At 37.3% G+C, this 132,295-nt stretch overlaps 9 protein-coding genes across 15 annotated transcripts in view; 3 read left to right on the top strand and 6 right to left on the bottom strand.

Annotated features, from left to right (window-relative positions):
- Window positions 1–14,043: 14,043 nt before the first annotated feature.
- Window positions 14,044–37,822, bottom strand: ttc17 (tetratricopeptide repeat domain 17). Its single transcript, XM_079811233.1, has 25 exons — window positions 37,588–37,822; window positions 37,152–37,241; window positions 36,844–37,013; window positions 36,624–36,735; window positions 36,397–36,528; window positions 34,396–34,505; window positions 34,110–34,257; window positions 33,768–33,907; window positions 30,358–30,518; window positions 30,049–30,161; window positions 28,855–29,001; window positions 27,430–27,545; window positions 27,045–27,195; window positions 25,285–25,356; window positions 24,133–24,357; window positions 23,101–23,287; window positions 22,242–22,373; window positions 20,775–21,040; window positions 20,535–20,685; window positions 19,878–19,998; window positions 19,615–19,774; window positions 19,425–19,508; window positions 18,534–18,653; window positions 15,704–15,847; window positions 14,044–15,610 (listed from the first exon to the last, which is right to left on the bottom strand). Exons 1-25 carry the CDS (start codon window positions 37,795–37,797, stop codon window positions 15,479–15,481), a joined length of 3,594 nt encoding a protein of 1,197 aa, XP_079667359.1. The 5' UTR covers window positions 37,798–37,822; the 3' UTR covers window positions 14,044–15,478.
- Window positions 37,823–38,079: 257 nt separating this feature from the next.
- On the bottom strand, window positions 38,080–46,658 carry prc1b (protein regulator of cytokinesis 1b). Of its 2 annotated transcripts, none has more exons than XM_079842759.1 (14): window positions 46,528–46,658; window positions 45,818–45,950; window positions 45,616–45,738; window positions 44,481–44,714; window positions 44,186–44,356; window positions 43,959–44,108; window positions 43,696–43,843; window positions 43,464–43,600; window positions 43,299–43,394; window positions 40,859–41,005; window positions 40,563–40,673; window positions 40,289–40,396; window positions 39,988–40,161; window positions 38,080–38,993 (listed from the first exon to the last, which is right to left on the bottom strand). In XM_079842759.1, the coding sequence occupies exons 1-14, from the start codon at window positions 46,536–46,538 to the stop codon at window positions 38,922–38,924; spliced, it is 1,815 nt and encodes a 604-aa protein (XP_079698885.1). In that variant the 5' UTR covers window positions 46,539–46,658; the 3' UTR covers window positions 38,080–38,921. The 2 variants fall into 2 exon arrangements, with proteins under 2 accessions (XP_079698885.1, XP_079698884.1); XM_079842758.1 differs by having other exon boundaries at window positions 38,508–38,993; window positions 39,988–40,164; window positions 46,528–46,653.
- Window positions 46,659–46,837: 179 nt separating this feature from the next.
- vps33b (VPS33B late endosome and lysosome associated) lies at window positions 46,838–53,398 on the bottom strand. 2 transcript variants are annotated; one of them, XM_079811232.1, is made up of 24 exons: window positions 53,338–53,398; window positions 52,961–53,095; window positions 52,801–52,881; window positions 52,586–52,647; window positions 52,447–52,496; window positions 52,283–52,350; window positions 52,152–52,197; window positions 51,977–52,071; window positions 51,164–51,268; window positions 50,965–51,055; window positions 50,758–50,835; window positions 50,546–50,619; window positions 50,372–50,458; window positions 50,163–50,253; window positions 49,706–49,780; window positions 49,528–49,592; window positions 49,371–49,425; window positions 49,232–49,278; window positions 48,947–49,079; window positions 48,765–48,838; window positions 48,576–48,677; window positions 48,395–48,470; window positions 48,072–48,194; window positions 46,838–47,898 (listed from the first exon to the last, which is right to left on the bottom strand). In XM_079811232.1, exons 2-24 carry the CDS (start codon window positions 53,054–53,056, stop codon window positions 47,819–47,821), a joined length of 1,854 nt encoding a protein of 617 aa, XP_079667358.1. In that variant the 5' UTR covers window positions 53,057–53,095; window positions 53,338–53,398; the 3' UTR covers window positions 46,838–47,818. The 2 variants fall into 2 exon arrangements, with proteins under 2 accessions (XP_079667358.1, XP_079667357.1); XM_079811231.1 differs by having other exon boundaries at window positions 48,765–49,079; window positions 53,338–53,393.
- Window positions 53,399–53,855: 457 nt separating this feature from the next.
- On the top strand, window positions 53,856–57,048 carry hddc3 (HD domain containing 3). 2 transcript variants are annotated; one of them, XM_079845405.1, is made up of 5 exons: window positions 53,857–53,933; window positions 54,031–54,150; window positions 54,234–54,289; window positions 54,472–54,712; window positions 56,277–57,048. In XM_079845405.1, exons 2-5 carry the CDS (start codon window positions 54,036–54,038, stop codon window positions 56,405–56,407), a joined length of 543 nt encoding a protein of 180 aa, XP_079701531.1. In that variant the 5' UTR covers window positions 53,857–53,933; window positions 54,031–54,035; the 3' UTR covers window positions 56,408–57,048. The 2 variants fall into 2 exon arrangements, with proteins under 2 accessions (XP_079701532.1, XP_079701531.1); XM_079845406.1 differs by having other exon boundaries at window positions 53,856–54,150; window positions 56,277–56,719.
- Window positions 57,049–57,203: 155 nt separating this feature from the next.
- mfap1 (microfibril associated protein 1) lies at window positions 57,204–64,726 on the top strand. Its single transcript, XM_079844738.1, has 8 exons — window positions 57,204–57,526; window positions 59,176–59,392; window positions 59,496–59,628; window positions 59,718–59,905; window positions 61,447–61,716; window positions 61,799–61,958; window positions 62,042–62,131; window positions 64,281–64,726. Exons 1-8 carry the CDS (start codon window positions 57,445–57,447, stop codon window positions 64,458–64,460), a joined length of 1,320 nt encoding a protein of 439 aa, XP_079700864.1. The 5' UTR covers window positions 57,204–57,444; the 3' UTR covers window positions 64,461–64,726.
- An 80-nt stretch (window positions 64,727–64,806) lies between these two features.
- hypk (huntingtin interacting protein K) lies at window positions 64,807–65,844 on the bottom strand. Its single transcript, XM_079844752.1, has 4 exons — window positions 65,664–65,844; window positions 65,259–65,314; window positions 65,103–65,154; window positions 64,807–65,013 (listed from the first exon to the last, which is right to left on the bottom strand). Exons 1-4 carry the CDS (start codon window positions 65,823–65,825, stop codon window positions 64,918–64,920), a joined length of 366 nt encoding a protein of 121 aa, XP_079700878.1. The 5' UTR covers window positions 65,826–65,844; the 3' UTR covers window positions 64,807–64,917.
- A 2,519-nt stretch (window positions 65,845–68,363) lies between these two features.
- serinc4 (serine incorporator 4) lies at window positions 68,364–92,067 on the top strand. 4 transcript variants are annotated; one of them, XM_079810617.1, is made up of 13 exons: window positions 68,364–68,611; window positions 80,268–80,435; window positions 80,642–80,820; window positions 81,109–81,188; window positions 82,230–82,323; window positions 82,767–82,978; window positions 83,932–84,027; window positions 87,739–87,865; window positions 87,957–88,029; window positions 88,135–88,174; window positions 88,612–88,759; window positions 88,931–88,983; window positions 90,727–91,638. In XM_079810617.1, exons 1-13 carry the CDS (start codon window positions 68,585–68,587, stop codon window positions 90,837–90,839), a joined length of 1,410 nt encoding a protein of 469 aa, XP_079666743.1. In that variant the 5' UTR covers window positions 68,364–68,584; the 3' UTR covers window positions 90,840–91,638. The 4 variants fall into 4 exon arrangements, with proteins under 4 accessions (XP_079666743.1, XP_079666741.1, XP_079666740.1 ...); XM_079810616.1 differs by lacking the exon at window positions 68,364–68,611 and adding an exon at window positions 75,841–76,240; XM_079810615.1 differs by lacking the exon at window positions 88,931–88,983 and having other exon boundaries at window positions 68,376–68,611; window positions 90,727–92,067.
- Window positions 90,538–113,004, bottom strand: adamtsl5 (ADAMTS like 5). Its single transcript, XM_079810613.1, has 14 exons — window positions 112,785–113,004; window positions 111,839–112,437; window positions 109,439–109,511; window positions 103,492–103,643; window positions 103,040–103,100; window positions 100,139–100,244; window positions 99,902–100,029; window positions 97,165–97,288; window positions 96,251–96,334; window positions 95,325–95,488; window positions 95,053–95,254; window positions 94,693–94,800; window positions 92,801–92,872; window positions 90,538–92,700 (listed from the first exon to the last, which is right to left on the bottom strand). Exons 2-14 carry the CDS (start codon window positions 111,856–111,858, stop codon window positions 92,372–92,374), a joined length of 1,623 nt encoding a protein of 540 aa, XP_079666739.1. The 5' UTR covers window positions 111,859–112,437; window positions 112,785–113,004; the 3' UTR covers window positions 90,538–92,371.
- Window positions 113,005–125,139: 12,135 nt separating this feature from the next.
- crtc3 (CREB regulated transcription coactivator 3) overlaps window positions 125,140–132,295 on the bottom strand; it is a 59,275-nt gene continuing 52,119 nt past the window's right edge. Inside the window, exons 12-16 of the mRNA XM_079811230.1 lie at window positions 131,281–131,673; window positions 129,767–129,850; window positions 129,476–129,668; window positions 125,377–128,818; window positions 125,140–125,250 (exon numbers count right to left, since the gene is read on the bottom strand). Of these exons, the coding sequence (XP_079667356.1) occupies window positions 128,613–128,818; window positions 129,476–129,668; window positions 129,767–129,850; window positions 131,281–131,673 (876 nt within the window). The 3' untranslated portion in view covers window positions 125,140–125,250; window positions 125,377–128,612. The remainder of the gene's footprint in view (window positions 125,251–125,376; window positions 128,819–129,475; window positions 129,669–129,766; window positions 129,851–131,280; window positions 131,674–132,295) is intronic.

Below are 132,295 nucleotides of genomic sequence, written 5' to 3'. Positions count from 1 at the left end.
CTGTAAGACAACTTGTTTAACATTTTATATAAATGCCTGCATTGAATGTTCTGGTTGAGCCTTCATTTTTAATATGCCACAGTCAAAATTGAGTCATATAAATGAGTCTGGCTATTAATAAGAAAATGTTTGGTTTGTATTGGCAAGCTGACTCCATATATTGCATGCCAGACAGAAAAGACACGTTTATAACCACATTTAGTCTGTTAAAAATGTTTAATTGCTTAATTTAAATTTACAGACAATTAAATTATGAGTAAAAGTATTAGATTTATAGTATTACACACAAAAGTGTAATCATGAGTAAGCAAGAGTAATCATGTATAAGGAAAACTTTGAAAAGCTATTTCCATTTTTTCAGATTATATGATTTGGATTGTCTGGTGGGAATATTTTTATGTGTACAGATGTGATCAATTAGTCTCGGTGTGTGGTGTGTGTGTGTGTGTGTGTGTGTGTGTGTGTGTGTGTGTGTGTGTGTGTGTGTGTGTGTGTGTGTGTGTGTGTGTGTGTGTGTGTGTGTGTGTGTGTGTGTGTGTGTGTGTGTGTGTGTGTGTGGGCTTGCGTGCGTGCGTGTGTGCATGCATGTGCGTGTGTGTGTGTGTGTGTGTGTGCTTGTTTATATGATTCATGAGGACACAAATTTGTATAATGACATGGGTATTACACTGTTATTACAAATAAGGACATTTCCATGGCTTAAACATACACAAATTAAGCATAACATTATGACATTATGTGAATAACACAGATTATCTCTTCATCACGGCACCTGTTAGTGGGTGGGTCAGAGCATCTCCAAAACTGCAGCTCTTGTGGGGTGTTCCCGGTCTGCAGTGGTCAGTATCTATCAAAAGTGGTCCAAGAAGGAACAGTGGTGAACCAGCGACAGGGTAAGACTCATTGATGCATGTGGGGAGTGTGGTCCGATCAAACAGACCAGCTACTGTAGCTCAAATTGTTCAAGAAGTTAATGCTGGTTCTGGAAGAAAGAGTTGTTGCATATGGGGCTGCATAGCCCTGACCAGTCAGGGTGCCCATGCTGACCCCTGTCCACCGCCGTAAGTGCAACAGTGGGCACGTGAACATCAGAACTGGACCACGGAGCAATGGAAGAAGGTGGCCTGGTCTGATGAATCTGTTTTCTCTTACATCACATGGATGGCCGGGTGCGTCACTTACTTGGGGCACCAGGTACCAGGATGCACTATGGGAAGAAGGCAAGCCGGCGTAGGCAGTGTGATGCTTTGGGCAAAGTTCTGCTGGGAAACCTTGGGTCCTGCCATCCATGTGGATGTTACTTTGACACGTACCACCTACCTAAGCATTGTTGCAGACCATGTACACCCTTTCATGGAAATGGTATTCCCTGGTGGCTGTGGCCTCTTTCAGCAGGATAATGCGCCCTGCCACAAAGCAAAAATGGTTCAGGAATGGTTTGAGGATCACAACAACGAGTTTGAGGTGTTGACTTGGCCTCCAAATTCCCCAGATCTCAATCCAATCGAGCATCTGTGGGATGTGCTGAACAAACAAGTCTGATTCATGGAGGCCCCCCCTCACAACTTACAGGACTTAAAGGATCTGCTGCTAATATCTTGGTGCCAGATACCACAGCCCACCTTCAGGAGTCTAGTGGAGTCCATGCCTCGACAGGTCAGGACTGTTTTGGCAGCAAAAGGGGGACCAACACAATATTAGGTCATAATGTTAGGCCTGATCTGTGTATTTTTTATTAAAAATGTTTTTTAAAAAAATCTGTGATGGGTAGCTTTAGGGGTAGGGTTAGAAGAAATAATTAGTACAGTATAAAATCCATTGTATGTGCTTGTTTATAATATGAGGACACAAATTTGTATAATGACATGGGTATTACACTTGTATTACAAATAAGGACAAAACACCATTTTTTTTTTTAATTTAAAAATGTTTTCTGTCATGGGTAGCTTTAGGGGTAGGGTTAGTGTAGGGGATAGAAGATACAGTTTGTACAGTATAAAAACCATTATGTCTATGGAATGTTCTTATAATGATAGGTGTGTGTGTGTGTGTGTGTGTGTGTGTGTGTGTGTGTGTGTGTGTGTGTGTGTGTGTGTGTGTGTGTGTGTGTGTGTGTGTGTGTGTGTGTGTGTGTGTGTGTGTGTGTGTGTGTGTGTGTGTGTGTGTGTGTGTGTGTGTGTGTGTGTGTGTGTGTGTGTGTGTGTGCGCATGCGCGTGATCTTCAATCTATCAAGTTTTCTTCAACCTCATAGATTTTGTTTGCTTTACAGCAGTTTTTGAGGGGGAGTGATATGACATAACATCAACAAATCAATCATTTAAAATTATTTTAAGGTAGGGTAATTAAGGATAATTAAATAACAAGCATAAATGATCAAGACCTTTAAGATATTTAAAGAAACGTTGGTAACACTTTACAATAATGTTTAATTTGTTAGCATTAGTTAATGTATTAACTAACATGAACTAACAATGAGCAATACATTTGTTACAGTATTTATTAATCTTTATTAATGTAAGTTACTAAAAATACAGTCATTCACAGTCATTCATACACTCAACATAGTTCATGTTAATTCACAGTTCATTGACGGAGGTTAACAAATACAACGTTTGATTTTAATAATGTATTAGTAAATGTTGAAATGAACATTAACTAAGATTAATAAATGCTGTAAAAGTATTGTTCATCCTTAGTTCATGTTAAATAAGTAATGCTAACTAATGAAACCTTACTGTAAAGTGTTGCCGACTTTAAACTTTAAACTGAAAACAGACATAACAAATGTTTTCAGTAATCTATAACTTTTCCTTTATATTATTTTTTTCTACAAGACCTCAGGTGTATATATACAACTATGGGTGTTTAGAATGTTATGTAATGTGGAACCAGGGTTATAACTATAGTTTTATAACTAAAACTTAAAATAAAATAAAATTTAATAAAAAACTATGTAGACATTTAAAAAAAACACACACACACATAGCAAAATTATTAAAACTGTAATATGAAATACAATTAAATGAAAATGGACAATTTTCGGACCCACTTTATATTAGGTGGCCTTAACTACGATTTACTAACATTTAAATTAATAATTTGATACAATGCACGTATTGTGTACATACATGTTTTTACATTGTACTTACGTTAAAAAATTACCTGCATCTGTAATTAATTTCTGTAGTTACATTCATAATTACACTGTTGACACTTCCCTTACACCTAACCCTACCCTTAAACTTAACCATACCACCACACCTGTCTCTAACATTACCCGTATCCCACCTCAATATCAGCAAAAGTGTTTTGCAATACAATATGGACACAATGTACTTTTTTTTTTGTAAGTAGTTAAGGCCACCTAATATAAAGTGGGACCAAATTTTCATTCAAAATATTAATAAAACCTATACCTCAGTGATACTAAAATAACCAGTCACCAATAACAACTAAACAAAATATCAATTCAAATAAAGTGACTTGTAATTTCTGAACATTGTTGTTATCATAATATAGTGTACATAATTATTTCAAACAAAGTAAAATTTAGTTCAGTTGTTAATTTGATTCAGCTCATTTTAATGAATTAGTTTATGTTGAAATATCTTCAACATCAAATTATAAAGTGAAAAGGGAAGATGTTTGGTTACATTTTTATTATCATTTTTAGATTTGGATTTCAATGCCTACTGAAAAGAAGCTATGTAAAATGTCATTGTAAAGACCCAAAATCTCTTTATTATCAGGTTACAACCATTAAAAGAACAGTATTGTTTGTAAGTGCAGTAGGTTTGAAAATATTTTATTCATAATTTAAAATGTCAAAATCTATAAAATACAGAACAGAAACGACTGGTGTGATGCAGAGTTCTCTCCTTTTGCCGAGAGAACTGCAACCACAGTGTTTAATTGTCCAAATTAGATTTGCAGTATAGTGTAATATTCTTATGCTTATCATTGCCTATAGTCTACATTCTGAGTTTTTCAGATTTTCCTGAACACGCGGCATGCATTTCAAGCATGCAGTGAACAAAAAATATTTATAATGTAAGATCTATATAAACCCACATTCTATTTAACATAAAGAAATCTTTAAGGAGATCTCTAAAGTGGCACATGAGAAAAATGCAGTCACATCTCTGCACATCTCGGTCGTGAGTATTATTGTTGGCAGGTGCATTCCTTACTCAGCATTCAGATTTTTTTAATCCGGAAAAATGCTCAATTTTAAATCACTTGAATTGTTTTAATGTGAATTTGCAATAGCTAAAGTGACCATGATGTATATTGAACCTGTCACAATGTCAAGAGCAAATAAAAGGCAGTGAATAAGGTACATGGTTTGTATACAACTTACAGTATTGGCCAAAAGTGATGTCAGGCCTAGGAAAATTGACATCTTCACCCTTTATTTAAATATTATTTAAATAGATGAATAAAAAAAGATTTTGTAAGCATATTGTGTAGTTGTGCTTGGACTCAATTGTTTATTTGTGATAACGCATGAAACATGCCAAATTGTGCGGACATCATTTTTGACCAGGCTGTCATACAAAGAAATTATGAACACATGCAAAAACAAGAGGGAACCAATGGAATATTAATAACTGATAATGTTGTATAGTCAGTATATGTTTTTTGCATAGTGAAATAAAACCTGTTGCTGTAGTTTTCCTTTTTTTCCAAATAATTTTGTCAGATAAACACATTAACCAAGATTGTTCTTCCCTCATATTTTATTAAAATTAGTGCTGTCAAATCGATTAATCGCGATTAATCGCATCTCACATAAAAGTTTGTAAATATATCATGTGTGTGTGTGTGTGTGTGTGTGTGTGTGTGTGTGTGTGTGTGTGTGTGTGTGTGTGTGTGTGTGTGTGTGTGTGTGTGTGTGTGTGTGTGTGTGTGTGTGTGTGTGTGTGTGTGTGTGTGTGTGTGTGTGTGTGTGTGTGTGTGTGTGTGTGTGTGTGTGTGTGTGTGTGTGTGTGTGTGTTTCAAAGTATTGTTAAATTTGATTAATCGCAATTAATCGATTTGACATTACTAATTAAAAAATATAAAATATCTTCATCATATTTTGCTGGTTTAATTGAGCTTGTACGGTCATTTAAAACAAATATCCCCTTCGGACATCACTTTTGGTCACTACTGTATATCAAGTATGTCCATTAAAAATTCAAAATGTGTACCCTAGTCATTTCATATCTTTTCATATCTTTTTTTAAATAGATCCAGCATAATATGAATCTCACTTTAAGACAAATAGTGAGGGAAAATTTTGATAAGCAATAGAAAGTCTCTTTGTATGTTCTGTGAGGGGGGGAAAAGTATATCTTGTTTGAACAACAATAATGTATTAAAGAACGTAGTCTTTTTACTAAACCGGAAAAAGATATTGTAATGAGAGTATTGTTGAGTTTAGAAAGAAAAATGCAATTAGTGTTATTCTTCAAAATCATAATACAATGACAATGATGTAGACTGACAAAACATGTTATTTTTCAGAAATCAGGAATCATTGCTCAACACCCTGAATCCTCAGTAACATCCACACCACAACCTGCTTTAAGTAATGAAACGGCAAGTTTAAACAATGTGTTCAGCCATACAAAATGTTTGATGCTGTCTGTGCCTATAGGAGATGAGTGTACAGATGCTGGGTTACGTCAACCTAAGGTTAAGCAAGCTTTCAGAGCAAGGTCTTCTCTTTGCTTTTGACTGAAATGCTTGATGTAAAAAATATACAGCTGGAAAGGAAATAAAAATAAAAATGAAAACATGAAAATAAACATCTACTTTATTAGAAAGTGTTTATTTAATATAAAAACAGATTTGTTTTAAACTGATTTGCATTTATGTTCATTAAACCTGGTAACACTTTACAATAAGTTCTCATTTGTTAACATTCGTTAATGTATTAACTAACATGAACCAACAATGAGCAATAGTATTTATTAATCTTTGTTAATGTTAATAAAAAAATACAGCTGTTGGTTCATGTTGGTTAACGGTGCATAATGTTAACAAATACAACTTTTGATTATAATAATGAATTAGTAAATCTTAAAATAAACATGAACTAAGATTAATAAATGCTGAATCTTGTTAACTATTTAACTAATGTTAACCATAAAATCAGATAAGTTTGCAGCCTTTGGACGTGGTGCAAAAGACTGTACATTTTTGCATGTGTAAGGTACTGTATCAAGGCTTCCTATACATGTCGTGTTCATTATATATATATTGCTTTGCTTCTTGCATGATTAATAATTTACTTTGCAGATTTTATAATTAGACTTTACAGCTCTAACAATAGAAAGGCAAATGCAATACGTACTGACACATGCAAACAACTGAAACGTAGCTTCTGAAATGCCTGAATTCTTTTATTAAAAAAAACACTCTGAAAGACTTGATAGTAGTTCACAACTGTTTGGAAAATGGGTTTAGCTGGGCTGGATATCACAACATGAGATTTGTCTGGGCTTTGAACCGTATGCGTGGTGTGTTTACCAAAACAAACCAATGAGTTTGACCATCTAGATATTTTGCCAGACTGCAAAAATGAATGAGAATGAAAACATCACTTGTGTTTGTAAGCATTTATTTTCTCATTGATGAATTAATACAAAATAACAATCCACTGTTTGTACATGTGATTCAGAGTGGTCACGATATGAGCGCATCACCTCTTAAACAGAGTCAGAGGACGGGAATCAACGGTACGTCGTTTTAGTTTAAAAGCATAAAAAGGAACAATTCCAAAAGCTTACAGGTCTGTAATTCTGAGCATTTAAACAAAATATGGAATCAGTGCACCTGCTTACAATCCAAAGAAGAAACAGTCCATAAATGTTACATAGTAGGTAACCAGTAGCTATCAAATCAATGACAAGCATTTGAGAAAACACACACAAATGTCATTATTCACGTGCCTGGCATCTGCTATTTAGGCATGGGCTCTCCTGATCTGTTGACTTGGGTTCCCATCCCTCTCTCCCTCTCCCTATGTGTGTGTGTGTGTGTGTGTGTGTGTGTGTGTGTGTGTGTGTGTGTGTGTGTGTGTGTGTGTGTGTGTGTGTGTGTGTGTGTGTGTGTGTGTGTGTGTGTGTGTGTGTGTGTGTGTGTGTGTGTGTGTGTGTGTGTGTGTGTGTGTGTGTGTGTGTGTGTGTGTGTGTGTGTGTGTGTGTGTGTGCTTCTCTGCACACAAATTAACATGCATTGATGTTATACATTAGTTTTATTTAAAATGCCTTACTTTACAAGACAAAGTGAATTGTTTTAATGTGTTGTTTCTGCTTGATTAGAGGACGAGACTGGAAAATGAAATGCATTAAGCCCTGAAAGTGAGAAGCCTTGATCATAATTCCGTCATAACAAACTTTTGTTAGGGCATTTCTGTTGACTATGACAATTAGAGACAAAAGAAAATGAAGGATAGTGCTGTCCCTCACACGCATACACACTTATGACTGATGAATTTGTTTATATCAAATTATTATTTTTATTTGTTGAAAACCACATAATGTTGACTCCATTAAACAATTGTTTTACTGTAATCGTAAAGCTAAGAGAGTCCAAGTGTATTTTAGCCTTCACGAAACTATCACAACATCAAGCGTAACATTGCATGTTTCGAAACAATAAAACAAACATTCTCACAAGCAAGAGCACCTATTATCCAGTATTTTCAAAATGCGTAATCATATTTCAAAGCATAATGAAGGACAGCATAATACTGTTGTGTTTTTTTGCGTCTTTACAGTAGCACATTACATTAGCAGATGCTGTGCACAAGTCTCATACCATGCCATGATGATGATGATAAAATGAATCAGTTTTTTTTTTCTTTTTTCTTAAAAGTTAATTAAGAGAGTGTATGTGCTGCCTGATGAATTGTGGATAAATCTAATGTTGAGAAGTTTGAGTGGATTATGAATGCTCCCTTATGAAGATTAGTTTACTTTATCTTGTATGTAATTAATCTGTCTATAACGTGTTAAGGTATAGTGTGAACACGCCTTATGTCTTTTCTGAGCAACATTTTTGAGCACAGGTAAGGCCACGTGCCACTGGTAGCTTAACGTTTTGATTCCAAGCAAAAATATTTTGACATGTTCCATAGTGAGCACCAAACACGTGTTTTTAATTGAATTTAGCAAGGGGTTATTCAAGCATCGATCCGTCCATACAACGTTTACTGTTGACTACATTTCCATGTAAACTCATTGGAGTGCCACGAGTCGTGTTTAGAAATTGTATGGTAACTCTGCAAACACACTTGATGTTCCACGAGCTGTGCAACAGCACCTGCGCGCGCGTCAGCTGCGTCTCTGCAAAACTCCAAATAAGATGTCACGATCCAGATGTAATATTCTTTTTATTGCATTTGTGCTTTAATTCAGTTGTTTATTCACATGGTAAAACCGTCAAGCATCGCTTCGTTTATATGAGTTAGTAAGCATACAGTCCCCGACCCGTATATACTCTTAACATTCAGACTTAAATCACATGTTAAATTGATAAGGCGCGGTTGGAGTCACTTGATACTGAAAGGGTGTGCCAGACTTGGGTTTGAAAAAAAGAAAATCGTAAAGACCGATGATTTTGTTTCCAGTTTCTAAAAAAAATCACATAATAACTCATGAGAATTGCAACGTGTGTGCCATTCTGGCAATGAGTACTATGATGATAGTCCAAGAGGAGCAGAAGTGAGAGAGAGCTTTCTTCTATTATTCGCTGTGTGTGCCCTCCGCAAATGCTTTTTGGGGTAAGGGCTTCCCATTGATAGTTGAGAACAGCAAGCCCAGACCGCAAAAAGATTCGTGAAAGACTTTTCCATACGCTTTGAATGTGGCATCTGAGTTGCAGGCTTGGTCCATAATTACTGACAGTCCATGTTGTTGTAGCCAATGGCCGGACCGTGTGCAGTAGACTCCAATTCTACACATTCGCGGAGAAATGCACAGGATCCGCTCTGATGTACGACTCCCTTCCCATCCGAGCCCGTGCACCGTCATTTTATCCGTGCTCTGATGCCGTTCCTATGGCCATACTGTACACATTCTCCTCTTCGTGATGTGGTTGAGGAAAAAGCTGATCTACTCCTGTCAGTCGATAGATCTGTTGAAGGAGGGGAATTACTGCGCTCCAGCTCACAGTAAATAGAGAGCAGTGAAGGATTTCATTGGAGCATACGATAACTCGTCATTCGACCAATCCGCGCTCTTCTCGCACAGGGACCCCCCTTTTTGAAAAAAGGAAAAATATAGAAAACTAATTCTCCACTGGTGTGCGAAATGCATTTAACAAATTTGCTTCATTGTTGCCTTTGCAAAGCGCGTTTTCTTAATCCGTCGTTCCTATCACATATCTCTGATAATGGAAGTGTTATATTATACGGGTTTCGGTTGTTTACCGGGTGTTAATCTGACTGAGAGTTATTAACTCAAAGCATCTGGAATGATCCATTCAAATACAAACTGTATAAATCGAACTATTATCAATAAGCACCACCACCGCTGATAAATATAAAAATGATCCAGCTGGACACTTACCATAAGTTCCTCAAGATCCTTGCACTAGGTCTGTAGTCACCAAAGCTTCCTCTTTTCCTTGTCTCATAAAATAATGAACATCATTCTCTGAGCCTGGCTATATTTGGATACCCCACACATCTCACGCACGCACGCACGCGCACACACACACACACACACACACACACACACAAACATAAAATAACCTCACAAGCACGAGCACACATGCACACGCGCACATAAACTCTCTAACCACAGAGTCGCTTTTTCTCTGAATGTAGAATTGCCTCCGGATTCCAAGGTCAGGACTCAGAGTGACAGGGGAGAACAGCGAGACCCTAACATTTAAGTCCAGTCTTAACAGATAGCGCTCTCGCGGAGACATGATGAGGTTGTGGTTTCATTTGTGGAAGTTTCCAGTCAGTCACGATTCCCTCCATCTGTCTCCGGCACCCAGCGCTTTGCCCCTACTGACGCAGCCGACGCGCATTACTCACTTTAGCAGTCACGACTCGCCAATCTGTGCTGTTTCCGATGAAACCGCACGCCAAAAACGAATTACCAAGGAGCGCTGGGCTCAAACGTTTGGCAAATGTGAAGAATTGATTGGTCTTTGAAGTGATGAACATAAACCATATGTATGACCGAAATTTTACAGGCTACATGTGTAGTCTGACGAGCTGGATTCACAAAGACCACGCATTTGGTCTATAAACAAACCGGATTGTTTACAAATAAGCGTTGATGCTTTGGCTACTACACAGATCATTGGGGGGGTTCTTGTTAGATACCATGGTTTTAGCATTTGCTCAGGATGAGGGACCATCTCGATCAGCTTCTTAGGCTGGTTTATGATGGTGTTTACAGCAGGTCTCCCAGACTAACCTCAGGGTCCCCGTGCAGGGTATGAATTATTAAACGTAGCCTATGTGATATTCTGAATTATTGAGGAAATGATCATATGCACAAAAGCAATATCTTCAGTGTGTGGACCAGAAAACGCACTGCCACATAGGCAACAACAATTTCCACATGACGGAGGTCATGAAAGGTTTTATTCATCGGTAAAGGTCTACAATGAGTCGTCTTCCATACGTTTCTGTAACGACTGGATCTTTGGACTGGACACTAGCAGCAGTGTGACTGAAATTTAAGCACCACTCGCGGCGGACAGCTCCTTTGCATTATAGAGGCTTCATCGTGTGATATCGGCCACGAATGATATAAAATGTATTATGTTATATAGAGAGTTCATCAAGGGCAACCTTTGTTTTCGTGATTAAAGCAAGCTCTAATGAGATCCCCCTTCACCTCTATTCACTGAATGCAGACAGGGTGATTCCCTGACATGATACGTGCGATAACTAAAACTCGGCGTACAGAACCGTCCAGAATATATGACTGGGAAATATATAAGCAGGCCTTATATATATATATATATATATATATATATATATATATATATATATATATATATATATATATATATATATATATATATATATATATATATATATATATATATATATATATATATATATATATATATATATACATTTAAAGCCAGAACATGCAATCTGAGGTCACCAGGAGAGCGAGAGGTCTCGCCGGTGGAGGGAGCCCTCAATGTGAGAAATACACGTGTCAGCACTGAATGAAGCGTTCAATAACACACGGAAATATCTCAAGGACACAACGAGTACATAACGTGCCGCCCTGGTGTGTTTTTATGCCTCAAAACGATGGCTGCACATGAGGGTGATACCCCTGTCTATTTCTGGATCAAGCTGTTACTATTTTTAGAGCACTTGGAGAAAAAAAGCACTCACAAATGCTCCTCAGAGGAATTGTACGTGATCACCGTGACATGCGCGTTCACATCTACTCTCTAACGCGGTCGTGACGCTCGGTTATGGAGACATGGCATCCTTTAGAAAGGACTAATCGTGATTTCTGCTTTTATTCGAATGGATGCGGATTTCTCTCTTTTTTGACAGGCTGTTGCACTGATTTGAGCCACCGTTAAACCCAAAATTAACTGCATCAAAACGACACTTACAACAACAGATAGAATCATAGACAAACTATATACAATTATACAAACATATAGCTCATAAATACTATGTATGTATGGAAAATAAGTATTTTCTGTTTCCTCCTTCATCCAAAGCTGCGTCAGTTGCATTGACGTCACGTTCATATTCTCCTCCTTTTGCCGATGCCTTAATGAAAGACATTACTGCTGTATCCAGTGGCTGTTTTATCGTTTAAGGCGATAGTATGATAAATGTTCGAGGCGAAACTGTAAACATTATTTATACCAGGAGTTTTTACACAAGCTCATCACCGCTACACACGCCAGTATAGGCTAGAACGGACACTTCTTTCTTGAAAACAGAAGGAGCAAGAACAAAAAAGAGTCTTTCTAATTTCAACATAGTACCCTACAAACCAGACTATATACAATAAAACCTGACACAGACAGTCATATAATTGTTGTACCAATGGCTAATGGTGATGATGATGATGATGATGCAAAGACGAGCAGACGTTGCCAGTAAAATCTGGATCTGAGGCCTTATACAAGTTCTAACCTACGTCCATCTGTTCACGGTTGTGCTGCAAAAAGCCACAATTTAGCTTGTTAAATTGACCTGAAATATTTTTTAATTATAAAACGGCATCCATTCTGCCCAGAGTTTACTCGGTCCTTGCAAAAACCTTAAAGCAACAAGCAGTAGCCCATATGGAAGCGCATGGTAATGATTTGCAAGGTGATCACTGCCCTATATAAATGTGTTTCCATAAGTGCTTTGTGTTTATGCATCGATAGACTTGTTATTGCATACTGTTTCATGTCAAATGTAGTCCGACGCAAGCGCTCGCATCGAGGCCTTATTGAGTCGTGTAGTCGCTGTCCGTGGTGCTGAAGCCGCCGCCCGCTCATTCAGCCGAGGGAACAGATTCTTACCCCTCTTTGTTCTTTCGGGGTGCAGCAAGACATAGTTGGCGCGGTCTAGACTGGACATAGACTTAAGTTGTAGCAGAACATGCTCAGTTAAGAGGAGTAAAACATGAACACGACTGACATGAAAAAAAAATGTTTCATTAGGCTATTTCATCCGGGTTTTTTTTTTTTGCTCTTTTTAAAACGTAATTCTATCACTGCGATTCATAAATGTTACAACAGCGCGAATCGTGACCACTCGGCAACAATGAGAACAACACGCTTTGAGACCATCGCAGTAGTGAATTTAAAGTTGTGAAAGAGCCGCATAATATCAAGGACGAATCTGCTACTATAATAACACTCTGACAAGTATCGAGATGAATAAAAAAAGTTATTAAAGACTCACACAAAGTGAAGCGTGCCCGTATTCTCTGTGATCCTGAACACAAACAAAAAAGTAGCATCTAGTTTGATCTGGACTGTTTATATTCCAAATTCATGTACAATCCAACCTCAAGCAATCTGTTGTTATCGCTATAGTTCAAATCCTGATCACTTCAAAAACCCGATCAGAAGTCAATATAAACCCCCCTAAAGTTCAGAATGAGTTCAGAACTTAAACGGAAAGAAATATCACTCACCGTATGCATGTTCTCGTTCATCGAGATGAAAAGTGAGGTTCGCATAGGGCTCAGAGAGGAATCTAGACTACACGGAGTACACAGACGTGCGCGTGCATTTGGAGACCATTGTGAGACCATAGTGCGTGAATGAGCTCACTCGCTTTTTTTTTTTTTTTTGCTTTTTTTGAATGAAGAGAAATACCTGGAGAAAGTAGAAGCGTTCCCAGTATTTAAGGGTGGGGGTTGAACTTGACTGCTGAGAAGTAAAAGGAGGGCTGGCATCCCACAAACTAGTTTCGCACAGACAGAACACGATGTTCTGTAGATCTTCACATTCAAGGGAAGAATGTACGTAGTTTTGCTAACACAATACACGATTTCAGTATGTTGTGTAATAAAGCAGACTGTAGTGTTTTCTCATTCTTTATATTCGGCTATTTTATAAACACGCTCCGTGTGCTTAATTGACTGGACACCAGGGCTTCTTAGATACAGCAGTGTCATTTCTGTTGGTGGAGAGCACAGCTTTCCCCGCCAGCAGCCTATCACTGTGCTATTGACCCGCATTGACGTCATTAGGTTTCCCTGGGAAACGCAGAAATTCAAAAATAGTATCAAATTAATTCAGCTGACAAAGAGAGGGGGCGGGGCCCTGGGTAAAACGGGTTTGATTGGGATGGGTAGTAGGTGGGGGCTCTTCTATAAGTGTGGCACTCAACTAGACTCGGTGTTACTACTGAAACGCCAAGCGAAATCTATCGAGGTGTAAGTCCAACTGCTAGCGTGTGACTGGTACCGTTTTTATTGTAGCAAAGGAGCTTAAATATTCTGTATTGGGGATCATGATTAGCCTACTTCTCGATCTAGTATTAGGCATAATCTTAAAATTGACATTATTGACTTTTTAAATAGCAATTCTTTACCATGGATGAATATAAATTGACATTGTTTTAATGGTTAATGTTATTACACCATATAGTAAGCAAAAAATACGTCTGTATGTTTATTGAATGTCATGAGGCTTCACAGCCACCTTGTGGTCAAACGCAGGATAGCATAAAGTATGGCATCGACCTCTTCAGCCAATGTTAAAAATTGGCCTGCAATCATATTAACAAGTCAAAACATATTTACAACATATCCATCCTGCATCCAAACTACCACTTTTTATTCATTTAAAGTTAGAAGTTTTCAAGGGGGTTGATTTTATAATGTGACCCATTCACAAAAGTTGTTGGGGGTAAACGCTTAACAAGAGACACACTAGCATGAATTATATGAATACTGAACGTGTGATTCAGGTTTAATTTAGTTAAATAAGAAAACAATCATAAACATGTCTTTAAAAACCTCATGTCCATTTCCAGTTTAATTTCTGAGGAACTTGTATGCTTAATTCACAGACTATTGACAAAAAAAATTTTATCTTGACTTTCTAAGTGTTATATATATAGAACAATACAGATCAAATTGGAGTGATTGGAAGTGTATTTTAGAACTTTAAACAAAATCTCCTTATTGAAGGTCCCTTTAAAAAAAAAAAAAAAAGACAATAAATATGCCACTAAAAACTCGTTATTGATCTTTCGTTTAAATATTTGCAGTGGCTCTGTCTTCAGCCTGAACGTTAGGGATTTATTCCATGTCAGCTGTATGAGTAGTTTGAAAGCAGTACAGTAAACGATCGGGGGAAACTCTCCTCTCCACATGTTTGCAGTAGTGGATATTTTTAGCTAAGAAAAAGCAACAGGAGGACAAACAAGATGCTTCAGCCTCCTTTGATGGCAGATACAAGGAAATCATCCGAGCATACAAGCCTAGATAACAGCAAGATGTGGCCTGAACTGTTACCATCAGCAATAACTAAATGGATGTGTAAAAGAAAGATTATAGTGTTTCTTTTAACAATCTGTAATCTGAAAAACATTTTAAGACACCCTTTATACACCTAGCAGCTATTGCTGAGAGAGGGACATATGGATATGGTGGGACTAAAAGATTCATTGTAGTATTTGTGTTATTGCAAAAAACAAAACAAAAAAACATTAGCATTCAAATACAGTCCGGCACATACAATGTCAGGCACGCGGAATCTCGACCCCAGCAAAAACATCCCTTTATAGGAACATCAAGATGTTTTATAAAAAATAAACAACCCTTAAGCCAAAAAACATAACATTTTCTTAAATATCTGAAAAAGGGTAACCGTTTTCATTGCTCAATTGAAAGCCAACCTTATAGACAGTAATGATATGGTTTATATTTATGAAATTAAGACAACAAATAGACGAACACTCTGTTCCTCACTGATAGCTAAGATTAAGGAGCATTTTCAAGTTATGTGTGTGTGCGCACGTGTGTGTTCTCAGGGAGCTCGCCGGTCCCTCTTGGAGAGGAGGTAGCACTGGATGGTACGCAGACGGTCTTTGGCTGGCCCAAATTCTGGCTGGAGTTTTAGAGTAGACTCATACCATTGCATGGCCTTCTCAAATTCCTCCTAAGAAGATATCATTTAAGTATTTATTAAATACAGTCATCATTTAACATCAATAAAATACTTCATAATGATATGTTTAAAAAAAACACTAACCATAGCTATATAGACGTTTGCCAGAGTAAAATGATTAACAACAAAGTGAGGAGCAATTTCCACTGCCATACGCGCCACAGTCAGGGCATCCTCCCATAGTCTCGCATTTTGGAAGATGTTGGCAAGGCTGATGAGAGGCACATCCTAGCAGAACAGGAACAAACATTTATGGCTTGCAGTAAGGTTTGCTTCTGTACAAGCCAACCAATGGAGAAGAACTTTCTGAGACTGTAAGACCCCGATATACTCCCGGCAAAGTTTTTTTTTTTGTTCTTCCCTTAGGTGTAAAAAGAAATTTGAAATGCCTTTGCAGCGATATACTATTAGCAAACATCCCAATGCCACCCACACTGCTGAGAGCGGCGTTTAGATGAATATGCAAATATGTGCTGCGCGCTTTCCTCGCAATGGCAAAATAAACACACAACAAAATAACAGCGGCAGGAAAACAGCAGTTAAGAAAGCATCTGATCATAGCGATATGGATTTGTTCGCACAAGCTCCGTAATTCAACACTCGTAAAGTCACGTCACGTTTATTTACACTAACACTTCATACAATAGATTGCTTAAAATCAAGCAGCTTTACAATATTAAACATGAAAAAACTGTGTCAGGGTCTCTTTACGACTTCAGTTCCTACTATAAAGCAGCTCTCTAATCTGTTCATGCTTTTACTCATGGACGTCTGACCTCGACAGACTAAACAGAATATATGAACTGGAATGTTTCCACTTGAAAGAAGGCGGAGCCACAGAGTAGAGGTCTGCATGGGCTTTAAACTTAAGCCCGAACCCGGCCCGTTCCAGATATTGTTTAACCCAACCTGAACTGTTAAATTTTAAAGGGCATATTGCAGGTTAGAGTCAATGTATAGAAAAATTATGTAAGAACTAGATTTTCTTTAAAATATAAGCTACTTATATAAATACGTTACTAAGGCTTCTGGAGTCGTTTTTGTGATAAAATTATTTGCGCATCTGAAAATGCCAAAACAGAAGTGGCATAAAGGGAGGGAGTGCGGCCAATTTCAACAATAGGAAAACAATGGATCGCAATGACAGTTCGGACTTCAGACGCTGAGGAAATTGTAAATGTTTATTCATACTCAATGACGGACCACAGGCATACAATTATGAGCCTGCTTTGCGGCCAACACAGAGCCCGGGAAACAACTCCCTCTCGTGATGAAATCTAAAACGTTTTTTACAAACAGTCTAAGAAACAAATCACTTTATCTACTAAATTTGCCCTTGTGTCTTTTTAAAACATTTTAAATCCTGCATTAACTTTTCATATGGTATTTTCATACAAGGTTATATATTCATTTTGAAAAAAAATTAACCTGCAATATACCCTTAAAGACCGAACTCAATCCTGAAATCTGTCACTGTAGAGATGTATCGGCATTCTATCTAGGGCTGGGTGGATAAACAATATATCAAATCGCGATAAAATTGATGTCGATAACGATGATAAGCTCTGGACATTTTTACTCGATATGGATTAATCACCCCGCAGAAACGCGTCAACAGCCAGTTAGTCTGGAGATTTTAGCTTGCACGTCAAAGTACGCGCCCATTTCCTACTGCAAATTATAAGCTATTGGCAAAGAAAACTTGACACAAGGAGGTAAAATATTAATGAAAGCGGCGACAAAAGTAAAAACGAAAGTGAAACTAATCATCTAGAGATGACGAACAGTCTGTTTTCTACAACTTTCACTCAGGAGCAAAAGTCTGCCTTTAAATGTGACATTTATAATATATAAATTATCCATATTGATAATTATCTATATCGACTGATATGAAAAATGTTATTGTGATAACTTTTTTGGCCATATCGCTCAGCCCTATTTCTAGCTATCATAAGCTAGTCAGCTTTGTATGCCCTTACTTGGCATGTAACCACTGAGCTCTTTTTTTGGATGAAATAAGAATATATCGTACAAGGTTTAAAACATATAAACAGACATCAAGTAGTAGAAAAAAAATTTACTGCTGCATCCCAATTCACCATACTATGCCCTAAAAGTAAGTACTGTTTTTGTGAAGAAAAAGTACATACTTTTGAGTGTGTATCAGAAGTTTAAGCAAGCTTTGGGATATACTTCTTCGTCATATCCGCCATGTTTGCAGTTGAGGCAGCGCTGCTATTTGTTTTGCGACTGTGATGTGCACAGTTTACACTCATTCACTTTGCACACTCAATATTGTGTAGTAATTTTAGAGGTTTATGTATAATTTTGTGCTATCTCCTGGTTCACCTGTTATCCAGCACACAGTGAGTGCTACGGTGTCTGCCGAATATAATTTCTATTGGGTGGAATTCGTTGCAGTGCAGCTTTCCCTGCATTAATTGGCATTGTAATAAGTTTTCCCACAGCAATTAGTTAAGGTTTGAGTGGCATCTGCAGTGTTGTGACCAAAAGAGCATGTGAGAGCGGGGGCACAAGCGCAAAACAGTGTTAATATAAAAATATATATAAAGCCTATATATAAACATGCTCCCACGCTATTTCGACCACAACACAGCAGACGGCACGTAAACCTTAATATATTTAGTTACAAACCCGAATGCCACCCTGAAGCTATTTATGAAACATTAACCCGAACCCCGCAGATTAAGCATGGGTACCTCTACTACAGAGCACACCAAACTATTACGTAATTGCCACGGACCAATAGTAGTTCAAAGGTTTTACAAGTCAGAGCAAAGCTTTCTGGAAAGTTTTTGAGCCTGATTTTGTTCGAAATGACGTCAAACCAGTTTGTTCTTTAAATTTCGCTTGAAGTATGTCGGGGCCTTAATAGTAAGAGAATGAACAGAACCTTCATGTGGTGAGGAGCGTAGTTCAGAGCCTGGCGAAGGCAGTCGATGGCTCTCTTTCCCTGTCCTTTCACCCTCCAGTACAATGCTGCCATGCTGGACAGAACCCAGGACGTCTGATTCTAATGGATATACAAACAAACAGATCATGAAATATAACAAAATCGATCACTCTTTTCACTGATAAACTTTCCATTGAGTTGTTCTCAGCTAGAAATACAAACGGTCATAAAGTATATTTACATGCACAGTTATAATCGAGCCTGTCTGTCCTAGTATACAAAGGCCAATTTTTATCTGATTAAATTTATACATAATGGATGAAACCAAGCTACAAATCACATTATCTATACTACTGTTCAAAAGTTTGGGGTCAGTAAGATTTTCATTTTTTAAAGAAATTAATGATTCATTTATCAAAACTGACAGTGAAGATATTTATGTTACAGAAGATCTATTCATAAATAATACTGAACAAAAAAAGCAGCACAACTGTTTTTGGTATTTTTTAGGCATAAAATCAGCATATTAGAATGATTTCTGAAAAATCATGTGACTAAAGACAAAGTAATGAAGCTAAAAATTAGTTTTGCCATCACAGGAATAAATTAAATTTTAAAAATGTTAAAAAAAATATATATTAAAATAGAAAACCGGTTGCAAATTGTAATTATATTTCATGATTTTACTGTATTTTGAAAAAATGTACGCATCTTACTGAACTCAAACGTTTGAACGGCAGTGCAGGTCTGTTAGTCCGACATTGCAAAGAAAAATTTCAGACTAAAGCATTTACAAAAAAATAGCTTTAATCCAATTGAAGGCAACTTTTAAAGTGCATGTGACCGCACTTGTAGTTACATTCCCACAGCAGACAACACTCAGTGTCATACCTTTTCCAACACCTTAGCAATACGTGTTCCCACTTGTTCAAAAGACAGTGAGGGAAATTTATCTTTTCCCAGATTCTGCAACACCTGTGACGGAAGAACGAGAGTGAGCCAAGACAAGCCAGCCATCCACAAACATCAGAAGCGTTCACATTGGTCGGTCACGGATGTAAATAAGAGGGGGAAAAAGTACCTCTCTGAGCTGACTCTCTCCAGTATAGTGAATGCCTCCACGGTTGGCCACCCCACTCAGGTGGTCCAAAGTGTGCATACTGGCAGGGAGGTTGGCATTACACACCGGCTCCACTGCAGGTTCCTGAAGTGGAGTGGCAAAGTCTATATGCTCGGTGATACTGTGAGGAGTTTGGAATCATATGTTAGTGGAAAAGAGACAACTATGAAAGCATCCCAATTGTATTTTAAGAGTACAGAAGGGCACTAGGAATGATATCCTACTCTATGTTCTTGGCAGACACAGCCAGCCAGGTACTAGCCACAGTTGTGAGGTCCACACGACGTGTGCGCTGACATTCCTCGGGACCGGGCCAACCCAAACTGCTGTAATCCTTCCATCGCTCTGTAAACACAAAATATTATGTTGTCACAATGGCTTTTGCAGCTACAGTAATCACCTCTGTCTGTGTCAAATAAAGCTCAACAAAATAATATATATATATTAGAATCTTAAACATAACAAAAAGTAAAAATTAGAAATGTTGCATTGGAAACTATCTGAAATACAATAAAAAGTTGAAGTACTAAAATTATTAAATAATAAACTAAATAATCAGAAATATTATAGAAATATATAGAAGTATTAAAAATCAAAACAAATGAGCAATGTTGCTAACTGAAATAAAATTTAAGTTGAAGTGGAAGTACTAAAAATAAAATTAAAGTAAAGCTAAACAAAAATATTAAAAAAGAGCTAATAAAACAATAAAAAAGACAAAATCAAATAAATTAAAAATAAAACTGATAATTATATCAAATATAAACTATATAATTCAAAATATGAATATACTATAATTGTATCTAAATAATACTAAAATAGCACAGCTCTGTGTTGATAGACAAAGCACGCCATGTAGGAAGGCTGTTCATTCTCAGCACCTGAGGGTCCAGGCGAGGGGATTGTGGGCCCACTGATCTCAAGGATGGAATTGCTTGATTTTGATTCACTCTGAAGAACATCTCCATCTCCCACCCAACCCTCTGAGGTATCGGTTTTGGGCTTTTTCACACGTTTCACCTGGAATGTTATCTGAAGGGATAGAGCAGAACAGGAGAGTGTCAAATTCACTTCGATAATGAATGCAAAACATTCCTGAACTTTTCAACAGACAGACGTACCCATTCAGCTCCCTCATCATCCTCGCAGTTGCCAAAGCAGGGTCCTCCCCCTCTCGCCCCCATGACCCTGTCGTTTTTCAGCACGCGGATACCCCGTAGGTCCCCTGTCTTCCCGTTCATGTCCAGAGCCCCCTCAAATGCCCCTATCAGTTCTTCTCTCAGACGCCAGTCCTGTTCCTCTTCCTCCACCCCCTCAGCCTTTTGCCCTTCTCGGCCCCTCTCCTGCCCACTCGCCTCCCCTGAGCCGTTACTGTCCACCACCACCTCTGCACAACACAAGAGAATAAAAGAACACTGTATTAGAATCAAGAGTTAAGCAGAAGTCCTTGTTCAGATGATTTAATTCATTTATTTCCATGTGGATTGACATCAGCAATGTGATAATGGCTGTTTGAAATGAAATGCTACTGTACACCATGTGTCCTGCCAGCTATTGTTTAAAAATAGCAAGCGAAACAGCATGAAATATTGAACAGTATAAAATATGCAACCATAAATCTTTAAAATAGTAGTGTGCTATACTGCTGTATCACATGACCTCACTACACGGCATGTTTAATTTAGCAATGACAGGACAGTTATCATCTCAGAGACTTTTTTTTTCATTTACATTTAAATTGTCCATAAAGCTTGGGGAAAGTGGTTGTATTACTAAATTATTACACTGAGCTCAATGTTCGCATTTTCTGTGCGTTTTAATGCAGTTTAAGAAATATAGAATCTGTTGTTTTTTGTTTGAAAATCACATTTAAATATTTTAATGTACTGATAGCCCCGGTTTCTAGATTTGTTTTTATCAAATAATCAAAATGAGTCGAGAAAGACATTAAAAAAAAAATCACAGATTTAGTATGCTTAATATGGTACTATACTTTCCTGCAGTATAAGCCAGTCTAAGACCCTAAAGATGCAGTCACGTTTATTTTTTTTACGTTTAGTGGACGAATTCAAGGCATTTTAAGAGGAATCCACAAGACCAGGAATTTCATGTGAGAGAAAAATATTTCCTCACATAGATTTGAAAAGAAAGCTGCCTGGTTTTTTAAATGACTTTAGTGTAGCAATATAAGAAGATTGACAATAGACCTATTTAACCCCAATAATTTGCACAGAAAAAATTCACACATTAATGAGGTCAAATTCTGTCTGACAACTGTCGCAACAATTAAAACTCTCAGTGGAGACATACAGTCCAAAAGACCATATTGAATATCTGGGATTAAAAATGTAATTTAAACCTGAAAAAGAGAGATTCAGGATTTTTAACAATGTCAAAAAGAAATGCTATAACAAAAATATTGATGAGATATTTAAGATTAAGTCACTAAAGGAATAAATACACTTGTGACAATGAGTAACATAATTTGGTTCTATAATTTTGCTAGTGGTCTCAGACTTCTGGATGGAGTCTTGTGAGATCATCAAACACAAAGAAAGAAGCCCCATAAGCTCCATTATTAATCTTACTCTCAAAGAGGAGAGAGTCTTCTAAAGCAGACATGGGCATGGCATCAATGTCCCAGGCCTCTTGCCTGCCGCTGCTGCCCGAGTCCCAGTCCTCCAGCTCAGAGTCTTCCACTGCCTCACAGCCAGAGCCAGCTACAAACATAAACACACACACACACACACACACACACACACACACACACACACACACACACACACACACACACACACACACACACACACACACACACACATTGCTTAACTAACATTCAAATAAATATAACTGCATTATTTATATATATTTTTAAAAGTAACAAGTAGAAAAAACAGGCCACTTGGACACACATTCATCATTTGAACTGCTGTATAAGCGAGTGTGTTAGTTCAGAAGGGGTTGCCATATTAATCCCTAAATCAATAGTTCCCCCCAAAAAGAAGAGGACAATGAGTTCATTTTTGTCTGCAGAGCGCAGCGGCATCTAAATAAAGCCTGTGCTATTTTCAGTGCCCTGAATTATTGAGGACACGATTTCGCTATTTCAAAGTCTCTCTCGCTCAGAAGAGTGCCAGGGGAGAGAGAGCTGAGCTACAGAAGGGGAGCAGTGCAGGATGCTGAGGAGAAGAGAAAAGGGGAGCAGGAGAGAGGGAATGGAGCAAACCCAGAATAGAAGATGCAACGGTAAAGAGTCTAAAATTGGCTCAAAGATTACAGTGCCTGGGCTATAAAAAGAGCGCCAAGCGCTCTGCAGCTGAGGTTGCAACACCAGGGAGAAGGAAAGAGTAAGTGATGGAGGGAGGTGAAGTGGGGTAGCTGTCCAGGGGGAAAACTCTTGGTTCAGTGATGGGAGGGTCCTATGGGTTTACATAGGAGGCTACTTACATGGACAGGCCTGGTGCTGGAGATTGTAAAGAAAGGGGTAAAACTGGAGACAGCGCATTAGAGGCAGGCTGGCACGACACTGGGGACAGTGAACTGTGAGAGTCAGGGCCCGACGAAACACTGCCAGAGCGCCAGTCAGGTTTCCCTGAGAAAGGTGAACGTTGACCAGACTTAATAGGGTGTGAGGCTGGTGTAAAAGAGAGAGAGGGAGAAAGACACTGTTATGTCACATAATAAACTTTTTTTTCTTTGATTAATAAAGCTTTTGGTGGGGGCATCTTCTGAAAGAGTCACAAGTAAGAAAAGAAAACGTACATCCAAATTAATTTCATTATTACATTTATACTAGGACTGTCAATTAATAATGTTAGTGCAATTAATTCCAAAGAAAATTGTGAAAAAAATGAATGCCACCAAATGAATGAAATTTGAAGTGCCACCTGCCTGTCTTTCCAAGTACGTAGTAAGCTAACAATCAACTAGCCACACTAAAACACCTCTCGGGCAGCTATTTTAGTCATGCGTCTCTTTAAATAAGAAAACATCAAAGCTCACCAAGCTTACGATTAAATTTCATATTTGAAATCACCTATAATAATACTACCTCATAAATGTTGTTTCTTAAGCTCAAATTACATTAATAAAAGTACATATTTCAGGTTGGTACAGTCAATGCACACGTGTCAAGTTTCTATGGGAGTCAGAGCATTAACAGCAAGCTGAAGTGACGCAATGACTTTAACAACTTCTGATTGGCTCTCTTATTTAGAAGGCAAGACATATTTCTCCATATTGCATGTTGCAATTTCCTCCATTCATTGTGATATGAGTGAACTGTCTTTGTAAATCTATAGTCTTTGGTGGCATGTCAAAATAAGATCATCAACGAGCTGTCTACACTGAAAACACTGCAATCTAGTTACGTAATCACTCACAGTGTGTAGAGTGGGTGGTTGAAGTCATAAAGTCTGCACTGTAGATATATGTGGCGTCGTTCAACGTTCGACATTGTAGATCAGTGTCAGTACATACCTCTGAGTGGTTGATCTGCAGGGCCTGTTGCAGCAGATCATGGGCCTCGTCATGCAGGCCGTAGTGCAGCAGCAGGTTGGCAGTGTTGACCAGAGGCATGTCTCTGTGCTGAGGAGGGGCAGAATGGAGCGCCTGACGCAGACACACTAAAGCTTGTGTGCCATTTCCCTTAGCACGCCAGAAAAGACCTGCCTCATTCTGTATCATCCACAGCGGCCCACTCATCTGAGAGAAAGAGACTTTCCATTTGATCTTGTTTTTACTGTCACATTCCTATTTTTTTGTTGTTATTCAACAACCAATTATAAGCAGCTAAAAATTTCTTAGATGTGAATCCAATCCAAAATGAAACACCTGTCATTATTTACTCACCTACATTAGGTTCCAATATTTTTTCAGTGAAACACACATACACATAATTTTTTTTAAAGAATCTTCACATAGAAATGTTCTCTATCAAGACGGTGACCATGTGCTGTTCAGCTCCTAAAAGGTCAATTTAGCACTATAAAACCAACATTGCGTCAACTTGTACCATATAAATATGTTTTTTAAAAATAAATTAATACTTTTATTCAGCAAGGATACATTAAAGTGATCAAACGTGACAGTAATTACATCTTATTTCAAATAAACCCTGTTCTTTAAAACTTTCTATTAATTAAAGAATCCTGAAAAAGAAGCATCACTGTTTTCACAAAAATATTAAGCAGAACTATTTTCAACGCTGATAATAATAAATGTTTCTTGAGCAGATAATCAGCATATTAGAATGATTTCTGAAGGATCATGTGACACTGAAGACTGGAGTAACAGGAATAAACTACATTTTAAAATCGATTTTAAAAGATATCAGTGATTATCAGTAAATTTGGGTTTGTTCCTCATGCAAATCAGAACACTTTATTTCATTTACACTACAGCGACTCGGTTTTATAGTGATGTTTTTGTCCTTTTCTGAGCTTAACAGTCCACAGTAACTATGAACTCTCATTGTAAAGAAAAAAAACCCATGTAAACATTCTTAGCAAAATGATTAGTATATGGGTGTGGGTGTTTTTACAATCTTAATTAAAATATTCATTTTACAGTTCAATGGAGTAATTTGGTCCACAATTATCTACAAAGCAAATTGTAACCTTGATTCTTTACCTTGTCCAGAGCCTGACCAATCAGTGCTCCAGTTTGCTCCAAACTCCTCCCACCACTTCGCTTCAGCAGCACCTGCACAAAACACGCCACACAGAATGACTCACCTGAGAAAACACAACACTCCTACATACCAAATAACTCCCACTACTTCATCTACCTGCGCAAATACAGGGAGTGCAGAATTATTAGGCACGTTGATTATCTGATCATATTTTTTTTCCAGGCACATTTGACCAATTCCAAACCACAGTAATCCTAATAACTACTATTGATTTAGTATTTAATAATGTATAAGTGATATATAATTGTTCATGAAGGCTGGAAATGAAAATCACCTTATATTCAGGTGTGCAGAATTATTAGGCATGTTTTCTTTTACAGATAAATTGAGCCAAAAAAGAGATTTAACTCAGACTGAAAAGTCAAAAAGTATTAAATGCCCATGAGAAGGATGCAATACTAATGCAATACTAGACATTGCAGTTAAGGCATGACCATTGGACAGTGAAATGCTCGTTGGGTCAGCAGGATCTGACAAAAACAGGTGGCGGAGAAAAGACACCTGTTAACTGCAAAAGAATTAAGAATTAAGGTGAAGAATTAAGGGTGAAACCATCAGGAACCCTTTAGTCTCCAGCGCCACCATTTTCCAGAGCTGCAACCTACCTGGAGTCTCCAGAAGTGCAAGGTGTCAGGATCTCAGAGACTTCTAAAAAATGACCCCCACTAGATAAGAATCACAAGCTGAAGTGTTGTAAAATACATGAAGCCTGCTTTTTTATAGGCTTTATAGGTTTTATAGGTTGAGAATGACTCTTGAAGGACCAGCACCACATCCTCTAGTACCACTGTTTGAAGAATTCATCTTCCAGAATCTGGCAGTACGTTTTGGGAGTTCATTTTAGTCCATCCTGAAGTCCGTTTTGCAGAGATGGACTAAAAATGAACTCCCAAAACGTACTGCCAGATTCTGGAAGATGAATTCTTCAAACAGTGGTACTAAAGGATGTGGTGCTGGTCCTTCAAGAGTCACTCTCAACCTATCTGTCCATAAAGCCTATAAAAAAACCTTGTTCATGTATTTTACAACACTTCAGCTTGTGATTCTTATCTAGTGGGGGTCATTTTTTAGGATTCTTTACCTAACTGAAGTCTCTGAGATCCTGACACCTTGCACTTCTGGAGACTCCAGGTAGGTTGCAGCTCTGGAAAATGGTGGCGCTGGAGACTAAAGGGTTCCTGATGGTTTCACCCTTAATTCTTCACCTTAATTCTTAATTCTTTTGCAGTTAACAGGTGTCTTTTCTTCACCACCTGTTTTTGTCAGATCCTGCTGACCCAACGAGCATTTCACTGTCCAATGGTCATGCCTTAACTGCAATGTCTAGTATTGCATTAGTATTGCATCCTTCTCATGGGCATTTAATACTTTTTGACTTTTCAGTCTGAGTTAAATCTCTTTTTTGGCTCAATTTATCTGTAAAAGAAAACATGCCTAATAATTCTGCAAACCTGAATATAAGGTGATTTTCATTTCCATCCTTCATGAACAATTATATATCACTTATACATTATTAAATACTAAATCAATAGTAGTTATTAGGATTACTGTGGTTTGGAATTGGTCAAATGTGCCTGGAAAAAAAATATGATCAGAAAATCAACGTGCCTAATAATTCTGCACTCCCTGTATCTCAGGTAAACTAAAGGTGTGGTACAGAACTTCTTTTAGACTGAAAGTGTTGGCAGCTGGCTCATACCTCTGCAGCATGTGGGTCAGGCAGCTCCTTCTCTAAGGCCCAGGCCAGAGAGTCCAGTGGGTCTCTAGCGGTGACAAGACTTTTAAAGCTGCAGTCTGGCGTCTTTGCTGATGGTGGAGGACTTTTGCTGTTCAAGAGCATATTCAGAGTCCTGGTAACATGACACCAATAACAAGCTCATTGATTAATACAGTTCAGATAAATAAAATACAACAGATTCCGGTTTCCAGACAAAATGATCAATCTTCCTGCCCTTAAAATAGCATCAAAATAAATGATATTACATCTTGAAAGGTTATGCTGCTATACATCCTGTTTGTGATCTTGTGCTTTATACTGATGAAATGTAACATAAGAGTTAATGTTACACTTCCACATGTCTTACTTAAAGTTGCGGGACTCAGGGGGCAGGAAATAGGTGGGAAGTAGGTGCACAGGGGGAATCGTGGGGAATTGTTGTGCACAGTCTGACCTCCTGGGCCACAGCACCGTCTGACTCTCCTGTTCACACACAACCAGAGAGAATGTGACCTCTACTGTTAGATATACAGGACAAGACATATGGTGCTTTCACACCAATTACAGTAATTACTAGATGTTTATTTATTTGTCTTACTGAGTAGGAAATTTGTAATTAGTTATCCAAATCTATTAAATTGTATTGTAGCCTGTTTTTTGTTGTTTATCTTTCAGATTATGCTTGCATAATTAGGACATTAACAATAGACAATTATTGGAATTATTAAACAGAAAAATTCTGAGAAAACTACATTTTACTACTGAAGCTGCCACAATTTTGAGCGCTTTCTCATGGCGTTGCAATGGTCAGGTGACACTCCGAAACTGAAAGCTCTCAAAAAATTCAAGAAGTTATAATAGCAAGTTCTCAGAGGTTATGACTTTTTACAAGTCAGAATAAACCTGTGTGTTCTAACATACACTGATCAGCCACAACATTTAAACCACCGGTCTAATATAGTCCCCATCGTGCTGACAAAACAGCTCTAATTCATCGAGGCATGGACTCCACAAGACCTCTTGTGTCCTGTGGTATCTGGCACCAATACATTAGCAGCAGATCCTTCAACTCCGGAAAGTTGCAAGGTGGGGCTTCCATTGATCGGATTAGTTGGTCCAGCACGTCCCACAGATGACCAATTGGATTGAGAACTGGGGACAACATGGTGCATTATCCTGCTTAAAGCGACCACTTCCACCAGGAAATACCATTATCATGAAGGGGTGTACATGGTCTGCAACAATGTTAAAGTAGGTGGTATGTGTCAAAGTAACATCATCCACATGAATGCCAGGCACCCAAGATTTTCCAGCAGAACATTGCCCAAAGCATCACACATTGCCCAAAGTCAATCTGCTTTCTTCCTATATTGCATCCTGCTGCCATATATTCCCCAGGTAAATAACACACACGTACCTGGTCATCCACCTGATCTAAAAGAAAACGTGATCCACCAGACCAGGTAACTTTCTTCCATTGCTCCATGGTCCACCACTCAGTGGTTTTAATGTTGTGGCTGATCAGGGTATATTTATTTTTATATTATATATATATATATATATATATATATATATATATATATATATGCATGCATGTAAATATGCAGATAATGAGGTGCACACGAAATTCTTCCCAAAATTACTTCCCATGCATTTGTGTTAATTAAATAATTAGGCAAACTCAGTTGTTTTCAGCTAACCATAAGAGTGTATATCAGCTCTACTGACCATATTTAAACCCATTTTACAGATTTTTTAACACACAAACAAACACACATCAACACTCTCTTACGTCAGTGGAGGTGATCTCCTTGTCCCAGTGGGCTGCAGGTACCCGTCCTAAGGACACAGTGTAGGACTGCTGAGGACTGTGACTCTCATTCACACTCAACTCGGACACAAGAGCAACACTGTTGGCTATTGACACCTCCTCACCGAACTACAAACACACACACACATAACATGTCAGACAGAGAAAAAGGAGATTGACATCTAAAGCAATATCGCACAAGCAGGAGTGCTGTTATACTGAATATCAACAACATTATTGAGTGAAAAACTGAAACTGTTTTATAAATAAGTTAGTTTCAGCTAATCAGATCAAAAGGGTTGAAAACAGCTGCTATAGACAGCTGTGCTGTGGTGTTTGCATATAAATGCGTCTTTGCAGTGTGTGGACACAAGCATCCTACAATGATAAAAATCCTTTCACTCTTTTTTTTTTTAATTCTCAAAAAGCCTATACACTCTCAATAACCAAGCCTTTTAAATTGTCATGCTCCGCCCACAACTGCTGACGGACTGTCCCATATTAGCATATTTATGCCCTCAGCCAGTTGTACACTGTCCGCCAAGGCAGCACTTCACGTGTCTACACGCCCCACGGAAGAGGGGGTGGGGTGAGCAGTAGCTCATTATCATTTAATGAGACGTGCACCGAAATGGGTCGCTGTGAACAGAGCTGTTTTTGAGGAGGTAAAAGGGGAATTTTTTACACAAACATTGAGGAATTTTATTGAGGAATTTACATGAAGACCCTAAAGAACCATACCAACTTTTGGAAACTGGGCATCCGATGACCCCTTTTAGAGTCTAAACTGGTTCAATATTTAGTTTCACTATTAAAGTCCACGAGAAACGGAAGTTGCGACTGACTTTACTTTTCAGAGTGAAACGGAATATTGAATGAGATAAATAGAGGGTGTGGCTCGCTTTTTCCCTCTGAGAATTGATTGGATCTAGAAAAGTAGGCGTTCCATTAATGTTCTACCCAAGCTGTAAAACTGACAGCATCAGAGAAGGAAGGCCAATCCAGCGGGGAAGTACATTTTCAGATTTTGATTAAAGATTACAAAGACAAAAAAAAAGATAATTTGTGGATTAACAAGACTAGTAATGTGTGCCAAAAAAGAAAATAGGGTCAAAAATGTGATTTCATGTCGACAAAATGCACACAATAATTCAAACATTGTGTTTTCAGTCTGACCTGAATGTAGTGGACATTTTCAAACAGTTCTCCACGATGATACCGTACAGGCAAGTCAAAAGGGCAGTGCAGGGTGAACTTCTGCTGGCCCATATGACACATTTGGTGATTTCCTGAAACAAAACATCACACAGGCCTGTTATGCGCATTCATGCGAGCAACAAGGAAAGACAATAAACAAGATCTGGCAGGCTTGCGAAACTTGTTTATCCAGTATATTGTACAACCTTATTTGGGACCTTGAGTTTGTGGGTCTATGTTACAGAAACTGTATGAATGGAATTGAAAGGTGAAGATATGCAGTCTAACCAAGTTGTGCTTCTTTAGCCATCTGGGTCTCGTGGATGATGTTTCGCAGGATTTGCTCCTCCTGAATGAGCTTGTGCTTGTCCAGCATCTCCTGCTGCCGCAGGTAATGATCATGTTGCTTCTGGTACTCCTTCAGTTCATTCAGGGTGCGTTGCAAAGACCTGCACAAAGAGCGAAAGATGATGTGAGTTGACTTCAAACTTGCACAGCATTTTTTGAGAATAAACTAAAATTAATTTGTGCCTCCTTCCTTGTCATCAACATGAGAACAATTGTAAGCTATTTATTATCACTGCAAATGTTTAAATCTAATATAAAAAAAAAAAAAAAAAAATGTATTTGTTGTAACTACCAAAATATTGTAAGAAACAAGAAGTCTGTCAATATTTACATATTTTATGTATTTAACATAATATTTACAGCACCATTTGTGGTTCTTAGTCTGTAAGACAACTTCCACAAAAAACAAGTCAAACTTCATGCTCAATCATACCTCTAGTGTGAAAACAACATCATTTAATGCCTATTTTACAGGTTCCTTTTTTTCCCAAAGGACTCAAATTTTCAGGCCAAGGACCCATTTGTGGATAGAAAAAGAGCATATCTTATATAATCGTATTTTTAGCCTTTATACATACATATAGAAGCATATTAATGTACAGTACCGTTCAAAACGTTCTTTAATGATTTTAAAAGTAGTCTCTTATGCTGACCATGGCTTCATTTATTCAAAATATGTTCAATACAGTAATATTGTAAAATATCATAATTTAATCGATTTTAAAATGTAATTTATTGCCGTGTTGGCAAAGCTGAATTTTTTGCATCATTACTCCAGTCTTCTTCAGTGTCACATGATCCTTCAGAAATCATTCTAATATGACGATTTGCTGCTCAAGAAACATTTATTATTATTATCATATATTGAAAACACTTAAAATGTTTGTGGAAACTGATTTTTTTTTTCAGGATTCTTTAACGAATAGAAAGTACAACAAAAACAGGATTTATTTGAAACAGAAATCATTTGCAAAATTATACATTTCTTTACTGTTTCTTTTGATGAACTGAATGCGTTCTTGCTAAAATTGTAAATTTCTTTTAAAAAAACTTTTGAACGATAGTGTATTTACATACTTTGTTATGATGCTTACTTTGCTCATTTTACTTTAATTTATTGCATGCTATTGTGGGAGGGGCATAGGCACATTTAGCTGGATTTTAACTTAAGATGGGTGTTTCTACCGCACACTGCCGGTATAGGTAACTGACCTAACACAAAACATATATCTGGGAGTATTAGCAAAAATGTATTTGAATATACATTAAATATTACAATACATACAAGCCCATATTACTATATTGCACAAAACTGAAAAAAAATCCAATGTTTAACATGCATCATCTTGCTCGGAGTGAGAGTAAATGCTTGGAAATAAAGCTTCATGTCTTTAAATCTATACGCAGTCAGTGTTATGTCTGAATAAGTTGTAACGCATGTATATTATTTCCTGATGTCTTTTTGTTGACCAACATCCACTTCAGACTTGGAAATCTTGGAAACTGTTAAAAAGATACAGATCAGCTTAAATTCTATGGCTTTTTACTAGCATGACAGTTTGCATATGAATTAAATATTATTTGTATATATTGTTGAGTATTATTATTATTATTATATTATATTATAATATAACCAATGTTTACGTTGTTGTCTTTACTGCATCGAAATGCATGCTGTTAATGAAAACACTGTTGAATCATTTAGTTAGTATAAAAATAAAATTATTATATATAACACAACAATTACATAACCACAGCGAATACACGTACACGGCGAATTAAGTTTTATTATTTCAGAAGAACATTTTTACATTTGTAATATAAATGCTGAGGTGTCTTGTCCATCAGCTGATCTGATATTCGCTAGTGTAACGAAGATGAATGCAACTGCACGGGAAATTCCCGACTTTAAACAAATAATTATTTAAATATTTAGGAAGTTTGCATTGTAAGAATACACAGGTAAACTTCAGATATAAAAACGCTGACTTATTAGGTAATGGTTTCTCATTAAAATCAGATGATTTCCTATTAATTCAATAGACTGTGAAGGAATACGGGGGAATACCAATATGGTGGCTTCACTTTTTATGACGTCATGAGAAATCTAGTCATTTATATAAATCAGTGGTTTGAGACCTGCAGTACAACCAAAGGGGTCACGGATCCCCTGTTGAACAGCTCTGCAATGATCCAAAATGAATTCCTCATCATAAACAGAGTGTAGGGGGAAGTTATTAGCAGAAATATGGCATGAATGAAAGAGGAGCCACTCATTACCAGAAACAAGGTAGAGGGCTGCATTGGGATTGAGTCCCGCCGGGTCCCGCGGGACCCAACGTAAATCTCGCGGGAGCGGGCGGTTTGAATTTTGCTGCGGGCGGGAATGGGCGGCTAAAAAAAACACAGCGGGAATCGGCGGGATAGGGAGGTTGCCTAACGACATGATGGAGAAGATGTCAATAGATGATGTAGAAAAGAACCTCAAACGAGGTATTTATAGCACAAAACCTAAGCAAGGAAAGTCTGACATTTGGAGAAGTTTCTCAATTGTTTTGGTAGGCAAAATCATGCGGTATAACGTTATATGTATCCACATATTGCGCAGCTGGCAAATACATAGCTACTTGATCATACCTCACCAAAAACGCTCAGCACTCCCTGCAGGTCAAGTTGACTGTCTGGGTTTTTTTGACAAACAATACATAGAAGTTTAGTGAGTGGAGATGGATTGTTTCTAAATGTCCGTTTGCTATTTTGTGTTCACATTACGTTCTGTTGAAGCATGTTTTCTCAGGTTTCCTTTCAGCCGGTCACGTTCGACGGAATTGGGATCTGTTTTTTGTTTCTCAATCTGTTTTTCTGTTTTGCAAAGCAGTCTATTTTTATGTGCAAAGTTTTTGATAAAAACGAAATTATATTTGAATGTATTTGTCTTTTTTTTTTGTACATGCAGGCCAGGGAAACGAAACAAACAACCCCATGAATCTCTTTAATAATATCAATACAAATACGTGTTCTTTTTTTTCCCTGTGGGACATGAGAAGACACAAAATCAATGCATCTCTATTATTGTGCGGGAATAAATTCTCAGAGTTTTGCGGGTGCGGGCGGGAGTGGACATACATATTGCGGGAGCGGGCGGGAGTGTAACACATACGTTGCGGGAGCGGGCGGTCATGGTCAGAAATTCGGCGGGTGCGGGCGGGAGCGGGATGAAGAAAACAGTCCCACGCAGGGCTCTAAAACAAGGCTACTCCATAATACTCTGAAGGTTTTCCTAATGAGAGTAATTGCACAGAAAAAGAGAGACAGTCAGTCGCCACCATCCATGAGAAAAGGAATGTTACCGGTGTTGAGCCTCAAGCCGCTGCTCCAGCTTTTGCTGACAGAGGACGGCATGTTTCCTCCTCAGGGCCTGTTCAAAGCCTGGCTGAGCCTGCAGGGCCTGCTCATAGCACAGCACCGAGTGATTATACTCCCCCAACATCTACCAGAGAGACAGGAGGAAGTGGAGAGATGCAAAAGGAACTGTGTCATTTGATGTAAACAAGGAAATCAGATAAACTCAAAACTGACATTTCCTGTCCAGCAGAAAGTGTGCGCACAGAGGATTATGAGGAAGTTCAAAAACATTCTAAAAATGTATTTATGAAACCATCCATCCCTCTTCTTCACAGCGCTGCACTCACAGCATAAATGTTGCCCAGGGTGTAATGGCTGGTTAGCAGATCGGTGGTGAGATCCAGAGCCGCATGGGCAAGGATGGCTGCGTCAGCTGAGAAGTGTGCTCTGTGAAGTACGTTCGCCATATTGACGAGAGCAATGTCTTTGTGCTGCCTGCAAAAGAAGTGGAAATACATGCAAATTTATGCAAAACAAGATGACACAACGTGTGCAGACCTTTGTGCAAGTGGTTGAGCATGATTTCACAGTTGATATGCTATGCATTTGTATCCATGTGTCATTTCCCATTACCTAGGAGAAAAATGGAGGGCACGGACCACACAGTCCACAGTTCGCTTGGGTTCATTCTTCATCCGCCAGTAGAAAGAGGCCAAGTTATAAAGCACCCATGAAGAGGAATTCTTAAAGTGAGAAAAAGAAAGATGGTCATCATTAATCTTCAGGGATGACCATTTCAGATGACTTCTTTGAGTCTTTAAGACTGCAGTCATTTAGGAAAAACTGAACCATAGAGGAAATTAGCTCCCACTAATACATTTCAATGACTTTTTCAGTTAATCATTATATAATGCTACATATTTAAAATAAAAGCTTAATAATAATAAAAGCTTGATAATAATAAGAACTAGACTGGGTAAACCCAGCCTGATCTGCCGGCGATTTGATTTCGCCCTGCAACAATGCAAGTCTGGAAACCTCTACATTCATTTCTACTGTTTCTGTTACACTTTTGCAGGAACCAATCACAGACTGGCTTATCCACTTGGCGTGTTATTGGCAGGTTTAACACGATGACGGATAGAGAAGCGATGGGTCGTTGCCGTTGATAACGGGTCTGATTGGTTGAAGGACTATTGTGTACAGAGTCATTTAATTTATGCTCGTTTATCACGCCTCTTGTGCAGTAGAAAATACATAGTCTCCCCAGACCAATGTTCAATCTTAAATTGAGCTTGGTCTGGTGATAGCCAGACAAAATAAGAACCATAATTGAGTACTAAATCAGAATATTAGAATTATATCTGAAGGATCATTTGACAAGGTGAAGGTAATTAATTAATGGTTAATTTGTTGGCTAATTATATTTAGTGTAAAGCCATAAAAGTTAAATCCATCATAAAAAGAGGCATTGGGAGGATATATACGCTGTGAAAGAATGAGGAATGCTCATTTAATTTTCACTCAACGCCTCTTTCCTTCTTGAGGACAATCCTTTAAGACATCCCACCGCGTGGAAACAACACTGCTCTACGGGGCATCACATGTGGGTGTAGTGGGCTGCTGCATCTAACCAATTTCAGAGCAATATCTTCTGCAGTGCAATCATTAAGGTACAAATACTATCAGAATAGCTGGTGTCCTTATCCAGCATCACTGAAACCAAATGCTGAAGTGGGATGATCTTGTGTTATGAAGCTTTACCGTAGTATAGGAGAATAAGCCAGGACTCAGTACATTTTACTAGATTTACATTTGTATTTCAGGTACTCTTCTGTCAGGCGCAGTTTCAGTAAAGAGTGCTTGAGAAAAAAACGTTGTCCTTATTCTGGCTACATGTCAGTTAAATTACTCAATAATATATAATAATAATTTTTTTAATAAAAAATCTCTCACCTCAGAAAAACTAACTTTCCTGTCCTGTCAGGCGTTATACTGTATATCACTTTATTATATATAAGGAGCGAATTAAATTCCGAGCGTGCAACGTCGTACTTACGAAATGACCAAAAAACCTTAACCAAAAATACCACTTTACTTTTAATATTTTTGATGACTGTGGTGGCTTACTAACTTTACATACTTTTTAACATAACATAAACTACTTTGGGACTGCCATTTAATAGTATTACCTTATTATACTGTTGTTGTTTTCAGTGTTAGTGATATTCTTACAATTGATGTGTCTGTTAAGTAAAGTGGAATTGTACTTGTGTGTTTGTCAACCATTTTGAGGAATACATTTGTTTAAATTCCTAAAAATCTGGGTCGCTGCTTAATGACCATGGGAAAATGTGGGTCCAAAGGTGAAACCAGTTGAGAACCACTGCCATGAGAAAATATTTGCTTTGAGTCACAAAGGTGGCTTCCCTCATTGTGCATATTGATGCTGCTTGCATATTTACGAAGAACAAACATATTACATTATAGGAGACAAAGATTTCCAGACATAACAACAAAGATTTCTAGTCACTATAGAAGACTTTTCCAGGCCTAGAAATCAGAACTGTAGCATTTCAAGGATTTCTATGATTGTGGGAACCAGAAGATTATAAATCAAGCAAATCAACTTACTCTTAGTAGGGCCTGGTGTATCTGATGCCCAAGCTCATCCATACTCTGCCCCAGCTTAAGAGGCAGGGAGGTAAAGATTGGGTCATCCTTTGAAAGCAAGGGGGATGTTAGGTTTATCTTCTCTTGGACACCCTGAGAGGGAAAAAATCAAAGCGTCAAAGACAATGAGGGTACATGTGAGAGATTAAGAGAAAGATATACATAAGGGTGCAGCTTAAAACACTCACCCTGAGGTGCTGAAATGCATGAATGCTATAAGGAAGATCAAGAATTTTTGCGCAGTCAGGTTTTTCCAGGTCTGGAGGTAGAGGTGACATCTGATCCAAAAAATCCTCCGGACTGGAGAACCACAACAACAATCAAAATGGAATGACGTATATGATAACAACAACTGAAATGTTCATTACATTATAAAAAACATTTACTCCATAAGCAGACAACACTCACTTTATGTCTTTGCTTTCCAGGGATATAAAAGTGCCATCATAGAGATCCAAGTCTCCCAGAGGAACTTTAGCTGTGACACAGTCAGCATCTTCTTTGTAATGCCTCTGCTCTAAACCAGTATCCCGGTCCTCGTTCTCTTCAATGTGAATCTTCTGAGCAACTAGTTGCTTCTGCAAAACGAATAATAACTTACAGTCAGACTAAGAGTTCATGCGCTTCGCATGTTTACTTTAGAGCGGTCTTCTTCATGAGACAGCACATTATAAAAGAGCCTTTTAGGTTATGTTGAATGTGAGGCTTCACATCACCTCTAACTTCTTGAGGTAGTTCACACGAGTCTCTTGTTGCATGAAAAGAACTAAATGGTGGGGATGTTTCAAGTTAAGAGGAGAGTCCACCTGAGAACGAAAGAGCATGTGAAAGGCAAAATCAATGCGCACACACACGCTTAGAGCAAGAGTCACTATCTGATAGATATTCGGTCACAGGTTAGATGACATCAAGAAGCCAAACCAGGCTGATGATTTGAATAGTATTATTGAATAAGCACACAAGAGAGCGCTGTGATATGATAAGCAGCAGAAAACAGCTGTCAACACACGCATCTGCCTGACAGCTGTATAAAGCAGTGTTAGTGGGTTACAATCAGATAAGGAAGTGATTGTTGAGGCTCTCTCGTCTTTCTTGTCTTGTAAATATGATCTGGAGAGCGATGGAGCGACTAAACACGACACATTCGCTTACCTGCTGTTGGATTTTGCCGTCCTCCGTCACCACCCAGTGCGTCGTGGCTCGCACGGGCTCGGCCAACAGTACACAGATAAACACGAACGCCGATCCTCGGACGGACGAGATCCAAAAGCTTTTATTACTGGAATGATTGCCTATACTATTGCTCTTGTCATCCGCCATCTTTCTACCGTCTGTCCATTCGACCCTAAAGGTTCGCGTCATTCACCTCAATCTGCTTCCGGGGTACAGAGTGTCCCCGCCCCCGCGTGACCTAAAAACATTCGACAGACCGGTTTTATTTTTTCACGATGTCATCACAACAATCAAATAAATTTACCAAAGCAAACCATGGCGCTTCTGTGTTTTAAACGAATATGCATAATATATGTTGTTTTCTTTATTAAGTCAGAGAACAATAACATTTTATAACGTACTTAAATACAATTATTTATTTATTCATTTTAATATTGATAAATAATTGTACAAATCAACCATACTAATTTTGAAAGCATTTTTATTTTAAAGAGAATGCATGTGTGAATGTATAAACTTATATTGAAGTTTAAAATACTGCTCTTTAATCTTAGTTAGAATATGTTTTGATAGTAGCCAGTTTTCCACTACTAATCAGTTTTCTGCTCAAAAATAAAAAAAAATACATTGAATAGAAAAGTCATTGCGATACATTTTTGAAAAAGGACACGGTGGCTCCATTATTATTATGGATTATTTGAATTTGCAGGGAGTTTTAATGTAAGTTGGTAACAAATCACTAAAGAACAAAAACTGGATGCAAGTTTACATGCTTGAGAAATATAATAACTTAAGTCCATAAATTAAAAAGCAATTTGTTTGAAAATAAAACAACAAATTCAAAAACCTTAGATATTGTGAACAGAAGGAATAGTTTGACTAAGATAAAGACAGGAATCACAGAATGTTCAAAGGTTAATTTTTATGTAGTGAATTGTACAATACTATAAAGATTTTTTACATTGTGCAAAACATTCAAAAGCATAAAAACTGTGATTTTGAAAAAGTAGCTAATACTGCGAAAGAACACTATAGTATTTCATTTTAAAAAGCCTTAATTAGTTTGAGACAGCTGACCACATGTAAGTTTGTAACATTAAAATTACATATTAACATATTAAATTACAAGTAAGAATAAAGTCTTGTCCTAGTTTTAAAGTGAACATGCACATAGAATCCCTCAGAACCATTTAAATATATATTACCTTCATTTACATATAAAATGCATAGCTATAGCTATAAAGAACAAGAACCCAAAAGCCATCATCTAAAGATCCCAGTCCTAATAGCACAAAGTGTTGAATGCAGTAGAGTTAAAGTTGAATGATGGTTGAGTTCAGGATTTCAGGTGCGTGTTTTGATTTAGATGACTTGGAGAGGTCTCGCTGTGACAAGAAAATGACAAATTAAGAGATTTTCAATTTGTTAATATGTTCTGAACATTGATATGCAAAGTAGTTATTCATAATATATACAGGTAATATTTACAACCTAGAAAAACTGTAATATACTGCAGCAGAAAGAGCGACAGATAATGGCAGCTAGGCATTAGACTGATTTGTAAATAACAAAGCTACTAGTCTTGGTTAGAAGTGTGGATTAGGAGAAAACACAGTCCAGTTCAAAGAGAGGACAAGAGGATGTAATATAGCAAACTAATCAGAGATTATACATGCAGCACAGTAGAGACAAATGCCACTTGGAGTTTTTATTTTATTCACTTATTTGTTTGGTTTTATTTACACAATGCCATCCTATGATATATCTCAGGATACAAAATCATGAATCGGCCATTTAGCATATGAAGCCACAGGAAATATCACAAAAATCTGAGGGAATGTACATTTATTAAATACAATTTGACAATATTGTTTAATAGATACAATTTGGCAAATATTCATTTAACAGAGTAAAGTCAGCAACAGCAAGTCATTATTGCAAAATAAACCCCTTCAGGGTAATTACATGACTCTGTCAGAGACCCAATCACCCGTCAGGGTTTATTTTTCAATGATCTGACTGCACATTATCCCTTACATACTTTATAAAAGAGGCGTTAATTGTTTTATACAGTACAAAATACAGTTTAAACAGTGTTAGCCAAACAAATGTTGTTATGTGGTGCATTGTTTAAACCATGCAGTTGCAAAATTTAGGCTGTTTGGAAATTCATCTCCAACAAACCTTGATTATATGGATTCAGCCTTGACAGCTTCCTTTAGAGACAAGGTTTTCTTTTATTAGTGTAACGTTATGCCAGTAACACCAATATTTATATAGGCATTTATACAACTCATATCCTTAAAACAAATTTAAATTTAAGCTCCTGCTCTCTTTGACCAGACTGTGAGTTACTGATGAAGAAGATGAGTAGTTTACCTGAAATTCTGAATAGGTGCTTGCAACAGAGTTAATGCTGAAGTTACGCTGTGGACTAGCTGGTACCTTCATCACAACCACGCCACCGGTTTGATGACAGATATTTTCCTTATTGCGTTCTAGCAAACCTTGATGAGGAGGTTTGCCATGGCCTGGTGTCCTCACCGCATTACCCTGCTTTGAAAGGAGGTATATAAGGAAAGAGGAAATGTAACATTACCCCAGTTAATCATTAAATGATTGCGTACATTAGTTAATTAAAAGCTTGAGATCTATAGTTTTGTTATTGCCATGCACTGACCTTGCTTGCGGATATCGGAGGGCGAGATATAGGAGAATGACAGACGGTACCACCAAAGACAGATCGCATAGTGCTGTTAGAAGTGCCAGTACTGGAGGTAGCGTTTAGCTGAGGAAAAGTCAAAGAGTTAATACTGCCATGCATTTATTTAAAATGTGTAGTGCATCACAGTGCGATGTGTAATGAGAATATTACTTCAAGTCCGTATGAGGTATATATAGGTTTCTCTTAAATATGCTGTTTTCATCAGGAAATACATTCCCATTGTACTTGCCTTCCGAGATTTGCAAGGTGTTGTGTTGCCCAGAAATCTTCGTTTAGTCGGTGTCCGGACCACAGTGCCATAGACCATGTCCTCCTCTGTCTGCTTGTTCTTCTTTAGTTGCTGCAAGACAGTTCTTGCATTACTAAAATCTACAACTAAATCACTTCTCATGGGTTTCAACTGGTCATTCCCAAGTAATGTACAATCCATGAATACAAACAACTCTGTAGATTTGAGTTGATGCAGCAGATTCACAGCTCTAGAGTACATGTATATTCTTATGCCCAGTAATGTAAAGTACATACCCGCTCCTGCTTTTCCCGCTCCTTCTCCTGCCGGTACGACTCCCATTGATCAGTAACAAACTGCATGAACTTCTGACCATTCACCAGGAACTCTCGGTTCTGTTCTTGTTCCCACTGTTCAATCTCAGCTTTCAGTTTCTTCTCAAGCTAAATAAGAGAGACTCAGTTACTAAGTTATAATGTAAAATGTACACTACTGTTCAAAGATTTGGGTATGACAAGATTTTTTCTCCTACCAATGCTTACCAAGGCTTGATTAATTTGATCAAAATACAGTCCATTTTAAATTATTAAAATGTATTAAATTACAAAATATGATTATAATTTAAAATAACAGTTTTTTGTTTTAATATATATTAAAATGTAATTTATTCCTGTGAAGCTGAATTTTCAGCATCATTTCTCCAGTCTTCAATGTCACATGATCATTAAAAAAAAATCATTCTAATATGTAGTGGTGGGCCTTTATCAGTATTAACGTGAGACTCTTATCAGGCGATAAAAAAAATATTGCCGTTAATCTATTCTCAAAGTTGGGTTGGGAGCGGGGTCTATACTACACAAGCTATGATGACTTTCACCTTGATATTTTAGCGCGGATGTATACCTAGCCGAATTGCACTGTAGGGGCGAGAGAACGAGTCATCGAACCTGTGTGTATGCCTACTAGTGTTGTCACAAATATCCATATTTCGATATGTATTGATACTGAAATATCTGAAACGGTACGATACTCATTTTCTACAGTATCGATATCCTCTGTGCTCTCCTCTCCGACCGACAGCGAGTTGACGCGCACCCGCCTCCTCTCATTCAGGCCGGTTAACCCTCTGAACATGGCGAAAGCAGAGCCCGTCTACGGAGAGCCTGCCCACTCCCTATTAAGCCCTGTTGTACAGAATTTTGGTTGTAGTACCACCAGAGTTCCACTGGGGGCGATCGCCATGAGTGCAAAATGAATGGAAGTCAATGGGGCTTGACGGCTAAATTTGTCTCTTTCACCCGATTGCCGTTGAGAAATCTCAGAAATGATTGTAGATTTTGCAAGTTCAACATGGGTTTTAGGTCGAAAGTTGAATGAACGAGTACTTATGTCCTTTTGATTTCTTACAGGTTGAGTTGTTGTTGTCCATAACACGCTAGCATTCTGCTAATGAACGCTGATTGGTCAGTGAAGGACTGATTACGACCAGAGATCCCGCTTGATGGCATCGTGTCATCTGAAGCGGGACCAGAAACAAACAAAACAAAAACTCTTCTAGCACGTGTATTTACCTGTGTCAGCTGTGTTGTCGATGCCTCGAGAGAAAAGAAAGTGCAGAGCGCGAAAGCACCAGAGCGACTGAAGGATTGCCGTTAAGCAGTATCTCTGGTCGTACATGTGTATGACGTCATTGACACTTTAAAAGACTTTTTAAAGCAAATAAGTGACTCTAAAAAATCTAACACCCAGCAATGTGTAATTTATTTGCATTTCCTTTCGAATACAACATTCAAATTACTAGATAAAAAATTATATCCTGAGAAAAGTGGATTTTTATTGGTATAGCGCCATAGACCTCCATTCATTCTGCACTCGTCCTGTGAGCGCCCTCATATGGAATCAGAGAGGAACTGCAACCAGTTCAGAAGCCGGAAGTTCAGTGAGAGTGAAACTTCTCGCCATATTAGACATTCTCTGGCGAAAGCGTGTTCTGCTGGATTTTTCCTCATGACAGCGTGTCGTATTGGTGTGACCGGTCTGAATTTTGCGCAGGGTTGCACATAACGTTAATTCTACTCATTCACGCAGATTTCGCGCTCGCATCTGAAGCACACACACATACCGTAATAAAGCCGCCTCTGACATACAAGTGCAAAAATAAGCTTCTTTTTCCAGTTTATTAATGGTAAAATACACTCAAAAATGTCTCAATGCCCATCTTGGTGAGTTTTAACGTAAAAACAGTCGTAACCAACTCACAGGTGTTTGGGATCCATGCGTGCGTCAGGTCTTAAAGGGACAGAAGTTATTTATTATTCAAACTACAAAAAGACAAACGATCACTTACGAGCACACATATTCTGAATGCCTTCGGCAGATTTCAAATGGGCCATTTTAATCTAGATTAATTCCAAGATTACAGTGAGATTAATCTAGATAAAAAAAATTGTATCTATGCCCACCACTACTAATATGATGATTTTCTGCTAAAGAAACATTTCTTATTATCAATGTTGAAAACAGTTGTGCTGCTTAATATTTTGTGGAAACTATGAAACATATTCAGGAATATTTAATGAAAATAAAGTTGAAAAGAACAGCATTTATGTAACAAAGTAAAACATTTAATTTAACGCATCCTTGCTGAATAAAAGTATTTATTTCTTTAAAAAATATCTTACAGACCCCAAAACTTTTGAATGGTAGTGTATTTATAGACATACATATCATAATTACCTTGGGGAGACCTTTGACCAGATCAGCCCGTTGTTTCTCCTCCTTTAGAAGGTTTCCTCCCCTGTTGGTGAATCTGGACGGATCTTTGGCCTTTTCCTATCACAAAACGTGCAGTGTTAGTTAATGCAAAACATTTGACTAAGATTTTCAGCCAGTTTAACTTACTTCAAGCTCTAAGAAAAGTGTCCAGCTCTCCTCCCATTTGTGAACACCTTCAAAGAGTTCTTTATGATCCTCGTAATACTGTTTTAGTCGCACATTTTCTGCATCATGTAAGCTCAGGAGTTCCTCACTAAACTCGTCTGATAGAAAAGGCAACCTTTAAATCTTTGTATTTTTAGAAAAGACAGGCAGATTTTGAACAGTCAACAGTGCAATTTAGAAAATTACAACTCACCATCATAATAGGGCACAAAAGCTAGCCGCTGGTCAGCACTATAAAAGCACTTATCCCAGAACACCGCAATCTCCTTCCGAATGGCCTCGGTAACATTCTGCATATTTTGAAGCTTCAGTTCTTCAAGACGTTTGACCTCAGCTTGTAACTGACAGTAGAGGACATAAAAATGTTATCTTCTAAGTTCAATACAATGGTTAGCAATGTAAAAGCCTTCATTAATGCAGCATTGTATAACTGAAGAAAATCAAAAGGTTACTAACAGCTTCCATATTCCTTTTCTTTGACAGGGTCATGTGTTCAGAAACTGCATCACGCTCTTCCTGTGGAATCTGCAACCTATCCCACAGTTCCTGGATCTTCTCCCGATAAGAGCCACAGACACATTCATTCTCAGCCTTTCTGCTCTCCAACTAAAATATAAAAATAATGAATTATACAATTGTTAATGCTTAAGTTTACAGTTTGCCAGACTGAGCTTATGTTGTACCTGGTGAAGAAGGACTTTGAGTGAATCAATGTTTTCTTTAGACAGGCAAAAACTCTCTTCATCTTCACATACAACATCCTTTTCAAAACTAGTCTCAGGCAACTGATCCAGATCATCCATGCAAAGTATTATCTTCTTCTTCAACGTGACAAATTCGCTATGTCTCCGCACCTTGAAAGATAAAAAAAAAAAACCACACAAAAAAAACTGTACATCAAACTGAACACAATACTTTCATAAATCACTAAGACATTTATAAAAGTCTAGTGTTTAAAAATACTTTTTATTGTCATACTTTCTCAGCAGTGAGACCGGAGACGTGTTGACGGAAATTCTCCAGCTGTTCCAGAGAAGGAACAGAATTGGCAGAGATAGAAAACGGCTGTGAGCAGAGAAGGTCACAGAGATCCTGATCCTGCTCGTTTAAGGCTTGGAGTGCTTGCATTCTCTGATTTTTCTCTTTTAACATCACATCAACGTGGGTCCGGAGGTCTTTTTCCTGCTGGAGCATAGTGCTACTCCTCTCTTCCTAAAATGATTAGGAACCACAAAAAAAGAAGATATTTTTGTTAATTTATTCCGTAGATACCCCATAAAATCAAAATTGTTGTGGCTTTCAGTACATATGTCTAGCTATGAAGTCATCTACACTAGCATTCAAAAGTTTGCCATCATAAATGTAGCCTTTGTGAGCATTAATTTGATAAAAAATACAGTAAAACAGTAACATTACTACAATTTAAGATAAATTTTTTTATTTATTTGAACACATTTATGGAAAAGCTAAATTTTAAGCATCACTCCAGTCTTCAGTGTCACATGATCCTTCAGAAATCATTCTAATATGCTGATTTGCTGCTTAAGAAACATTTATTATTATCAAAGTTAATATTTTTGTGGAAAGCATGAACTACCATTCAAAAGTTTGGGATAAGTACTTTTGTTTCAAAATAAATTAATATTTTTATTCAGCAGGGATGCATTAAATTGATCAAAAGTGACAATAAAGACATTCATAATGATTTCTATTTCAAATAAATGCTGTTCTTTTGAACTTTGTATTCATCAAAGAATTTATAAAAATGTATCACCGTTTCCACAAAAATATTAAACTGAACTGGTTTGAACATTGATATTGCATTTTACAATAATTTACTGTTTTACCATATTTTTTGATCAAATACATGCAGCCTTGGTGACTATAAGAGGCTTCTTTTTTTTTAAATCTTAATCATTTTTCAATCTTTTGACTGGTAGTGTCATATGTTAGTGTACTTCTAAAATAACCTATTAGGTTTTGTCCCACAAACTTCCCATTTCAATAGAAAATACATTAACACAAGACTTCCGAATCTGGTCAGACAATTTCATGAGATCTTTGGATGTTAACATTCGGTCATCTAAAGACTGTATTCGGATTAAATACTTGCCTGAAATGGGGGAAGCTGCAGTTCCAAGCACAATTTACTCAACTCTGTGTGACATTTATCAATACTGGTCATTAGACGTTTCCGCAGACTCTCTTCCTCTGCAATCATCATGTCCAGAAGACCCTAAAGTACATGTTTTGTTAGTTTGACACTGCAACATATTTCATAGGATCCATGTTGCTCAAGTACACTCAGCACTCACTTTGATATGATTCTTAACCACATTTGTTCTTTCTAACCGCTGATCCTCAGGGATGCCAATTTCCTCCCAGATGTCCTTCAGATGGCAGAGAGCTTTATTCAGACATGCCACTGATTCTGCAGCAATCACCTCACTAAAATCATGGAGAGAAAGAACATAAAATGCATTGTTGATAAACATCCATTCATTGACAAGTAACTTATGTAACATTACTTTGATCCACCAGTGATGACATTCATTAATAACATGTAACGTTACAGAAGTTAATACATTATTATACTTCACAAGTCTTTCGTTATGTACATTAATGTGGTTACAAAATATTATAAAACTTTTTCATGTATCGTTATATATTTATTCTAATGCACATGAACTACTGCTCTACTGAGCATTATATCATTAGAACTTAACGTTAAATGTTTGCTAATGACATTATATGAATAGAGACCCACCCATACGAGCTGAAGTGAAATGTGCTGAAAACACCTGCTCTCTGTCAACAGCTGTAAAGTTACTGCGTGAATCTCAGGAGTCAAATACCATGTAATGATCGCGTGTTTGGATTAACGTTAACATACAATACAACGCCAATATCATCTTCAAAACAAGCTTCTGCTCAAACTTCATATTGATCAAATTACAAAACTTCTTAATTCTGTCTCCGTATTCGTAGATAAACAAAATTATAACGTATCAGTAAACAAACTTACCTCTTCCTCATCCTAGAACCCCAATGCAAGGATTTTCGCTTGCTTATTTGTATTTTTATAAAGGAATATTAGACTGTACAGTCCTCTCACTCGCACGCGTAACCGTTTCTGTCCGATTCAAAATATGCATCAAATTAGCGCCGCTCGTCTGATTGGCTGGTTAGAGCAGAGCAGAGCAGAGTTGCGCATGCGTGAAGATGTGTCAAACAGACGAATTGTTCCACCATGACCTCAGAAACGTTTTCAAATGACCACTCCTGATTTTCTCCCCATGAACACTCACACTCACATTAGCAACACACACACAATACATTGTTCATCAACTGTCCAATTGACCATTTATTATCGATATCGTATAAGAAATATGTTGTGTATCTGTTTAGGCACTATTTGCATTTCATTTCTATATTCGTTTTCTGTTTAATTGGTTTTTATACACCGACATTTTGTGTTTTTGTTTTTCATGTTTGGATGTTGTTACATAATTCATAATATGTATTACCTGTCATTATCTGTCTACAACAAAATGTATCATCCATATATGTGAAGTGTGCCAATTATATTATGGTAAAACATCATAAACATTGACAATTTTGCATACACCAGTCATATTTTTGCGCTTTTGAAAAAAGAAACATTCATTTTGACATAAAATATACACACAGCTAAACAGGGCCACTTCACTGTGTACTCAATAATAGTTATCTAGAGATAAAAGACTCATCAGACACCAGTAACTGTTTATTGTTCAGTCTTAAATCTGTTATCAAAGTTCTTGCCACACTATGAAAAAAGTTTTTAAAAACAAAAAAATAATAATAAAGTGCAATTTTGTATCCTATGTTTGCCACTTTGCCACAATCAAGATGACACCTGACAGGACGATTAAAGGTATAGTTCACTCAAAACTACAATTCTGTCATCATTTATTCACCTTTTTTCAGTGAAACATAAAAGAACAGTTTGTTTGTCCATAAAATGAAAATCAATGGTAACCAAAGCATTTTGGTTATGAACAATCATTTGGTTATGAAAAATATGTTATGTTTATGTTCTGCAGAAAAAGGGAAGTCATCCAAGTTTGGAACAACATGAGAGTGAGTAAATGATGAGTTTTCCTTTTTGGGTGAACTATCCCTTTAAGACTGAACACATCTTATTGTCATCCCCTCTAACATTCCATTTGTTAAATGGGAGCTATAAATGAGCAGGATGATAAGTACATATTTTGTCCTTTTTTCTGTCCTAGGATTGGTCATAAAGTGTCCTCTTGTGGAATGTTGTCACGGAGTCATGGGTGGTTATCCAGTAATGATTCCAGAAGCCGGGCACTGTTTGTGATGGCTGTAGTGACCACTATGAATCTGCAACCTTTCAAATGGACAATTTTATATTAATCCAATATTCAGTTTGTTTGTTTACATACTAATATATTTTTTACATACAATATATTAATACTAATATATTGTCTTTTATATAATCTTACTTACAATACTAACAAGTAACTATAAAAACATACAGAAATACATTCTGGAATATTTCACCTCTTTCTTTGCCAAGGAACCGGAGTGCAGAGATCTCAGAGAAGGTGCAGCCACCAAGGAACATCACTAGAACGATCCTTTGAGCATCAGTTTTGTTCCTGGTTTCTGAAATACTACTGCCACCTGAAACAAAAACAGGGAAAAGAAGGATAAAAGGCAGGCTTGATGGGACCAAAAAAGTTAAATTAATTACTTATAATTAAATAATTGTATAAGAAACTTCCAGGGTGGCTCCAATAAGTCTTGAAATTATTTATATTCAGTTATATTAAAATAATATTATATAAATAAAATAAAGATAAACATTAAACTGACATACAAACCTGTTACAGCAAATTCCTGTCCATTTAGCATGCGGGTGACCTCCTCCAGACCGGTCCAACCATCTCTCTCCAACACCTGCGGGGAGCACAGGCCAGAAGCAAACACTGTAAAATATTGTTCCGCGAGAGAGAGAGAAAAATAATGGCTAACCAACCAGTCAAGGCTTTTTGGAAAGCTAACCTGTTCGATAAGTTTGCAGCTCAGAGGAATATAAGCTCCACTAAAAATATATGCCATGTCTCGAGGAACACGAAGATCATATTCCTCCCCAGACTTTGGTACCTGTGCATGTAAATCAGATGATTATGATAATTTTATACATTCTTGGTTCTTTTTAGTATTTAAAAAAAACTGCACATATTTGCTAACCAGAGCCAGTTTTTTACTTAGAGCTCGAAAATTGCTCTTCTTAGCCAGTGAGGAGAAAGCATCTGTCAGCTTCCCTGAACAGAAAACATAAGTAACTACCCAGTGCATGTACAGTATGTGCACATTATAGTCAGTGTAACAAATATGAGAGTGAGGGAGACTGCACTTGTCAAGATTCTCACCTGCAGTCTTGTCATTGACAAGTTTCCCTACTTTACTCTCCATGACTGTGAGTGTTTCTCCAGCTTGCTGTTCTTCCAGTAGACCCAGCTGCTTCAGGTTTGCAAACGTCAGCAGGTGCTCTATACCATAACTCTGAACAAAAGACAACATATCGAAACAACAAACAGAACATAATTTCAAAAACATAAATTTTCAGATGATCCAATTAAACACTAACTTTAGAAACATTCTTATTAAGAAACAATATGGCTTTATGAAGGGTTATGTAAATAAGCATAACATACCTTAAGGTACTGAGCTTTAAGAGATCGATAGTCTTTGGACAGAAGGCCTGTCAGACAATTAAATGCAATATTTAACAGAAATTGTTGAAATAAACAACTTGAGCCATAGAACTTGCATACAAGAGTAAATCAGTCTCACCATTTTCTGTGATGGACAACAGGCAAAGGAGTCTAAGGCTGTCAATCATTGAGACCTGATGGACAGAGTTTTCTCATTCTTTAAATCAAGCATCTAGATTATTGTGGAGCTAGTAAACCAGTGACTTATAAAAACAATAAGTCTTATTTTTTCATACCTGTCTGTTGATATGTTCTTCAATGCAGGCGATACATTCACGGATCTCAAAACCTTCAAGTAAAGCTGGATTTGTATAAAGGGGCCGAAATATAGAAATAGGTGAGGCTACAGTGTCATGGTGTAGATTTCATGAAGAATTTCTTTAGCATGATCTCACATTCATTAAGACAACTTACAATGTTCAGTCTTCAACAATTCCTGGAAGTCTTGCTTTGTTTTCTTCTTCATCATGGATTCACTTGCACCAATATCTAGTGGAAGAACACAGAAAGCATGGTCTTTTATTTATTACTAAGTAACTTTGATAAAAATGTAGTAAAAACAGTTTCTATTTTATTATCATTTATTCCTGTGATGGCAAATCGTAATTTTTTGCATTATTACTCCAGTCTTCAGTGTCACATGATCCTTTAAAAATCATTCTAATATGATGATTTGCTGTTCAAGAAAAATGTATTATTATTATTATCCATGTTGAAAACAGTCATGCAGCTTAAAATGTTTGCCACTGTTTTGTCACTTTTTTTTTTTTTGGTGAAAATTATAATTAATGTAATGCATCCTTGCTGAAATAAGTATTAATTTCTATCTCACTGACCCCAAAACTTTGAGCAGTATGTGTACAAAACTTACGAAGACTGAGAAGACGATGTTCCTGTTTCAATCCTTTCAGTTCATCTGCAACAAACGCCTTCATCTGCTGGATGTCCATCCCACGCCGTTTCTGTTACCAATTCACACACATTTTCGATAATCGTCACTCTGAGAGTACGCTAAAATGTATCCTGATGTCTTTACACTAATGCGCTCTGAAATACATGCCATCTGCAGTAGACACTTACATCATATGCTGTTTGAAGGTTTTTGGCCTTCTGACTTAAAAAGCCAAACACATTAGAGAAGTGCTCGTTCCTTATTTCATTGAAAACCTGAGGAGTTAAAACAAGCAGGGTCATTTTTTTTAAAACAGCCGTTTCTACCCACTGTCAATTTAGTCAAGTCTATGTCACTCTTACTTTATCTTGAGAGTTAAGCATCACTTTGATACTCTTGTCAGAGGAGGTGACATCAGGCCCAAACTCCACACTACCTAGTAACAAATTCAAAAATTATGTAACAAAGGATGAACTTGAAGAAGTCAGAACTAACTGTTCAGCTGGTGATGTTTCATTAAACATGTTTTGAACAACGACACAAAGACCCTGCAATGAACACAATTGTTACTTACCACATTTTATTCTGAAAATGTCATCTACTAATCCCTCGTAAACAACTTGAGAGCAGAGAGGAGTAACAAAATCCACATCTAAAATAGTCAAAACAAAAAACAAAACAAAAACTGACACCGGGCTATAAAATGATGCAAGCTCAGTTTCCAAAAACTGTAAGAGTACATCAAAATAGTATGTATGTATTTTTATTTTAAATAACTGACCTCTGTCAATAAGAAAGACTTTTGCGAATTCAGGTTGCCTTGTTCTCTGTTCCCCCTCCTCCATTAGCTCCCTCCAGGATTCATATACCATCTACATAAAGAGACATATGACATGAAAGACTGTCTTGATTCCCCCCCCCCCCCCCAAAAAAAAAATCTCTTAATCTATGAGGCTGAGGGTTTTGTCACAAATCCTCACCTTGGCACATCGACCAATCCCATAAAACTTTGTGAAGGAACCATAGACAGTCTGTAAAAGATGTAAAGCACTTCCTCCAGTGGTCACCCAGCGCTGGTCTCCCTCCTGACAAATCACATAATTATCAAAAATGAGACTCCTGGTCAAAAGTTTGGGTTAATAATTATTATTTTTAAAGGAATTAATACTTTTATTCAGCTAGGACACACAATAATAAAATAATTTCAAGTGACAGTGAAGACATTTATAATGTTACAAAATATGATGTTGATTTCAAATATATAGTCTTCTTTTAAATTTTATATTCGTTAAAGAATCCACACAGCACTGAAATAATTTATAAAAAATGAGGAGCAATTTCTTGAGGAGCAAATTAGCATATTAGAATGATTTCTGAAGGATCATTTGACTGAAGACTGGAGTGATGATGCTGAAAAATCAGCTTTGCATTTTTTTCTGTTTTCTATTATTACTGAACTTTGTTTTAAGATTTGTTTAATCATTATTTCAAGACATTCTTTTACTGTTATTGTACAGCCATTGGGTTACTCTGTAGTGGAAAGGGCTTTATAAATAAATCAGACTTGAGGAAGAAATTCTATTATAAAATATATTACACTAGAAAATAGTTATTTTAAACTTTTCGAACTATTCTCCATCAAGAATAATATCAAGATACTATCAAGAATACTTGTCATACATACTAGAAATCTCAAAACAGGTAAAAATCTCACTAGAACTAAGCAAACATTACAAATCAAAAGCATTTCTTAGCTCTAAAGATATGTTACATAGCATCCAGAACAGCATTACCAGAAAGTTATCTCTGAAGAATTCAGGCAGCTCTAAACTCAGGATATCATCATCCAGAGGAAGAATGTAAAAATTCCACTCATCGGTTGTAACGTCTAAGAAAGAACATCATAGTTAATGTCTGTATAAGGAGATGCATCAACAAGTTTAGAAAAAATAAAAACATTTAACCCACCTCCATAGACTCCCTGCTCCTCCAAAACTGTCTCGCATGCATAAAACTGTAAAGTTTCATGATAACATTACAATCGGACAACAAAATAAAGTATTTCCATATTTTAACAAAATTCTCAGATCACTAGTTACCTTTTGTGGAGTAAATATGATCTTATATCTTCTAAATCTTCCAGCCGTCTTATCTGAATTGACTAACTCTGTAAACATAGTTAAGACAAACTATCAAACTATACTTTGTTCCTGCATTTTTCACCTAGATTATATATCAATATATAACAGCAAACAGTGCCAACCTGAAATCCACTTCACAGTTTGTATTCTAGGACGTATCAGGAAGCACAGCCTTTGAAAAAAATGTAATATGTATATTTCAGAGAAAAGGTCATATGACCAAAACTTGTTTTCACTTGTTAAGAACTGAAGGTTACTTACTGGTCTGAACTGCTGACAATTGGCTTGAGCTCAACTTTGTACAATTTGTCGACTTCATGTTGCTAAAAGGCGAAATCAAGCATAGACTTGTTTGAGTTATTTGGGTGCTATTACATTTGTATATCAAAAATATTTCAAGAAGATATCAATTGCTAATCATTTAGAAAGACAGTGTGCCAAAACGTACTCCTAAAATTTCATACATGATATCATACCTTCAAGATTGTGACATTTGCTATTCGATCAAGAGGGCTCATTAAATCTGCATCAATAAATAAATCCTTCTTCCCTGGCAACTGCAAAACATACAATAGAATTATAAAATGAAAAGTACTTCTTTGCATGTAAAGAAACGGTGGGTGGTGGTCATGTCACCTGTTCCAGCAGGAAGATGAGCTGGTCCCTGGCCAGTCTTTTGAGCATTGAGAAATCAGGCAGCTCAGGGGCATCGCTCCTCTCTGTCTGTGCCATATGGAGAGATCCAAACAATCTATCCGCAGCTGGTTAAACCTGGAAAACATTTCTGGATAGCATTAATGTCACCCAGATCTGTGGTGGCTGCATGTGCAGAATGACAAATAATATCACTCGGTTAGTGCATCTGCTGTAAGCATTTTGAAGCTGGTTTTCATCCAGCAGCTCAAACTGTCGTTCCGTCCAACCCCACATCCCACCTTAGCCACAATAATAACATTAATGTAGTAATCCAAATTCGTTTAATTAGTATGTATAAGGCTGAATTCGTATAATACCTCGTCCACCTTTTTCCGGAAGTGGTTTTCTATCTGATGACGCTTAGTGAAAGTCCGACTCATTTCCGCAAATCGATTCTTTCGAACAGCAAAACCAATTCAGTGATTCATTTGCTCCATCTCGTGGTCTTCATTACCACCAGTGTCATTACGTGTTGAACTTTACAATAAAGACATACATGTCTCTATTTACTACGTTTATCGATTACGTAGGTTTTGTTGTTGCTGTTGTTGTAATTTCATTCAAAATGGTTCAGTTGCAGCCAAAATTCATCACAAAAACAATTTACAACAATAAACACTACTAATCCATCACTTGGCTAAAAATATGCTGCACGCTTTAATACAACTGTAGTAAAATAACATGTTACTATCAATAACAGATATTTCAAATCTTTGGTACACAAACAAATCATCCAAGAATGTGTTTTGCAAACAGGTGAACTGATTCGTTGAAAAGATCTGACTCAAACGAACTATTCTTTCACGAATCAAATATCCCGACGCTTGTTTCAGTACGGACATCTTAGACTTGCGGACTTTTAGACTTGGGGACACAATACACCAGTATTCAAAACACTAACATCATAGATATAGTTAGTATAAATTTACATATATGTTACCTGTATATTCTGTCCAATCTATTTATATACAAAGTAATCAGACTGTGCACTCTCTTATTCTTTTTCAAAGTAACTATGAATTCATCGTCGACTGCAGTGCTGCTGGAAACGATCAACTTCGCGGCTGAGAAACATCGTAATCAGCGCCGTAAGGATCCTGATGCCACACCATATATCAATCACCCTATAGGTACAACACTACAGCACTTCACTCCAAATCATATCAAATCCGAGTCTCTCCAGAAAATCAAGCTGCTCTTCTTATCTTTACAGGGGTGGCGAGGATTTTAAGTCATGAGGGTGGAATCACAGATATAGAAGTTTTACAAGTAAGTCAGATATATGTTTGTGGGTGACTCACTGTACAGTTTGTGCTTAATCTATAAACATTGTAATTTATCAAGAAATAACAAGAGGTTTTTTTTCATGAGCCATGCAATGATTTATTACAGAGGCTAATTGAGTTTTTTCAAATGCATTTATGTGATTGAACTGTGCACTTGTGATATAGGCAGCATTGCTTCATGACACAGTAGAGGACACTGACACAACTTTTCCTGAGCTGGAGTCTGTGTTTGGACCAACAGTGGCAAGAATTGTCCAGGAGGTGACGGATGACAAGTCACTGCCAAAAGAGGAAAGAAAACGCCTGCAAGTGGAGCATGCGCCGCATCGCAGCCATCAGGCAAAACTAGTTAAACTAGCTGACAAGTTGTATAATTTACGGGACCTCAATCGTTGCACTCCCACAGGTGAGATATGGAAACTGTTGCTCAGGGCCCGTATTCATGAAACATCTTAATGCAAAGTGTAGCTCCTAGTGACAAAATTCTAAGAAAATTCTTAGAAAGGTGGGTGTTTCCTCTCACAATTAAAGAAAAAATCCCAGTAAAGGAAAAAAGTAATTCAGAAAACATCTTAACCCTTAAAAGAGGTCTTAAAGTGTTTGGAGTACGGACGAGGACTTCTAAATGTTTTTTTTGCAGCGGAGAAAATGGATGAAACTCGAAAAGGGAGAAGAAATCTGTTGTACACGATGCAGTTAATAAGAACGTTTGTGACGATTTGAGACACACTAACATCTCCGACACTGCACAGAAATGCCATAGCGTCAGAAATGGAAGTAATCACTACATTAAAATATTTGGGAACTGGAAAAATGCAACTATGCAGCAGTGATGATTTGGGTCTGTCACAACTTTCTATAAGCAAAGTGATCAAACAATTACAACAATTTCAGAACCTTATTGTGTTACTGTTCATTCATCAAATGCATTAAATACAACATTAACAGCATGTGTGTATAATCAGCATATGTATAAACAGCATATGTATAATATATATATATATATATATATATATATATATATATATATATATATATATATATATATATATATATATATATATATAGTATGGTAAAACAGGAAAAATTACGCCTGTAATTTCAAAGGGTAGGTTTGTATAGAATCTATACTTAAAAGCACTCTTGGACAACCAACCAATCAATCACAGTCAATGGGGTCAGCCCTGCCTCCTCACTAAAATAAAAGTTTTTGTATTTTCCTTGCTCAGAGTTGCTCTCAGATCGGTCCTGAATCACTCTTAAAGGAACACTCCACTTCTTCAGCTGATCTCCGGATCTGACGGTAGCACTTTTAGCATAGCTTAGCATAATTGAATCTGATTAGACCGTTAGCATCTCGCTCAAAAATGACCAAAGACTTTCGATTATTTTTCCTATTTAAAACTTGACTCTTCTGTAGTTACATCGTGTACTAAGACCGAAGGAAAATGAAAAGTTGCGTTTTTCTAGACCGATATGGCTAGGAACTATACTCTCATTCCTGCATAATAATCAAGGAACTTTGCTGCCGTACCATGGGTGCAGCGGCACAATGATATTACGCAGCGCCTGAACAGAAAAGTCAAGTTTTAAATAGGAATAATATCGAAAGTCTTTGGTCATTTTTGAGCGAGATGCTAAAGGTCTAATCAGATACAAGGATCTATGCTAAGCTATGCTAAAAGATCCGGAGATCCGGAAATCAGCTGAATGGATTCGAAAACGGTAAAACTCAACTTTTTGACTCTAGGGGAGTTGGAAAATCAGCCTATTTTCAAAAAAAGTGGAGTGTTCCTTTAAGCTAAGACTCCTACGGAGAAGTTTTTAAGGTAAATTAGCAGCTTTCTGAGAGGATTCTTAGAAGCTTTAAGAATACGGGCCCGGGAGATTTGTGTGAGCATGAGTCATATATTTACAATCTGTAATTTTACCGCTTGTGTAAGAATGCTGTCTTGTGTCTATGCTGACAGGTTGGACGGCAGAAAGGGTTCAAGAATACTTTGTATGGGCATCTCGGGTGGCAAAAGGGCTTCGTGGCACCAATGCAGCACTTGAGGAGAAAATGCTGCAGCTGTTTTTGGAGAGAGGAGTGGCCTTCTGATGTCACAAGCCACTGGAATGTTCTTTAACCTAAAGGGACAGTCCAGCAAAAATTATCATTCACCTGCCCTGATGTTGCTTCAAACTTGTATGATATTCTTCTGTGGAACACAACAGGACATGTTAGGAAGAATGACATTTCCTTTTGTGTTCCACGTAATAAAGTCATCCAGATTTAGAACAACATCAGGATAGGATGACTGAATTTGAATTTGTTTTTTCAGCTACATAATTTTGTTATTTAATAATCATAATAATAATAAGTGTACAATACATGCAGATATTAAAATCAATTAAAGTTTTGTTAAATGTGATAAATGTTGTGTGTTATTTCATAAATGTATCAGTATGAATAATAAAATATAGTACTATTTTGGTAAACATAGTTTAGTTTGGTAAAACATTTACTGCTCTATAGCCTAATTACAGTTATTATTTCTACAAAAAAAACGTACCAGTGACTTTTAGACTTTTGGTACCTTTGGAATAAACAACCTCAGTGGTTGTTAAAAGAAATGTAAAATAATAATAATAAAATAACCAAATAATCCTAAAAGCTTCTAACACTGAAGGACATATTAATTTGAGAGAGAGAGTGACATAATTACTGTATGATTTGAGAATAAAAACAACTATAAAATGTAAATGGTTTCCATAGTAATTGTTCGTTAAAGAATAAATACAAGTTAATATATATAGATTTTTTAAATGCATGACTTTTATTATATATATATATATTATTTTTTTTAATTTTATTTTTTTTAATATATATATTATACAGCTGATAACTTATCATCACCAAAAAAGGACAGGAGAAAAACAATAATGTGTTGAATATTAAAAGAGCAATTGAAGGTAGGAACTACTAAAAAGGTTAGTGTTTCTGGGAGGGATTTTTACGTGCGGCAGTTACCCGGTGGCGTAATATTTCCGGGACGTCCATGTTAGTGGATAAAGGATTGTAAACAGGATTTTTAAGCACACTTTCACCGACTGTGTATTTTTCTAGTGTAAAGGGACCCGCGTGAACTGTCCAAAATGTCAGGACCAAACGCATTAAATTCGAAGCAGCCGCCGATTCAGTCGACGGCAGGAGCTGTGCCCATCCGCAATGAAAAAGGTATTTGTCGGAGAAACAGTTAGCTTTGACTATTAGCATGTCATGTACGAAATCATTATAATGGAAACATTTGAAAATCTTCGTCTCAAACATATTAAAGCCCTAGTTAGACTTATTTGGATCTTGCCCTGTATTCTGTGTGTTTGTGTGTGTCACTGATTCTTGAGATAAGGGACAAAACATGTTTTAAAATGTTACAAAATAAAAACGAACACTACATTATTAAAAATTGGTATTTTTATAGACAAAGGTCTCAGATAATGAACCATGTAAGGGAATTTTTTCTAAATTTATATTTAATCAGTCCTTAACTTAATGTGTGTCAACTTTGTCAGACACACTAAAAAGCATGCTAATTTATCCAAAAACAATGTAAAATCTTAAGTTATATAATACTGGTGTTCAGTAAAGGATCTAAATCATAAAATACATTCTCTGTTTATTTTTTGTTTGTTTTCACACTATTATGAACAACCCAGTTTCTAAATTCCTTATTTTCCTCCCTCCTTTTAATGTTAAACATATATCACCAATGTTCTTAGGTAATTAAGACATAATATCATGTAGTTCCATTGATGCTTTAACATTTTTACACAATACATTTAAAAAAGAATAAGACATTTCTTTTTAAATGAACAAAAACGTTCACCTGGCGGTGTAAAGTTGACAAATATTGACGGTGTTGAACTGAGGCCAAATATACAGTATGTGTAAATAGAATCATACAGACTTTTTGAGAGCATTTGTAAACTATCAGACAAAAAACCTGACAGAGTTGCGTCTGACGGAGTTGACAAAATTGAATGTTTTTCCACCTTAATCACGTGTTGTACATTGGAGCAATTTAGTTTTTTCCTCAGTTGTAGCTGCCTTAACAAACATCAAAATGGCAAGATTTATCAATCAACCATTTACAGAAACTATTACACTGCAATGACGGCGTTGACATGTTAAGACTGTGACCGCAGAGACTTCAATATTATTTGTTTAAAATATTAAAAAATCTATAACTTCCAGGACTGTGTGTCCTCCTGTGAGATCCACAATGAGCAGGAAATAAGTGCTCTTCACAGTTGCCCATGACACTGCCTGATTTATTCAGAATTACAAAACATCCTGACGGAGTTGACGCAAAGTGAGGACACAACTTTTATAGCTCTTTTTAATGGAAAATATAATTCAATATTTGCAAGTATTGTTTGATATCTTAAAGATTTCTGCCTTTTAATGTAACTGTGTATTTTTTAATTTGTTGCATTTTTAAACACTTTGTTTGGCAGTTTTACATGGTGACCTCATGTTGAGGACGGGTTAAATTACATGTGTTTCCAAGTATCGAGTGTGCTTTTAAAATAATACTAAAGAAATTATTTAATAGAATAAGCAATAAATGTCCTGAGTATACAAATTTCCCTTAGATGTAACTTTTTAGTATTTTTTTTGTGTTGACATTCTTACTTTTTAACATAAATAGGGCTTTTGTGTTTGGGACATGTTTTGTCCCTTATCTCAAGAATCAGTAGTCATTAAATCTTACTCATGTCTATGATAACTTGAAGCGAAAAGCAAATAACATTTTACCATCTTTTAATAACTTTACACAAAGTTTATGACAATATCATCATTGTTTTGTTTTTATTTAATTTCAGGTGAACTTTCTATGGAGAAGGTGAAGGTGAAGCGATATGTGTCAGGTAAGCGTCCAGATTATGCCCCAATGGAGTCCTCAGATGAAGAGGAGGAGGATTTCCAGTTTGTTAAGAAGGGGAAAGAGGCTGAACCAGAGATGGAAGTTGAAGAGGAGGAAAAATCTGATCCTCGTCTTCGACGTCTCTTGAATCGAGTCTCTGAAGATGTTGAAGAAAGGTATAGCTTATCCATCTGTGCAATATAATTTATACAAATATATTATTCTTGTACTGGGGATCTGTCGGTGTTGATGTGAAATGCACTGTTATGTCTTCCACAGGCTTGCTAGACACAGGCAGATCGCAGAGCCAGAGCTGATTGCTCAAAGCAGTGAGGACTCGGATGAAGGAACCTGGCACCCTGAGCGAGAGGAGAGCAGCGAAGATGAAGAGGAGGAGGAAGTTGATGATGAAGTGAGCCACTTGAACAAAATATTTAGGAAAAGCAAAGACTTGTATATGCATTAAATGAGTTTACAAATAAGAGGTTGTCTTCTGTTTAGGAAATTGAGAGGAGGAGAGCAATGATGCGTCAACGTGCACAAGAGAGGAAGAACGAGGATATGGAGATCATGGAGGTTGAGGAGGAGGGGAAGTCCGGTGAAGAGTCTGAATCAGAGTCGGAGTATGAGGAATACACAGACAGCGAGGATGAAGCTGAGCCTCGGTTGAAACCGGTGTTCATACGCAAGTGAGTTTCTTCATATAAAAAAATCTTAAAGAGGGCATATTATGCTTTTTTGTTTTATTTACATATTCAACTGTTCTATAGTGTGTAATGTTGCTGTTTGAGCATGAAAAAGTCTGCAAAGTTACAGAGCACAAAGTCCACTCCAAATGGAGTGATTCTCTATATCAGTAAGCACTGTTTCTGAACTCCCTGAAACGCCTCGATTGTAGTCTTGAGTTTCCTTCTGGGAACAATCTCATCACAATATTCCGAAACCACAGTGGACGTTATCGAGTACACTCCTTCTATCCCACATTGCACCGCAATAACGAGTGTACAACCGCTGTACGCTCATCTGCTGTCTGAATTCGCTCACTTGTTTTCATTCACTCCTTCAACAAGGGAACTGTATTAGTGGACTGACGTAGGGAATAGTGATTGAGGGTTTAGGGGGCGATTTCGGATTCAGCCATAGTGTTACTGACAGACTGGGAAGAGAGGTGCTGCAATAATGTGAAAAACAATTCTAGTAGACTTCAGAAACAACATCAAACATTTTGTAAAAGGGCACAATATGGCCTCTCTAAAGCCCTATTCGGACGGGATTAGTTTAACATGGGGAGGTGGGGGTAAAGTAATTATTACCAGAGGTTCTCTGTGATTTTAGTCCCGTCCGAATGTGCCATCTCGGTAATCATTACGGACAATGTCAGTAAAGATTACGGAGACTTTTATCTTCTGTAAAAAGGTCCGAAAAAATGACCTCGGGTAATACTAATCCCGTTCGAATAGACCCGCTGTAAAAATGTACGGTAAAATTCCGTCATTTACTGTTTAAAAGTAGTTTTTGGCGCGTTTTGCAAGCATGGAGCCGCTTCAAACAGCACTCGGTTGCGTTGTAGGTGGTGGGACAACTCTGTGGCAAACCTCCAGTATTTTCCGCATACCATTTAAACCAAAAAGAAGATTGAAAGCACTTATTAGAGGCACAACACTTCTTTTAGCATTACATTAGAATATTTTTTAATATTCATATAATATAAAAATGTTATTTAAGATTTTTTTTAATATTCCGAGATTAAACACAGCATTTCCTCCCTGCTCCAGTTTCGCGTTTTTCTTGTTGGCGTGTTTCGTGATAACAGGAAGCAACGTCATACGACAAGGAGGTTACTGTGGTGCGTAAAGCAAGTTACCCCTCCCACTTCTGCTAGATTTACTGAGATGTCTTATCCCGTGCGAATTGGCCATTAACATTACAGACGTCCTGAGGTAAAATTACTTTACCCCCACCTCCCCATGTTAAACTAATCCCGTCCGAATAGGGCTTAAGCCTGTTTTTTGTTTTTTTTTCAGAAACAAAAAAGTCTGTCACATTACATCCTTTACAGCGCCTGTGAATGTTATTTTACTCTCGTGCTGTCTAACACTGAAATTAATATAAGCCTATACAGCTGACCCTTGGTGATGAAAATATAATAAAAGCTAATTCAAAATATTAAGCAACATTATAATAGTATTTAAATAACACTGATAAATTTCCCATCAATGTGACGTTTCAGGAAGGACAGGGTGACAGTCGCAGAACGCGAAGCAGAGGAGCTGAAACAGAAAGAACTGGAAGTCGAAGCCAAAAAACAGGCTGAAGAGAGGCGACGCTACACACTGAAGATTGTAGAGGAAGAGGCCAAGAAAGAGTTTGAGGAGAATAAACGTACGCTGGCTGCTCTTGATGCTCTGGACACAGATGGAGAAAATGAGGAGGAGGAGTATGAGGCCTGGAAAGTGAGAGAACTGAAGCGTATTAAGAGGGACCGAGAATCCAGAGAAGCGTGAGTACTCGTCATTTTCAAATTATCTTATTTTAGAAAGCAAGTCATTAAAAATCTGACATGGTATTTCTTTAAATTACAGATTGGAGAAAGAGAAAGCAGAAATCGAGAGGTTTCACAGTCTTACCGAGGAAGAGCGCAGAGCAGAACTGCGCACAAATGGAAAAGTTGTCACCAACAAAGCAACAAAGGGCAAATACAAGTTTCTGCAGAAGTATTATCACAGAGGAGCTTTCTTCATGGTGAGTGATGATAAGCAGATCATCATTACCAGATGACCATTATTTGTTGTTTTTGTCTGATACACATTTCATCTTTCCTGCAGGATCAAGAGCAAGATGTCTTCAGGAGAGACTTTAGTGCTCCAACTCTCGAGGACCATTTCAACAAAACAATCTTACCCAAAGTCATGCAGGTCAGTGCCATGTATTTGAGTCCATCATACTGGTTTAGAAGTAAATGCCGTTTTGTAGCTTATTCTTCAGATCAGTTTATTTTGGGTGCTGGGTTTGTTTTCCAAAGTTAAACACTTAAAATCAGATTTTGAAAATTACCATTGCCAATCAAATCTCATATTTTGAGATCTGGGGTCCGTTCTTAGTACGTTCGTACTGGATTTGATTGTTGATGATTTGGCATGATCTTGGAATTTTTGGTTCTTCGACGCTCATCTTGGACTTATTGTCATAGCAACAGGTCCGTAAACTTTAAACTGCTCGGGAACAGGCTTATTTCATGTAAACAGGATTAGATTGCATCTCTTTAAGCGGTGTTGATACTTAAAATCTGCCCCAACCACTGCTACTTTATTACATGAGTTCTTTACTGAACTAGGGGCAATAATCATTTAAAATAATAGGGTTGGGGGAAAAAAAATGTTTTCTCGAATTTAATCGATTCTCATTTTTATTAACGGATATCGATTCTTAAATCCCAAGAATCCTGTTTTCCTGTTTTCAGTTGAGGAATCAGAGACATTGTAGCGCGCCTCCCATTCAATAAATTGCAATAATCTGTGTGCTTTTTTACTATTGAAATTCAAATTTAAAATTACATCCACTTTATTACGAAGTTCAAAAACATAAATACCGTTTTGGCAATGTGGCGTGAGATCGCTCAAGAGAAGCAGCAGCACTTATCTTCTTTTTCGCCTTAATACCAGTTACAGTGGAAAATAAACATGAATGAACATCTGAAAGTGTGTTAAAAGATTAGTACAACGCACTGAAATCCGTATCATATCACATGTAATCACTCAGTGTTTCAACCGCGGAAAGACTTCAAAACATCTTGTAAACAATGTCACGCAACGTACCTCAGAAAAACCATATCCAGTGTCCATAAACTCGTAAGTCATCTAGAAAAATGAACTCCAGAGAGAATCATTTTGATAAATATATGCACCATATTACATATTCAGAATAATTTTTTAATGTTCTTTAATATTTAATGCATGTTTGAATAAATCTGGCAAGTTTTTATGACAGCCACCATTTAAATGTTTATATTTCATATAACTTTATTGTTATAAAAAAATGTAAGTGTAATTTAAGTGTTTGTATACAAATCAGTTAATTTTTACATTAATAGTAGGCTACAACTGACTCCCACAGTTTACAGCATTAGTTAAGAGATTTGTTTTCCTTGAGAAAATTTGCCATGTATCGTACCCGATATATATCCAAAATGATCAAATTGAATCGGAATCGAATTGTGAAATTTGTGTCAATACCCAGCCCTATTAAATAATAATATAAACATTTATTTGAAAATAATATTTATATAGATCAGTGGTGGTGACCGATATTATGGTGCAGCACATGAGATGCAGATAACTTGATACTGACCCTTAAGAAACGTTAGTAGATGAGTTTTTAGTATATTAATGCTGTCAAGTAACAAATCTGCAAAAAGGTAAAATTAAACGAATTGCAACATTGAAATAAAAATGTTAAGCCTGTACAAATATTAGAAATCGTTAATATAAATAATTGGGAATCATGTAAAAAAAAAAAAAAAATGAATACGTTGCTGTCTTGACCCCAGCCAATCGCTGCATTGCTGATAGTGGTTTTGAGTATCGATCCATCTGACCTCTTCAAGAAACAAGTAATCTCAGACAATTTAATCCAATCTACAAATTTGTTTGAAGAACCAAATTAGCCAGAGTTCAGGTATCACGATTAGAAGATCTGGCATCTGTCAAATCCTCTCCGATGTATTGACTATGTATTATGTATGAAGTTGCGATGCAATGGAAATAGCAGCAGATCTTTTGAAAAGGATTATCATCAAGGAAAAAACGGTTTATTCCCTTGGTTGTTGATTAGATGGATGGCAGATCGTAATGCGAGTTTGTGGTCAGCTGTAAGAAATAGGTGGTTGAAGCAGAATAGATAATTTGGGATATTGTCGGTTTAATTTAGTAGTTAGTATCGGTTAAATGTACTAGTAACTACCTTCTAGCAAATCTACTTTATCACATTTCGGGCCCATGACTTAAGTAGTCTCTCTAGCACCCATATTTATACTAATATAACTAATTATTCAATGTATTTTTGTAGGTCAAAAACTTTGGACGTTCTGGACGCACAAAATACACACATCTGGTGGATCAGGACACCACTTCATTTGATTCTGCCTGGGCTCAGGAGAGCGCTCAGAACAGCAAGTTCTTCAAACAGAAAGCAGGGGGTGTGAGAGATGTGTTCGATCGGCCGACAGTGAATAAGAGGAAGACATAATCCTGATATTTATGTTAGAAGAGCAAATTCAGCTCAAACAAGGACAATTTTAATCTCCCCCCGCCTCACATCACCCTTATTTTACATGCTAGTGTTGGAGAAACCTTATATCCATCAAATCTTTATTGCATTTAAATTGTGTACATCTAGATAACGTTTCGTGCGTACAGAATTCTGACACTTTAATTTCATTGTTTCTAATGGAAAAAAACTCAATGGAGAAAATGTACTTTTTGTTTTATGGTAATAAATTACTGTGACACTGATCTCATTGGTTTGATCTGGAATGCATTACACAAAAGACTGGAGCTTCTAAGAAAGAAAAGAGGGGAGCTGAACTGTTAAAGACTGTTAAAAAAGTTTTTTTTTATTAGAGACTAAATACAGTGTGAAAAAGTGTTCATGAGCAGGAAGGCGGCAGTCCAATGTGTCCATACATCTCAAAGCACACATCCACTCAGTTGGTCAGTGCAATCAATGCCTCCACCACATTTCCCATGTGTTCTCTCAGACTGCGCTCCGCCACTGCTCGAGGAATCTCCATCTCTCCCATCTGTCAGGAAGACATTATCATGCTTGTTCATTTTCATATAAAAGTAAACAGGTTCATGAATCTTGCATGACACACTTCTATATACTTACAATGAGTTCCACATCTTCCTTCTTTATTGTTACTTTGGCCAGTTCTTTTTCTCTGATGAAGTGATAGAAAGGAGTATTGTAATGATGGTTATCCATTCATCTCTATTACTAAAATATTGTATTGTTAAAACAAGATGAGCAATCACAATTTCCCACCTCTCCTGTTTCGCCTTTTGCTCTCTGGATCTTCTGTCTCCAATCACGGACATGGCCTTTAAAACACGTCAAATACGCATGAAAATTCATAACACCAGTCATTAATTCTTATATTGCTTAAGATTACTGGGCATCCCCTTTTAAGTTGCTTGGAGACGTAATCGAACACAATGATTTTTTCGAGAGGTTAGGTCTCACTTGGTTGGTAGCAAACTAACTAACGTTAAGCCGACTGAGCAATCTACTAACGTTACTGAAACATGGCAATATTAAAAATCATAATTTGTGTGATTACAGAGGATGCACAAGTTCTACTGTCCACTCCTGCCGCACATGGTTACTCCGCTACATTAGCCAGGCCATCCAGGCCATCTTCATTCGCTTCTGATCCTTCTATTAACTCACCGTTTCCAAATTCGAGCTGGATATTTCTTTTTCCTCCGCATAGTCGGTAACCCTTTCCAAATCAGCAGCTCCACTGTCATGTTTTCGGGGCTTTTCTGTTGGTTTTCCCGTGCAGTTCTCATCAGCCTCCAGGTCCAAATCCACATCTCCTTCGGCCGCCATGTTTGCTTCTACACGCAGCCGGAACGCAAAACGGTGATGAAAACACCAGGACGGAGATTCATGTAACACACTTTAATGATCACGTGCAGAGCCTGATTACGTGACGTGTGTACACCATTTTTTTACGGTCTATGGTACACACCGATATTATAATAATATAAATATAGGCGAATACTCTCTAACTCTAAATAATATCTCTATATCGATGATCAATAACAATTAAGGAGGAATCTTTTTAAATCTACTTTAAAACACAAATCAACAGCAACCATTGCTCAAGCTGTCCATTAAGCAAATCTGAAAAATAAATGTTCTTTCTTTCTTTCTTTCTTTCTTTCTTTCTTTCTTTCTTTCTTTCTTTCTTTCTTTCTTTCTTTCTTTCTTTCTTTCTTTCTTTCTTTCTTTCTTTCTTTCTTTCTTTCTTTCTTTCTTTCTTTCTTTCTTTCTTTCTTTCTTTCTTTCTTTCTTTCTTTCTTTCTTTCTTTCTTTCTTTCTTTCTTTCTTTCTTTCTTTCTTTCTTTCTTTCTTTCTTTCTTTCTTTCTTTCTTTCTTTCTTTCTTTCTTTCTTTCTTTCTTTCTTTCTTTCTTTCTTTCTTTCTTTCTTTCTTTCTTTCTTTCTTTCTTTCTTTCTTTCTTTCTTTCTTTCTCTTCTTCTACAATATGTCCTCAAGTATGCTGGACACTTGGCTGCTTTCCCTCACAATCATTAAAGTCACTATAATATTCAAAATTGACCATATTTATAGAATGCAGTAGAGTAGGCTATTTATTATAAACAAATTTTCCACATGCTCTCAGAATCTTAAATCAAACTAACTTCCCCTCCCACTTACAACAGCATTTCTTCTCTGATGACAGTTTACCGGCACGAGGACGGGACAACCTGTCACATGAGACCTTATTGAGAACAGCGCCATGACAGGTATGAAAGCGAGGCTGTGAGGGATAGGCCGTGTTTTCAAAGGCACCCGCGCTGTAAAAAGCTGTAAAGCTCCTAAATCACTTATAATTTTCCACAACGCAGTTTCTTGGAAAGGTAGCCTATTTTTGCAGTGTTTCGTCAGCAGAACAATCAAAAAACACAGTAGAACAAAGATGCTCTGCGTAGAATAAGGTCTATACAAATCCAATCAAGTCCGATCCAATCAATTCCCAAATGGAAAAAAAAAAAATAATGTCCTCCGTTTTTTTCTTGATTGGAAAGCCATGTTATTCAGGTTATGTTACAACAGGGACTTTTGCATACTTTAAGCATTTAGTTTAGGCCTATATAAATCGTTTCATGAGACAAATTAAACTTTTGACTAGTGTGCATATGCTAGGCTATACAATGTTGAGCTTTTTTTAGAGAGAGAAAATTAAAGTTTTTGTTATCTCTGAAAAAAATGTAGGCTAATGTGAATTAAAATGTTGCTTTTATTACAGTCACTCACAAGCTGGCTAAAGATAATTATGAGATGCCATAAAATAGGAAGATTAGTTCCAAATTGTAAGCATCCAAACTTCAGTTCTGACATAAAACCATGCGCACTACAATTAATCCCAGCAGTCACAATAGTGACCATAAAGGATGTTTTCATTTATAAAGCTAAAAATGTTACTGACGGATGTTTTAGTGCATTTCCTGTAAATATGGAAAAAAAAAAAGGGTGTGCAGTGTCACATAGTTAGTGCAAATTGTCATATGACCAGAGCAGTTTACTTCTTGTTTGCACCATCAGAATATGATGGCGGCATCAAAGCTCCAAAACAAAAGGTAGTATGTTAACATAAATATGACAAAGACTTTTTGTACACATTATCTTTAAGGTGTCTAGTATTATTAATATATGAATCCACAATTATTGAGTTTTGTTGAGTGTGGTCAATGAGTAAACATGTTGGTACATATTATGTATACATATTAACTATTAATTTGCCGTTGTTAGATAAGGTTGCACTAAAATGACTGTGAATAATTAACTAAATTAAAAATTCAAATGTTACAAATAAGTTTGGTTGCACTAATATTACAATGTTATGAAATATGTTACAATAAAGTAACAATTTTGAAATACGTTAATGTTTGTATTTTAGTATTCCTATCAATGTTGTATAAGGGTTTTTATGTATAATAGTAACCCTAGAATGTGATGAAACAGAATTTTAATTTTTATTTTTATTTTTATGACTGCAGAAATATGTTAATTCAGTATACATATTATCCCACCGGTCCGACCACAAAACACAATTTTTCACACACTTTTCCATGAAAATTGTAAAAAACAATACAAATTTTAATTGATTATTTTGAAGGGGTTACTAATGACACATCATTTGGATATTTTCATGTCTGGGAAAAGTGTGGGATTTAATGAGTTAAACAGCCTCACTTATAAACAAACATATGTTGTTTATAGGTTCCAAAGCTTTCGCCTCACTATTTTTGTCCCTTAATAGGTTTACCAGCATTGACAAAAGACTTAAAGAAACACTGTTACTACTACGTGCCTTTCTTTACCACCTGGGTTTTCCACCTCCTCAACTTATAATCAGCTTAACAAAAAGGACGCCTTTTGCAGAGCACACCTGAAATGCAGCACCTGCTCTTCTCTTCTGCTCTCCTTTGAATATGTTTACAGTCTTTGAGGAATGTTACAAAGGTTTCATAGGAAGCCTTTCCCCATCATTACCAGTCTATTTATTCTACTGTACGATTGATCTCTGACAGCCACTGGACTTGGAGATTTCCTCTGATAGCCGGATCAGTGCGGGAAGTGATGCGTTGTCGCTGTTGCTGGGCACAAGTAAGCTTTCCTGTATGTGATGGTAGCACTGTGTGAGCGTTAGCATTTAGAGATTGACCTAAAATGTAGCTTGATTTGATCATTTAGTAGGGCAGTACACTTCAGTGAGGATGGGATTTGAGCTGTGGCTGTCAAATTAGTGAGTAGACCAGGTCATGTTTTGGAAAGTGTTTGCTCTCTATGATGGAAGGGGAAAATGACTAATTCCTTCATGCTTTATATGATTTTTTTGTTTTTATCAAGAAAATTTGTTCTGTACCCTACAAATAATTTGTTGTTTTTTAATTTACCGGTATTATATTTTCTCCAATACTTATTGCTGGGATAATTTTTTGCTGGATGACTTTTATGGTTCCATCTGATGATGTTTTTCAGATGTGATTAAACATGAAACACAAAGTAAAGATAGTGACTGGATGCCAGCCAAATTTAGCCCCACCCACAACATTTGAGGCTGGGAAGTTCAGTCTGGACTTGATCCGTTGTGGAGCAACTATGCTCGAGCCAGAGCTGTTCGGACCAATCATATTGTCAGGGCGGGCTTTATACGATGATGGACAGATGATCAACAGTAACGTAATAATCATCCACGTCACCAAAGAGCGCTTGGGTTGAATTTGTTTACTAAACTGAGAACTTGTTCGTATATGCATTCACATTTACTATTTCTCTCAAAAATTATGATCATGTCGGCAAGTACCCTGTGTATCCTTACATTAATTTTACAACACCGGCAAAGATAGTTTATACTCATCATCATCTTCTACTTCTTCCAGCGTGCGTGCAGTTGAGTTCTGTTGACAACTATGCGTCACTCAACATATGTCACTTACTCCGTTGCTATGATTGGTTGTAGGTCTATCCAATTGAGTGCAGAGGCATTTCTTTCCTGGTTTGGTTGAAACACGCCCCTTATAATCACAGCCCAATGGGGCAGTATCAGACTCATATTCTGACTAGAATCTGAGTATGACGACGTCAGGCTAGGTAGAGACAACATTAACCCAGCAAACAGAACGTTCTCAGAACTTGGCTAACGTTCTGGCAAGGTTATGAACAATTGTTATTCCAATAATCTTAATGTTCAGAGTTATCTGAGCTTTAATAATGTTTTCAAAATGTAAGCAGAAAAACATTATTTACACCGTTCATGGAAAGTTTTTTATGTAATGTTGCAGTTGGATGTTTCTTCTAACATTTTTAGGTTCAAAATGTTGTTAGAACATTCAAAAGTAACGTTCCCAGAATGATAAAAATTTATGTTTTTTGTTTCTTTAACTTTCGCATAACCGAGAAAAAAGTTTTTTTGAACATTAAAAAAATGAATGTTCAGAACATAACATTCAAAAATAATGTTTTCATAACTTAATAAAAACGTTCTGCTAGCTGGGAAAAAATATTATCTTTCGATCTAATAACACAAGATTAATTAAACCTGTGACTATTAACACATTTTGTTGGTCATTGTATGAATGTAAATATTGTGATGAGATGAAACATGAAACACAAAGTAAAGTTCCCTGCAAACAGTTCTCAGAATCTTGACTAATGTTCTGGCAAGGTTCTATCCAGTAACGGTCATTCTCATAATGGCCAGATTGTAGAACGCCTCCTCTATGTGTGTATTTAAAGCCCGCCCATTAAATAACATAGATCAGATGTTTCTCATGGAGCTAGCTGAGTGATTTGCATTGTACGTTGTGCTTTTGTTCGAACAGTGTGCCAGTGTCCCTCTCTCACACAAGGCCCCCAATTATCGAGTGTAAAGACCTCCAGTCATTCGGGGTGTTTCACTCTGAGGGAGAGATTAGAGGTTCATTGAATATACACTGTATACTTTAAAAGACTCTAATTGGTTTAGAAGAGTTCATGCCTGTGTCGTTTAGCTAACCAAGGATTAAAGCTGCTAAATTAAACGGGCAGTTCCTAGTAACACATTTGTTGTTATGCACCTATTTACAGAACAAATAACGCAGATTCATAAAGCAGAATGTTAGTTACAAATATAAATATTTGATTCTCTCCTTACATATTTCATTGACATTTCCTCTTCTTAAGAGAGATACAATATACTATACCCGTGCTGTAATGTGCAGCATGCCACACTGAGAGCTGCATGCCATGAACAGTATTACGTAATGATATTGTGCCCGACAAGATTTTGGCCACGTGACTCTGTGGAACTGTCAATACTTTGAAAAGTTCTTTCCAGACTGGAATAGTACACATAGTCTGTACTGAGAGAAGTACTTAGCTTACACAACAATAACTAAACAATTCTGTCTGTATAACACAGTTCTGCTTTTAAAATCATTGATTTCCCTGCCAGATTTTTATGGACATTAAAGTTATAGTTCACCCAAAAATGAAAATTACCCCATTATTTACTCAACCTCAAGCCATCTATATGACATTCTTCTTTCAGACGAATACAGTCGGAGTTATATTAAAAAATGTCCTGGCTAATCCAAGCATTATAATGGCAGTGAATGGTAGCCTAAAATTAATAAAAGTAAAAGTAATCCACACGGCTCTAAGGGGTTAACCCATTTAAGCCCACCGGCAACTATAGTTGCCGCAGTGTATAGTTGTCATTTTCCTTTTGTAGGCATTTTCTAGATAGTATCCATGTTTTTAATCTCAATGACATGCAAGAAAACAACCAAATAAAGGATTTCAAGAGAAAAAAAAGGTATTAACTTCCTTCCTGTCACATGAGACTGCCAACTTCTTACCCCTACTTCCAGGAAGCATAATGAAGGCAAACCCTCCCAAAGAAAGGTTATTTTCATGTTACTAATAAGTGTTTTTTGTTGACATATATATATACACATAATCGTGAAGGTCTCTAGAATCATCCAAACAAAACAATTCTTACAACAGATCTATCGTTTTTTGTATACTTAGTCAAAAGTCCAAGCGGCAACTATAGTTGCCAGTAGGCAAATGCCTTGTAAGTAGATATAATGGGGAAATGGGGTATACTGTGTTAACAGGTTAATAAATCAAGATTTTTGGTCTTGTTTAGTGCTTTTTGCTTTCATAATATCCCACCTAAAACATAACTTAACCCTTTAACTGACATCTCTACTGTACAGTAGACCTTAATTCGATAGGGAAAAATATCATATTTTATGATATTATGTCTTGTAAGGGCCAAAATATTGAAGACCCTTCATCCAGTTTGGAATGGATGCGTTTCATTCTAATCGGTCAAGCACCCCAATTCATTTTATGACTAGTAGCTTATGATTCCATTATAATGTGGAAACTCAGACAAGTAATGAGTTTACATTTACATTATTATATGAAATCACCTACTACAGTCAGCCATTGAATACTATGGGACTATTTGTTTATTTATTTATTTTTGTTATATAGATGTAATTTTTTCGTCATTATATTAATTTATTTGAATTTCCCTTTTTGATACACAATGCCCTGTTAGTGCAACTTAATGGCTGCACTTTGTTCTGCACTATGGTCCACCACTTTAAGACAAATGTATTTGTTGTTTGTTGTATTTTCATATTCAACAGATTATAAGATAGATGCAGCTTTTTTGAGTTTACATCGAATGTTCTTCGACTTTTATACATAATACATTTGTTTATGAATAAAGATTGATCTGTTGAAAACAGTTATTTTGAGTTAGATGCCAAATGTTCATCTCCTAGTCAGATTGGACATTGAAGGGGTTCATACAACATATTTGCCCACCGGCAACTATAGTTACCGCACATCCAAATATGATTTTCAAGAAAAAAAAACTAAAACCTGGGGAAAATAAATGCAGAACACGTTCACATAAGACACTATTAACATGACTATATGCATGAAACCATTCAGAAAAATTTTGGCGCGAATGGGTTAATAAAGGCCTACTGAAGCAAATCGATGGGGTTTTTGTAAGAAAAATATCCATATTTAACACATTATAAAGTAAAATATCTAGCTTCCGGCAGACCACCTTCCATATTCAACTTACAGAAAAAGCATAACTGGCGCACCGATGACATCGGACGAAACGTAAGCATTTTGAACAGCGAGAGGCGTTACACTTTCTTCGTGAGTTGAACCAGACCTTTATTAATCCCCCGGGACTGTGTGGACTACTGTTATAATGGATGATGGATACACTGGTTTGGTCTTCAAATGTTGTGCTGCCATTCACTGCCATTATAATGCTTGGAAGAGCCAGGACATTTTTTAACATAACTCTGATTGTATTTGTCTGAAAGAAGAATGTCATAAACACCACGGATGGCTTGAATGTGAATAAATTATGCGATGATTTAAATTTTTTGGTGAACTATCCCTTTAACAAATAGGTCAAACTACTGCACCAGACCTACAGAGCGTTACATTTTTTAAATATTTTTTATTATTATTTTACTGCGCTGCTTTTTAAATGATTGTCTATGTAAAATTGATTGTCTATGTAAATTGCTAGAGGGACGTCTTTGACAGTTGCCCTGTGCCTTGCATGTTTTTCAGCAGTTCACACTGTATTTGAAGCCCAGATGTCAAATAAGAAAAAAAATATATATAATGTTTTTTGAAAAATTTACAAATGGTCCTTGACATTATTAGGTTTTATCCCACATTTGGTAACACTTTATAATAACTACATGCTATGAAGCATTAGTTAAGCATTAGTAAATAGTTATAAAGCATTAATAGACATTACTAAGCAGTTTATAAATACAGCTATAAATGCGTTATACTTGATTTATAAGCATATCTATAATGTGTTTAATAATTGTATTTTCATACTTTATAAATGATCCATTTATAATTTCTAAATGAAGTATTACATTATTTACAAACCAGTTATTTAGGAGTTGTCAGTGGTTCATCAGATCATTTAGAAAGTGTAAGTAAATGATTAATAAACTATTTAAATATACATTTATACATCTTATTATTTAGACATAGTAATAGTTACTGTTAATGTGTTAATAAATGCTTTATTAACATGTATTTCCACTGTAATTCATGATTAATTCAGGTAGTTATAAAACATTTAGTAGTTGTCAGTTAACTATTTCTGTGAGCTCATCTAAATCGAGGACTATTTATGCCTCGTAAAGCTTTTACAAAGGAGATATAAAGGCTCGGTTCTCTTCTGCACTGCTGTTCTCTGGTACTGTTTTGACACTGCAAAATATTTTATTACATTATTATTGTTTTATCTAAATTTTATTTGTTGTATTTTGGCAATCCTGTAATCCTGTGTGATCCATTGGTTTTTATTCAGCAATGTTTACACTTTACATAAATGTATTTTTATATCAGATTGCAGAGGCTTAGTTTCATTTGACTGCAGTTATGTTTTCTGGCAGTCTACATGAATATTCTTTTATATGACATTGAAGAAGTTTAATTATAATTTTATATTAAGTTACTAGTTGTACAGTCTCCATTTTTGCATGTTGAAATAAATATTTCTATGTGCTATATTCCTCCTCTGTTGTGTTTGTTTCCTTTTTTATGTTCAGAAGAGAACTGAGCCTTTAAATATCCTTTGTAAAAACTTTACGAGGCATAAATAGTCCACTTTAGATGAGCTCACAAAAATAGTTAACTGACAACTACTAAATGTTTTATAACTACCTGAATTAATCATGAATTACAGTAGGAATACATGTTAATAAAGTATTTATTAACACACTGAGCAACTATTACTATATGTCTAAATAATAAGATGTATAAATGTACATTTAGATAGTTTATTAATAATTTACTTACACTTTATAAATTATCTGATGAACCACTGACAACTCCTAAATAACTGGTTTGAAAATAATGTAATACTTAATTTAGAAATGATCAATTGATCATTTATAAAGTATGAAAATACAATTATTAAACACATTATATATATGCTTATAAATCAAGAATAAAGCATTTATAGCTGTATTTATAAACTGCCTAGTAATGTATATTAATGCTTTATAAATGATGAATTAACTATCTACTAATGCTCAACTAATGCTTCATAGTGTGTAGTTATTATAAAGTGTTACCCAACATGTTTGTCAAAACTGAGTTATTCACTTATTCTTATTCTGTGACATCTTATTTACCTTATGTGATGTTTTTTTTTATGTTGTGTATATTTTGGGACTTTTTTATTTTTAGTCGAAAGGAATGCAAAAACTTTGAAGCTCAATATCTCAAAACTGCTCAGAATGCAGATAGGACCTTATAATTCCAAGGTATAATTCCAAGACTCAGCAGCTCAGGTTGAGATAGGCAGGTCTTGGAACAGTCAAGGTAAATGTCTGTGAAAATGATTTTATGCCTCTTTAGGATGGCACCACAAGGTGCTGTTCACTTGCAGAATGAAAGCTTGCAGGTTTGGAACAACATGAGGGAGAGTAAATGATGACAGAATTTCGATTTTTGAGTGAACTGTCCCTTCAAACGTGATTTCTGCACCAACACTTCAACTGTTCGTTGTCACGTTTGTACATGATGCTGAAGGCTGATGATGGGACCATGTTTGTCAGACCCTGCTGTCTGGATTAGTGTGTCACTCTACCGGAGAGAGAAGGTCATCCAGGCTGAGACGAGGACTAAAACTCCAGGATAATCCTGGCACACATACTCAGAGATACACACTGACCCAAATATAGAGCTACCGAGAGCCCTGCATGCTACAAACTCATAACACAGCCCCTGACACTACAGAGACATGACACACTATCCCATATATGATGATATCCACTTCGTTATAATCTTCAACTGAACCAACTCGTCTCATATTGTGCAGACTTATTACATGAGGTTTGCTAGTGTTTGTTGAAGTGTTCCCCCATTTCACATTGAGAATCTGGGCAATATGCAAAAGAATGCAGGATTTGACCTGTGGCGCTCTTCCTGTGCATTCCTCCAAACACCCGCTTCATTCGCTTCCCTCTGTTTCTGGGTCAAAGCATAATGACCAGATTACATATGGGGCCTCTATAAAATCAGACAAGTGAGCAGTTGCTCAGGTGCCACTCCATAAATAGGGGGGTCCAAAGTTATGTCTACTTTGCGAGAGAAATCACAAAATCGCAAGTAATTACATTATTCTGCCCTAAACCGATTAGGACCCTGGAGAAATCCAATTGTGCGTGAGGGTGCTCTGGAGCCGGTGCATTGGAGCGAGGGCCTGGGGGAAGGGAGGGACAGATGGAACCTGCCCCCTCCTCCCGCTGCTCTTGTTGACTAATCTCACTGAGTGAGCACAGGCGACTGGAGGGAGGGCAACTGGGCATCCACCCTTGCTCACAAACTCTCCTGGCACAATTCGATGCCACTAGGCAGCTTGTGTAGTATACGGGAAGACAGTTCGGATGTTCCAACGAGAGGAACATGAGGGTGTACAGTGGATCCGTGGAACCTGGAGAGGAAACTAGCTGAGCACCAGTTCATATAAAGCTGAGGGACTCCTACAGTTGATAAATTGTCCTGACTCTCTGGTTATAGTATATACTTTTTTTTTAATTAGACATTTTCTCCAATATTTTTTTGTTTTAATGACTAAGCGTCCTTGACAAATAAGAAGCCATGTCGACTGCTCAAGCTTTACCCAACACCGGTGTCTACAACTATTTCCTCAACATGGTGGCTTATCAGGTGAGAGCGAAATATATAGAGAGAGATGGATATTATTTCATAGTGATGATTGATGTGCAACGAGATATCAGGTGTTTTCAGATAATACTTCTTTCTCATAGATCTAATTATTGAAACACAAGAAAAGCTTTACACAAGCATCAATTCTTCTCTTACCAGAGCCTAATCTGGCTTTGTAGAACTTAGAACTCAAAGACAATTTACTATGATGAATGTTGAACATAAGGAACCTGCTAATTTCTAATGTACATTTTCAGTGACTGGATTTCACACGTTTTGGCTGATTTGGCTTTTCTTTTTGTCCAAAATATGAGTGAAGTTACCACAGAATGACATAAACGTTGTGTATTAGAAAATAAAGCTCTTTATACAATTTTTATTAGTGGAGGACTATATGTGGAATTTAAACTCATATGTGAAAGCTTGTTTAAGGCAATAGACTTTAGCTTAAATACTGCAGAACCTAATTTTTCAAGCTTGCAAAGTGATGCAGTTGTCTGTCACATAACTTGTCATCATGCTCTGTGATAGTCCTCAATTTATGAGCTCCATGTTTCTATTTTACTGTTTTAAATAATTATCCTTGCATTTAATTTGAATGCCTCAATTTAAGTAACTGTAGGTTGAGTTCAATCACTGTTGTCTGCATTAGGATGAACAGTCCCAGAAAAGAATAATACACTATTTAATGATTTATATGATAATTGCTATTATTATTGCATAGTTAAAACTATTGGTCAGTTGTTGTTTGGTATAATAAGGTAAAACTCCTCTCTCAACACACAGTCATCATGGAAAATGATTTCAGTCAAATGAAATTAAGAGGATGAATGACTCATTCTATCATCATAAGCTTTAAGAGTCAGTGTGTTTTCACCCTCCCTACTTCTGAGATGTGATAATCAATAATAAAACGTTTGTGAATTCATTTATATAAAGTATCGAATGTCGTCACCCCTCAAATTCTTATTTCTAATCCACAAGCCGGCATGTTCTGAGTCATGGTATTTCAGAACAGAATTATTCTGCTGTCACAAGTTGTCACCATCACTTTAAAACTAATTTATTCCATTTGCATTCTGAAAAAAAGTCAGCACGCCAAAATGCAAAGAGTTTTAACAGTGGACTCACACACTGGTTACGTTTCGACCAAAACAGGCTCTTTGTCAGACAATTAAAAACTTTATATTCACAGGATCACATGACCTTAAAAAATCATGGTACACAAAAGCAAAAGAAAAGTACTAAATACTGAATGTGAAAGTCAAATTTTAAACATGCATTAAAAATAATAACAAAAATATATATGGATATTTTACTACTTCTATTCCTATACACTCTAAAAAATGCTGGGTTAAAAACAACCCAAGTTGGGTTGAAAATGGACAAACCCAGCAATTAGGTTGTTTTAACCCAGTGAATGGGTTGTTTAAACCCAGAGGTTGGGTTAAATGTTTGCTTAAAACAACCCATTCACTGGGTTAAAACAACCTAATTGCTGGGTTTGTCCATTTTAACCCAGCATTTTTTAGAGTGTACATATTGTAAGGTAGATACCGAATGTCTAAAGTTAGCAAAGTGCTGAGCTACCAGACTTTTGAAATCTTGGCAATAGCACAACGATGTTCAGAAATGCAGGCTTTTAAAGGTCTACCCACATAGCAGAGACCACAGTGGCATGGGACCTGTTACCACATCTTAAAGCTGTGGTCCGTAACTTTTTCAATTTCAAAATCAAAGCCATTAGTCTTTGTGTCATTATGTCACGTCTGTATACATAAAGGAGTCTGGGCTAGTAGGCTATATCGCGTGTGTGGATGCTGCAGGTGGCGGATCATTTGTGCCTCTTCTTACAGCAGTTGTAATTAAAATTGTCATTTTGATGGTGACTTGTAATCCAGAAAGTTCAAAACGGCAATCATCGTTGACAACTGGTGCGTTGATACAACCCACCCATACACCTAAATACATTAGATTCTTCCATGATGAGGAGGAGGGTCGATGCACAACCCACGTAAAGAAGATAACTCTGCAAATAACTGCAATTTCAGGGTTCAAACTGAGATGGCGACAAAGAGGTAAAACTTGCAGACTGCAGCTTTAAATACATGGTTGCATAATATTGTTTGTAATTTAAACTCAAATTTCTGCATTAATAGATTTTTCCATTTTAAAGTTGCAGTAACTTAATGAATTTGTCTTGGAATTTGTCTTGGAATTATAATTGTATTTGTTTTGGGGGTTTTTTATTGTCTGGCCATCACCAGACCAAGCTTAATTTAAGATTGAACATTGGTCTGGGGAGACTCTGTACGCAATTGGATAGTCCTTCAACCAATCAGACCACAAGAGGCGTGATCAACAAATTCCAATTACTTCAATCAGACCACAAGAGGCATGATCAACGCATGATCTGTCATCATGTTAAACCCGCCAATAGCGTGCCAGGTGGATAAGCCAGTCTGTCATTGGTTCCCGCAAAAGTGTAACAGAAGCAGTAGAAATGAATGTACAGGTTTCCAGACTGAGTTGCAGGGCGAAATCAAATCGCCGGCAGATCAGGCTGGGTTTACCCAGTCTAGGTTTTTTAGTGAATTTGTCATTTAAGAGTTTCTGTTATGTTGAAGTATCTGTGGTTACCATTGTGCTGAAGACATGAAGGTAAACACTATACAGTGACTATAAGCAATGCCAGTGATAATGCCAGTGAATTAATATCTTACTTATTCATTAAATCTACATGCTAAACATGTTCTATTTAGCATTTGCTATGTTAGCTGTGGATTTTAACTTAAATGGATACCATCTATTGGTTCCAGTGCTACAAATAAAGTAGTTGGACTGACTTCATTTTTACTTTTTACTGTGATAATGTTTCAATTGATTAAGTTTCTGTTATTAGAACTGATTATATACATTTTCAAAAAAACATTTTTTTTGAGCCAACACATTGTTTTTGCAACAATTGTGACATTCTCCCATTCACCTGAGGGTTTTGTCTCTCAACAGCCAAATCAAATGTAATTGAATAATCATTTACTCATTATATACTCACCTTCATTTCATTCCAAACCTATAAGACTTTCTTTATTCTGTGGAACATAAAATTTGATATTTTAAAGAATGTTTCAACTGTTCTTCTTCAATATTAAGTTAATGTGGTCCAAAACAACACTGGTCCCCATTTACCAACACTGGTCCCCCCCCCCCCCCCTTAAGGGTAAACAGAACAGAACCAATATAAGGTAGCGATATCATTAATGTTCATAATGATAATCATTTAATGTAACAACATAATTCGAGAAATTAGTCGGATTTGAAGAGGAATATCAGAAGACCAGATTCTGACTGGGAGACAGGAGGAGCTGGGGATGGAGGAGGGTAATTAGCTACTGAGCTACGTGATAGCTGCTGATAATACTGAATGGACCCTATATATATATGTTGTGATAGACGTCGTATTCTTATAGGTAGGAGTGAATTAGCCGAGAGTCTAACGCTATGCTTGATTTCTGACTTTTTTCTCAGAATTGTGATATAAACTCACTTTTTTTTCTATAATAACAAGCTTCCATACTTTTGTGTTCCTGAACAGCCATACAGATTTTGACCATCATGAGGGTGAGAAAATGATGACAGAATTTTCATCTTTGGGTGTATTATCATTATATCTTGACATTTCAATTGGGAATTACTCTATATTTTGACAACTTTCCCCTCAAGGCTCATGGTAAATAACTGTGACAGGATATCATATTGAAGCACAGTATTACTGAAAGATTATGTTTTTCATTACAACACGTGCTGCTATCATTCAAGATCCAGTACACGCTCATGAAAAGTGGATTGTTAAACTGTCTGTGGGAACCGAGTTTCAGCCCAATCTCTGTATCTGGGTTTAGCTGAGGATAAAAGATGTTTGGACCCCATCCAGGCAACCAGCCTTGATCCATCAGGAAAAATCCAGATGCTTTGAGCAATCTTGATTAATCCCAAACCCTGACTGGTCTGCTTTTCTTTCTGTCAGATATGCTGCTGCTGTGGCCCGGCACCATGTTCCCTGTGTTGCTCCTTCTGTCCACCCGTCAAGTCATCATCCAGCACGCGGGTCATGTACACGTTATTCCACATCCTGGCCTGCACTGTCTCATGCCTCATGCTGTCTAGGACTGTGTCCGAGGCGGTGAGGGAGAATGTAAGTTTCTTACAAGTCGCACAGGCTCCAGTTGGTTTTCATTCGCCTAACCTACTTTTTTTTGTGCTGGTGCTGTAAACAGCCAAAACTCTGCTTTATTTGTATCAAGTCTCATCCAGTCAAATCTTGGCTAATCTGCTTGGCAGGACACACACCAGCTACAGCAGTCTGTACCCTACACAATAACAGACATCTCTCTTCCTCAGGTGCCTTTCTTTAATGTGGTGTGTGATGAGGCTCACGGTGGAGGAGACTGTCAGATGTTGGTGGGATACTCTGCCGTCTACAGGGTGTGTTTCGGCACAGCTTGTTTCTACTTGATGATGGCCATCTTCCTCATCGATGTGAAGTCCAGTCAGGATTTCCGAGCCCTCATCCATAATGGGTTGGTGACTGCATTATTCCCTTTGCACTGTAACACAGCAGAAAGTTGCTTCGACTCTTCGCTTCAACTTTTTTTTGATTGCTCTAGAGATTAAATACTTCACAGCATTTATGAAGACATTAGGTTAAGTTCTTAAGAGGAAGAACATGATATGGATATGGGTCAACCAGATCCATGGATCATAAATATGGTGTACATGCTGCCTCATCCATGTTTATCAGCAGGTTTGTTAAGTTACTTAATTAATATAAATAAACTAACACACTTATTCTACTCATTCTCATTTAGGTTCTGGTTTCTGAAGTTCATCACCCTGCTTGGAATGATCGCTGCTGCCTTCTTAATTCCCACAGAATCCTTTTTGCATGGTGAGCTATTCATCTGTGAAACAAATTATTATATTTGAAAAATAATAGAGATGAACTGATATTAAAATTCTGGCGGATACCAATAAATCCATGAATAACTCTACCATTCAAATGTTTGGGGTCAGTAATATGTTTTGAAAGAAATGTGTACTTTTATTCAGCAAGTATGCATTAAATTGATCAAAAGTGACAGTAAAATCATTTATAATGTTATAAAAGTAAATTGTTGTTTTTTTGACTTTCTATTCATCAAAGAATCCTGGAAAAATGTATCAGTTTCCACAAAATATTAAGCAGCTGTTTTCAAAATTGATAATGAGAAATGTTTCTTGAGCAGCAACTCAGCTTATTATAATGATTTCTGAAGGATCATGTGACACTGAAAACATCACAACATGAAAACATTGCTAAACATTGAATTTAATAGTGTTAATTAAAACACTAATAATTTAAATGATTACATTTGTAGATTTACTTTAAATGGCCGTTACATGATTGCAAAAGTAATCTAGATGTAAAAATATAGGGAAAATGGGAATGCACAATTAAATATTCAATATAAAACAAATTAATATCTAATATTGGCAGATAAAGGATATAATATCAATCTATTGTGCATTCCTACTGATATGGGAAAGGAGGTTTATTGATCAAAGTGTGATGTGTAATGAATAGACTATCTAAACTGATTATGTGCTTAAAGTGATTATGTTACCGTCTTGGCTCATGGCTCTGGTGATGATCATGTGATTTTCACTTCTTATTTCAATCCTCCAGGTGGCCCTATAGACACATTGAACGTTTTACATTTGCACACAAAGTGGGATTCACTCAGTGGGCCTCATATTTTAAAACACAAAACATACACATTTATTGGAAAATGTTCCAATGTTGCATTCAATTTCGAATAAAAGGTTGACATTTTAAGTACAAATGGTATTATGTGTAATTTAGACATTTAAAAGAATTTGTTCTGATTAATAAATACATCTAATTTCAATGTATTTAAAGTTTTCTCTTCTTTTTCCTCTTTTCATGTAGCTTGGCATTACGTTGGAGTGGTGGGAGGCTTTTCGTTTATCCTAATTCAACTCATTCTCATCACAGCTTTTGCTCATACCTGGAATAAAAACTGGTAAGTGAGGTTCACACCAACAGTATGGGTACGTCCTCTTGAGGCAAACCTTCACTAACCCACAATAACTACTTTAGGAAGACGACAGGCGCTCATTACCAGACTATGAAGAACCACATCTGGTTCATGTCTGAGTCACATCTCGCTCAGGAATGATAAAATATCACCCTCCACAGTTGAAGAGTTTTAGATAATCTCTGTCCTTCTCTCCCTTCCTGTTTCTCGCTCTGGTATCTCACTTATTCATATACACACGCATTCATACTCATCTCCCCGTTCACCCTCTGACATCCAGCTTTTCCCAGATGTTTGTGGAGTCTACCTCAAGCCATTTTGAGGCAGAATGTCATCTCAACACAACGGACATAATAAGATTTCTTGTACTGCCTGTGAATGGTCATTGATCTCACTCATCCTGTTTCTCCCCTGTCTCTCATTGCCAGGTTAACCGGTGCAGCTGAGAATAAAAGGTGGTACGTGGCAGTCCTGTGTGCTACCCTCTTTTTCTACACCATCGCCACCATGGCCTTCACTTTCATGTACAAATACTACACTCACCCAGCGGGATGCCACCTGAATAAAGCCCTGCTATGGACTAACCTGGCCCTCTGCACCATCATGTCTTTCATTGCGATCACTCCCTGTGTGCAGCAAAGTAAGTGCTTAATTTTGCATCTGTTTCTGTTCTCTCACCAAAACACTAGTTTAGTATCAGATATTAAAGGGTTAGTTCACCCAAAAATGAAAATTCTGTCATTAATTACTTACCCTCATGTCATTCGACACCCGTAAGACCTCTGTTCATCTTCGGAACAGAAATGAAGATATTTTAGTTGAAATCTGATGGCTCTGAAAGGCCTCCATTGGCACAATGGCACGGTTCACTCTCAAGACCCTTAAAAGGTACTAAAGACGTCGTTACAAAGTCCATCTCACTACAGTGGTTCTAAAATAACTTTATGAATCGGCGAGAATAGTTTTTGTGCGCAAAAAACCCTAAATAACGACTTACATAGTGATGACGATTTCAAAACAAGGCATCATGAAGCTTCGAAGCGTTATGAATCAGCGAGTCGAATCAGCGGTTTGAATCGCCAAATTTCAGCAGTTTGGCGGTTTGACACGCGATCCGAATCATGATTCGGCTCATTGATTCATAACGCTTCGAAGCTTCATGATGCCTTGTTTTGAAATCGTCATCACTATATAAGTCGTTATTTAGGGTTTTTTTGCACACAAAAACTATTCTCGCCGATTCATAAAGTTATTGTAGAACCACTGTAGTGAGATGGACTTTGTAACGATGTCTTTAGTACCTTTTAAGGGTCTTGAGAGTGTAAAGTGCCATTGTGCCAATGGAGGCCTTTCAGAGCCATCAGATTTCAACTAAAATATCTTCATTTCTGTTCCGAAGATGAACGGAGGTCTTACGGGTGTCGAACGACATGAGGGTAAGTAATTAATGACAGAATTTTCATTTTTGGGTGAACTAACCCTTTAATACATCAAAAGTTTGTGGAAAAATCATCGCAACAATTTAACCATAAAATATATATATAAGAATGATTAGTCATTTAAGTTGACAGTTTGTTTTGCTCTCCCTCTCAGAGCAGCCTCGCTCAGGTCTCCTGCAGGCTTCCATCATTTGCTGCTATGTCATGTACCTGACCTTCTCTGCTCTGTCCAGCCGCCCACCAGAAAAAGGTAAATAAGATTTGCTTGTTCCATGCACAACATTTTCAGAACAATTAAAAATGTTTTCATGCTCTGGTCAGTTTTGAGATGTTGGGCTATAGTTTGCTTCTACAACATGTCTTCTTTCAGAATAGTAGAAAGAAAACATTTAAAATACACATTTATCAAAAAGATATATGTTCTGTTGTTGTACAAAAATACCAGTTATGAGGATGTTCATCAGGGTACCAATGGGCAGTGAGCCAGGGTGCTTACTGTCCTTACCAGTGCCTGAATTCATGTGGGCCAATACAATATACAGATTCACGACCTAGGAAGTTAGGGAGCTGATTGAGACGAACCCATTGATAACACTGTGAACCTGAATAAGTTGGGCTAACTCAAAAAAAATAAGTCAGTCTGACAGCCTTTTAATCAGTTATATCAAATGTTTTGAGTTAAGATGTTCCCAATTTTAAGTAAGCAGAACTATCAAGTTTTGAGTTTGTAGAACTCATGCATGTTAATTGCTCCTAACTTGAAGTACGAGTTAGCTAACTCATACATTTTGATAGCATTTAACATAAAATATTTAGTTAATTATTTTGAATGAATTATTACTCATTAATTGTTATTGTTCTTAACTTGAATTATTTGAGTACAATATTTTATACATACAACTTAAAATGATCAGGTTATCTCAACATAAATATTTTGCTATAACAAACTAATTTAGAAAATGCCAACTTGCTAATTTACTAAAATGTTATCAATAGCATGGTATAGCACTTACTGAATATGCACACAAACAAAAAACACAACTTACCTGTTCTGCATGTGCCACTTGTCTCCATGATGGTAACTCCAAAAACCCACATTAACATAAACTCTTCTAAATTAGCAAAACAAAACATTAATCACTACTAAATCTCCTTTGCCATTAATCTTGCACCAACAAAAAAAAGACCCCAATCATAATTTAGCATTTACTCTCCCTTTTGAGTGCTATGGGCAAAGCATGCTGGGAGATAAAAAATCCCAGCCCAGTTTCAGCTCAAACTTATTTTAGTCTAAATGAAAGGAAATTAGTTCATACAACGCAAAACAATGGAAACAGTTCAGTTTACTTGAAATATGTCAGTGCTGTAAACTCAAAAGTATTCATAACAGTTCATTTAACTGAACTAATTTGTTTAATTTAAGTTTGTCCTACTCAAACCAAAAAAGTGTTTTGAGCGTTAGGGTTTACAGTGTAGCACGGGACAAAAATATGACATGTCAAGTTACTGTAGATACATATTAAGCAATATAGCCTAAAAGCAGACATAGGATTAGGCTAATAGAAAAATATTAATATCAAAATAGTTTTGAAATTCTATTCCAACTAATTGTAAAATATATTACTTGTAAATAATCTTAAATGTCTCCCTGTACATTGCTGTTCTTGTTATGATGGAGCCGTGTGTTTTTTTTTTTGTCTCAACATTGGCGTGAAGTGTTTACAGGAAGGAAGGATATAAAGCCACGCTAAAGCTGCGTGAGCGGATAGAGCGGGGGAAAGCTCATTGTAGAGGTCACGAGCAGAGTGTCCGTCACTCGACCAATCACCCTGGGGAAGGTCTGAGACAAGAGCCAATCACTGTTCTCACAGGACATCATCTGATCAGATGAGCGAGCGCACAGTAAACATGGGTCACACGCGGCGTTCTCACACAAGACTTTGGGTGCGTCTCAATCAGCTCCCTAGTTCAGTAGTCAGGGCACTGATCAGGGAGCCAGCCCATTGACTTATGTCCTGATCAGTGCCCTGACTACTAAACTAGGGAGCTGATTGAGATGCACGCTTTGGTAGAAGCTGAAAATTCAGCACACCAGCTGATGCGACCTGTGTCGACTTGGAAGTCGGAGTTCAATGTGTGAGCTGGCATGAGATGCTAGAACCCAATTCAGACTACTCTCCCTGCGCTCTTTTCTTCTTCCAAATCTGATTAGTTGAATGTTAATATGAAATAATGTAGCCCAATTCACTTATTAAAACCAGGAGATACTTTGCCATTTGTCTGGCTATCACCAGATCAAGCTCAATTCACTGAGCTGCAGGGTGAAATCAAATCGCCGGCTGAGCGGGCTGGGTTTTGCAATGGCAATATTACAGACAATTAGAAACTGTATACAGATGAATGACTTCAAATGATAAACAAACTTGTTGTGCAGCATAATAACCAGTGTTAAAACGAATTATTAATCATTACTAAAACTAATAGTTTATATCGTTTTTTGTTAGTCGTAAAATATTGGAAACTAATTGAAAATCAGTTTGTTGAAGCTTGGCCTACTAAAAATACTAAAACTGAAATAAAATAAAGCTAAACAGAAAAATAATGACCCACATTATTACTAAAACCTAAACTAAAATAAAAAAGGAAAACTAAAAGATAAACAGTAGGCTATATAAATAATTCTAAAATAAAACTGGTCATAACTTACACATTTCTGAAGAATCAAGCAACATGGCACAGTTACCCATTTGCAAGATCATTAGACACTTATCATTGATTGTAATGGAAAAAAACTAATCCTGGATCCGGCGTGTGTGAGCCTGTCTCTACCTGTCAACACAAAGCCAAGAAACTAGCCAGCCAGTCACCGTAATGACGCGGGGCACTTGAAGAGTGATTAGTGGCCTGTTTGAATACTTTCAGCTCTTTATGAAACACTAAAATGCTTCATAGAGAGCAATGTAGAATCACAGACTGGTCAGAGCGCAGCCTCCATGCAGTGATGCATGCAAACCTCTATCGGAGTAACTGAATTGATTCATCCCTCAGCAAAGTTAATCAAACTGGCTGTAATCACATAGTCATTAACCAAAGGAGCCCACAAAACTCTTCCTGGTTCGCCCTCTCACATCATTTCATCCATTAGTGGTGCATTTCAGAGGAAATCTGTGGCACGCCACAAAGGTGATGAATGGTGCGCGCTCAATATTCGACAGAGATGAATGAGATTTACAGAAAGAAAAGCTTTGGGGACTGAGGTCATAGAAAAGCTCTCAAGCATGTAACACAGATGTAGCTGAGGGTGTTTCACGTGGGTATTTGAAATACAGATGTTGATGGTGAAGTTCAGAGGCGGAAAAATTACAGCAGAATAATTCTTACATTTGTCAGGTTTTGATTTAGGATGATTTACATCATGTCTGATGAAGAGCTTTTGGGTTAAAATATCATGTATGTGGTTTTAATATTGCAGTATTGTTGGTTTTTGGAGAAGCTTTGTACTGACTTTCACTTTTTTTCCCCTATTTTGGTGAATGGCGCAGTGTATATGTGTGTTTGTTGTGTCCTGTCTTGTTCCCTAACTATCAGCGGGATTATAGCCTCTATAGTCTGCTGCATGACTTCATAAAGGACTGAAGTGCGCCCTGGGGCATGCTGGGAGTTTAATCCCATCTCCGAGGAATTCTCTCAGACACACAACAAACAATATCCACAGACCTCTAAATCATCTCTGAACTCAGAAACAATGGGCTCAAGACCTAAATGGAGCGTGTAAATGTGACACTAAATATAATTAGCTGTTTTTAAACAGCTGATCATTTGCTTTTAATGCAACAGGAATTTGCAGGGGATGATTCTGAAACCAGAAATGATGGGAAAAGCAATCTTAATCCAGAAAAGGGGGATATATAAATGAGTGAAAAATAACATATCTCTCTCTCTCTGTTTTGTGTGTTTTCAGTGGAGTATCAAGGGGTCAACATGACGGTGTGTTACCCCAAAGTCAGCAGAGATGAGATTCAAAATGAAGGCAATGCCGTGGCCATTATTGGGGCTGTGATCATGTACTGCTGTGTTCTCTTTGCGTGGTAGGCAAAAAAGTATTGAGTTGTTAATAATAGAGATATTAATAAAATGTCTACTTTGGCTAATAAAATTGATGCTGATTTTCTTTCTCAGCAATGAGGCTTCATACTTGGCTGAGGTCTTTGGACCTTTCTGGATGATAAAAGTTTACCGCTATGAGTTCCAAGTATGTTACTTTCAGAATAACTTATATAAAAAAATGTTTTTTGTGATTTGAGCTTTTCAACTCCTAATGTCTCTGACAATCTCTGTCACTCTCTGTCCTGAACAGAAAGCCTCCTGTTGCTTTTGCTGCCCAGAGCCAGAAGATGGTGAGAAGATATCACAAATTACAATATCCATAGATTTCACAAACATATTAAAGGGATAGTTCACCCAAAAAGTGAAAATTCTGTCATCATTTACTCACCATCATGTTGTTTCAAACCTGTATGACATTCTTCAAAAATATATTTTGGAAAATGTTCGGCTCCCATTAACTTCCATTATGGACAAAAAATACAATGGAAGTCAACAAGAACTGAAACTGTTTGCTTAACATTCTTTTATATATATATATATATATATATATATATATATATATATATATATATATATATTGTGTGTGTGTGTGTGTGTGCGTGCGTGCGTGCGTGCGTGCGTGCGTGCGTGTGTGAGGCTGGTGAGTAAATGATGACAGAATTTAAATTTTTGGGTGAACTGTGCCTTTGATGTCAAGGTATCAACATCTTTGTTTCTGTCCCGCCAGAGGAGGAGTTTGTCATTGACGAGAACAAAGGCTGTCAGAAGGTCATCCACAATGAGACCCATCGCGTTGCCTACAGCTACTTTTTCTTCCATTTGGTTTTCTTTCTGGCCTCCCTCTACGTAATGATGACCCTCACTAATTGGTTCAGGTCAGTTGTTAAAGAGCTTGTCTGAGCTGAGATTCGAGCAGAAAGCCCTGGAACAACAGTAAACACACAAAAGATAGATAAATCTCTTGGATAGATCCAATATTTACATACAAGCACAGACACACAACTGTCTAAACAGAGATTTCCTTTTGTTCATAAAAATAAATGAAGCTTTCCAGGGTTTTCAGAAGTCTGTGAAGACCCTGCAGGTGGAAAAGTTTGGGGTCAGTAAATTATATATATTTTTTTCTTTTTGAATGCAAAAATGCAGTAGGAAAAGTATTGTGAATATTACAATTTAAAATAACTATTCTACTTGAATAATAAATATATTAAAAAAAAATTATGTATTCCTGTGATGGCAGTTATTACTCCAGTCTTTAGTGTCACATGATACTTCAGAAATAATTATATGCTGATTTGCTGCTCAATAAACATTTCTTATTATTATCAATGTTGAAAACAGTCATTTTGATTAATATTTTCGAGGAAACCGTTACACAATTTTTTTTTGATTCTTTGAAGAATAGAAAGTTCAAAAGAACAGCATTTATTTGAAATAGAAATCTGACCCCAAACTTTAGTATCTATATCTTTATATATATATATATATATATATATATATATATATATATATATATATATATATATATATATATATATATATATATATATATATATATATATATATATATATATATATATATATATATATATATATATATATATATATATATATATAATTTTATTATACCTTTCTAAATGTGGTGTATTATTGCTCTTTAAAATATTATAAACTGTGTTAATATTTGCCATCAATTAATGCTATAAAGTGTAACAGAGAAAGAAAAAAAAATTGGGATCCCTGAATGGGCTGAGAGTCTGAATGAAGTCTTAAAACCCTTGTTATAAACACTCCAGCTAGATAACTAAAGTCATCGAATCAGAAACTCTTACTGGTCATATAGATCTAGACTGAAGAAAAAGGGTGACCGGGCTTTTGCCAGAGCCGGCCATAGACTGGATTTCAACATCTTTAAAATAGGTTTTTGCAGAATCGGTAAAAGGATTAGTTCACTTTTAAGTAAACTTTTGCTTATAATTAATATAATAATAATTTACTCACCCCCATGTCATCCAAGATCAAGGTTTTTGATGAAAACATTCCAGGATTTTTCTCTATATAATGGACTTCAATGGGCTCCAAATGGTTCAAGGTCCAAATGACAGTTTCAGTACAGCTACAAAGGGCCTTAAACGATACCAAACAATACCAGACGATGAATAATGGTCTTATCTAGCGAAACGATCAGTTTCTGCGAGAAACCGAGCAGTATTTATGCTATTATTTGACCTCTTAACAGACAAACGTGATTGTCTCTGAGCTCCGCCATAACTTCCGCTAAGTGAGGTCAAAATACGAGCATGTTCATAGATGTATACGTAGATGCTTTACTAGCGCCTGCACGGATCAGTAGAATGAGGCATCTACGATCGATATATCTATGACCACGCTCGTATATTGACCTCACTTAGCGGAATCTATGGCGTAAATACTGCTTGGTTTCTCGCAGAAACTGATCGTTTCGCTAGATAAGACCCTTATTCATCGTTTGGTATCGTTTAAAGCCATTTGAAGCTGTACTGAAACTGTCATTTGGACCTTGAACCGTTTGGAGCCCATTGAAGTCCATTATATGGAGAAAAAACGTGGAATGTTTTCATCCAAAACCTTAATTTCTTTTCGACTGCAGAAAGAAAGACATGGACATCTTGGATGACATGGGGGTGAGTAAATTATCAGCAAAAGTTTATTTAAAAGTGAACTAATCCTTTAACATCTGGGCAAAAAAAAAGCAATTTTGTTGCCAAAAGTATAAAACCCACACATATGTACACATAATCTGAAAGTGTACACAAATCACAGTTTTGACCAATTTTTATAATGCCATTCCTGTCTCCCCCAGTTATGAGACTGCTGTGCTGGAGACAACCTTCACCCATGGGAGTTACTCCACATTCTGGGTCAAGCTCTCTTCCTGCTGGGCGTGTGTTGTTCTGTATCTGTGGCTCCTCCTGAGTCCCCTGTGCCACTGCCAGTCTGATCACAAACGTCCTCGCCGCGCCCGCATCAAGAGACGGGCAACCTCCCACCGTCACGTTAGCGTCAGTGTGTGAATCACACAAAACAGACTGTTCAACAGTGTCAAAGACAGTGGGGATGGGTGCAGGTTACAGGGGATTTCCACCTCAAAGGAAATGGGTCACGCAGGATCTCTGAACGCTGAGGAGTAGACTCTATTAAATGAACATTGATCCTCCTGATAATCCTGTTAGGATTAAAATCACCAGCACTATGAATGCAATTCAACATGGGAACGGAAAATGTTAACCATGTTTAAGACTGTACGAGCATATCTGTAGGGGATGTGCTAAAATTGCCAAAAGGAATATGACATTAACATTTTCTGGACAAGCTGGATGTCTGAATTTAGTTAGTTGTAGTTTTTTTAAATGTAGAATCATTTTTCAATGGCTTAAAGTGTAGACATACGGAAATGCCTGAAATAGGCTTTTTCCTATTTAATTGAACATTTTGATACATGTATGTTTATCAACTTGTGTAGATTATATGAGCAATGCTTTGTTTCTGTGATCTGTGGCTTGTATATATATATATATATATATGCTCTCTGGGGGATTGCCCCACCTACTCTCTCAACCAATCAGAGGCCACAGGGAGAAAAGGCTGTTATCTACAGTAAAATTACTTTAATAGCCCGGCGACAGCCAGCCTATTTAGCTCTAATTGCATGTTTATGTTAGAAAGTTTTTTGTCACTGTCATAAAAGATAAGTTATTTTTGTAAATATATTTTTAACAAAACACATTCTAGAGTTTATGTGTGTTTTGCCGAAAGGCTGGACTATAATTTAGCAACCAAATCAAGGTAATAGGACAGTTAGTCTACTAATGATTAAAGGGAAAAACGGCTGCCAAAAATAGAACAAAACAACTGTTCATTGGCAAAAGCGCTCCGCCATAAACAGATATATGCATACGCTGCTTATCTTGAATGTGTAAATGTGACTCATAAACACTCATTATCATTTCACTTTATAAGGGGCTTTATAACCGTTGATGAAAGCAAATATATTGATAACACATTTCAAATTATAAGGCAATATATAAATCAAGGTTTCCTCTAAAAAATACTGTCAGCTTATAAATACATATGTAAAAAACAACATCAAAATGCACATGATATACAAGTGGTTTTATGCCATTAACAAACACGTGGTGCTAGGAAGGGCATCGTGTAGTGTCAATTATTTACTTTGGTGAATACGTTTTAAAAGAAGGTGACTGTCCACCTAAAGTGCTTCATTTAGTGACTTTCTTTACTTTAATTTGCCTCATGCCCCCATGGACATAATTCATCCCGACAAAGTGTCCATTATCCTTGTTGCGGAATGCGAAATGCTTCAGGAAAATCATCATTGATTTCATTTCAGCATCAGAGCGTGGTTTCAGTCTGTGCCATGTTTATTTTTTGGCATAAGAGCTGAGCTTCAGAATAATTGTGCAGTGAAAGTGTTATCGTTCATGTGTTTAATCCCTAAACTGAGTCCTGCTACCTCTGTTACCGCAGAGCTCCTCTAGGGGGCGCAGCAGGCCATCTTCACGTGCTCGATAAGGCTGCACGTAGCTGTCCTCCTCTAACAGGATGCGATTGAGAGTGCGTTCATAATTTATATGCCGTCGCAGCATCAACACGTACTGGTGCCCTTCCTCTAGCAGGGGACAGTCACATTTGTTGGGGGCCCACAGGAACTCACGGTGCTCCAGACGATAACGGTTGCGGTATGTGTGGATGATTTGGACGTCATAGCGGGTCTCCTCACCATGATAGACTTTTTCCAGCACTTTTGCTCGAAGTACTGTCACAGCAGAAAAATGTATTGTTGTCATCCAATTATGTAAATGAAACCAACATTTTGCTGTGTTGGGATCATAAGTTGGGATACTGATTGAACTCACCAAAATCTTTTTGGCAATACTGTCTCTGGCGCTCACCTTTCCCTCGAACCCGGCGGCATTTCCCACAATGGTCTGCAAAAGGAAGAAATGTTTTCATGATATAGCAAAAAAAAAGCCCAGACTTTGTCATCCGTGCAAACAACAATTAACAATGGAAATGAACAAGTAACATTAATGGAAAATTATGTGTTTGGCATTGTATGTAAGATTTTACATGGCAATTAGTGTTGTAATACCGGCACTTCTGTACCAAGTTCGATACTGACATTTTCAAACTGTAACGCTGATAGACGGCAGCGTTCAAATGCTCCTGTGTGTACAGATCTGTGCGCGCTCTGTGAAAAGCTTCAGAGGTTTCTATTTACAACGTGTTTTATGAAGGGCTGAGAATTATAGCCAATCACAGATGTCTGTTTAATTGGCACATCATCAAGTTAGTCAGAATCTGCTTAATACAGAGTTTGGCTCAGTGCAAACTCTCTGTTCTGCAGTGCACTCCCACAAATCCCTTGATAACAACCAGTGGAATGTAAACACGATGTAAAAAAGAGACTATTTGTGCGTCGTAGGCAGAACTCAGTCAGTGATCAATTCACACTGAACTGAAGTGATTGACAGCTTCAGTGATTATAAAGAGACAACTGTATGTAATTGCGGGATTGAATTCAGAATTGCGATGATTTACATCATAATAATCATAGCGGACGGGACAAAAGAAATCTATGTTCAGTGTAATGTGTAATGTATTGTTCTTCATTTTAATAACATTGCTCTTTACCATTTCACTTACACAATGTTTGTTTAAAGGGTTAGTTAACCTAAAAATTTAAACAATGTCATTTATTCCACACCCGTAAGACCTCCGTTTATCTTCGGAACACAAATGAAGATATTTTTGTTGAAATCCGAAGGCTCAGTGAGGACTCCAGGGAGCAATTTACACTCTCAAGAACCATTAATGTACTAAAACATATTTAAATCAGTCCATGTGAGTACAGTGGTTCAATATTAATGTTATAAAGCGACGATACAATTTTTGGTGCGCCAAAAAACCCCGAAATAACGAAATATAGTGATAACCGATTTCAAAACACTGCTGCATGAAGATTTGAACCCTTATGAGTGAGTTGAATCATGATTAGGACCACTGAATCGACTCGCTGATTTATAACGCTCCAAAGCTTCATGCAGCAGTGTTTTGAAATCGGTTCTCACTATATAAGTCGTTATTTCGTTTTATTTGGCACACCAAAAATATTATCGGCGCTTTATAACATTAATATTGAACCACTGTACTCACATGGACTGATTTAAATATGTTTTAGTACATTAATGGATCTTGAGAGTGTAAATTGCTTTGCTCCTTATGGAGGTCTCACTGAGCCTTCGGATTTCAACAAAAATATCTTAATACGGGTGTGGAACGGCATGAGGGTGAGAAATAAATTACATTTTCATTTTTGGGTGAACTAACCCTTTAGTTAATAACATAATTGTTAAATTTAACATAAATAATTATTAGAGGTTTGCATAGTATTTTATTCATTTTGAGGAATACTGAATCTTTTTTTGTGCAAGTGAAATTAGTAAATGCATGCTCACATTTAGTCTAGAACTACAATAACCATCATGTTCACACACAACGCACACGCCTCTGCACTGATTTTTCTAAACACAGGGACAAGAGAGCTGTCAGTCAATAAATGGCAAAACAAAGTAACTTGCGTTACTTATTTGAAAAAGTAACTCAGATATTTTGTTGTACATTTAAAATTGATGCGTTGCTTTACTAGTTACTAGAAAAAAGTAATCTGATTACAAAATTCAAGTTACTTGTAATGCGTTACCCCCAACGCTGGTGACAACACTAATGACAATGACAAAGTTCTGACCTCTACGATATATTTCAGGCAGTCGGTTCCTGCGGTTTTCATCTCTTTCCAAACGTGGGACTGGCTGCTGTTGATAGGGGGGTTGAAGGGGCCAGCGAGCAGCGGGACCTGAGAACATGACCTCGTAAATCACAGTTGTATTTACAAAAGGCTCCTAACATTATACTTTAAGCAAATGGGACATTTCTGCATCACATTTAGTACTTCAAATGGACTCCACATTAAATCTCTACCTCTATCTCTATCTAGATCTTGTCACAGCACAGATAATACTTCTAAATACAGTTTTACAACACATGTAATTTAAACAAAAGCTTGATAGATTCTTATTCCTAAATACTAGGAATGAAAGGTTTTTACCCCAGAAAAGAGGTTTTGTGGCTGGATGTGTTGTAGTAGTGGTTGTGGTTGTAGTTGTCATAGTGGTTGGAGGTTCAAATGGCAAGTGGTTTTCTGTATGGTGAGGCTGCCGAAGTTGACTTCTCCCATGATACAGGGCATAGCGGTCTGGAGGGAGCCAGTACTCATATTCTATCCCAGTGTTCTTATCAGTTGACAAGACCTACAATCAGACCAGTACAAATTAACAAAAATTGTGTGCTAGGCATTAAGAATCATGAACTGAAGCTTACCATGATGTGCAGGTCCTCCTGCGTAGGTCCTGGGACTTCAAAACTCTCCCAGGTATCAGCCGAGCGGCGATACAGCAGTTTGGTCCCTGCCACATTGTACTCCCCAGGAATATTGATCTTCCAGTTCCCATTGATCACAAACTGAGAGAGCCCATTCTGGAGTGCTTTTAAAAATGTGTACAAAAGGTGAGTTTTCCTAAAAAACATTGGACTACCACAACAAAGCATTATTGTAATTTTCTCATTCAGCAATTGGACAAAGTGCACAAACGTTTTGTTACAGCAAGAAAATTGTGAAAAATACATCGGCTGCATCCGAAATTGCATACTCTACTTAGTAATTACTTCACGGCGCCTAAAAAGTAAGTTCTGTATGGCATGAATGTGTGTAGTATGAATGTAAGTCCCAACCATTCAGTTTACAACCGAAATTAATCAAAAACTTACTTTAGCTTCTTTTCTGGAGCTAAATTTATTTCCTATTATCACTGTAAAGCTGCTTTAACGCAATCTGTGTACTATATAAATGAAGGTGACTTGACTTGACTTGAATGTGATCCGGTCGTACTACATTCGCCATGTTGTCATTATCACATCACCTCCATTCACAAATCCTCTCCCGTGGCCTTATGCACACTTCAGAATCTCGCCAGAAGAAGTAGGTTATCCGTGTACTTTTTGTCTACTCTTTTATGAGTACTGTGAATTCAGACATACTTCTTTTGTCTTTCTATATACTATATGGTAGGGAGGGAAGTATGCGATTTCGAATGCAGCCATAATTTTATTGCGCTAATAAAGGTCTGTATTTTTTTGCCTGTATACATCTACAATTCTATCCCACGCTGTGCACCTTGGCCCTTTTGCTTTGAGAAACACATGTTGAACCTCCAGTGGAGAGATCACACACAAGGCTGTTCTCTAACCTAGATAGTTTCTGCTGTTATCAGTCACTCTGATGTGTGTGGCTCCGGCCGGGATCATAGTGACCTCACTATACCCAAACAGTCCTGCAGGGAAACACAGATGAGAGAGTAATGCGCCTCGGCCCATTTGGAAAAAAATACACAGTTATTTCCAACAGGTGCGCAATCCTGCACGTAACAAGACTATATGTTTCCAGGCTGTGTCCGCTGCAAGGCACTGAACTGCAGAATTACGACCCAGGCTGAACTTTTCTCTTCTCCTTTGACTTTTGACCCTCTTTACAGAGTGTTGTGCTGGCAGCCTCGAATCTGTTATACTACTCTCAGAAATCCAAATGCAAGATAGGGGGAAATGGAGTAGTTTTCGGATGGCCTAACAATGACAGTATTATCGCTGTGTTTTCCCCGATGTAAATGCTCTGTATTTTTTCAGTTGGCGAGAATGAAGGAAGCTTTTAAAAGAGGTTCTGTTTCATGCAGAGAAGTTCAAAGGCAGAGGTGTCAGTGTTCGAAGTGTGTAGATATGAGTGAGGGAGAGAAAAACGACCAGATAAAGAAGAGAAAGAGAGGCCACTGTCCGCAAGAAACCACTAAATCTACCGTTCGAAAGCATTAAACTGACCATAAATGTCAGTAAAGGCATTTACATTGTTACAAAAAAACCTTTCTATTCAGCAAAGAATCCTGAAAAAAAAGCAACAATGATATTAGTAAAAAAAAAAAAATGTTTTGTAAAAGTATAATTTTACAATTTGGGGGCCACTGTACTCTGAATAACAAGATTGACATCTCTTATTTTAATGTTAAAATAAAACTACTGATTATAAAGTTGTGAAGTCATAAATAAGATTGAGCATATGTGTAAAATTCTAAGCTTATTTTTCAATGTGAGTGTATTTAGATTCATAGCTGACCATTTTTCTGCCCATTGCTTTGATAAACACTTCTGTGATGAAGGCAGGTTGAGTTGTGTCCTCCACACACCATGCAGGCGTCCTCCTGCTGCTGTGATCCAAAGATCAAGTCACATCCTGGCTTCTGCACACACACACACAAACCCTGCGATTAGAAGCCAAAATATCAAGTACCGTCACATTCTGTTTCAACAGTACAAGCTGATCCCACAACACTCCTGATGAGAACTGGAACAGCTCATGGCCTACAGAGACTTGGAGATTTTCCAAGAAATACATTTAGACACTACTAAAGAGTGAAGCATCTAAGATTAAAGATCCTCAAAATAAATGCATTATCTACTACACATTTTTTTTGTTTGTTTTCATCCACTCATCTCCGCACAATAATTTCTGGCATGTGTATTGATTTTATGCATTTTCAACGTAATTTATTTACCCTTAAGTATAATCAGAAAGCTTGGATTGACACCGTAAATTGCATCTCATGCTGTAGGCCTACCTCAGTTCCCAACATGCACTAGAGCTTACATAATGCAGATTGCTGTTTATTGTTTGCTGCTTTCACTTATGCTGTTGTTTTTGTGTTTGTCATTTTCAACTATCAAATGTCTTATCACTGTTTTGGAATATGAACACACTACTACTCCAAATTTGGGGTCTGTCTGTTTTTTTTAAAGAAATTAATAATTTTGTTCAGCAAGGATGCATTTAAGTTGATGAAAGTGTCAGTTTCTATTTAAAAAAAATGCTGTTCTCTTGAACATTCTATTCATCAGGGAATCCTGAAATGCATGTATCATGGTTTCCACAAAAACATTAAGCAGCACAACTGTTATCAATATTGATAATAATAAGAAACGTTTCTTGAGCAGCAAATCATCATAAAATGATTTCTGGAGGATCATGTGACACTAAAGACTGGAGTAATGATGATGAAAATTCAGCTTTGCCATCACAGGAATAAATTACATTTATATAAAATAGAAAATATATTTTGAATTGTACTAATATTACACAATATTACTGTTTTACTGTATTTTTGATTAAATAAATGCAGCCTTGATGAGCACAAGAGACAAAGATTTTAAAACATAACAATTTTATCAACCCCAAACTTTTCAATGGTAGTGTATGTAGAAACAACAGAGCAAGTCAGAATGCATAATACTTTTTGTATTATAAATAATAATATAAGATGTATTATTTCTGATCAACTTTCATCAATTGAAACTCTGAAACCAAAATCAATCTACTCTTCAATATGGAGATCCAAAATAGTTTTGATCTCCATCAAATTTTTCAAATTGAAGTGGGTTCTTTGAAAACATGTTGAGGTTTGGTTTTAATGACAAGAAAAGAGATCAAAGACTATCAGGAGTGACAACACAATCTGCTTTAACCTCCACTAGGAGTATAACCTTAAGTAAAGCTGCATCGTCCTGAAAGTTCTGTGTGTGTGTGTGTGTGTGTGTGTGTGTGTGTGTGTGTGTGTGTGTGTGTGTGTGTGTGTGTGTGTGTGTGTGTGTGTGTGTGTGTGTGTGTGTGTGTGTGTGTGTGTGTGTGTGTGTGTGTGTGTGTGTGTGTGTGTGTGTGTGTGTGCGCGCGCGCAGGTCCACAGGTCCAAACAGAGGCAGGTGAAAACAGATGGGCAGCAGAATGACAGAGATCTCTCTCTGAGCCACCGCACACAAACATGAGTAGGATCATGAGGCCCAGGCAGGGATCAAGACCATTCAGGCAGAAGTTTGGCTTAAGCTCCAGAGAGCAGGGGTGGAGGAGGAGACATCAGAGGTTGCAGGGAGGTGTGCAGGACTACACTGTCCTCAGCAATTCCTGCAGGATATAATTAAGCCCCTCTTTCTTTTTAGACTTTCTTTTAGAGGTTCAACCCTCCTCCTAAAGCGTGACCTCCTGTTCTGTCTCTCCTTATCTCTTGCTTTGCCTTTCTCTCCCCATCCTTACTTAATCTCTGTAGTTTGTGAAATAGGTGTTCTCAATGGCACATTCCCATGATTCAGGGGGCCTCACAGAGGGGCAACCACACACACACACACACACACACACACACATGCAAGGTGTGCTTCACACATATGGATTCAATCTGCCACATGCTAATGATTGGGCCCCACTATGTACTTCTCTTTTCCAGTCCTCATGTGATGGAAACCAAATTCACACCAGTATGACTTTAGGACTAGACAGTCCATCGAGTCAATTACACAAACACATTATAAAAATATATTAATACTGGGGAAAAATTCATTAATAATAAAAAATTATTAATCACATCCAAAATAAAATTGTATGTTTACATAATATATATAAATATGTATAAATACACATACATGCATGTATATATTTAAGAAATGTATATACTGTATACTGTATATATAATATATAAATATTATGTAAACACAACATTTTATTTTTTTGATTCTATCACATTGATTTGAATAGGATAATCTTGAACTATATTGATATAAAGGTACAAAGAGAAAGAAAATATATTCCATTGTTTGTTACCAACAACATGAAGTGCATTCAGCATTACATTACATCAGGGTTTTACAGACTAGTGGCACTTCTAGTTCTAAGAAAAGCCACTAACAAAATCATTTTTGAATGTCATTAGGTAGAAATAGCTATTTAAAGCAAAACCTGCACATTTTCGGGTTTGGGTGTACATTTTGTTATAATTCCCTATTATGAAACTGTGTCTTAACCAGCTACTCACCAGACACTTTCCATTCACACAGACTGTCCCCTGATCTGATTGGCATGGTGTGCCATCAAGCACCCGCCCAAAGTTGTAATAGAAGTTGTGTCCAATGGCCAAGCAGCTGAGCTCACACGGGTTGGAGCCTGAAAGCAGAATAAATCAGGTTTTAGTCAGTATGAGCACGTAGCAGAAAGAGAAATCCACACAGTAACACAACACATGCTTCAAAGAGGAGAGTCATGCTCCACTGACCTCCATGAAAGGTAGTCCAATGGTAACTGCTGCCAGCGACCAGGGGTCTGTCATTGAAAGCTTTACACTGCAGTTCTCTGAAGTCCATAGAGTCAGCAGGACACTCCTGATGTTACAGACACAAAGCTCAGGAGAGAAAACACGCACATCTAAAGCTGCTAAAGCCCTGATTCATTAACACTCTCGAAATCATTAGAACACATGCATCTGTGTACTGACACAATGACCCCATTTAAATCGGGTATTAACATCTGTCCCGGGTGATGGGATCACAGGTGTGTAAATAGGGTACAGATCATTTTGTGATCTGATCAGTTAAACCACATTCAGAGGTAGTCAGGAACACATCACCATATCGTATTCATAGTGCAAACGCTAATCCAACTCAGTGCGTCGCAGATAACAGTGAAAGGCCGCTTACTTGTCTGTTTGTCATCAAAACTTGTATACGCAGTAGGGGTGTAACGGTACACAAACATGATGGTTCGGTACATATCTCAGTATTGAAGTCACGTACGGGTTCGGTACAGCAGGGGGGAGAAAACTAAACATAAAACTGCTTATTTTTTCTTATTTCTTATTAAACAGTGGTTTATTAAACAAATTGTGTCGCTCTCTTTAAATAAATTAAATTATAATTAACATTTTCTTAAGGATAAAAAAAATCTATCTCTGCTAAGTAAGTAAGCAAGCCTTTATTTGTCCCGCAGTGGGGAAATTGCATTTAGCAACAGCAGGGGTACAATGGTAAAATAGTATCACACACACTAAGATAAAACAGAAAAACTTAAAATAAACTAAAATAGACTCTACATAATTTTTTTTTAAATAAAAAAATGTATTTAAAAAAATGCTGTAAACTACAAACAGGGAGTTCTTATTTAGTGAAATACTCCCCTCAAGAGCTAATTTCTCTATTTAACTAACATGCTGTGGACACTAAGTGACTTGCCTGAGATAAATGTAATGCTATGGAGATATTCTCAAGCTTTTTATTGATGTCTTTCCGTGGTTGAAACACTGGTTGAGAAAAATTACAAGTAAACACACACTATATTGCCGAAAGTTTTGGGACGTCTGCCTTTACATGCACACAAACTTTAAAGACATCCCATTCTTAATCCGTAGGGTTTAATATGATTAAATTGAGTTGGCCCACCCTTTACAGCTATAACAGCTTCAACTCTTCTGGGAAGGCTTTCCACAAGGTTTAGGAGTGTGTTTGTGGGAATTTTTGACCATTCTCCTAGAAGTGCATTTGTGAGGTCAGGCACTGATGTTGGACGAGAAGGCCTGGCTCACCGTCTCCACTCTAATTCATCCCAAAGGTGTTCTATCGGGTTGTGGTCAGGACTGTGTGCAGACCAGTCAAGTTCCTCCACACCAAACTTGCTCATCCATGTCTTAATGTAACTTGCTTTGTGCAATGGTGTGCAGTCAAATTGGACCAGGGAGGGGTCATCCCCAAACTGTTCCCACAAAGTTGGGAGAATGAAATTGTACAAAATGTCTTGGTATGCTGAAGGATTAAGAGTTCCTTTCACTGGAACTAAGGGGCCAAACCCAACCCCACACCAATATCCCCCCTCCAATAAACCTTTACACTTGGCACAATGCAGTCAGGCAAGAACCGTTCTCCTGGCAACCGCCAAACCCAGACTCATCCATCGGACTGCCAGACAGAGAAGCGTGATTCGTCCAGTGGTGGTGTGCAGTACACCACTGCATCCAACGCATTGCACTTGGTGATGTAAGGCTTGGATGTCGCTGCTCGGCCATGGAAACACATTACATGAAGCTCTCTACACACTTTTCTTTGAGCTAATCTGAAGGCCACACAAAGTTTGGAGGTATGACTCTGCAGAAACTCTTTGTTATAATGCCACTAACAGTTGACCGTGGGATATTTAGTAGTGAGGACATTTCACAAATGGACTTATTACACAGTTGACAACCTATCACAGTACCACACTTGAATTCACTGACCACCTGAGAGCGACCCATTCTTTCACAAATGTTTGTAGAAGCGTCTGCATGCCTAGGTGATTGATTTTATACACCTGTGGCTATGGAAGTGAATGGAACATCTGAATTCAATGATTTGGAGGGGTGAGGGTGACCCAATACTTTTGGCAATATAGTGTATATATGCATAGATCAGCTGTTCTTCTTCTATGCTTTTTCCTGCTGTGGAGGTTAGCAAACAGTGTTACATTACAGTGGGCTTCCCCTTCTGGATTGGAGTGTGGATGCATGACGGTTCAGGACGAATGCATGTACCGTTACACCCCTAATATGCAGTGATACGAACAGGAACAATGGCGAATCGCGAGCCCTCATTCTTTTGAAGTGCACGCAAAGTGGATTTGCAGCAATAAATAGCGTCTTCTTGACGTGTCGACAACACGGACCAAACTCGCACATTTGTTACATTGTTATGTAGGTTAGTAACAGGAAGTGTTAACTAGAATCGCTCGAAATGACTCATTTCAGGTAGTTCAGAATCCATTGTTTCTTTTAGGAGACAATAACTTTATTTGTCCTGCACTTTGATCTTTAAAACTTTGCAGACCTTTTACATTCACAGACAGATATTACACACTGCATGAAAGGTAATATTCGAAAAAGCAAAATAGGGGAACTTTAACGTGCATCGACACACTTCTGTATTAAGTGATATATACAAATGAAGTGAAGTTATGAAATTGAAGACCATCCATTCGAAATCTGATATGTCTGAGGCCAGACGACCACTTGCCCAAGCAATAAATACAATAAAAGTAATTCAATATACACAGTAGAATTACATAACTTGCACATTAACGCTAACGATATTATGCACTGAGGATAAGGTGTGACTGAAATGTATTTCTGTTTAGACTATCAAAGAATTTACTGCACCTTTGTGTTACAAATCTTGTATTGCCTGGTGTCCCCCGGGCACGGCCCTCCTACCAGATTTCTAGGGAGAAAAACAACAACAAAAACAAAGATGTCAGATGCAACAAATTAGTGTATTTAACGTTTTAAACAAATCACATGAGCATGATCAAGCAGCACACCAAAAAGGCCATTCACACAGGATGTGGTCTTGCATTCTTCAATGTCAGAAAATGTTTTTTTTCTAAAATTTAACCTTTAGGGCTACAATAGCTTGTCTCTGGAGTACCCTTAAAGGAACTTTAAGGCCATGGGGGTCATTTTCCCCTATCTTACTCTAATGTTTTTTCAGCATAACTATTCTTTTACACTGATTCTTAGTTCACCATTTTTCTTTCCACAGAAAACATGTATAATCATTATCTGACAGCAGAGAAGATGGTGTGATGGAATAGACAAAGACTATCCTTCACCTGGTGATGCAGGTGCGTGTACGGACAGAGGCCCCTCCCCCACAGGAGCGCGAACACACAGACCAACGGCCCCATGAGGCCCACTCATTCATGAAATGCATTTGGCTACGCATCTGTGGCCCCTCACCTCCCAGCTCTACTCGTCTGGATGACTGCAAATATATAAACAACAAAGTGCATGAAAGGTTGCAGAACAACAACAAAGACAGACAGCAGGGGTGGCAGATTTGATCGACTAACTTGTGTTTTCAGCAAGCACATTCATTAGAACAACAGTATGTAAAATATATATACAGTATTTGTACAAAATTTTTTGTTAAAGGGTCATGAAACCCTTAAACATTTTTTGAGATATGTACAAGTTGCACATCAATGAAAACGGCAATAACACTCATCATGTTTATTATTAAGGGGGGGGAAAGTTAAAAATAACGGTTCTTAAATGGTTCTTTGGCAGGGTGTATGGTTCCATGAAGAACCTTTACTACCCAAATAACCTTTCCATTGCACAAAAGGTTCTTTGTAGTGCAGAAAGGTTTTTTAGACTATAAAATGGTTAGAAAAATGGTTTCTTCCGGGAACCAAAAATGGTTCTTCTATGGCATCACTGTGAAAACCACTTTTTGTTTCTTTCCGGCACCTTTATTTTTTAAGGGTGTGCGTTCATTCGGAGTGGTGATCGGCTGCTGTGGCTGAGAGTACACGTACAACATCAATTTCTGAGCTTTCTCCACATTATTCATGAGAATTAACTCTTTAATCGAATCACTACACTGTATTATGTATGGGATCGCATTACAGCGGAGAATTGTCAAAGACCGTTTCAGCTGTGATTGTTCACCTCTGTCTGTTCAGCTTTCAGTTTGGACACATGTTCCCTCAGAATAACACAGAAGTGTTGTTTGCATTTTCCCCATGATGTGGTCAGAGCTGGAGTTTGACTACCAACACATGGAAAACATGACTATAACAATATTTAACATGTAACAACACGCAGAGCACACATGAGAGCAGTTTCTGCTGTGATGATGAGCTAAACAACACTCGCAAGCGTGGCTCATAGTTCGTATATGGACGTGCGTTTCAAGTTTTTATGGACCCATTTATACTCTAGTGCTCCAAACATGAACAAGCAACATGAATGTGCACATATTGCATCATGTCTTCTTCAAATTAAATATAAATATATGCAAATAACTTATACAGCGGTACATCTGATCATGAACATAATGACACAATGAATTATGATACAAAAGATGATGTAGACTAAAAATTGTACAAAAAAGGTAATATGCCTTTATTCGTGTCATTTGTACGCAGACTGTAGTGCTTGTGTTTTTGATTTGTTCATGATAGTTGTTAGTAGTCTCTGATGATGAGATTGTTGGGAGTTTGTTGTCAGTTTTATATGTATATTTTTAAAAAGGGCCCACATCAAGGTGCATTTCATAACACTTTAAGTAACTGAAGGTATCCTGTGCTTACAGTCGAAATTATTGCGCACTAGTGCTCAGGACACATGATATAAGCGACCACCAAAACATTTCCTGCTCATCGGCCATGCTAGACTGCACTTGACATTTGTGGAAGTGTTTGAGTGTTCCCCAGGTGCACGACCGAGGACGCCACATTAGCTCTATTGCACACAGCCTCCATTACACAAGCGGTATTCTTATCAGACCACCACTAATCGTCCTCAAGGATAACATTACTCTGTCATTCTTAGATCCGCTGCTGGCTTTGATCCGAGACAAACAGGCAGTAACAGCCTGTGAAGAGTGAAGAGCTTCCATAGGTTGCCTAAAGCCTAACCGTCCCCTGAAGGTGTGTGTGTATTCTTGTAAACCTAATGCAGCTCTGTAGAGCATGTTTTTCTGCTTCTATCATGTTAAACAACCTCATACACAGCAGCTGTTTGTCTTCCCGAGATAATATTCATCTATGGTATCACGTAAATCTAATTTAAGAAACATCTAGAGTCACGTGAGGTGTGTAAACACGTCGCAACAAAATGAAATGATTTCGCATTACAAACAGAGCATTCCAAAGTTTGATCCCTAAAGGGATGTTTTATTGGCGCACACATATTGACTGTTTTTTTGTGCAGAACTTTGTACCGGCTCCTAAAGATTAACCCTTTCAATGGAAATATTACTAAAAACAAAGAAGATTTTGCTTAGTTTGGATGGACTCATCTAAGGATATAATGGTAGGAGATAATTTAATATTGTCAGAATCGTCTGACCTTATTAGTCTAGAGACCTGTGGTGAATAGAGCTCTAATAATGAGTCAGGATGTCAATCTGTGAGGGTTAAAATGACAGATGACTGCACACACACAGACACAATAGAGCTTTATGACCGACGTCCATCATCTTCAATACCAGAATGACCTGGAACTGCCCTCATTATCGTATAGCAAAGACTCAAATTAGTGTTGATGACAGTCTGCCATGGGGCCCGTGGGCAAGGCGGATTAATGAAATCGACCTTTCACCTTCAGAACACCAGCTTCCCACCAAAGGCAAGATAAAAAAAAAAGATATGTTGACTTTGAAGTATGTTTCTTGGAATGAGATTTTGTTTGGAAATGAAATTCATAATTGAGATTGTTGGCTTTCTGTCGATAGGTCCTGTTTGTGTTTTTAATACCGATGGTAAAAGTCATTCCAGTGGAATGAGGATGATAATGTCTGGAGGACTTGACCTAGCTTAGATCTCATACTTTGGGAAGGGAACTGGGAAAATGACTGGGTGAGGTCCAGAAGGTACCAAAGGCAGAGTAGTACATGCAAACGTTTCCTATAGTTACCAGTGAAACGTAAATGGTTAGTTCACCCAAAAGTTAAAGGTGCAGTGTGTAATATTAATGAGGATCTATTGACAGAAATGCAATATAATATACATAACTATGTTTTAAGTGGTGTATAAAGACCTTGCATAATAAACTGTTATGTTTTATTACCTTAGAACGAGCCATTTCTATCTACATATATCTACACCATTTTGCATGCATTTTTTCATGTTTCTACAGTAACCCTAAATGGACAAACTGCTCTACAGAGCGCTAGCTACTCTCTGCTGTCTCAGACGGCGATATCTTTGTCCTGTGTCGGCCACCGTAGCTTCTCTATGTGCTTCGAAAGGGAGGGGTGAGCGGTGGACGGTTGCAATTCACAACCTCACCACTAGATGCCGCTAAAATTGACACAGTGCACCTTTAAAATTCTGTCATCAGTTACTCACCCTCATGCTGTTCCAAACCCATAAGACTTTCCTTCATCTTTTGAAAAAGAATGAAGATATTTTAATGCAACCTGAGAAATTTCTGTCCCACTGAAAGTTCATTCCACCAAAACTTTGATACTTATGGAAAAGTAATCCATATGAATTGAGTGGTTTAATCAAAGTATTCTGAAAAGAGACTTTTATTCATATATCAACATTGATCAATGCGCATAGACAGAGCACATCAAATTTGGTCATCAGAAGATCATCCTTGATGTTTTATCATATCTTTTTAAAATTTCTGGTTTGCGCTTTCAATGGAGGCAGAAATCTCTCAGGTTTCATTACAAATATCTACCGATTTACTTAAAGCCTTTATGTATAATGCCTTATAAAGGCATTCATAATGTACATTATAATGCAATATTTCTTTTCATAAATAATTGTAACCAAAGTTAAAATGCATTACAATATTCACAGATTCTGTCACATCTGAAATTGGTTGTTTGTAGTGTTTTAATGCATTATACTTTCTAAAGGTGTTTTATAATGTATAATAACTTTGGTTACAATTATTCATGAGACCATACAATGCATTATAAGGTGCATTACTAGGTAATTACAAAATTAATGAATTAAAAATACTTTTATAATGCATAATACACAAAGGTCTAGTTTTACAGACAGGGCTTAGATTAAGACAGGATTAGGCCTTAGTTCTTAGACATTTAAATAAACATGCTTTAGAAAAAAACATTACTGGTGAGCATTGAGAGCAAAACAATGGCACTGACTTAATTTAAGATATATCAGTGCAAGTTGCTTTCATTTAAAACAGCTCAAACATGCATTTTATTCTGGGACTAGGTTTAAGCTTTGTCTGTTAAACCGGGGGAAAGGCTTTAAGCAAAGTGTTACCAAAATATCTTCAGTGTTGGGGAAAGTTACGTTGAAAAGTAAAAGTAATGCATTACAATATTGCGTTACTCCCTTAAAAAGTGACTAATTGAGTTACTTAGTTACTTTTTAAGAAAAGTAATGTGTAACTTTTTCTCACCTGGGCGGGGCTTGTTTTTTTGTGTTTTGTTTTTATAACAAAAAATTTATATTTTTGTGCAAATGTAAAGACCTCTTCACATCAAAATTGAAATAATAAACCTCTAGAAATCTAGAAGCACCCTACGCAGCAAATATAATTTGCAGCCAGGGCGTCTAGCAACTCTCCGTTGGCTTGCGAGCTGGAAAAACCAAACTCTAGTCAGGCCAATCACATTGTGTATAGAGTCGGTGGGCGGGCTTAACATAATGACGGCAGAGGTGCAGCGGTTCCGCGTGCTACTTCAAAACAAAGAAGCTGGCAAACAACAGTCTTGAATCGGCTTTGGCCCCAACTCTGGTGGACTTGGAGTTAAGCTTTTCTTTGAGAAAAGAACAAAGAACATTTGTTATTTTCTTTAAAAAAGTAAGATGTGTTCTGAGTTTTTCCAAAAGTCAAAAGTTTAATCTATCAACTAGCTCCGCTTCATCTTCTTTGTTGCTCTGGTTGGTTGTAGTGCTATCCTATTGCGTGCCGAGGGAATTTGAAAGACAGCTGTTTATCCCGCCCCTTGGATTGAGCCCTGCCAATGGTGTGTTCCCAGACCTAACATCTTGATGTGGGTCTGGCTTGTCAAGCTAGTAGGCTGAGGTAAAAATGCACATCCACGTGTGTACAGTAGAGGGCGCAGCTTAAACAAACCTTTCAGCTGTGCTGCCATTCTGGACAATGGTAGAATAGGTCGCAGGAGGAAAAAGTTTAACACTTCACCAATAAAAACAAAAAATCTAGTCATTTTTGCTCATGATTTGACTGAATCATCGAAATTTAGCAGCAAAACATTGGTCAATAAAGGTAGATTAAATGCATAAAAATATTTGTTTTATTTAATTTTTTTTATTAGTGGAGGTTTGCATAGTATTCTGATTTTGCATTTAACTGATTTTATTCATTTTGAGGAATACTGAATCTTTATTGTGTAAGTGAGATGAATAAATGCTCACATTTAGTCTAGAACTACAATAATAATCATGTTTACACACAACGCCTCTGCACTTACTCTCGATGATTTTTCTCAAAGTAACTTTTCACATTTATTTGAAAAAGTAACAGATATTTTGTACATTTTAATAGTAATGCGTTACTTTACTAGTTACTTGAAAAAGTAATCCGATTATGTAACTCAAGTTACTTGTAATGTGTTACCCCCCGACACTCAATATCTTTTGCAATATTCAAATTCCTACGGGTTTGTAATGACATGAGGGCGAGCGAGTGATGACAGAATTTTGTATTTTTGGGTGAACTACAGTATTTCTTCAAAGATTAAAAAGAGCGCACAAGCCAAACGTCATGATTTCCTAACTGCACATTTCTGCATTGTGTGTAAACAGCAATTTCAAAACAATACAGGGTGGCATCCCAGACTCCGAATCCCCCTAGATGAGCCTGCCAGGATTGCTCTGATTAAGCTCTGCTCTTGGCAATCAACGGGAAAGACAACACTCCAGTTAAAGTGAGCAAAACCTTGGCAGAGAGCCTTGCCAATCTGAGCATACCCAACTGACTGTTCAAGGTGGTACATACAAAAATCACTTTAACTGAATGACAGGACTAAAACATTAAAATTACTTTTGCAAACAGTCTATAAACTGAAGGATAATGGGACAGGGACCATCTTACAGGCAGAGATGACAGGCATCCTGGAGACAGCAGCAGTGTAATGAGGGTGAGGGCCTGGCACAGAGAAAGTTTCCTAGAGACAGAGAAAATAAATCATGTAAATCAAATCAACTTACAAACCACCCCATTTGACTTTAAAATGGAGCCTGGACAGAGACTTCAGGGCTAACTGTATAAGTGTTGTTGCACTACATCAAAGACTCTTGATTCATGACAACAAATAGTGACAGTGTGCCCTATACATTGACGAATCCCCGCCACTGAGAAAACATGTTTATGTGCATTTTTAGAGGATGAGTCTGACTCCCACCAATGAGGTCAGAATACTAAGAGACCACACAACGATTGACTCATCAAAGGAGCAGCTTCTCAGAAACTCTTTACAGCTTTGCTAAAGCCCAACTGTCTTCTTTGCATTGTTGCAATGACTATGAATTTGAAATGTGAGAAGTTTACAGGGGGAAACTAATGTAAACATCCCATTATATTCCTTTCTCCAGCACAGATTTGTGTACAAACAATATTCCTCTTTGTAATCTTCTGTGGACGGACATGTGCTTATGGGCCTAAAGGTTTATTTTAATGGCCTAGAGTGGACACTGGTCAATTATAAACAATACACTCCCATGAAGAACTGATTCAGAAAAACAATATGAAGAAATACGTCTTCCTTTGATTACATTGTCCATTCCTAATCATAGACACTGTGAATAAACAAAATAAAAAAAGAGATACAAGCTGTAAGTAATGCATTGCATCATAATTAACTCAATTCAAATTCACAACAGCATCCTGCACTCAACAATCCAGCATATTAGAGCTTGGTTTATTGTCAAAGTCAAGGGTCAAGTGGTCTAGATGTTAAAAGGCAATAATGATTTTCATTTAGATGGTTTTGAGTGCTGTTGTAGCCTGAAGGTAAGAACATAAACATGAGCCTCCAATGACCTTGTGATAAAAACACATTTCACATTAACTCTTGAATGCACCTTGGGTCTTTAGTGGCCAGGACATACATTTTTTTTAAGTTAGACATCAACCTTCTTAGTATTTCTCAATCAATTCATTATAAACAATACAACCAGATTTTTTTTTTTTATAAAAGAATGCCTGTTTTCCCATTCATTTTTTGTAAAAATTGTATATGGTCGCTAACGACCACGAGGTGTGTAAGTATATTTTTTTCGGCACAACAATAATTGAATCTTTGATGACTGAATAAGTGCAATTCACCTTCAGTTCTATTCTATACACAATGATGAAGCGAAGTTTCAGTCATAGTTACCGCAGGCAGAAAACAACAGAATAGGAAGTATCATCAGCAAAACTTGAAATTGCCCAGCGATTTACTGCAGAGCAAGTACTGAACACAATCAAATATTAGAGTCACTGTCACTCGGTGGATCTGGTGAAGAAGCTGTCAGAGAGCAAAATAATGATTTTGAAGATGTTGAAAATGATAGTTTTGAGAATATGTTTGAGATGGCGAATATGAGCCAGATGTTGAATGTACTGGGGAATGAGCTCTGACGAGGACAGTGATGATGGTATCAAACATCTGCTCAAACTGAACCAAGCTCTTAAATGTAACAAAATATGCTTTATTTTATTCTTCTGTAATTGTTACTCTAATATCAGGAGAGTTTGATATTATCGTGACAGGTATCCATCCATGTTTGATATAGACATTGTCGCGAAAGACACAAATCTGTAATAATGAATGGTGAAACGTTCATGCATTTAAGGGTTAATAATGGTTGAAATGCTAAATGTATGTATATTGTTCACAGTTCGCAAACCATATGAAGCCACATGAAAGAAACCTTAAATGCGACTCTGCAACCATTAGGTTTCTGGCAGACAAACCACAAAAGTGCCTATTCTGAACATAACTGGAGTCTTAAATATGTTTATGGCTCATGCCAGAGCACCTCAAGTTTATGTGAACAGTAAATACTCTCCTCTTAAAGATTAGATTAAACAGCTGTTTCCTGGATGCAGGAATAGACCATTTTACTCAAGATTTTTTTTCTTCACAACCAAGAATTCTACTAAAGGCAAATCATTTAAAACTACATCAAGCCACCAACAATGCAAAAGCTCATAATGATATTATTTTGATTTATAGTGTTGCAGATATAAAATCACTGCTGCATGATAATAAATCAATATAGGCCTAATGATTTTCCAGTTAAACTGATCACGTGGAACAAACATTCGCAAAGTTAAATCAATATCTGTGACTGAAATAAAATGTGGTTTGGTAATAACAAAAAAAAAGAGAGAAAAAACAGCACATGGGTTTATAAAAAATGAGGATGTCTGAGATGATAAAAATGTTCTTAGAAATAATAGGTGTTTCCATACACAATAGAGGAGCATGTGATTCACATAGCCTACCTGTTGTTTGACTTCTGCATTTTAGGTCTTCGTCAGGTGTCACACCTTAAAAACCACTTGAGATCTTAAACTGGGCTCATCTGATAAAGTAAAGACCACGAGGTGTGTGATCCCAATCGTTTTTCTCATCAAAAAAGTCGGGAAATCTAATTACATCCATGCTTCACAAGCGGGTAGGTTACTTTTCCTTAAGTTTTCTCAAACGCAGAACCCAAAGAGGATGAGCTGTTTAATCCTATAATCCTGAAAAATTGAAAATAAATATGGGCTGCTTCACAGCATCTCAGCTTATTTGGATGCTTTAAGGTTCTTCCCGCGTCTCCATTGCAAGGTGCTGTTTCACAGAGAAAACCTTTACATCGCTTTTCAGTTTCATATCAGTGTCCAGCGTCCGACCTCACAGAAGTTCTATACGCGTCAGACTTTAGATCTTCAGTCTTCAGGTGGGTTTCTCTGAACTCTACCTGAGCCCCTCAGTCACACACAACATCCGCTTTCCTTGAGCGAAAATAACGGCGCCTCGGTCAGGACCCTTGATCCCCTGGTAGATTTCACATTCACTTTCAGATTCACTCCTTCAGTCGCTAGAAGATCTAGATCTGAGAAGAGATAATAGTGCGTATAACATTTCTTTAGAATAGCATAATAGCCTACATTATCGTAAAGTCACGTTTAATTGCTGCCTTATTTTTATCAGTAAGTGACAAACTTTAAATAGGCTAAATTAATTGCACATTTTGTGGTTGTTGATAAAGAAAATCAAGTTGAAACTTAGTAAAAATGCCAGAAATTATTGTGCCACAGATGAAAACATAATAGATTAAATATTTTACAGTAGACTATTAGGCTACACATTTTCCTTATATGGCTACAGAGCATCTTCTGTGAGAGAAAAAAATCATTTGAGAACACATGCAGCAAGCATAACAAAGTAGCAGTGAGTTACCCGTCCAACAGTCCGCGTCGGTGAGGACAGTTTGTATTACTGTGAATGAGAGCGCATTGCGTGCCGCCGCGTCCACCTGAAGCTCAGCCCAGTGTGTGCCTACATTCCGATGAAAAACTTGTAAACACGCCCCTCTTAAACGGAATGTTGCCCAATCCAGATTTTAAATGCTCCAGTAGCTGTGGTTCGTGCATGTACTAAATTGTCCTTGTTTGTGACCCTTACAAAAAGTTCAAATAAGTTGAAGCATGTGCTTACTTCAGAATATAAATTAGAAAATTACATCCAGAGGGATTCACTTTTTAAATGGATTTTCTATTGGTAATTTTCGAACTCTATCTGTTGAGGCTTGTTTTGAGAGAGCCAAATTGTCTTTTGACACGGTTGGATGAACATCAGTTTATAAGCTTTTAAAACAAAACACGTATATAATACACTATAAAATAAAGTTAACAGGAATTACTATTTATATCCTATTATATTGATATGCTTTCAGTTACTGATGAAAGGATATCGATCAGAAGTATGCATTTCTGTTTGTCAGAGTTTGTTTCTTTAGACATATTCCGTGAAAACGTACCTAAATTATTTTGAAAGATTATTTGAAACATTCCTCTTGTAATATCATTAGCCTCTTTGACTTTTGGGTTGTGCTGGGTTGTCCTGGCCTATGATACAAATTATTGGAAATGACCAAAACGTGACAGAAACCAAAAATACACTGGGTTCATTGGATTTGTGCAATTATAAAGTTATTAAGATGTTCAAGGGTTTCTGACACCGGATCATTCTAGGGAAATATTCATTGATTTGTTACTGTACACTGAAGATGCGTAGAAATATCACAACAATAACAGACCACAGCTCAACAAATAGCTGTAGTTATATTGAGCTCTCCTGCAGACTCCAACCTTGACCATGGAAACAGTCCCTAAAATAACTCCTATCAACTGCAATGGATCGCCACATACAATCCAGAGACCAGGCGCTGTTATATCTCTTGTCTCTGGGCCCTTTGATTAAAAACAGAAAAGAAAGCAATGCCAACTCAACTAAGCATTTCACCAGTGCATGATGATTGTTAAAGTGCCCCAGAGCCTCAAATGACAAGTTTAAGCTTGCAGAGAAATTTCTTTAGCAAGTGTACCACATCTTTATGCTCCTCAATGAACATAGCCAACCTCTGATTCACAACCACTTAATCTCGATATAGGTAAGGAGATTCCCAGTCAGCATTTCAAATGGATAAACCGTGCATTGTCTTCAGTCAAACATAGTCATTCACTGATATGATGGAAGTTTGTGTGGTTGCTTAACAACATGTTTCTTGAAAAACGGAATGTGTAGCGATTTGAGTGAACGCATAAGCTGCTAACAGTCCCAGTGGTGTCTTGAATGGTAGCAGATTCATTGCATTCTGTGGGGAACTTTTCACCACCTTTTGCCCACTATAGCCCTGGAACAAACCACAACACATCTTCTGGTTTGTTGACTTTTCTATTGTTTATTCGTCCAGGTTAAAATGTATAAACTCACCAACTGATTGGTCAATCAGAATGACCAAAACAATCTTTAGTAACCATAATACAGGTGACTAAAAAAACCTGGGAATGACAATGTTCCAGAGTCCCATGCCTGTGTGACTAACATGCAGAGAATCAACATGTCTATGATATAATCCCTTTAAACCTGACACTGACAGCTGTACTCAACTTGTGCTTTTGCCAACAGAATCCTCAATACAGTGCACCAACATCTCTTTCTCATTTCATGTACATAAAAGTGTGGGAGTGGGTTCATTTATTCTTTTTGCACGTTGCATCATTATGCCAGTATCTTTACGGTTAAGTAACTGAATCGTTTATTCAACAGATTTGTAAAAAAAAATTAAACAAGTGACTATAGCTGCTTCTGAATATGCATACTTCCCTACTGTATAGTAAGTGAAAAACAGTATTCGACTATATCCTAATTCACAGTATTCATAAAATCTAGGCTTAAAATAGCCTTGATGACCTACCTGGCTAATTAATTCTGGCGAGATCCTGAAGTGTGCATTCGATGGACATTTAACTCTCCCTTGAGGGCAAGGGAGATGAGTTGTGAATGACAGTGAAGTGATGCAACTGACGCTTTAGGTCACATGACAAAGCCAACATGACAGATGTAGTACATCCGAATTTACACCAAAATTTAAAAATCTTTAGAAGATATCACTAAACATTTATTTAGCCATAGAAAAGTAATTTTCTTACTTAAGTTTATTTTTCATCTCAGTTTTTTTTTGTGTTTATTTAAAATAAGACAAATCTGATATTATTTTAATCTTATATCTGTTATTTAAGAGTTGAGATTGTTCTTTAATGCTGCATGATCTAACCAGCAGAAGACACGAGCCAGGGTTAAATCCCAGTTGCACAGATGAGGTGCGTTGTAATACTGCGTTACAATGAGCCCCTATTAGAACTATGCTATTATATTCTATACTTTTATGAATTCTTTTGAGAAACCACGAGAAAAAGGTGAATAAAGACTGAGAGTCAATGTTCAGAAATGATTAACTAATATTATGTTTTTAACTATGCTGTATAACTGTGTTTAGCCATGTGTTTGTGTCAAATTTTTAAACATTTTTAATAATTAAAATATGCCATTATTTTATTTATGAAAGTTATTGTATTTTATTGACAAAATACTTTAGTTTGTCTTGGATATTTTTTTGATTATATCAGATGACATTTTAAACTGTCATAGGGTCATGTTACAATGTGCCCCTCACATGTTACAATGTACCCCACCTATGGGGCATGTTGTCACATTTCACTTCCATTCTTTCAGGGTAAATCAAGAAAAAAGTATACACTGTATTAATGAAACAAAACCACATAATTATATTAGACATGTGTGAAATGAATGTGGGGAAAATAAACACTCTGAACCCCAAGTGGATTTACACAAACTGAGAAGGTTGTGCCCCGCTCTCCCCTAGTACCTTCGCAGTATGCAATTTCGGACACATGTAAGTCACATGACAATATGGGGATGCAATAGAATGGTGCAGGTATGACGTCTCTTTGTAAGCCTATCGGCAGTTAGCATCAGTCTGGTTCCCTCGACAAAAACCCAATGGGTTTTTTTCCAAAGGCTTTTGGATTATCACAAAAAAAAAAAAAAAAAAGCTCTGTGATCAACAAAGGTTTATGATAGCCTACTTACATGTTTTGTCCATCAAGATCATTTTCACTGAGGAACACAACTTTTATGAATTTTGAACCTTAAATGCAGTTGCCAGAAGTAAAAAGCTAAAGACTACGTATAAACAAACTACACCACGGTCTTACAACCTCAACGTCACCATCACTAAGCTTCCAACAAATCTTTCAGTTTTTATCTCAAAACATTTCCCCAGAAAGTATGAGTTAGACTAGTTTTTAAGAGCACAACTATAAGCATAATGAGACTGTAAAAGTGGACTGAGACAGCCTCTGCAGTCCCATTTAGCCACTTGTTAGCAACTTCCTTTTCCAAGACACTTAACAGCTTAAAAAATAACACTGATGTATTTTATGTCATAGAATAAAACGTGAAAGTGTCTTGAGCTTGTGTTCACCACAGACCGTATTTCAACCATTTAACTAAAACCCAATTAAAAAAAAAACATTGACTTTGGGATTAGGGAACCGGAGCCTCCAATTATTGTGTGTTGCTCAGAGACATGCAACAGTTAACTCAGCTTTGTTTGGAACTAATTTTATTGGTGGAGCAAAAATAGTCTAAATAAGTAAGCAATATTTTCATATAATAACTTTCTGTACTGAACTGTTGTATAAAAACATTCACACTTGCAGCCATGCTGTTGGACTGAATATCAGCAGAAGGGTGATTATCTGTTTGTTATATTGCTTAAATATATTTTATAAAAAAATATATCAGAGCTCACTTTCAGAAATTGGGGGTTAGGCTACTGAGTATAAAAGTCCAATTAAGAGGCATCTAAACAGAAATCCCTCCATATACAAGCATCATATGCAAACATATACATTATTGCTGTGCATTATATACAAACAGCCGCTAGTTTACACATTCTTTCTTGATGAAGATACTGTATCTGTACACAACTTCTGCATTCAGCAAGTGCAAAGTGTAATAGTTGCTCTGGCAACCTGACTAGCCTTCAACTCTCATGCTGTTTATTAGTGGCAGTTGTGATGTATCCCACAGTGCAAATGAATCCATTCCCTGTGTGCAGTTACTAGGTATGCGAGAGTGGAATGACTGCATGGTGAGGGCTGTTTTGGGATAGGCCTTTTGAGCCAGATAGCACAAATGTTTGAGAGTTTCAGAGATGATAACAGGTCTCTGGAGGAGTGACTCTTCTGTACACTTCACTTATGATGGCTCGTTCGTGCCAGATGTGGTGGATGTTTGACAGGCAACAGCTACTAATATTACATATAGGCAGGTGTTCTCTCCACCAGTCCTATAAAATGTGCACTGTTTAAGCTTTGCAAACAAGGGACAAGAATAAATGCTTCATTCCTACTTGAGAGGAAAAGAAAAGCACTAATTGTCTGTTGACAGATCGTTACATGACATGTTTTAGCTCAGAGACTCCTTACCCCAAACAATGTTCTGACTTAAATTGAGTTTAATAGGAAAATTAACAAGCATGTCAACTATTTTGACCCGGGAGGTATTTCATACGAGGCTCTGCTCGTCAAGATGTAAATAGCTGAGTGATTTGGAATGAAATCTCTGAGGATCATCAGCTAAAGGTTAAAATATAGAACAGCTGCTTAGTAGCTGGAATAATCTCACAGTGTGAAAGCCCAGAGGGCAGCAGATGTGTGAGAGTTTTTTCTCCATCTCAGCAAGAAATGTGCACAAACACCATGACAAAAAAAGAGTTAGGAATAAAATAAGATTTACAAAACACTATCAAATGTACTAACAATTACTAAGGAACGCGGCAAGAGAATTTCCCTTGTAGTCATACAAGCATATCTCTTCTCAAAGTGACGTTCAAAGTACTCAAGAGACTATTGGTTGGCATCCATGTGCAAACTATGACTTCAATTCATGTTTCATTTGTGATGGATTAATATCTACTTCTGTCATGAAACTCTAGATGGCGCAGACTGATAGGTCCTTGTGTAATCTGTTTACTATATGGCAAGCTAATTGGTCTCTGTTGCATCAGTAGCCAATGAGATTGCTTGCTCAACATTTAAAACATTTAAAGTTGTAATGTTGAATCTGAACCGCCTATACATGTAATTTGTAATTCTAATCCCACTGCGTAACGGTTCTACGTCACTAGAAAAGACATTTGGCATAATGGTTGTAATGTGTTGTATGTTGTCCGCCCGTAAACAACTTGACTGACGACTGCTTCTCAAATCTCGGAGTTCAACACGGGATTCGCAAAATGCTTGCTCTTTAAAGACTTGCAAGTATGAATAATTATTGATGTATATATTTTCTACCGGGTGTTCAAAATATGTAGTTTTGTGTTTAATATTGTGTAAGTTTCGGGCTAACTCACATTATTACTGTCTTACTGAAATAGTGAATGCTAATCAGCAGTGTGCCACTATTACCTAAAACTGTCTATTAATGCAGATTGTCTGTCGTTCTTACTACTTTGAGTAAAGGTAAAGGATGGAGCAAGATTTGTTTTACAAACATTTATGTTACATCAGGAACTACAGCTGCAACATCTCATAATGTAGCTCAAACTGAGTAGTGTATCACTGAGAAACGTCCTGCTCAAATTGTCCTTGCGATAGAAGTTCGGGTTGAATAACTAGTTCTATATATGTTTCATCATCGGACTTGCGCTCGGATTGATATGGTAAAATCTTTACAGTGTGTACGATTGCTGCAGTTTAGGAAGCCTCCTGAGCCGAAGAACAGTTATGGTAATGAACGTTAGCTTCCAGAACACGTGCTGTACACGGTAGACCAATCACAATAGACTGTGCCGCCTGGCCAATCAGAGCTGAGTAGCTTGCTTAAGGAGGGATTTAGAGAGACTGATCGTTTGAGAATCATTGAAAAATGTGGTGATGTGCAATGTATATGAGAAAATTAACAGTTTTTTGTTGCTTGATGCATGTAATCCTGTTGTAGGAGACCTCCGAAACAAAATTAGGAGCCTTTAAAATAGCATAATAGGGGCACTTGAAATAGTCTGGTTCAGTGTTGGCTGTAAGCTGTCCCTCTGAAACCCTCCACCTCCCCCAGCTCCACCTGTCTAGATCTGCTACGGGTAATTTCATGTATGCTATTTGCATGCAGCAACATCGCTAAGCAAACTATCCCAAGAGTTGTCATGATAAACTATAGAGTTCCCCTCCCTGATTCTATCACTATATCAGGCCCCTTTGTGCAAAGATTTACTGATAGTTCTCTAGGACAAACAAATGCAAGCTCAGTCATTGCATCACATTTGCTTTTGTGGAGTCCTTGAGGAGCACAGTAGTTTGACATACAGGAAGGGAAGGGGACCTGAGGAGAATGGGGAGAATAAACCGCTTCCGAGTATTTTTTTATAAAACACAGCTTTTAAACACAGCTGTGCTCTGTGTCAACACGAGATCATGTCCACAATTACCATTGCAGTGTCAGTATGTTTGTGTCTGTAGACACATTTGTGCAAGATGTTTCTCATGTCGGTCAGAGTAGTTGGCTGTATCTTAATCACACTAATGGGTTAACTATGCTTGTTTTGTCATAACATGCAAGACCTCTGTAGGAATGTTAGCCTTAGATGGAATGACCATGGACCATGACTTCCTCCAAACAATCAGGACAAGAATTCAGCAGATCAAAAAAGTAAGATTAATTAGTAAGATTATAAGAGACATAAAAGGTCATGTCATGTCGTTCCAAAAACCTTTATGACTTTATTTCTTCTGTGGAACATAAAAGAAGATATTTTGAAGAATGTTGGTAAGTACAAAACGGATGGTTCCCACTTACAAAATACAAAGTCAATGGCAAATGTTTACATAATCTTAGGGAAGTAACATCTTTCAATTTAATCTATTTCCCAAACATGTCTGTTCCTAAATGAAGTATTTATTATCAAAAATGTATATACATGTGCAAGCACTTCCAGGCCATTATTTTTTGTTGTTGTTAGCTGATCCTACATCAGTGTTGGCTATTTTTGTTAACACTAAGCCAATATATTGTAATCAAAGAACCCAGAAGCAGCCGGACGACTGTGTGCTAAAATTATGCCGGTGAGTGTTTGAAATAAATCTCTGGAGAAAGTTATTGATAGACTTGCTGTTCTGACTGTTTACGTTGAGCTAACAGTCACAAATACAGCAATGAGTACGAGAAAAAGTTTTAGACACCAGTCAGAGTGAAACAGAAGTCTGAAAAAGAGCAGTCGTGTCCAGACACACAGTTTTTGAACGACCTGTGGAAAAGGCTCTCACCTCTTTGTTTATAATACTGGGTGGCAAATGAGTGACGAAACATGTAGTGTGTCCGGGAAGTAGACATAAATCAGGTCGTGCTTACTTACCTCCCAGACTTCTAAATGAGGACAAGACATTCATCAGGAAAGAACACAAATTTCAGGGGCCCTGCGACAAGTGTGAAATTAGTCCTGCCAGACTGAATAATTAGCCATGATCAAACCTTCCCAAAGTTAGTGATGCAGTGAAGTCCCTTTGAAGCCGAATAACACCAGGAATGAAACATTGATTCACTCAGGTCAGAGAGAAATAAACAATTTGTAATAGATTTGCTTCGTGTAGGGGTTCTGATCACCTTGTCCACAATAATGCTGCGATAATGACCGGCAGACTGCACATTATCCTTCTTATTACATGGCTACTCACCAAATAAATAAACAATTAAATACTGGAAATTAAATACTGATTTTGAGTTTGAATAATTTTATAATCGTAACTGTATGTTAGGAAAAATAGTCCATTACACTGTGCAAAACAGTGTCTAGCAGTGTAAAAGTCAGTCTAGCAACAAGCCAAAAGCTGCAACAAATGTTTTACTTTCTCATTTTCAGTACAGTTGATAATTGAGATGCAAGATGGTGCATGTTGCGTTTATAGGAAACAAGACATGAGCGGACTGATACACAGCCATTAATGACAGTATTCCAGAGAGCATATAAACCAAGAAACAGGCTCTTGAGAGGATGGCTGTTTGAGGGAGAAAGCGAGCAGTTAAGTGGAGAACACAATCCACCTTAAAGTTTTTTGGCTTGTAATATGAATTTGTTAGTCTTTGCTGTTCTCTATAAGCTAGTGTGCTCCAAAACAATGACAAAATTCGTATTTAGAAGATATAAGCATTCAAAACTTACAGTCTTTCACTTCCGCCAATATGGATCAATGATTTTGATGACATCACTCTGCACTTCAGCTTCTAATCAGATGTTCTGTCCAATCAAATGCTTTTTCTAGAATCTGAAGTGTCCCGTCCCGTCCCCTACATTATAAATAGACGTTGAAGCGGCAGCTGAAATCGGTCACTTGTTCACACAATTACTTTTTCTACATGGTGAATGGCACATAGTGCACTATATATATAGGGAATGATTGGTGTAAATAAATATGCTTTTCATTGTAGTAAATGAAGTCACGCGAACCACCGCAGCGTGCACACAGTCTGCTCCGGTGAGTCCAGAGACACGATAGCACAGAGCGGACCCATTTGAATTCTGCAAAGAATGCTATACTTTAAAGTGATATGGAGGAGATGAGGAGAAACGGTTAGAGATTAGGAGGAAAATGGAGGAAAGTTTCCATACTATATACGGTGAATAACTGTAATAGATCTAACCTTAATTTTACAGTAAAATACCGTTAAATTCAGTTTTTAAATTTCAATTTTTGGAAATGAAAAAGAACAAGTCTGTGTATTTTACAGTGAAAAAACGTAAATTGATATTCCCAGAATTCCCTGCGTGACACTTCACATTTGATGTATGTTCATTGAAATAACTGTTTCTTCTTTTTTTTCTAATCAGTTATGTACTTTAGGGTTTTATGTTACATTTAACGTTGTTAAATTAATGTTTATTGCATTTTTTAAATTTCATGTGTGTTACCATGATGGTGTTTAGTGTTTGTCTGAATGACACCTTCCATATTGTCCTCCTAAAAGTTACTTGTGATGAGCTTTGATTCATTATGTGACTCTCACCTCCACTGTGATTGGTGGTTGTCAGTATATATATATATATATATCAAAGGAACAGATATTAGTATTTCAATAGGTTGGTAATTTAACATTATTTCAGTTAATGAACTATGTTTTTTTTATGGCAAATGAATATTTTCTTAATATTTGCCTATTTGGTATTTTGTCTATAGCTGAAACTAATCGAGGGAGTTTTTCATAGATCTTGAACATAAGCATTTGATGAGACTGCTCCTTCTGCAAACATGCTACATTCAAATTTGAAAATAATTTTGCTTTAAATCTTTGTTTGAAATCTTAAAGCTCTAGAAGGTAGACATGACTAAAAACACCCTGAATGTGGATAACAGAGATAACTTGACAAAGGACTGAATTGTATAAAACATCCGATTCCTAATCCAGTAAAACAAGAAAAAAAAGAAAAGAAAAAAAGTTTTACAGATAGAGGGAATCGAATCAAATTTTTAAACAATCCTAAAAGGGAATATAGCTTTCAGTAGATTTGGTCACTGACCACCAATTGATAATCATAAGTATAATGTTTATTAGCATACCAATCCTCCCTTCTTTATACAGCAGGAATATTAAGAGTATTATGCTTGAATGCTTTTCTGAATTCAGCCACTGATTCGGCCATTTGTTTTGGATGACTCTCTGATTGGTGGATTTTTCTCTTCGGGATTATGGTGTAGTTTAGCACCTGGAATTTGTCAATGAAATACTTTAAGATTTTTTATTAGTTTGTTGTTTTTTTTGTTTTTTTTGTTTTTTTTACTTTCGGACCATGACTGCTGCAATCTATAATTAAATCATTTTCTGATTACTGACACTTATAAACGAGCGCTGTTTAACCTTTTTGATTGTAATATCCTTCTATTTAAGCTGATCTGTACCTTTGTTACAAATAACCTAAAACAAATAAACTAAAAAACGTCAGTTGTCGTACATCTTCATTTTTTTTCTTTATTTTGTAAACATTTGATTAAGATTATGTTAATTTAATTACATTTTAAGACTTACTAGGGCCCCGCTGGAAGTTTACCAAGGCTTCCTAATGGGCCCCGGACCCCTGCTTGAGAACAATTCAAATTAGCATAATTTCTGAGCCAACAAATTCAGGGTATAAAACATACTGACTAATAAAAATGTATCTGACATATGATATATCACACAGTAAACAGTCTTATAAAAAAACTTTTAAAAGCCCAGAGTACTGTTTGTTCCGACCATATCTTGGCGTTCCTTTTAATGAAGACACAAAAGTTCAGCTTGACTTCATCATAGATGGTCTTTTTTCAGAGTTTATGTGAATTCCTGCACTGAAAGAGATTAGCATGCTCTTATCATGTTCTTCCTCTCACTGCTTGTCCAACATGTTATTACTAGGCTACCTGTGTTTTAAAATCCATTATCGTGAGTACTGTATACAGTAATGAAAGGCTTGCCAGGGCATCTCTCCACATATTTGAGGCATGTTACACGCTTTGCTGCATTTGAACCAGACGGATTGTTCACACCTTATAAAAACATCTACAGGACCAGCCCACATCAGTTTGTACCAGCACTGTACAATATCGGATGGTGTCATGCCTTGGATTACCAGATACCAGAGGCTAGTAGATCAACAAGATCAAAGCAGATGGGATTTCTTCTCAACGCACAGGAATTCAACCCTTCATTAAGCTTTGTTTCTTATGCGGTTCATAGTGCAGTCTCCCGAAAAAGCGCTAAATAGGGTCTGCACCAAAAAAATTCGATTTCCATATTCTCACTCTCATACTGTTTCCTAACCGTAAGGACTTTCTTATAGAATATAATTAAGATAATATTTTGAGAAACGTCTGTGCTTTTTGTGTCCATACAATGGAAGTCAACTTTTTCACTGTAAAAAATTATATGATCAATAAGTTGACAACATAGGTCTATGTTTTTACATTGCTTTAACTCATCAAAATAACTTTTTCCAACTCATTTAAGTCAGTTTAATGTAATTTAAGTTGAAATGACTTAAAGGGATAGTTGACCCAAAAATGAACATTCTGTCATCATTCACTCACCCACAAGTTGTTCCAAACCTGTATGAGTTTCTTTGTTCTGCTGAACACAAAAGAAAATATTTTGAAGAATGTTTGTAACCAAGCAGAGAGAGCAACTATTGACTACCATAGTAGGGAAAAAAATATATGGTAGTCAATAGTTGCTCTATCTGCTTGGTTACAAAAACTCATACAGGTTTGGAACAACTTGTGGGTGAGTAAAGAAAGACAGAATTTTCATTTTGGGGTGAACTAACCCTTTAAACATCCAAGTTGATTGTACTTAATTTAAGGCAGCAACTTTTTTTTTTTTACCGACCAGGCATAACATTATGACCTTCCTAATATTGCATTAACAACATTAACCCTGAAGGTGTGCTGTGGTATGTGGCATTGCTGCGTGGTCCAGTTCTGATGCTCATGTACCCACTGTTGGCGCTTCCGGCGGTGGACAGGGGTCAGCATGGGCACCCTGACTGGTCTGCGGCTATGCAGTCCCATAAGCAACAAACTGTGATGCACTGTGTATTCTGACACCTTTCTATCAGAACCAGCATTAACTTCTTGAGAAATCTGAGCTACAGTAGCTCGTCTGTTTGATCGGACCACACGGGCCAGCCTCCACTCCCCACAAGTATCAATGAGCCTTGGCCGCCCCTGACCCTGGTTCACCACTATTCCTTCCTTGGACCACTGCAGACCGGGAACACCCCACAAGAGCTGCAGTTTTGGAGATGCTCTGACCCAGTCGTCTAGCCATCACAATTTGGCCCTTGTCAAACTGGCTCAAATCCTTGCGTTTGGCCATTTTTCCTGCTTCTAACATATCAACTTTGAGGACAAAATGTTCACTTGCTGCCTAATTTATCCCACCCACTACTAACAGGTGCCGTGATGAAGAGATAATCAGTGTTATTCCCTTCATCTGTCATAATGTTATGCCTGATCGGTATATTTGATCATTATGTGCTAAGTCTTTCCAGCCATTTCTCTGCATCCATCTCCTGTACTGTATGCACAAATGAAACATGTCTTACTGACTCCATCTAGTGGTGTAGTATAAAAAGACATCAAGTGAAGAGAAAATGGCTGAAATCAGAAAGCTGGTCACAGAAAAGAAAATCCACAGCAGATGTCTGAGACAGTAAAGAGTTTTATTTGTTTATATTAAATCAAAGGAAAGCACTATAACATACTTCACAAACCAAACGCCTTGTGGTGTAGTACAGTGGTTTTCAATCCGGGCCCTGGGGACCCACAGCACGGCACATTTTGTTCATCTCTCATGGAGCTCTGGTAATGAGCTAATGATCCGATTCAGGCGAGCGAAATAAGGGAGATACAAAATGTGCAGTGCTGTGGGTCCCCATGACCAGGACTGAAAACCACTGGTATAGTAAATCTGCAATGTCGGAAAAAGAAAGATTTCAATATGGCATATTACAAAAAAAGGAAGTAACACTAGTGGACAAGAAAATATTTTTTTAAATAATATAACTGTACATTTTTAAAAAGGTGACCAAAAAAGACAACAAAAAAAACCTATAAACAGAATATCTTGTTATGAAGCCTATATTAAAAAAAAGCCAATAAACACCTTTTTTTTGCCATTAGAGCACAGGGCCTGGAAATGAAAAAAAAAGAAAAAAGAAAGTATCACAGTACACTCAGAGAGACAGCAAGTGGTCAAGAGCAAGAATAAGGCAGGAGAAGATAAGAACTCCTCCCAGAGAGAATGAGTGATGGGAACAGACTCTTCTAGGGCTGAAACAAACCACCAGACCCAATGAAAACCACTGAAGAACGTTTCACTCCATCTCTTATAAATGTGATGCCACTGTTAATATTTATGAAAAAACTTCAAAGTTAACTGGGAAGATGACAGAATAAGAGAGACGATGTTAGTTATACCAAGAGACGCACACTTTTTTAGCAGAAGCAGGATGCAGTAACATGCTCAACAGCCCAGAGTGTATGTCTGCATCACCCATAATCATGTTCTTCTCATAATAGATGCTTATAATACACCCAAAGAACAAATGAACAAAATAAAAAGAAGCTGCAGGGGGTGGAAGTGCGGTCACATTTATGGTGTTTGGCGCATTTTTTTGCTGGCGAAATCCAGTCATTTAAGAGGGCGAAAGATCCCCCCCCCCATGCAGATCTTGCAACGGGTTCAAGTTGGTCACACGAATTCGCCGTGTTGACCAACAGAAAAGCTGCTTGGTTTGAAAGTGACATCTGTGTGAGCTGTGCTTCATCCATCTCTACACTATTGATAATGGACAATTTTTCATGTCACCCTAAATCTCTGCTTGTGTCCTCTCTTCTTGCCTACTTGGACCACAATGAACAAATGCACAACAAAAAGAGGAAGAATTTTAGTCAAGACTACTTGATTGATTTGACCAACAAGATGGTTTTGACCAAAACTCTATAATGACCTTGATGAATGCAAAAATACACACCAAAAACAAAACAAAACAATTGTGGACATGGCACACAGATAACGTTGCTATTGCTTTCTATTACCAATTCTGTAACTGTAATAGAAAGCTACACAGATAACAACACAGATAAGAAGAGTGTGTGGATCTTTGCTATAACAGTTTCTCTGGGGAAAACATTTTGCCCGGATCTGGCAGTCAAGAGACAGGACTCACGATATTGGTGGGAAAAAAAAATACATTCCTGAGCTATATTTAGACGTCTTTCTTCATTTCAAAATATTTGGTCATTCACAAAATATACTGCATTCATTTCAAAGTCCCCGCATGCATAACATGCTGAGAAGGCAAAGAGCCCTCTAAACAGCGTAACATCAAGCAGATATCCTTGCATCATTGCGAATAGCATCTTCGCCAAAATAAAAACAGCAGAATTTGCTTCCTAAAAACCAAAAGATCAATTTTGTTCAGATCAGTGCAAACCTCAACATGAGCAATAACAATGATACATGTGTCCCACGTCCACAAATCACACGTTTTTTTCCCGTAAAACCCCTCACGAGGATCAGAGCTGCGGAGAGAGGGCCCATGCTGAACAACGGTGAAAAATACCATCACAACAAACGTTCACCAAAGACATCCACAGTAAAAGTTCAAAGGGAGAGAACATAAACAAGTACAAATACAACTGACATATTAGAAGCCGCATTACAAGTCTGTATAAAATCCAAAATAAGCACAAAGATATAGTAAATATACACATAAAATAGTTCCTTTTTGTGGTCTAGATTGTTCCAGCCGTCTGAGACAGTCCTGTGCTAAAGTTCTGCATAGCCAAAGCTTCTATTCGCTAACTATGGACTGGATCAATGTCAGCGAAATACAAAGGTTTTTTTCTTTTAGATTTATACCAAAATCATAAAAATGTCAGCGCCTACTCACAATTTGTAGTTCTTAAACTTAATCTTTGTAAACAGTTTGCCCTTTTTCTGTTTCAAAAATACATTCTAGTCAGAAAATTGTGAGGCATACATTTGTGGCAAAGCTCTCTTTCATAGTTTTTTTCTCTTTTTATACAAAAAATATGCAAAATAATGCTCTATACACATCATCTAGACTCTTCCGTCCTCTCTTTCTCTCTTTCGTGACTGTGCAGGAGGAGATCTCATGAATTCTATCATTTCAATGATGGGGACTGGCCACATTATGAAGGACGGACTGAGTTTTGATAGCCTGAAGCATGTACGAGTTGCTTTGGCTCACAGGCCAGCAAGGTGACGAGCGAGCAATATCATGGCGCATGCTCTAAACTTCAGGCAGTGACAGAAAACTGTTGGTTAATTTAGATGTGTCTGCTTAGCAGCCCGAGCCAGCCGATTCAGTAGAGTGGCTGACACCAAGCACGTTCTAGTCCTGGAACTGAAACAAAGGTTGGGTGGCATTGCGAGGGGTGAAGGCTCAACCCATCCTGCTGGTGTCTCGTATCACAGCATTTGGTGCATCAATATGGGCTGGTATTAGGCCGGCTGTCGACGCCTTCTGTTCCATAACACGTCGTATTGTCGTTTTCACATTCAAGACCGTCCCATCCTTTTGCTGCTATCGAAATGTCAGCGAAAGCTGGTGTGACATGATAACATCAAAAATCACTGTGTAAAACAAGCACATTCATTTTGTTTTGGTTGCATGGCTTTGAATTAGACCAGCAATGCAACGGCCCGAACCCGCCATCATCGATTTGGCATTGCTATGGCTTCAGCAATCTTGATTGTCACTCGGCACAAGGAGTAGATACACGGCAGGTTCATGTGTTCAAGCATGTTTGTTTGTTTCGTCCGTCTTTACAGGTCAAAGCATGTGTGAAGCGTCCAGATTTGGTTTCACACATCTGTTGAGTGATGAGCGGTGTCTCGGGAGGCAGATGGAGCATGCTGAGCAATGGCGGCCACTGAGAGACGGAGTCTGGGTGACTCATGCGAACGTGATGATTCGTTTCATATCAACATGTAGTGTTTATGCATGCGCTTTGTGTTTAAGAAAACGGAGAGAAAAAAAAAAAGAGAGATTTTTTATGTTTATAGAAATCTGAGTGCTATAGGTTCTGTGCTTTAGTCGTCATGTCCATGGACTTGTAAGTATGTATACATGCATGATGTGGCTCTTTAAAGTCTGTCGCTTCGAAAGCTGTCCTCTACTGAGGGGTCAGGGAGGACCATATCGGGGTCACTGAGCATGCTCAGTCCATCCAAACTCAGCGGCTCAATACGTAGTTCATCCTCCAGTGGGAAACCTCCCTCTGAGTCCAAACACTCTGGCACTGCAGACAACACGCTGCTGATGTCCTTAGACAGGCTGGGATTGGAGTCGTCTGAGAGAGAGCAGAATCGTGAGTGAATAACAGTAGATGTGAAAGAACAGATGAGCAAACATTTTTTTTTTTTAATTTGGTCACCTGAAAGGCTAGTCCACTTCACATACCATCTTAAAGGAACACTCCACTTTTTTTGAAAATAGGCTCATTTTACTCAAGTCCCCTAGAGTTAAATAGTTGAGTTTTACCGTTTTTGAATCCATTCAGCCGATCTTTGTATCTGGCGGTAGCACTTTTAGCATAGCTTAGCATACATCATTGATTCTAAACAGTCCATTAACATCTCATTCAAAAAATGACCAAAGACACTTTCAATATTTTTCCTATTTAAAACTTGACTCTTCTACAGTTACATCGTGTGCTAAGACAAACTGAAAATGAAAAGTTGCGATTTTCTACACCTATATGGCTAGGAACTACGTTCTCATTCCTGCGACTGTTTACAAAATTACCCAAATTATAAAAAGAAAAGAGATAAAATCAAATTACTTTCATGGTGGTATATATGGCAGTTTTCCCTGTGGTATCGAATATCAATATTTTTCAAGGTGTCGTATCAAAGTTAGAAATTCCAGTTTCGTGACAACACTATAAGAAATGTAAAAAAACATCTTTATAAAATAGACAGCTAGTTGTGATGATCAGAGTTTATACCTGTAAGGATGATGTTGGGCACTCCTCCACAATTAGAGTAAAACATGTTGGGCCTCATCTGATGGTGGTCTTGCAGGTTGCCATGGCTACCACCCAAGCCCATGAGGGCAGCCTGAGAGCAGTAGAGGTTGGAGGAAGGGTCAAAACCTCCTGCCACTGAGCTCATGACATTCTCCAACATGTTATACTGATCCTGCGGTTTAAACACATGCAAAATATTTGTTAATGTTTATAAGACAAAAGATGAACAACTCTGGAACCAGAGTGCACGGCAGGATCTTATATGTTTACCTGATAGGACGAACACTTGGATTGACGTCCGGAGAACTGCAGATCCATAAAGGGATCGTTAAAGAACGCTGCCATGCTGTTGTGCTGCACGCAAAAAGAAGCAAGAGGAAGTTATAAACATGTTTACACTATATACAGCCATGGTCAGAATTATTGGCACCTTGGTGAATATGAACAAGGAAGCCTGTAAAAATAAATCTGCATTGTTAATCCTTTTGATTTTTTATTTTTTTTTTATCTAACCTTTCATTAGATTTAAAATGGGGGCTCCAATACATGTTGGCCAAAATTAATGGCTCCCTTTAATTAAATACTTTTGTCAAGCTCCCCTTACAGAATCTCTCCAGATCCTTCAGATGTTGGTGCTTCTCGTCAGTTCACCCCACTCATTTTCGGTTCAGATCAGGGATCTGGGACAGTCATGGCAGAAGCTTCATTTTGTGCTCAGTGACACATTTTTGTGTTGATTTTAATGTTTGTTTTGGACTGTTGTCATGATGGAAGATCCAACCCAATTATAAGATTTCTAGCAGAAGCGGTCAAGTTTTGATTTTTTTATCTGTTGGCATTTGATAGAATCCGTGATACAATGTATCTGAACAAGATGTCCAGGACCTCCAGCAGAAAAATAGTCCTACAACATTAAAGATCCAGCGGTATATTTAACCGTGATCATGGGGTACTTTTTATCCCTGTTTAAGTTTCATATGACCACAGAACCCGGTCCCGTTTGAAGTTCCAGTCGTGTCTGAAACTGAATTTGCTGGAGTGTTTTTGGATGAGAGCAGATGATTTTTCATGAAACCACCCAAACAACATGTCAAGATGCGGTTTGATTTTTATTTAATTTTTTTAGGCTTTCTGACCCCAAGACTCAACTAATTTCTGCAATTCTCCAGCTGTGAGACTCTTGGAGAGTCTTTGGCCACATTATCCAGGCAGATTCATAATGTCTCCTGTTGACTGGAGCTTCTTAACTGCCCTGATGGTGGAAATGGGAATTTTCAATACTTTAGCTATTTTCTTACAGCAACTTTCTATTTTGTGAAGCTCAACAATCAGAACTATATTCTTTGGATTTACTCATTGTGATTAAGCGAATTTGGCCTTTGCGTTTCCTCGCATTTATACTCCTGTGAAAATAGTAGTCATAGCTGGATAATTCCATGTTCCTAGTCACCCTGGTGTGCTTAACAAAAGTAAATATGAACGGGAATTTACTTAGATTTTTGGGAATTTTATGAAATGAAATATCATTCACAGCCTTCTTTGATCATTTTTAACAAGGGTGCAAATAATTCTGACCAGAACTATATATCATATATTCAAATTACATTATTTACAATGTATAGTGCCGGAAATAGTGCCAAGTGTTTCTACAGTCTTGGCTGATCACAACATGTTTCAATGTTTTCCTGTTCAGCCAAAAATAACCAGCCTGTGAAACAGCTGAACATTAGCCTCTCCCCTCAGAGCCCCATCTCTACTAACAGCTGATTTCAATGGGAACTTACAGCACTGGAATTAAAGTCGAGTGGGACATTCTGCAGCGGGGACACAGGCTGGTGCTGTTGTTGCTGGTGCTGTTGTTGCTGCTGCTGTTGGTGCTGTTGTTGCTGCTGCTGTTGTTGCTGCTGCTGTTGTTGTTGGTGGTGCTGCTGTTGTTGGTGCTGTTGTTGGTGCTGCTGCTGTTGGTGCTGTTGTTGGTGGTGCTGTTGTTGTTGCTGCTGCTGCTGTTGTTGGCCACCTGTTGGTCGCTGCTGCACACCTGGATGCTGGGAGCTCTGCTGAATAGATGGATGGGACTGGGGAGGTGGTTGTTGCTGCTGCTGCTGCTGCGCCTGCTGGTAAAGGGGGTAGGGAGGAGGCGGTTCCATTGGCAAGTTGCTGGTGTCCAAGGCAACCCCCTAAAGAGAACAGGAAAGTTATAAAATCATTTGACTAGGCTACGGTGCGCACCAGAACACTCTGTTCTTGGCAAAAATGAACAATAGACCAGCTGCAAACATTTCTAAGCACAGCTCTTCACAAAATAAACAAAAGTAAAGAAATATTTTTTTTTTAAACGCGAGTGATGGCATTGAGTTTTACAGATGAGACTAGCACCTGGTTTCATAGTCTGTTCTGCTCACACACACACAAAAAATATAGTTGTATGACTTCAGAAGACTTTGACAGTACACAGGTCATATGGACCATTTTTATGGAGCTTATCCCCCTTTAAAAAAAATAAATAAAGTAGTTTAACCGGCTCCTGGTAGCCAGATATGACAGTGCTACTGTAACACACATTGCCACGGATATGGCCCACTGCAGATGAGTCGCAGAGTATCTCTTCAGGCCGAAGCGCAACCAGCCGCAAATGAAACTCAAAGTTACTACTAAGATACTAAATGATCTTTCCAGTGCTGATGTCGCTCTTTCTCCATTAACTGATGATAAAAAAAGTGCAGCTCATATCTGTTGCTTTCGCTGCTATGAACTGAAGATCAGATTTTTATTTGTTTTGAGGACACATTTATGTGGCCG

This window comes from Gobio gobio, assembly GCF_949357685.1.
Source record: "Gobio gobio genome assembly, chromosome: 2".
In the NCBI taxonomy this organism is placed as follows: domain Eukaryota; kingdom Metazoa; phylum Chordata; class Actinopteri; order Cypriniformes; family Gobionidae; genus Gobio; species Gobio gobio.
The sequence above is the reverse complement of the archived record's forward strand: the minus strand, read 5'-3'. Positions and strand labels throughout refer to the sequence as shown.

What these genes read in the sequence shown, in the direction of transcription:
- ttc17 (XM_079811233.1), bottom strand. Translation starts at nt 37,797, where the DNA reads ATGACGCGAACCTTTAGGGTCGAATGGACAGACGGTAGAAAGATGGCG. An exon ending in ATGCATTTCAGCACCTCAGG is followed by an intron (nt 36,529 to 36,623) that starts GTGAGTGTTTTA and finishes TTTCCCTCTCAG; the next exon opens with GGTGTCCAAGAGAAGATAAA. An exon ending in CGGCTTGAGGCTCAACACCG is followed by an intron (nt 30,519 to 33,767) that starts GTAACATTCCTT and finishes CTCTTTGTGCAG; the next exon opens with GTCTTTGCAACGCACCCTGA.
- prc1b (XM_079842758.1), bottom strand. An exon ending in TGCAGCTTCCCCCATTTCAG is followed by an intron (nt 44,715 to 45,615) that starts GCAAGTATTTAA and finishes TAATCATTTTAG; the next exon opens with GAAGAGAGGAGTAGCACTAT. An exon ending in CTCCGATATCCGCAAGCAAG is followed by an intron (nt 40,165 to 40,288) that starts GTCAGTGCATGG and finishes CTCCTTTCAAAG; the next exon opens with CAGGGTAATGCGGTGAGGAC.
- vps33b (XM_079811231.1), bottom strand. Translation starts at nt 53,056, where the DNA reads ATGGCACAGACAGAGAGGAGCGATGCCCCTGAGCTGCCTGATTTCTCA. An exon ending in ATTGTCAGCAGTTCAGACCA is followed by an intron (nt 52,497 to 52,585) that starts GTAAGTAACCTT and finishes TTTTTTTCAAAG; the next exon opens with GCTGTGCTTCCTGATACGTC. An exon ending in TGCTTAACTCTCAAGATAAA is followed by an intron (nt 50,459 to 50,545) that starts GTAAGAGTGACA and finishes TTAACTCCTCAG; the next exon opens with GTTTTCAATGAAATAAGGAA.
- hddc3 (XM_079845405.1), top strand. Translation starts at nt 54,036, where the DNA reads ATGAATTCATCGTCGACTGCAGTGCTGCTGGAAACGATCAACTTCGCG. An exon ending in ATATATCAATCACCCTATAG is followed by an intron (nt 54,151 to 54,233) that starts GTACAACACTAC and finishes TTATCTTTACAG; the next exon opens with GGGTGGCGAGGATTTTAAGT. An exon ending in CAATCGTTGCACTCCCACAG is followed by an intron (nt 54,713 to 56,276) that starts GTGAGATATGGA and finishes CTATGCTGACAG; the next exon opens with GTTGGACGGCAGAAAGGGTT.
- mfap1 (XM_079844738.1), top strand. Translation starts at nt 57,445, where the DNA reads ATGTCAGGACCAAACGCATTAAATTCGAAGCAGCCGCCGATTCAGTCG. An exon ending in GCCCATCCGCAATGAAAAAG is followed by an intron (nt 57,527 to 59,175) that starts GTATTTGTCGGA and finishes ATTTAATTTCAG; the next exon opens with GTGAACTTTCTATGGAGAAG. An exon ending in AGGAGGAAGTTGATGATGAA is followed by an intron (nt 59,629 to 59,717) that starts GTGAGCCACTTG and finishes TCTTCTGTTTAG; the next exon opens with GAAATTGAGAGGAGGAGAGC.
- hypk (XM_079844752.1), bottom strand. Translation starts at nt 65,825, where the DNA reads ATGGCGGCCGAAGGAGATGTGGATTTGGACCTGGAGGCTGATGAGAAC. An exon ending in CCAGCTCGAATTTGGAAACG is followed by an intron (nt 65,315 to 65,663) that starts GTGAGTTAATAG and finishes CGTGTTTTAAAG; the next exon opens with GCCATGTCCGTGATTGGAGA. An exon ending in AGGAAGATGTGGAACTCATT is followed by an intron (nt 65,014 to 65,102) that starts GTAAGTATATAG and finishes TCTTCCTGACAG; the next exon opens with ATGGGAGAGATGGAGATTCC.
- serinc4 (XM_079810614.1), top strand. Translation starts at nt 76,172, where the DNA reads ATGTCGACTGCTCAAGCTTTACCCAACACCGGTGTCTACAACTATTTC. An exon ending in TCAACATGGTGGCTTATCAG is followed by an intron (nt 76,241 to 80,267) that starts GTGAGAGCGAAA and finishes TCTTTCTGTCAG; the next exon opens with ATATGCTGCTGCTGTGGCCC. An exon ending in CATACCTGGAATAAAAACTG is followed by an intron (nt 82,324 to 82,766) that starts GTAAGTGAGGTT and finishes TCTCATTGCCAG; the next exon opens with GTTAACCGGTGCAGCTGAGA.
- adamtsl5 (XM_079810613.1), bottom strand. Translation starts at nt 111,858, where the DNA reads ATGCAGAAGTCAAACAACAG. An exon ending in GATGCCTGTCATCTCTGCCT is followed by an intron (nt 103,644 to 109,438) that starts GTAAGATGGTCC and finishes ATATATTTGCAG; the next exon opens with TCATCCAGACGAGTAGAGCT. An exon ending in AGGAGGACCTGCACATCATG is followed by an intron (nt 95,255 to 95,324) that starts GTAAGCTTCAGT and finishes GTCTGATTGTAG; the next exon opens with GTCTTGTCAACTGATAAGAA.